The sequence below is a fragment of the Pogoniulus pusillus genome, chromosome 38 (genome assembly GCF_015220805.1).
Source record: "Pogoniulus pusillus isolate bPogPus1 chromosome 38, bPogPus1.pri, whole genome shotgun sequence".
Classification (NCBI taxonomy): Eukaryota; Metazoa; Chordata; class Aves; order Piciformes; family Lybiidae; genus Pogoniulus; species Pogoniulus pusillus.
Genome location: NC_087301.1, coordinates 5235689 through 5371841, shown reverse-complemented (window position 1 = coordinate 5371841; position 136153 = coordinate 5235689). Strand labels below are relative to the sequence as shown.

At 54.7% G+C, this 136153-nt stretch overlaps 6 protein-coding genes across 9 annotated transcripts in view; 3 read left to right on the top strand and 3 right to left on the bottom strand.

Annotated features, from left to right (window-relative positions):
- DIXDC1 (DIX domain containing 1) overlaps positions 1 to 44250 on the bottom strand; it is a 44674-nt gene extending 424 nt beyond the window's left edge. Inside the window, exons 1-20 of one of the 4 annotated variants that reach the window (XM_064173058.1) lie at positions 44171 to 44250; positions 27973 to 28102; positions 26769 to 26894; positions 25497 to 25746; positions 24929 to 25036; positions 18095 to 18207; positions 16796 to 16944; positions 14320 to 14409; positions 14179 to 14232; positions 12713 to 12763; positions 10439 to 10543; positions 9833 to 9886; positions 8574 to 8666; positions 8406 to 8477; positions 7577 to 7663; positions 6940 to 7101; positions 6739 to 6805; positions 4149 to 4257; positions 2441 to 2549; positions 1 to 1134 (exon numbers count right to left, since the gene is read on the bottom strand). The exon at positions 1 to 1134 is cut by the window's left edge and continues 424 nt beyond it. In XM_064173058.1, the coding sequence (XP_064029128.1) occupies positions 1054 to 1134; positions 2441 to 2549; positions 4149 to 4257; positions 6739 to 6805; positions 6940 to 7101; positions 7577 to 7663; positions 8406 to 8477; positions 8574 to 8666; positions 9833 to 9886; positions 10439 to 10543; positions 12713 to 12763; positions 14179 to 14232; positions 14320 to 14409; positions 16796 to 16944; positions 18095 to 18207; positions 24929 to 25036; positions 25497 to 25746; positions 26769 to 26894; positions 27973 to 28102; positions 44171 to 44227 (2067 nt within the window). In that variant the 5' untranslated portion in view covers positions 44228 to 44250 and the 3' untranslated portion in view covers positions 1 to 1053. Of the gene's footprint in view, positions 1135 to 2440; positions 2550 to 4148; positions 4258 to 6738; positions 6806 to 6939; positions 7102 to 7576; positions 7664 to 8405; positions 8478 to 8573; positions 8667 to 9832; positions 9887 to 10438; positions 10544 to 12712; positions 12764 to 14178; positions 14233 to 14319; positions 14410 to 16795; positions 16945 to 18094; positions 18208 to 21685; positions 22580 to 24928; positions 25037 to 25496; positions 25747 to 26768; positions 26895 to 27972; positions 28103 to 37427; positions 37487 to 41775; positions 41984 to 44170 lie in introns of those variants that run through there. The other 3 variants (XM_064173057.1, XM_064173059.1, XM_064173061.1) reach the window with 3 other exon arrangements.
- Positions 44251 to 45202: 952 nt separating this feature from the next.
- C38H11orf52 (chromosome 38 C11orf52 homolog) lies at positions 45203 to 56658 on the bottom strand. The gene is made up of 4 exons (XM_064173230.1): positions 56337 to 56658; positions 49804 to 49844; positions 48969 to 49015; positions 45203 to 48262 (listed from the first exon to the last, which is right to left on the bottom strand). The coding sequence occupies exons 1-4, from the start codon at positions 56366 to 56368 to the stop codon at positions 48026 to 48028; spliced, it is 357 nt and encodes a 118-aa protein (XP_064029300.1). The 5' UTR covers positions 56369 to 56658; the 3' UTR covers positions 45203 to 48025.
- A 4867-nt stretch (positions 56659 to 61525) lies between these two features.
- HSPB2 (heat shock protein family B (small) member 2) lies at positions 61526 to 64081 on the bottom strand. The gene is made up of 2 exons (XM_064173149.1): positions 63954 to 64081; positions 61526 to 62491 (listed from the first exon to the last, which is right to left on the bottom strand). Exons 1-2 carry the CDS (start codon positions 64045 to 64047, stop codon positions 62040 to 62042), a joined length of 546 nt encoding a protein of 181 aa, XP_064029219.1. The 5' UTR covers positions 64048 to 64081; the 3' UTR covers positions 61526 to 62039.
- Positions 64082 to 65419: 1338 nt separating this feature from the next.
- Positions 65420 to 71457, top strand: CRYAB (crystallin alpha B). The gene is made up of 3 exons (XM_064173033.1): positions 65420 to 65816; positions 68917 to 69039; positions 71107 to 71457. Exons 1-3 carry the CDS (start codon positions 65619 to 65621, stop codon positions 71308 to 71310), a joined length of 525 nt encoding a protein of 174 aa, XP_064029103.1. The 5' UTR covers positions 65420 to 65618; the 3' UTR covers positions 71311 to 71457.
- A 1713-nt stretch (positions 71458 to 73170) lies between these two features.
- Positions 73171 to 80646, top strand: FDXACB1 (ferredoxin-fold anticodon binding domain containing 1). The gene is made up of 6 exons (XM_064173089.1): positions 73171 to 73322; positions 73366 to 73652; positions 74515 to 74671; positions 76149 to 76352; positions 76704 to 76862; positions 78509 to 80646. Exons 1-6 carry the CDS (start codon positions 73171 to 73173, stop codon positions 79680 to 79682), a joined length of 2133 nt encoding a protein of 710 aa, XP_064029159.1. The 3' UTR covers positions 79683 to 80646.
- A 174-nt stretch (positions 80647 to 80820) lies between these two features.
- ALG9 (ALG9 alpha-1,2-mannosyltransferase) lies at positions 80821 to 115544 on the top strand. The gene is made up of 15 exons (XM_064173302.1): positions 80821 to 81024; positions 81576 to 81714; positions 82766 to 82900; positions 84266 to 84336; positions 86085 to 86173; positions 86709 to 86844; positions 87754 to 87841; positions 87966 to 88071; positions 96868 to 96990; positions 100308 to 100462; positions 101455 to 101584; positions 102402 to 102549; positions 103237 to 103366; positions 104977 to 105107; positions 115291 to 115544. The coding sequence occupies exons 1-15, from the start codon at positions 80918 to 80920 to the stop codon at positions 115412 to 115414; spliced, it is 1812 nt and encodes a 603-aa protein (XP_064029372.1). The 5' UTR covers positions 80821 to 80917; the 3' UTR covers positions 115415 to 115544.
- Positions 115545 to 136153: the final 20609 nt, after the last annotated feature.

Genomic DNA, 136153 nt, shown 5'->3' with positions numbered 1-136153 from the left:
ACCCAGCCGCAAAGCCACCCGGGGCTATTTGTTAGCCAAGCAGGCATTTATCTCCTGGTCCTTCAGGCACCCCAGGAGCACCTCTGCCAGGGCGCTGGTGGTGTCCCCGATGAGGGCTGTCCCGCTGGTGTTTGAAGTGTTTGGTGGCCCTGGCAATGAGCTGCTAACAGCACAATGATGCCTGCGTGCAGGAGGTGACAAACTGTCTAGCTGCTAGAAAGAGAGGGCAGGAGAGCAAGGGGAAGAGGCTCAACGAGGAGAAGGGATGAAGTACCTCAGGAAAACAGCCAATTCCAGCTGCCTGTAGAGGAAATCCTTCAGCAAATGAGCAAGCACCAAGAGCCCACAGCCCCCATGGCAACAAAGCAAACCCAGAGGGGCTCAGAAACTAGTACAGCTTTGGAGAGCCACTGGGAACAGCAGGCCTGGGACATGGAAGCCTGAGTTTGGAACAAAAGGAGCTCCTCTGAGCTGGTGATCTTTGCTTTAGAGCATGCATGAATCCTCTAGGAGAGTAGCATCCCTCCCCAGGTCAGTCTGGAATGTCCAAGACAGTTTCCTTTGCTCCCACAGCACGCAGCAAGTCCAAGACCAAAGCTGGGCAAACCTTCAGCTCGTGTTGCTGTGGCTTCTCCTGACTCAAGAAGCAGAGATTTATGCACCCCCACATGCCCCAAACCAGCTCAGAGTCTGCACCGCATACGGGAGGGGTGGAGCAGCAGCAGGGGTGGGGGGGGGGGGGGGAAGGGAGCAATGCATCCTTAAGGCCTCCAGAGTTCAGCTGATGGGGCACAGCAAAGGGCTTCGTTCCCACAGACCTATCCTTGGAGTCTCTGCACTTGAGCATGGCAAGTCAGATGCCAGGCACCCACGCTCCCAGCAGGGCACTGTCCATTGTTTGCAGAGAAGCCCTCTTCAGTTTTGGTTTGGGGTTAGGTTTTTGGCAGCTTCAATTGGCCTCCTCCCAGCACAGATGCTTTTTTGGGGGGGGGCATTCTTTGAACTCAGCATCCAGTTACAGGTTTCCATAGCGACGAGATGGAACAGCTTGGATTAATTGTCCCCGTGGTCTTCTTCCACCCAGGCCACGATTTTCCCTTCCCAACCAGGAATGATGTCATCATCATGGAATACCTACCAAGAAAAAGGGAAATTCAGTCATGCCTGGAATAGTTCAGTCATGCCTGGAATCTGGACACCACTTTCCCTGCAGTGTGAGAGAGGCATCGAGTCAGAGACCCTGGCTCAGACCTCCCTACTCAGCCCAGAGCTGTGCCCCTCATCCATCACTCCCAAGCCTGAGTCGACTTCCCAGGTTGTGTGCAAGAAACAGATTAGGGTTCTTCTTTAACCAGCAGTTGTCCACCTTATTACTGACATGTTTTGGGGCAGGAAAGGTGGAATAAAGACAGGAAATGTGTCTGTTCTGATCCAGAGAGCCAGCTGCAGCTGCACTCCCCTTCCTGTGTGCAACAGGAGCTAGCCCAGTAACCCTGGATGAATTCAACTCACAGCAAGGCTCAGCTGAGCACAAACAGGGCTGTACTGCAGTGCCACAAAGGAGGTCCTCTCTGAAAACCTTCGTGAGAAAGGATCAGAGGCTCACAGGATGTCAGGGGTTGGAAGGGACCTAAAGAGCTCATCCAGTCCAACCCCCTGCCAGAGCAGGACCACACAATCTAGCTCAGGGCACACAGAACACATCCAGACAGGCCTGCAAAGGCTCCACAGAAGGAGACTCCACAACCTCTCTGGGCAGCCTGTGCCAGTGCTCCTATGACCCTTCCAGGCAAGAAGTTCCCCCTTGTGTTGAGCTGGAACCTCCTGTGCTGCAGCTTCCACCCATTGCTGCTTGTCCTATCCCAGGGAGCAGTGAGCAGAGCCTGTCCCCCCCTGCTGACCCCCAGCCCTCAGATATTGATAAACATTGATTCAATCCCCTCTCAGTCTTCTCTTCTCCAGCCTAAGCAGCCCCAGGGCCCTCAGCCTCCCCTCATCAGGCAGTGCTCCAGTCCTCTCAGCATCCTCATAGCCCTCTGCTGGACTCTCTTGAGCAGATCCCTGTCCCTCTGCAACTGGGGACCCCAAACCTGACAGCAGTACCAGCAGGAGGTGAAGAGTTGGGGTTTGGCTGTCGTTTTTTTGTAGCAAACCATGCTTGCCTACAATGTCTCTCCTTGCAACAGGTTCTACAAGGCTACTTGAAGGGCTAGAAGTAGCCTGGGACCTTGCCCAGTGGCCCCCTGAGCAGTGCTGTCCCACAGACTCTCTTTGCCAGCTCTTTGGCCCAAGGGGCTCTGCAATCACAGCCTTGCAATCGCATTTTAGCACCTCACTGGAACTACAGCTGTGCCAACAGCGTGTTTGGGGGCAAGCTAAGTGAGGTGGCCATGGTCTGCAGCTGGACCCAAAGCAGCTGGCAGCTGAACTGCACAATTACCTCCTCCTTGACTGTGCCAAACTCTGGATCCAGGGCTTTGAAGTGGTACCGGTGGGTTCCTTCACGGTCAATAGCTACCTTGAAATCCTTCAGAGTCACCTCCCCTAACCTGCAAGAATCACAGGGGTTGGAAAGGATCTCTGGAGAGCAACCAGTTCAACCCACCCCCCTGCCAGAGCAGGATCACCCAGGGCAGGTCACACAGGAACACATCCAGGTGGGTTTTGAATGTCTCCAGTGAAGGAGACTCCCCCAACCTCTCTGGGCAGCCTGCTCCAGGGCTCTGTCACCTTCACAGTGAGAAACCTTTTCCCTATGTTCACATGGAACCTCCTCTGACCACTCCAAGGTCTTCTTCAGAGCAATAATTGCCTCTGATTTACCAAGAACCACCTCAGAACAGCCTCTGGTTCCCCTTTGCATGGACAACCACAGCTGTTTTGGCATAAGCATCCTGCACTCTGTGCCATAACACAACTGCTTTGCTGCTTCCTCTTGGAAGTTGATGACCAAGATTCATCTCTTAGGGCTCTAAAACAGATCCATCAGCTAAACAACTGCCTTAAGGCCAGGCTGGATGAGGACTTGAGCAATCTGGTCTTCTGGAGGGTGTCCCTGCCCTTGCCAAGGGGGTTGGAGCTAGGTGATCCAACTGTCCTGGAAGGCTAATAGGTCTGTTAGATGTCCTGGCTTAGCCCCATCCTTCTGCTGATGGGGGAAGCAAGGGCAGGAGGAAAACAAAGGCTTGGGCCATTATGTCCCCTCCCAAAGTGATAAAGAGGTACCCACAGGTGTTTAGGTACTTGTTGGAGTCTTGCCCACATAAAGGTGAGCAAGCCCTGGGGTCACCTAATATGGGCAGTTTGGCAAATGCCAGCTGGTTGGTGAATCTCTGTGGCCAAAGAGCCTTTGCACTGGGCAAGGAACAGAACTGGAGCTAAGCTGCAAGCAGCTGAGCTGCTTCTGCCTTGCTGCCTCTGCCTCACTGCTCCTGGCCAACATGTTCTGCTCTGCCTCGTGCTTCAGACCAGCTTAGCCCTGATGTTTTGGGCTTGAACTACCTGGAAGCTTAAGTGCCTCAAGTTTCCCAGGAGAAGGCATTAAAGTGCCACTTCCATGGTGCTCTCTGCACACCTGCCAGAGATGCTGCCTGCACCTCTGCAAACCTCCCTGCCAAGAGGAACCAGGGTCAGGTCAGAGATCCTCTGCCTCTTTCTCAGCACCCAGGGAAGATCTGGAAGCCTCTCAATGGCTGAGCAGTTCCAACACTGCCACACAGGAGCCAGGGACTAGCTTGAAATTCCCACTCCCCAGCACAGCCTTGCCCTAGGGCTCCAGGCTGCCTTTTGTTTGTCACTGGGGCAAAGCCATCTTGTGGCTAAACTTTTCCAGTGCTCTGATTCTCCTACATGAATGAATTGCCCAGAAGCATCCATGGGAAGCTTTCCCCCCCCCCACCAAATTAGAACCCAACTGCAACTCATTTGTATGGAGTTGTGGATGGAACCTTCCAGAAATAAAATCAACTCCCTGGTTTATAATTCCTGCCCTATTAATTACCCCAACTAAATCACCAACCTGACCCACTCCATCCATCTCTGGTATGAAATCCCAAGCCCAAGGCAACCCACAGATAGTTGTGACCCTACCAAGGAAAGATCAGAGTGGAAGTAGGTCCCAGAGCAGTGGCAGCAAGGCAAAGCCTCACCTCTTTGGTATGTTGACCATGAAAGGTGTGAGGGAGCGGTCAGTGAAGTACAACACTTTGGTGCAGGCACTGGTGCTCATCACAGGGGTGCTGTGAGAATGAGGCAGCTCTGCAAAGACAAGAGCAGCAGCATCAAGCAAAAACCTGTCCCCAGCCACAAAAGGGGACAGGAGGGGTGGGCTCAGCCAGTTTGCCAGCAGAGAACCTGGCCATGGGAAGAGATTCTTAAGAGGGCAGCTAATCAGCCTCGTTTGAAAGTGCCAGGGAGGTGCCTAGGGCCCCATCCCTGCAAATATGCAAGGTCAGGCTCGACAGGGCTCTGTGCAACCTGATCTAGTGCAGGTCACATCCTGCACTAGACATAAGAGTTTTTTTTTTCCCTGTAAGGTGTTTTTTTTTCCCTGTGGTTTTCTCCTGTAAGATTTTTCCAGTTAGTTTTTTTTTCCCCTGTAAAATTTTCTCTCCCTGTAATTTTTTTTCCCTGGTAGATTTTTTTTCCCCTGTATTTTTTTAATGTGAGAATTTTTTTTCCCCCAATAGGATTTTTTTTTTCCCAGTAAGATTTCCCTCCCCCAAAAAAACCATTATGGTCCTGCTCTGGCAGGGGGCTTGGACTCGATGATCTCTGGAGCAACCTTCCAGCCCCTAACATCCTGTGATGTCCCTGCTGACTGCAGGGGGATTGGACTAGGTGATCTTTGGAGGTCCCTTCCAATCCAACCTATTCTATGATTCCTGTGCTCACAGGGGGGGGAAAAAAAATCTTACTGGGAAAAAAAAATCTTTTTTGGGAAAAAAAAAACCTCACAGGAAAAAAAAATACAGGGAAAAAAATCTTCCAGGGAAAAAAAATTACAGGGAGAGAAAATTTTACAGGGGGGAAAAAAAACCTAACTGGAAAGATCTTACAGGAGAGAAATCTCAGAGGGAAAAAAAAACCTCACAGGGAGAAAAATATAGGGGGGGGACACACACAAATAAATGGAGGGGGACACATAATAAATGGAGGGGGACACATAATAAATGGAGGGGGACACATAATAAATGGAGGGGGACACATAATAAATGGAGGGGGACACATAATAAATGGAGGGGGACACATAATAAATGGAGGGGGACACATAATAAATGGAGGGGGGAAGAAATAAATGGAGGGGGGAAGAAATAAATGGAGGGGGGAAGAAATAAATGGAGGGGGGAAGAAATAAATGGAGGGGGGAAGAAATAAATGGAGGGGGGAAGAAATAAATGGAGGGGGGAAGAAATAAATGGAGGGGGGAAGAAATAAATGGAGGGGGGAAGAAATAAATAGAGGGGGGAAGAAATAAATAGAGGGGGGAAGAAATAAATAGAGGGGGGAAGAAATAAATAGAGGGGGGAAGAAATAAATAGAGGGGGGAAGAAATAAATAGAGAGGGGGGAAGAAATAAATAGAGAGGGGGGAAGAAATAAATAGAGAGGGGGGAAGAAATAAATAGAGAGGGGGGAAGAAATAAATAGAGAGGGGGGAAGAAATAAATAGAGAGGGGGGGAAATAAATAGAGAGGGGGGGAAATAAATAGAGAGGGGGGGAAATAAATAGAGGGGGGAGGGGGATAGAGGGGAAAAAATCTTACTGCATAAAAAAAATCACATGGCAAAAAATCTTACTTAAAAAATCTCGCGGGGAAAAAAGTCGTGCAGGTGGAGGCAGGAAAGGTGGTGCTAGAAAGGGCTGTGCTGCTGTGCGAGCATGGAAGGAGCTGGGCAGAGGGGAGGAGGCAGCTGCGGAGTTGTGCCGCTAGGGGGCGCCAAGCAGCAGCGGAGCTGCGCGCGTCCCGCTGCCCCCTCGGCTCGGGGAGGGAACTGCTCTGGTCACTACCGTGCGGCATGGCTGGGGTGAGCCAGGCAGACTCCCACTGCGAGGTACAAGCAGACGGAGATCGTCTCTGCACCTTCCCCTCTCTGCACCTTCCCCTCCCTGCACCTTTCCCCTCCCTGCGCCTTTCCCTCTCTGCACCCTTCCCCTCTGCACCCTTCCCCTCTCTGCATCCTTATCCTCTCTGCACCTTCCCCTCTCTGCACCCTTCCCCTCTCTGCACCCTTCCCCTCTCTGCACCCTTCCCCTCTCTGCACCCTTCCCCTCTCTGCACCCTTCCCCTCTCTGCACCCTTCCCCTCTCTGCACCCTTCCCCTCTCTGCACCCTTCCCCTCTCTGCACCCTTCCCCTCTCTGCACCCTTCCCCTCTCTGCACCCTTCCCCTCTCTGCACCCTTCCCCTCTCTGCACCCTTCCCCTCTCTGCACCCTTCCCCTCTCTGCACCCTTCCCCTCTCTGCACCCTTCCCCTCTCTGCACCCTTCCCTCTCTGCACCCTTCCCCTCTCTGCACCCTTCCCCTCCCTGCACCCTTCCCCTCCCTGCACCCTTCCCCTCCCTGCACCCTTCCCCTCCCTGCACCCTAAGCTGTACAGCAGCTGACTGAAGGGAGGGAAGGGAGCTCTGCTAAAGGGAGTAAGAAGGTGGAGGTGGCAGATTCCCAAGCCCCCAGCCTGTGGCCAGACTTGAGCAATGCATTTGGCAGTGGGAAAGGCAGAGCTGAAAGGCACTTACTGGATTTAGGAGGCCAGGACTCTCTACACTCATTTGTTGCTCTGCTCACTGGTGATTTCCCCCGGATCTAGGATGAAAAGGCAAGAGAGGGAGAAAAACAAAGTGGTCACTTCCCAGCTGGAACTCTCAAAGCTGCTTAGCTCTGGGCTGTGTGAGGGGCAGAGGTTAAAAACCATCTAAAGTGCCTAAGGAAGCATTTACCCTTCTCTCTTGCCTCTTCTGTGTTTCCATGTGGTACAGCCTCTCCATCAGGCTGGAGATGCCCTGCTCCAGGCTGTCAATGGTGTGGTGCTGGGGGTCATGGCCACTGAAACTGTTCCTGAGGCTGCGAAGGGCATCTCGAACCAGCTGCAAGTCATTTGTCTGCCCAAGAGACCACAAGGCACAGAATCACAGAAGGGTTTAGGTTGGAAGGGGACTTGAAGCTGAATCAGTTCCAATTCCCTGCTATGCTAGGCAGGGACAATTCCCACTAGAACAGGTTGCTGAAGGGCTCACCCAGCCTGGCCCTGAGCACCTCCAGGGAGGTTGTGGAGCACAGAAGCACAGAATGTGATCTTTGATCACATTCTGTGCTTCTGTGCTCCACAACCTCCCTGGGAAACCTGTGCCAGTGTCTCCTCACCCTCCCTCTCTGTGCTCCACAACCTCCCTGGGCAACCTGTGCCAGTCTCTCCTCACCCTCACTGTAAAGAACTTCTTCCTAACATCCAGTTTCAATCTCCCCTCTGCCACTTAAAACCCATTCCTCCTCCTCCTGTCATTACACAGAGCTTCCAGGATATCTGGAGCCTTCTCTTCCATCTGCCTGGGTGAAATATCCCTCAGGTGCACTCACCCCTCGGTGGGCTGTGGGAGCAGCTCCTTTTCCTGCTGTCTGGAGGAAGCCATTGCTGTGAGCACTGAGACTGCTGTAAGCAATCACCTGTTTGGAGGGAAGAGTCATAGAATCATAGAACCAAGCAGGTTGGAAGAGAGCTCCAAGCTCAGCCAGTCCAACCTAGCACCCAGCCCTGCCCAACCAACCAGACCATGGCACTAAGTGCCCCAGCCAGGCTTGGCTGCAACACCTCCAGCCACAGCCACTCCACCACCTCCCTGGGCAGCCCATTCCAATGCCAATCACTCTCTCTGACAACAACTTCCTAACAACATCCAGCCTAGACCTGCCCTGGCACAGCTTGAGGCTGTGTCCCCTTGTTCTGTTGCTGGGTGCCTGGCAGCAGAGCCCAACCCCACCTGGCTACAGCCTCCCTGCAGGCAGCTGCAGGCAGCAATGAGCTCTGCCCTGAGCCTCCTCTGCTGCAGGCTGCACACCCCCAGCTCCCTCAGCCTCTCCTCACAGGGCTGTGCTCCAGGCCCCTCCCCAGCCTTGCTGCCCTTCTCCAAACACCTTCCAGCACCTCAACATCTCTCTTGAATGGAGGAGCCCAGAACTGGACACAGCACTCCAGGGGTGTCCTGAGCAGTGCTGAGCACAGGGGCAGAAGAACCTCCCTTGTCCTGCTGCCCACACTGCTCCTGAGCCAGCCTCTGCCTGCCTTAGCTGGGGCACAGACAAGGAGATTGCAGAGCCCAGGCCCCTCTGGCACAAACTGGATGGTTTCTGGAGTCAGGTGTCTAGAGGCTGCTGCACAGAAACAGCCCTCAGCAGGCTGCTGCCTTACCTCCTCTGCCTCTTTCTTCATGCAGTGAGCCAACAGAGCCTCTTTGTGCTCCAGCTCCCGCTCCAAGTCCACCTGTCAGAGGAATGCAAGAGTCAGCACAAACCAAGCCCCCAAGGTACCTACCAGTAGCACTGATGCCAGCTGACAGGGCAGCAGGGCAGGCCATACCTGCTGGAAGCTGGCCTCAGAGAGCTGCCTGAGCATTTCATCCAGCTTGGTCTGATGCTGCTGTAAGTGCCGGTCCTTCTGGCAGAGTTCTTTCTGCAACACAGCGAGGGTTAGCAGGGCAGTGAGGAGCTCACAGTCACCTCCTCATGGCCAGGACAGTTGTGTCATCTGCCAGGAGCAGGCTCCTCTGCCAAGTGCCTGGCACAAGCTGAGCACTGAGCTAGATGGCAAAGCTTTGCCTTTTACAGATCGGTCAGATGGTGGTGGCCAGCAAAGATGCACTGCTGAGGGCAGACAACTGGCCCAGGGGAAAGAGATTCCTGAGGGATCAGCAGGAAATCAGGTGCCCCTGGGGGATCAGCAGGAAATCAGGTGCCCCAGCCTAGCCTGCCAGGCTCCTGCACAAGTGCTGGATACTCAGCAACCCATCAGAGGAGCAACCATTGCAGTGCAAGAGCTGTGCTGAGAGCACAAAGAACACTGATCCCCTCCATCCGCCGCAGCTGCTGCAACCCCTCACTCTCCAGTGGCACTCCTAGGGGTGACAGCAACCCCTCCACTCTCCAGTGCCACTCCTAGGGGTGACAGCAACCCCTCCACTCTCCAGTGCCACTCTTAGGGGTGACAGCAACCCCTCCACTCTCCAGTGCCACTCCCAGGGATGACAGCAACCCCTCCACTCTCCAGTGCCACTCCCAGGGGTGACAGCAACCCCTCCACTCTCCAGTGGCACTCCCAGAGGTGACAGCAACCCCTCCACTCTCCAGTGGCATTCCCAGGGGTGACAGCGACCCCTCCACTCTCCAGTGCCACTCCCAGAGGTGACAGCAACCCCTCCACTCTCCAGTGGCACTCCCAGAGGTGACAGCAACCCCTCCACACTCCAGTGGCACTCCCAGAGGTGACAGCAACCCCTCCACTCTCCAGTGGCACTCCCAGAGGTGACAGCAACCCCTCCACTCTCCAGTGGCACTCCCAGAGGTGACAGCAACCCCTCCACTCTCCAGTGCCACTCCCAGGGGTGACAGCAACCCCTCCACTCTCCAGTGCCATTCCCAGAGGTGACAGCAACCCCTCCACTCTCCAGTGCCACTCCCAGGGGTGACAGCAACCCCTCCACTCTCCAGTGCCACTCCCAGGGGTGACAGCAACCCCTCCACTCTCCAGTGCCACTCCCAGGGGTGACTGCAGGCCAGGGTGGCAGCAGTCACAGCCCCAGAACTGAAGGGCCACCAGCTGCTGCCCCAGAGCTGCATTACCTTGTACTCTGCCAGCAGCCTGTTTCTCTCCTCAACCTTCCTCTGAAGGTCAGCCTGCAGAAATAACAGAGGGGTGAGGGTGGTGTTGCTGAGAGCCAGCAGTGCCCTCTGCCCCCTGTGCTAGGGGATACCCTGAGATCCAAAATCAGCAGGTTGAGGCAGCTGGTGTCTAAGGATGGCAGCATTCTGGACAGGAGAGTTTCTTCCCTGGCCCACTCTCCCCAGCCTGTACATGGCAGCTCCACCTGTCAGGGTGCCTCTTGCTAACCCAGGGAGCCCAAGGAGAGAGGCAGAATGCAGCTATGCTGCAAGATTACATCTGAGCAGACTATGTCTGACAATATTCTGCCTTTCCCTCTCTCAGCTGAAGGTCTGGAAGGACAGGGAGTGGGAGTGAAGAACAGGAAACTCCAGTGAGCCTCACAGCTGGCCAGGAGCCTGGCTGCAGTGTTTGCTATGCAGAGACCTTTGGCTGCTTGTTCATTATCCCACGACCCCAGGAACTATGCTGCAACCACCAACTCCACCCAGTGGCTGCTGGAGGCCTCAGGGCTACCAAGCTCCTTCAGGAATCAGCCAACCCTCCACAGCAGCTCAGTGTCTCACGTTCTGGTTTTGCAGCTCCTCCTTGTCCATGTTGGCTCTCAGCAGCTCCTGCTTTAGCTGAAGAACTGAAGCATCCTGTTGAATCAGCCTCTGCTGCAAAGCATCCTAGGACAAGATGTTGTGTGTGTGAAGGTGCAAGACAGAGGCAGAGACCCTCCCTTGGGTAGGGCAAGACAGAGGCAGAGACCCTCCCTTGGGTAGGGCAAGACAGAGGCAGAGACCCTCCCTTGGGTAGGGCAAGACAGAGGCAGAGACCCTCCCTTGGGTAGGGCAAGACACAGGCAGAGACCTTCCCTTGGGAAGTGCAAGACAGAGGCAGAGACCCTTCCTTGGGTAGGGCAAGACAGAGGCAGAGACCCTGCCTTGGGAAGTGCAAGGCAGAGGCAGAGACCCTCCCTTGGGAAGTGCAAGGCAGAGGCAGAGACCCTCCCTTGGGCAGGGAGTGACCCAGAGCAGGGCTTGTTGCTCTCTTGCCTCCCCCAAGAGAGCAGAAGGTAATTGGCTCCCAGCCTTTATGCCTTCCTCTTCCCCAGCAGTGATTCCCTTGCCACATCCTGGCTGTCTGGGGCAGGGAGATTTCTGTGCTGCTGTCTGAACCTCCAGCTGCAGAAGTGGCCTGGCAGTTTGCTCTCATGGCAGAAAAGAGCAGTGACAGGAGGCTCCATGTGAGCCTGAGGAAGAACCTCTTCCCTGTGAGGGTGACAGAGCACTGGAACAGGCTGCCCAGGGAGGCTGTGAAGTCTTCCTCTCCAGATACTCAAAAACCATCTGGATGTGCTCCTGTGTGATCTGCTCTGGGTGATCCTGCTCTGGCAGAGGGGGGCTGCATCAGATGAGCTTTTGAGGTCTCTTCCAGCCCCTGGCAATTCTCTGACTTTGGAGGCTTTTTCACTGCCCACAGCCAAGCATCTGCAGCATCCAGAGGGCAGAAAGAGGCCAATGTCAGCCAAGGACAGAGGGAAACTGAAGCTGCCAGTGTGACCTACTTGTGCAGTGAAATCCTCTCTGGAGAGGCCAGAGTCAGGACTAATTCTCCACCTTTCACTCAGTGTTACCTGGAAGCTGAGGCTCTACCTTGGACAGCTACAGCTGCCTGCTGCCCGCACTGGAGCAGAGAGAGGGAGCAGGCAGCAGCCAAAGCTGCAGCTGAAGGAGACAAGGATGCTCCAGGCTCTTCTTCCTCTGCCCTCATGAATAAGTTCCCTAGGCCAATCCTACTGTGCCTCCCCCAAGGCAGGCTGTAGGGGAGGATGCGGTGAGGCTATGAGAACCATCCTGTGCCTCATGTTTTGTTCAGGGGAAACAGGTAAAAGGGGAGGGCACTTGACCACAGCTCTGCAGGCAGAAGCAGCACCCAGAAGGCCTAACTCCTTGTGCCTGCCTGAGCCAGCAACTGACTGCAGGATCCCCCTCCTCCAGGTCCCCTAATGCAACCCCCTCCACGACTGAGATTCCTCAGAGGTGTATGTTTGTAGGGCCCTGCTCAGCGGCTGCAGCAGGTCCTACAGCTTCACAGAGCTGTAGGACCTGGCCAGAGCTGCTCCAGTGCCCCATCCACAGCTGTGGCAGTGCCCCGGCCAGAGCTGCTCCAGTGCCCCATCCACAGCTGTGGCAGTGCCCCGGCCAGAGCTGCTCCAGTGCCCCATCCACAGCTACGGCAGTGCCCTGGCCAGAGCTGCTCCAGTGCCCCATCCACAGCTGTGGCAGTGCCCTGGCCAGAGCTGCTCCAGTGCCCCATCCACAGCTGCGGCAGTGCCCTGGCCAGAGCTGCTCCAGTGCCCCATCCACAGCTGCGGCAGTGCCCTGGCCAGAGCTGCTCCAGTGCCCCAGCCAGAGCTGTGGCAGTGCCCTGGCCAGAGCTGCTCCAGTGCCCCATCCACAGCTGTGGCAGTGCCCTGGCCAGAGCTGCTCCAGTGCCCCATCCACAGCTGTGGCAGTGCCCTGGCCAGAGCTGCTCCAGTGCCCCATCCACAGCTGTGGCAGTGCCCTGGCCAGAGCTGCTCCAGTGCCCCATCCACAGCTGTGGCAGTGCCCTGGCCAGAGCTGCTCCAGTGCCCCATCCACAGCTGTGGCAGTGCCCTGGCCAGAGCTGCTCCAGTGCCCCATCCACAGCTGCGGCAGTGCCCTGGCCAGAGCTGCTCCAGTGCCCCATCCACAGCTGTGGCAGTGCCCTGGCCAGAGCTGCTCCAGTGCCCCATCCACAGCTGTGGCAGTGCCCTGGCCAGAGCTGCTCCAGTGCCCCAGCCAGAGCTGCTCCAGTGCCTCTTTCCTTACCTTTATCCCCTGGAGGTTTCGAGCTTCTTGCTTGTACTTCAGCAGCTCCTTCTGCAAAGGCAGCAGGCTTTGATTAAATGCCATCCTGCCACCCCTCCAGCGCCACTGCCCCCCTGTCCCCAGGATGCTGGCTCAGAAGCCAGCACATCCCCACCTTTTCCCAGGGATCAAAGAGCCACTTTAATGAGCTAAACATGACAAAGCAGCTGAGCAGCCTCTTAAGCCTTCTGCTCTTAAAGCCCTGAAAGGAAAAAGATTGCATCTGCCCTTCAGGGCAACATCAAATACTTCTCTCCCAGCCTCAGAACCGGTCTCAGAGCCAGCAGCAGCACAGAGCTGAAGCAAAGCAGGCAGAGTGTTCTGAGCTGCACTTATTTCTCACTCGTTTACACTCAGATGTAGCTGGAAACTTAACAGCTGTCCTGGGCAGAGGTTTGAGAAGCTAATACAACCTAGAGGCCTCCAGCTGCAAAAGCATGCAGGGGAGAGGGGGGGGAGGCTATTTCAGGGCTCATTTACATTCCAGTAACACTTGGATGTTTGTTTAACCAAGGACTGACTTCATCAGCATTGGCCTGAAGCAAAGTGAGGAGGCTGCAGCTATTTTCTGGGGCTGTCCCACAGATTCTTATGAGCTGCTATGTGGATTCAGTAAACACATCCCAGCATAAGAGGGACATGGAGCTGCTGGAGCAGGTCCAGAGGAGGCCATGAAGATGATCGCAGGGCTGGAGAGCATCCTCTGGGGGGGACAGGCTGAGAGAGTTAGAGCTGTTCAGTCTGGAGAAGAAAAGGCTCCAAGGAAACCTTAGAGCAGCTTTCCAGTACCTAAAGGGGCTCCGGGAGAGCTGGGGAGGGATTCTGGACAGGGGCTGGGAGTGACAGGATGAGAAGTAATGGTTTGGGGAGGGAAGATTGAGAGTGGAGATTAGGAAGAAACTCTTGAGAGGGAGGGTGAGGAGACACTGGCAGAGGTTGGGCAGGGAGGTTGTGGAGCACAGAGAGGGAGGGTGAGGAGACACTGGCACAGGTTGAGGGTGAGGAGACACTGGCACAGGTTGCCCAGGGAGGTCGTGGAGCACAGAAGCACAGAATGTGATCAAAGATCACATTCTGTGCTTCTGTGCTTCACGACCTCCCTGGAAGTGTTCAAAGCCAGGTTGAATGAGGCTTTGAGCAACCTGGGGTTGGTGGGAGGTGTCCCTGCCCATGGCAGGAGGTTGGCATTGGATGATCTTTAAGGTCCCTTCCCACCCATCCCATTCTATCGATCTGTGACAGAGACCTCATGCAGCAGAAGGTGGCACAAGTGTTGGAGCCCTGACACAACACAACCCCCATGGCAGCTGCTGCCTTGTGTCATCCATCCATGCCCCCAGCTCCACAAAAAGAAGACCCCAAAGCCACCAGTTAGGGAAGAGTCTGCAACAGTCTCCTGACACAGAACTTCTCTTTCCCCTTCTGACCTTTAGGTCTTGGTTTTCTTCAACGCTCTGGTCCAGACGACTTCGGATGATGATCTGCAGGCAAAGCAGCAGGGTTACTGTGGGGAGGCAATGGCAGGGGGCAGCTGGAGCAGAGAAGGGTAGGCACAGCCATGTGCTCACCAGTTGTTCTTCAGGGCAGGCTCCACGTTCACAAAGTTCAAAGGATCCTTCCTGCTCATCCTCAGGTAAAGATCCATTGAGCAATAAAGCCTGGGAAGAAGAAGGGAGGTGGGGAAATAAGTGAATCTCTTCAGGGGGTTCAAAGAATCAGAGAATCAAGCAGGTTGGAAGAGAGCTCCAAGCTCAGCCAGCCCAACCTAGCACCCAGCCCTGCCCAACCAACCAGACCACGGCACTAAGTGCCAACCTAGCACCCAGCCCTGCCCAACCAACCAGACCATGGCACTAAGTGCCCCAGCCAGGCTTGGCTTCAACACCTCCAGCCACAGCCACTCCACCACCTCCCTGGGCATAGAATCAGTCATGGTTGGAAGGGACCACAAGGATCATCCAGTTCCAACCCCCATTGCCATGGGCAGAGACCTGAAGGCTGCCAAAGAGCAATCTGTAACCAGTTAGTGCAAACAGCTCTTTGGAAAACTTTGCTGAGTGCATAGGCTGGATGTTAGGAGGTAGTTGTTGGCAGAGAGAGTGATTGGCATTGGAATGGGCTGCCCAGGGAGGTGGTGGAATCTGTGTGCCTGGAGGTGTTGAAGCCAAGCCTGGCTGGGGCACTTAGTGCCATGGTCTGGTTGATTGGGCAGGGCTGGGTGCTAGGTTGGGCTGGCTGAGCTTGGAGCTCTCTGCCAACCTGCTTGATTCTATGATTCAAAGTCTTCCCAGAAGGACACTCAAGCAGGAATCAACAGAGGAACAGAACAAGCTGCCATGGTTTCAACACCTGATGAGGCTCTCAGCTCCTCGATGTTTCAATCAAGCTCTCATGAACTGGAGGCTCTTAAGTACTGAGCAGAAGGGGGTTGGGGGCAGGGAAATCAATGACTCAAATCCAATTTCTTGGCTAGCAACCTCAGCTGCCTCTTCCTGCTCCCAGGGCAATGCCAGCTGCTCGACCTCACTGCTGAAGCATGGGGGGCCACAGCTGGAGGCAGAGGCTGTGCAAGGCAGGACTGGACGTGGCACTTGGTGCCATGGTCTGGCCTTGAGCTCTGGGGTAAAGGGTTGGACTTGATGATCTGTGAGGTCTCTTCCAACCTTGGTGATACTGTGATCATGCAGCCCCATTTTACCAGGGAACCAAGCTTCAATTTGGGTGTGGGGGGGGTTGATTTTGGGAGCCTTTTGTTTCCTGCCCATTGTCCAGAGGGCAAGTGCCTGCTGCCCGCCCATGCTCCGCTCTCCTCCCCTCCTGCCCAAGCTTCCCACACAGGCTCTGCTTTGTTCGGTGCCACATAAATATTTACAATCCCAAGCCACTATGCTTCCCAGCACAAACAGAAAGGAAGAGTCCTGAGACAGTTCAGGTTCTTTCCCATACGGATCAGAGGGCTCTGCAAAGTCAAACAGGCTGAGGGTCCTTTGGGCAAGGAGGGGCTGGAACAGAGTGGGGAAAAAAAGGTGCCCCTCGAGTGAAAAGTTGGGTAGGGAATGTGGTAAATATTAAAACAGTTCAGTTTGGTTCACTGGAAAGATTGGTGAAGGCTTGTGGTGACCCCTGGCCAGCCCTGAGGATCACACAGGATCAGAGGATGTCAGGGATTGGAAGGGACCCAAAGAGCTCATCCAGCCCAACCCCCCCCTGCCAGAGCAGGACCACACAATCCAGCTCAGGGCACACAGGAACACATCCAGACAGGCCTGGGAAGGCTCCACACAAGGAGACTCCACAACCTCTCTGGGCAGCCTGTGCCAGGGCTCTGGGAGCCTTCCAGGCAAGAAGTTGCCCCTTGTGTTGAGCTGGAACCTCCTGAGCTGCAGCTTCCATCCATTGCTGCTTGTCCTACCCCAGGGAGCAGTGAGCAGAGCCTGTCCCCCTTCTCTCCTGACCCCCAGCCCTCAGATATTGATAAGCATTGGTTAAATCCTCTCTCAGTCTTCTCTTCTCCAGACTAAGCAGCCCCAGGCCCTTCAGCCTCTCCTCCTCAGGCAGTGCTCCTGACTCCCCAGGCAGGGCAGGGGCTGGATCCAGCTGTCTGCCAAATCCCATAGGGACATTGGAAAGGGCAGTTTGGACATTCTCCCTTCTGGAAAATATGACCAGCACCAAACTACAATTGCAGAAGCCAAGAGAACCCAAGCATGGCAAGAAAGGAAGGTGTCAGAGTGCAGGGTCAGCAGCATTCCCTTGCTGGAGAAGATCTCTGCTGGCTGCAGGCACCATTAGAAATCCTTTGTCATTCCTAATGGACCTATTCCTGAAGGGAGAGACAGGGAAGAGCCTGTCCTGTTCAAGTGAGGTGACCCAAGAGGCCAACTGACTTCTTGCACCTCAGGAGACCTCAGGAGACCTCACTAGAAGAGGATTCCTACTCGGCTCTCTCAAGTTCCAGGCCACCCTGTTGCAGCTACAGCTAGTGGGGGAGAAAGGTGTGTGGGGGAGGAGAAGGAAGTGCTGTCTGAGAAGGAAATCTGTTACCTGCAAACCTGAAATCATCTTCTTTGCTTCCTCCATTTCCTTTTCCAAGTGGTCCTGTTGTTCCAGAAGTTGCTCCTCCCATGAATTCTCCAAACAGGACCCAGGGTTCCTTGCTTGCCACTCAGGCTGGAAATGAGATTCTGTTTCTTCTGCAAGAGGGAGAAGCTGAATGTGGTCATGACAGACAGAGGAGCCCAGGGAAGACTTGCAGCACACAAGGACTGCCTGCTGTCTGCACCAGCTAACAGCACCAAACAAGCATCTCTTCTGGCCAGCACTAAAACAGTTGGTGCCACATCACCTCTGGGCTCAGGGCTTTATGCCTCAGGATGTGGATGCACACAAAGACAAGCAGCCTTTTCCTTCCTGACCTTGCTGCATCTGATTGCTCTGTACTGGAGACTTCCAGAGCACATCAGAGGGGACAATGCACTGCACTATGTGTGGCAGAGAAGATCTAAGGGGAGGAAAGCAGCTGTGGGACTGGAAGAGAGCTCAAAGGTGCACCAAGAACCCACACTGAAGGCAACACTGAGCAGTATTTCTACTTGGCAAGTCACAGAGGTTTCCCAAGGTGGGTAACTAAGCTGGTTCTGAAAGCATTCACCCTACAGAGAAAGAGATCCCTGATCCTTGATCCTCCTCCAGAGGTTTTTATGTCCCAAGCATTGTTCTGCAAGCCCTACAGACACTGCCAGATTGTGGCATTAGGTGAACAGATACTTAGCAGTACAGTCACAGATGCATGGAATGGGTTGGATTGGAAGGGACCTTAAAGGGCATCCAGTTCCAACTCCCCTGCCATGGGCAAGGACACCTCCCACCAGCCCTAGGTTGCTCAAGGGCTCATCCAGCCTGGCCTTGAACATCTCCAGGGAGGTGGTGGAGCACAGAAGCACAGAATGTGATCTTTGATCACATTCTGTGCTTCTGTGCTCCACCACCTCCCTGGGCAACCTGTGCCAGTGTCTCCTCACCCTCCCTCTCTGTGCTCCACAACCTCCCTGCCCAACCTGTGCCAGTGTCTCCTCACCCTCCCTCTCTGTGCTCCACAACCTCCATGCCCAACCTGTGCCAGTGTCTCCTCACCCTCACTGCAAAGAATTTCTTCCTGATCTCCAGTCTCAATCTGCCCTCCTCAAGCTTCAATCCATTCCCTCTCATCCTATCCCTCCAAGTCCTTGTCAACAGTCCCTTCCTGGCTCTCACTCTCCACAGTCCTTGGAGGACTGTTTAGCAAGTCTGATACAACCAAGTGCCTCTGGAAGTGTGAGCTGCCAAGCATCAGCTGCCAGGTACCTGTTTTAGTTTCTCTTTCTTCAGTGTGGATGATTACAAGCCTCTCCTTCTCCTCTGATGGGGCTACAGTGGATTCACTCTTTGCACTGTGGACAGGACTGGGTGATGTAAGACTGCAGAGGAAAGGAGGAAGAGTTACTTTACATCATCATCATCCTCCTCATTTAAGGTAGAAATGAATATGCAGGTGAACTTCTTGACACTGAGCACCCACTGCATACTTGAAAAGCCCTCAACAAACCAAGCTGGGCATGCAGCTCTCCCACCACTTGACAGCAGTGCCATGGCAGGCTGAGGAGCTGCCCAGTGTCTGCCTTCATTGTCCTTATCAGAGTGCAAGTCTGAGACTGCCACCAGAGAAGTCACAAACACACACAGGTGGTCAGCCCAGGACCAATTTACTGTGAGCCTTATCTTCCTACTCCAAGGTGAACAAAGCCATCCTGGCTTGCTGCTGCTCCTGTCCCAGCTTCACAGCACTGCCTTGGAAGGAAGCCTCAAAGCTCATCTTGTCCAACCCCCTGCAGGCAGCAGGGACACCTCCAGCTGGAGCAGGCTGCACAGTGACACAGCAAGGCTGAGCTTGGCTGGCTGCAGGGATGGGGCCTCAAGCACAGCCCTGGGCAGCCTGTGCCAGGGTCTCACCACCCTCACTGTGCACAGCTTCCTCCTGATGTCCAACCTGAATCTTCACTGCTCCAGTTTCAAATCATTGCCTTTCATTCTATCCCTCCAAGCCCTTTCTGCACAGTCCCTCCTCAGCCTTCCTGTAGGTCCCCTTTGGATACTGAAGTGCTGCCCTAAGGTCCCCTCAGACCCTTCTCTTCTCCAGGCTGAACACTCCTAATTCTTTCATCCCATCTTCACAGGAGAGCTCTTTGTGGCCTCCTCTGGACCCACTCCAGCAGGTCCATGTCTTTCATAAGCATCACTTCACTAAGTTGGAATTCCAAGGGCAAAACCACTTTTCAAAGTCAGACACCACTCCCTGATGTTCTCACATTAAAGCTTCTTGAATGTACTCTCATTTTTTTTCACTAGAGCCCTCTCAGCTGACTCTGAGCTTCAAGCAACCTCTTTCCCCCACCCCCCCCTGTAGAAATTCTTCCTAAATGCATCACCCAGACAACAATAAAAAGTGGCTGAAGCTCACTGACCCATTCAATGTCCCTCTAAAGTCACAGGAACTGACCCTTGCAAGCGTGAGCAGCAGTTCATTTTTCATTCTCCCCAACACAGACACAAAAGGACAGAGAACAAAACCAAAACTGTGTGCAAATGAGGTAAGAGGGTTAGAAAAATACAAGAGGCTTTGACAGCTCTTCTGCATCTTCCCAGCAGCGATGCTGCACGCTCCACAGCAGCCTTCACAGCATCAGAAAGGCCTTGCAGCAGAGGGAGGATTTCCTTGGTGAGCAGCTCCTTTCTAGCCCACTCCCACAGTCAGTGCTGGCCTACTTCTCATTTCCATTCCAGACCTTCCAGCAGTCTGATTTTAATGATCCAGACTAAATGGACTCTCCCCATGTTAAAGATTAATGCAGCTTACAAGGTGGGGGAATAAAGGAACCACCTTCTACTTGGGGCTTCTTTCCTGCTCAAACAAGGTGGGGGTGTTAAAGGGGTCCAAGCTTTGCTCAAGGATGTACCTTCAGGAAGGTTAACTCCATTAGGAAGCTTTAAAGGTCCTTCCCAACCCAATGCAATCAGTGTTTTACAGCAGTCTCTGCTGAGGGGCATTTTGTATCCATTTCTAATCAGCTCAGCCAGGGTTAAAACTAAAACAACTGTTTGGGAGCCCAGAGAGTGCTGCTGGGGTTGCAATGATATGATAAAGAGGCAGAGGAGAAGATGGAACTTGCAAACAGAGCAGGCACAAGCAGGAAGCTCACATCCAGTGAGCCAGAGGGATTTCACTTCCTTCTAGGAACTAATCTCAGTGTTCCCCCCTGCATCTTCTCAGCTGATGCTCTGAATGTGCCATCACCCCCCCCCAGAAGGCCACTGGGAAGTGCACTGCTGGTTCTCATCCATGCAAAAGATGAAAGAATGAGAGCAGTCCTAGTGAAAGATGATGGGTGGGTAAGAGCAGGGAACTGGAAAGAAGAATGAGCAGCATGAACAAACCCCAAGCAGACACAGCCTGGAATTAACACTTCCCTCTTCCAAAGCCTGCACTTGGATCCACAGCTGAAAGCAAATACAAAGGAACCAAGCTCCGGCAGGGGGTGGGGTTCAGTGGTCACTATAGAATCATAGAATAGAATCATAGAACTAAGCAGGTTGGAAGAGACCTCCAAGCTCATCCAGTCCAACCTAGCACCCAGCCCTAGCCACTCAACTAGACCATGGCACTAAGTGCCTCATCCAGGCTTTGCTTGAAGACCCCCAGGGATGGTGACTCCACCACCTCCCTGGGCAGCCCATTCCAATGGCAAATCACTCTCTCTGGGAAGAACTTCCTCCTAACATCCAGCCTATACTGTGCAAGGAGGAACAGAGAAGCCAGACATTTCCCTGTCCTCCCACACATAAAGGTGAAGCAGGGCATGCAGACTACAAAGCCATAGTGACAATCCTCCACTAGTACCAGGCAGGGTCTACAGGCAGTGCAGCCCTGCAGGAAGACATGCCAGCATCCACAGCAATTTGTTGACATGCCAGGCTCTGCAATATCTGTTTCCAGACAAAGTTGCAATGCTTTGGTTTTTGGCCCACTAAAAAGTGAGACTCTCTTCCACATACATCTATTTATGCAGCTGTTTGTATTGAGTCTTTGCTGGAAAATAGCAGGACAAAGGTTGATGCCTCTCTTATTTCCATCTCCTGGGCATGCATAATGGACAAATACAGCAAGTAACAGCCAAAAAAAAATATAGTGGAATTAAGATGAATTATACTATCTGGACTCAGGTCTATGAAAGGAGGCTGTTAACATCACCTATTTGATGGAAGCTATTGTTGGAAGGAGAGGCTCTTCCTGACCACGGATAACATTATCTTGACAAATCACAGTATTCCCCCCCCCAACCCCAACAGACAGTTTCACAGAGAATTGCTTTGGCTTTCTTATATCCACAGACCCCTTCCCAGGCAGTTTCCCTCTCCTAAAGGGCCACTGGCTTCACCTGGCAGGAGCGACCACCTCTCCAACCATGCCCAGCAGTGCAAGAGCTCCTGAAATGCACTCACAGCTCAGCTTCACCTCATGCCTGCTGCCACCGAGTTAACGCTGGATGCATTTCTATGGCTCGTTTTGTTTTCATCAGTCAAAGCCATCAGTGTATGAAACATCCAGAGGTTAATTTGTTCTTTAACAGCACACAACCATTCAGGGCTCAAGCATGCAGAAGTGAGTGCTGGGAGATGCAGGCTATTTAGCACAGATTTACGATGCAAACTCTTCCACTTCATTCCTTTTCACCAGGTGGTTTCTTAACCCACCTCCTTCCTCCACTGAGTGCCAGAGCTGCCAGTGCCTGCCCAGTCAAGGCTTTAGCACCGCAGCCCCGGAGAGGGGTCTGGATCCTCCTCCTCTCCCCGAGCACCCCAGCCCTGCCGTTTCAAACGACAATGGCAACCATCGCTCACCATTTGACCTGCTTCCCTCCCATGATCCCACTTTAACCCTTCGCCTCACAGCATCCGTGTCCCGGGGAGCCTCAGGGTTCTGGCTCCAGCCATGCCTTGACCCTTCCCATCCTCAGAATCCGGTGCAGATGATGCCAGCTCCTCTCAAAACTACCGGAGCAGCAATTTGCCAGGGCAGGCTGCTCGGCGGCCGCCGGGAAAAGGCTCACGGCAGAAGCAAACAACACCACCAATTCCTCAGGGTCTTTGCAAGAAGCCTTTGGATGGCAGCTCGGCAGCCCACAGACAGGTATCTCATTCCAGAGGCAGGGAATTCTGCAGCCCGGGGGTTTGCCGTCGCTGGTTCTCCTCTCGGGTTGTTTCTGGCTGCTGCATTTGGCTCAGCTGCACACACCCCCCACACCCCCGCCGAGTTGTTTTTCAGCACAAGCGCTGCGAGCTGCCTCGCCAGCAGCCTTCCTCAGCCCATTCTGCCCTCTGTAGACTCCCAGCAGCTGGTGCAGACGCCAAGCCGAGAGCGCAGGGAAGGTGCTCCCGCAGGCAGGAGGCTGCCTGCTCTCCGCGCCCGGGATGCGGCCCCGGCGGCGGCCCCGGCACGCAGCGCTCCCGGCCCGGTGCGCGGCTCCCTCTGCCTCGCCGCCTCCAGCTCCCCTCCTGCTGCCACACAGCCTGTGCAAGGCAGAGCCTGTGCAAGGCAGAGCCTTTTCTCTCAGATACCTGCCTCGGAGTGGGGGAGGGAAAGCTCGGCAAGGGGAGGGGAAAGAGAAACGGATGGGTGAGGGGCTCGGCGGCCTGGGAATCCGTCTGATTTCGGCAGTTTCTCCGTCCATCATTTCGATTGCCTTCGCTTATTGCAGCTTTTGTCTCGGGGAATTTCTGCCGTTGGGGCTTGGGAGATGCCTGACCGAAGAGGTGCTGCAGAAAGGAGCTGATTGATGCCCGGCACGGGGGGGATGCTGCCCGGCACGGGGGGGATGCTGCCCGGCACGGGGGGGATGCTGCCCGGCACGGGGGGGATGCTGCCCGGCACGGGGGGGATGCTGCCCGGCACGGGGGGGATGCTGCCCGGCACGGGGGGGATGCTGCCCGGCACGGGGGGGATGCTGCCCGGCACGGGGGGGATGCTGCCCGGCACGGGGGGGATGCTGCCCGGCACGGGGGGGATGCTGCCCGGCACGGGGGGGATGCTGCCCGGCACGGGGGGGATGCTGCCCGGCACGGGGGGGATGCTGCCCGGCACGGGGGGGATGCTGCCCGGCACGGGGGGGATGCTGCCCGGCACGGGGGGGATGCTGCCCGGCACGGGGGGGATGCTGCCCGGCACGGGGGGGATGCTGCCCGGCACGGGGGGGATGCTGCCCGGCACGGGGGGGATGCTGCCCGGCACGGGGGGGATGCTGCCCGGCACGGGGGGGATGCTGCCCGGCACGGGGGGGATGCTGCCCGGCACGGGGGGGATGCTGCCCGGCACGGGGGGGATGCTGCCCGGCACGGGGGGGGATGCTGCCCTGGGACAGACACCACGGCAGCAGAGTTAGGTGTGCAAAGTGGCTGCAGTTAATCAGCACATCTCCCATTAATGATGCACAAGTGGCTTGTTTCTCCCAGCCTGTTTTCATAACTGAGCTGGTACATTGCTCTCTGGGAGGGAATGGAAACCAAGCATCTTGTTCTCAGCCTGAAGCCTGCTGCCATAGATTCACAAGTTTGGTTTGGAAGGGACCTTCAAGATCATCCAACTGCTGGATGGGGATGGGCTGTCCATGAAGGGCACAGAAAGGAAGGGGGAAAGATTTGAAAAGGAACACAAGAATTCACTTCAGAGATTCACAGAATGGGTTGGATTGGAAGGGACCTTCAAGATCATCCAGTTCCAACCCCCTGCCATGGGCAAGGACACCTCTTACCACCCCAGATTGATCAAAGTTTCATCCAGCCTGGCCTTGAACACCTCCCTGGGCAACCTGTGCCAGTGTCTCCTCACCCTCCCTCTCTCTGCTCCACAACCTCCCTGGGCAACCTGTGCCAGTGTCTCCTCACCCTCCCTCTCTCTGCTCCACAACCTCCCTGGCCAACCTGTGCCAGTGTCTCCTCACTCTCCCTCTCTGTGCTTCACAACCTCCCTGGGCAACCTGTGCCAGTTTCTCACCACCCTCACTTTAAAAGGCCATTGGCTCTGCTGCCCACCTGGGCACTGCTGCCTCCTCTGCAGCTCCTCTCTCCCAGCTCCCCCAGCTCCCTCTCTGCCTGGCTGCTCTCAGCCACTCTGGCCCCAGCCTGTAGCACTGCTTGGGGTTGTTGTGGCCAAAGTGCAGAACCCTGCACTTGGCCTCTTTCAGTCTCATCCCCTTGGCCTCTGCCCACCCATGCAGCCTGGCCAGGTCTGTCTGCAGGGCTCTCCTACTCTCCAACAGCTCCACAGCTGCTCCTAGCTTGGTGTCATCTGCAAACCAACTAATGCTGGACTCAATCCCCTCATCCAGATCATCAATGAAGATACTGACCAGGACTGTGCCCCAGCACTGGTCTTTGGGGAACACCACCAGTGACTGGCTGCCTGCTGGATCATCCAGTCCAACCTCCCTGCCAGAGCAGGACCACACAATCTAGCTCAGGGCACACAGAACACAGCCAGACAGGCCTGGAAAGGCTCCACAGAAGGAGACTCCACAACCTCTCTGGGCAGCCTGTGCCAGGGCTCTGGGACCCTTCCAGTCAAGAAGTTCCCCCTTGTGTTGAGCTGGAACCTCCTGTGCTGCAGCTTCCATCCATTGCTCCTTGTCCTATCCCAGGGAGCAGTGAGCAGAGCCTGTCCCCCTTCTCTCCTGACCCCCAGCCCTCAGATATTGATAAACATTGATCAAATCCCCTCTCAGTCTTCTCTTCTCCAGCCTAAGCAGCCCCAGGGCCCTCAGCCTCTCCTCATCAGCCATGCCCTCCAGTCCCCTCATCATCCTCACAGCCCTCCACTGGACCCTCTCCAGCACATCCCAGTCCCTCCTTGTCCAGAGCAGGATTTCCACACCCCCCCTGGACCAGCTCCCGACGCTCTCTGCTGACATCATGTGGAGGCAGTGGCCCCACGCCGGCTCCCTTGCAGTCCCCACGCTGCCCTCTTTGCACGCCTGTACCTCTGTCCTTCTTGTCAGAGCTAACCAGATCACAGCGGTAAGGAAAGAAGACATCAGGGAACATCAGACAAAGGACCAGGAGGGGACACATCCTGGCAATGCAGTTCCTCACCTGGAAGAGTGGGACTCCAGTGCCATGTTCTGCTGCCCTTCGTACTGCTGCACCAGAGCCCGGACACTCCAGTAGGGGGTTTCAATCTCCTCATCCATGCTGCTGTTTCTGGAGACAATAACCAGAGAATAAGGGAAGCCTCATCTGAGAGGAACAGAAACTCTTCTTGTCTCCAAGAAGGAGGATAGGAAAGCTAAAGTGAGAAAGAGGAGCAGCTAGAACCCCCCCAGTAAAAAAAATACTCCTACCAAGGAGCTCCATCCCATGTTCTTGGTGTGAGGGAACACAGGCAAAGAGGCTCTCCTCCTTTAGACTCAGCTCTAGCCCTGTGACTAGAAAGCTGATGCAGCCAGGCTGGCTCAGTGCTCCCCTGAGGTGTCAGAGAGAGGCACAGCAGCAGCTTGTCTCTGTACCTTACACCAGCAGCTGGCAGCATAAAGAGAGATCTGTTTCCAAGGAATGGTGCCCATCGAAGGATATTAGGGGTTGGAAGGGATCCAAGGAGATCATCGAGTCCAATCCCCATCTCTCCCAGGACCTGGCCAGCCAGCCAGGGAAAGGTCCTCACCTCTGTCTGTGCCTGAGCAGGTCCCGGCCGGACTGCAGGACGTCCTGACGCACCTCTGCCAGAGCAGCCACTGCTCCCTGTGCCACTGCAGCTGCTGACCGAGGCCTGTGACTGCCACAAGATGCTGACAGGCTCTTCCCCACCACGCCAGCAGGGCTGTGATTCATTCCTCTCCCAGAGCCTGGCTTGAAATGGGCAGCTAAGGCCAGGATCAGCCTCATGATAGACTTCAAGTTCCCATCGACGATATCTGCAAGCAAAGGCAAGGACACTGCCACGAGCAGAGTGCCACCCGAGCTGCCACCCGACCAGCCAGCAGTGGAGAGAGTGCAACCCCACCAGGCAACTGCATTCCAGCACCGATGGTTAGCTCCCACTCCATTTACAGCTACTTCTCAGTGCCTGCAGGGAACCTCCAGGAAGGCTGGGGAGGGACTGTGCAGAAGGGCTTGGAGAGGTAGGATGAGAGGAAGTGGAACTCCAGGTTGGAACTGGAGCAGGGCAGAGTTAGGTTGGACATCAGGAGGAAGTTCTGTGCAGAGAGGGTGGTGAGACACTGGCACAGGCTGCCCAGGGCTGTGCTTGAAGGTCTGCCCCTGAAGATATTCAAGCTGTGTCCCTGTGCAGCCTGCTCCAGCTGGAGGTGTCCCTGCTGTCTGCAGGGAGGTGGACAAGATGCCCTTGGAGGGTCCCTTCCAACCTGATGCAGTTGTGAATCTGTGAATCACTGCTTGCTCTGTACTGTGTTCCCCTCTCAGCAGGCAGCAAACAGCAGGGATCAGGATCTGTCTTCTACCCCACAGACCCCCCCCTGCACACACACACCCCAGCAAACCCTGTGCTGTCTGACTAATCCCTGCCATGCACAGCACTTTGCCTATTGGGTCTCCTTCCTATCAGTTACAGGCCATGGGAAGCACTATCACAGCCTTCCAGGGGGGGCAGAAACATATCTCCCATGTCTCATTTCACACCAGCAGGTTTCTATGACTGTAGGGAAAGGCTCTGAGTCTCTCCTCCCCACTCCACCATCCCATGAGTGCAGACTGGCAGGAGAAGAGGCACTTTAGTTCCTGTGCACTGTGCTGCTGCAAGCAGGCAAAACCAGGAGGATCATCCACACCCCCAAACCTGCCACTAAACCAGAGGAGAAAACAACCCAAACCCAAAATTCCTTCCCCCAACCCCAAGACATTGCCTGTCTGAGATGAAACAAAGCCAGAACCAGGCCTTCCACAGATGGCATCAGCTGTGTGAGTGCAGGGCACCTACCTCTGGCTGCTGTCTGGTGCATGCGGATCTTTCTGGATGCCACGAACTGTAAGACCTTCTCCACATTCTCCCTCATCTCCTGCTGGCTGGTGGGGTTGGCCTGAATGCCATTCAACTTCTCACCAGCTAAAGGTGTGAAAACAGGGAAGAACTGAGCCACCTGGTGCTGTCAGAGGGATCTCTAGAGGTGCAGGGCTCTCTTCTCCGGGCGCTGCAAGAGGCTTCCTGTTGTGCTTATGGCCAGTGCTAGGCTGGAGACTACAGGGGGGGATTCTGTGTGAAGATGCTAGAAGCCTCCCTCAGGTTCAAGACAGAACCAGTGCTGTGTTGGGAGCACCTCTGTGAAAACACATTAAGAAGAGGTAAAAACTGCTGGGCAACAGCTGGCAGGAGAGAGGAGTCAGAGTGTGTGAGAGAAAACTCTGCAGGTGTGGAGGTCAGAGAAGGAGAATGGAGAGGAGGTGCTCCAGGCACCCTGCAGCCTGTGGTGAAGACTATGGTGGAGCAGATATCCACCCTGCAACCTGTGAAGGGCCCCATGGCAGTGCAGGTAGATGTGCACCAAAGGAAGCTGTGGCCCCGTGGAGAGGCTGTGCTGGAGCAGGCTCCTGGCAGATGGAGCCACAAGTCCATGAAGAGGAGCCCAAGCTGAAGCAGGGCTGTTCTTGAGGACTTCACAACAAGGAGCAGTTCTGCAGCCTATGGGCAGGACCCACGTTGGAGAAGCTGATGGAGCACTGTCCCCCACGGGTGGGACCCCACAGTGGTGTGGGAGAAGAGTGTGAGGAGGAAGGAGCAGCAGAGGCAGCACATATTAAACAGACCACAATTCCCATCCCCATCTCCCTGCGCTGCTCAGAGGGAGGAGGTGCAGAATTCAGAGGGAAGCAGGGAGGATCTCTGCAAGCAGGTCACGCTCTCAAAGCTGCCACATCCTAACCCCATTCCACCTATTCCTCTACATAACTCCATCCCAGCCTCATGGCAATTACTGTGGTGCCTGCTCAAACAGAAGGAGCCAAACAGAGCTGCAGCTCTGATCTGCTTCCTAGCTGTTTAAAGTCACTCCTTCCCTGCCCTGCGAGCTCTGACACCAGGGTGAACATCTGCCAGCGTGCCTGCCAGCTGCCAGAGCCAAGGGAAGACCTTCTGCAGGAGATCTCTGACTGCAAGGGGAAAAACAGTGCCATATGGCATCACTGACCTACAATCTCAACGAGCAGAGCAAGGATGACTCCATCCCGCAGGTCTTGTCTCAGGTCTTGGACTGGCTTCACTGCTGGCTTCTTCCTCAGCTGGGAGTTCACCCAGGCCACATATGCCTGTAGCTGTTGCTGAGGACAGAAAGCAGAACACTCACAGGTCATTGCCATTTTCAGGCACAGCTCTCACCTTTAATCCCCTCCATTTTCACAGCCCTCACTGCCTTTTGCCCCTGAAAACCAATCCCAGTGGGCTCATCCCGCAGCCTGCTGAGCGCTAAGGGACATCAGGGCACGCTGTGGGGCAGCTCACTCCCTGCCAGGACAGGAAGAGCAAGCAGGCAGCAGGACAGGGCTCAAAGCACAGCTGAGAAGAGAGCTTTACATCACATTTCACCTAGGCTGGTGCCAAACCAATGCTGGCATCCCCTCCTTTGCGGTGCCAGAATCGGGTCGCTCGCAGCACTTAGCATCCCACCCATACAGCTCCTCTCCACGTAGCAAGGCAGTGGAAGACCCCCAGTGCAGAAGCAGAAACCCTGCCTCATTTCCCTTTTAACCACTTCCAAAGATAGTTGGGCATAGTTAAAAGCCCATCTCGGATTTCTCGGAGGAGACAACAGCCTCCCTCCTCCACCCTCCCAGCGGGGCTCCTGCAGGCGAAGGATGCATCCTGCTGCGGCAGCCTCCTCCCTCCAGCTCCCTGCAGCTGCATCAGCGTTTCTGCTGGCCCCATTTCTATTTCAGGACACATGCAAACTGCCTTGCCACAGCACTTCACACCTGCCAGACCTGCCAGCATGGGCACTGCCTTTCCAGCAGCTCGGATGCTCCACAGAGGTGAGCATTTTGCCCCAAAGGGAAGAGCAGGTTGGCTGAACCTCAGGCTTCTGGGCAGCATTAAGTGACTGAAAGGCAAAGAGCAACTTCACAGGACTTCTCCCCTTCCATCCTGTGATGGTTTGGGTGTTACCTGACCCCCATACTTTGGAAAAATCACCCAGACTAGACTCAGTCCATCTGGAAATTGAAGAATGAAGCTTTCTATGTACAGCTTAGCACAAGCTACAAGCAGAGGTTCACTACAGCTATAGACACAAATAGACAAGTTAAAGTCTAGTACAGCAACACAGCAGCCCTCCCAGAAACCAGAGTGCCCAGGAGGGGCTCCCAAGCACCCTAACACCTTCTCCCCAACCCCTCTACCTTACCCCAGACTTTGCCTTACGCTGGAGGTCGTTTGGAGGGTTGGCCAAAGGGGGTTAGGAAGCAGATGGATTAGTCACACACACAGCAGGTTAGGGTAGAGAGAGAAATGCAGCCCAAAAAGCCCAGAGAGAGACTCTCTTATCTATATTTATGTTCTTCTCCATCTCAGCAAGCCCATGAGTGCAGCAGACATCACCACTGTTTCCTTTTCACAGCCTCTAGTCTAATTCTTCTCACCAAAATATCCCAGCTGGGCTCAAACTAGCACACATCCCCCTCTCAGCAGCACTTCCATGGCGTGGAGGAGCACTGGGAGCACAGAAATCCCTTGGGGCAGGGCTGGTGTGGTCCAGGGAGGGTAAACAAACTGATCCCTTGATAGGATTACCTCCCTTTTCACTAAGCTGCCCATTATTCTGCCGGTGCAGCAGGTTGTGAGTCTCCATTCCACATTATCTCAGCAGTGTCACTCAGAGTTGATGCTTTTACAGCCCATCAAAGTCCTGTCTGATCATGGCTTCACTCTTAATTATCCTGACATAGGAAATCCAACTCTAATCACACCATGGTTTGGTCTGCTGCTTCAGAAAGGTGACTGGACCTGTGTTCAGCCAGTGGGGCTCAGCCTTGATAGAGGCTAACCACAGAATGAGGCTGGGTTGGAAGGGACCTTAAAGATCATCTAGTCCCAGCCCCCCTGCCATGGCCAGGGACACCTTTTGTCGTGGCACAGATCACTTCACAAAGCTCCCAACTGTTAAACTGTACTCATTCCACACAGCCTCTCCCAGCCTGCAGGAAACCTGCAGGTTTTAGGAGTCTATATGGTTCTTCCACTCAGACATCTCTGTTTTCATACAATCTGGGTTGGAAACCACCCTACTGAGACCATCCACTCCAACCAGCAACCCAGCACCACCATGGCCATTAAACCATGCCCCCAGGTGCCATGGCCACAGGTTTCCTGAACCCCTCCAGGCATGGGGACTCCCCCACCAGCTCCCTGGGGAGCCTCTGCCAATCCCTCACCACTCTTGCAGCAAAGAAAATTTTCTTCCTCTCCAACCTACCCCTCCCCTGGCACAATTTCAGGCCATTTCCTCTCCTATCACCTGAGACCAGGGAGCAGAGCCCAACCCCCACCTCACTGCAACCTCCTTTCAGGGAGCTGTAGAGAGCAATGAGGTCTGCCCTCAGCCTCCTCCTCTCCAGGCTAAGCATCTCCAGCCAGACCCTTTCACCAAGCAGTTTGTTTCCCACCCCCATCCAGACCCTTCACCAAGCAGTTTGATTCCCACCCCCAGCCAGACCCTTCCACCAAGCAGTTTGATTCCCACCCCCAGCCAGACCCTTGCACCCAGCAGTTTGATTCCCACCCCCAGCCAGACCCCTTCACCAAGCAGTTTGTTTCCCACCCCCATCCAAACCCCTTCACCAAGCAGTTTGATTCCTACCCCCAGCCAGACCCTTCCACCAAGCAGTTTGATTCCCACCCCCATCCAGACCCCTTCACCAAGCAGTTTGTTTCCTACCCCTATCCAGACCCCTTCACCAAGCAGTTTGTTTCCTACCCCATCCAGACCCCTTCACCAAGCAGTTTGATTCCCACCCCCATCCAGACCCTTCCACCAAGCAGTTTCTTTTTCACCCCCAGCCAGACCCTTCCACCAAGCAGTTTGATTCCCACCCCCAGCCAGACCCCTTCACCAAGCAGTTTGTTTCCTACCCCCATCCAGACCCCTTCACCAAGCAGTTTATTTCCTACCCCCATCCAGACCCCTTCACCAAGCAGTTTGTTTCCTACCCCCATCCAGACCCCTTCACCAAGCAGTTTGTTTCCTACCCCCAGCCAGACCCCTTCACCAAGCAGTTTGTTTCCTACCCCCAGCCAGACCCTTGCACCAAGCAGTTTGTTTCCTACCCCCAGCCAGACCCCTTCACCAAGCAGTTTGATTCCTACCCCCATCCAGACCCCTTCACCAAGCAGTTTGATTCCTACCCCCATCCAGACCCCTTCACCAAGCAGTTTGATTCCTACCCCCATCCAGACCCTTTCACCAAGCAGTTTGTTTCCTACCCCCATCCAGACCCCTTCACCAAGCAGTTTGTTTCCTACCCCTATCCAGACCCCTTCACCAAGCAGTTTGTTTCCTACCCCTATCCAGACCCCTTCACCAAGCAGTTTGTTTCCTACCCCTATCCAGACCCTTCCACTAAGCAGTTTGATTCCCACCCCCAGCCAGACCCTTCCACCAAGCAGTTTGATTCCCACCCCCAGCCAGACCCTTCCACCAAGCAGTTTGATTCCCACCCCCAGCCAGACCCTTCCACCAAGCAGTTTGATTCCCACCCCCAGCCAGACCCTTCCACCAAGCAGTTTGATTCCCACCCCCAGCCAGACCCTTCCACTAAGCAGTTTGATTCTTACCCCCAGCCAGACCCCTTCACCAAGCAGTTTGATTCCTACCCCCATCCAGACCCCTTCACCAAGCAGTTTGATTCCTACCCCCAGCCAGACCCCTTCACCAAGCAGTTTGATTCCTACCCCCAGCCAGACCCCTTCACCAAGCAGTTTGATTCCCACCCCCAGCCAGACCCCTTCACCAAGCAGTTTGATTCCCACCCCCAGCCAGACCCCTTCACCAAGCAGTTTGATTCCCACCCCCAGCCAGACCCCTTCACCAAGCAGTTTGATTCCCACCCCCAGCCAGACCCTTCCACCAAGCAGTTTGATTCCTACCCCCATCCAGACCCTTCCACCAAGCAGTTTGTTTCCTACCCCCAGCCAGACCCCTTCACCAAGCAGTTTGTTTCCTACCCCCAACCAGACCCCTATCACCAAGCAGTTTGTTTCCTACCCCCATCCAGACCCCTTCACCAAGCAGTTTGTTTCCCACCCCCAGCCAGACCCCTTCACCAAGCAGTTCCCCAGTGTTTAACAGTCTTTATGCATCCACCAGGAAGCATTTTCAGCAGATTTTAAGTGGTCTCTGCTAAAGGCAAGAGGAGGTTGACATTATGAGGAGAGAAGTCAGTGCAGTGGGATTCAGGAGTGACATTTAAAGCCATGGAAAGGAGGAATTTGAGGCAATGGAACATGGAGGTCACCATTACAAAGTAATTCCCCACTTGTAGCTGCTGTAACACAGCAGATTCAGGCTTCATCAGCAGACTGATTCTGTTTGGGTTTGCTTTTTTTTTCCCCTTCCCCAGTGAAGCATAAGATTTTCCTAGCAGAGGTGTTCAGCCAGTTGAACTCATCACCATTTCCTCATCTTCCATCCAAGAACTAGAAGGATCTACTGACTGCAGCAAGAACCTGGACTGAAGCAAAGATGGAAACTCAGGGAGTAAGCTGGCACTGGACTGAACTTACCATGAAAACTAACAGAGAGAAAAGCTGAGAGACCCAAAAAATGGCAAAGTGCTCTTCACTGTGTGAAGGGACAAAGCCCTCAAGCTGCTCAGCACAAATCCCAACAGCTATTGTCAAGCCACTGAGTCAAAAATGATTCTGTACCTCCTCCATGTGCCCAGGTGGGCAGCAGAGCCAATGGCATCCTGGGCTGGCTCAGGAGCAGTGTGGGCAGCAGGACAAGGGAGGTTCTTCTGCCCCTGTGCTCAGCACTGCTCAGGACACACCTGGAGTGCTGTGTCCAGTTCTGGGCTCCTCGTTTCAAGAGAGATGCTGAGGTGCTGGAAGGTGTTTGGAGAAGGGCAGCAAGGCTGGGGAGGGGCCTGGAGCACAGCCCTGTGAGGAGAGGCTGAGGGAGCTGGGGGGGTGCAGCCTGCAGCAGAGGAGGCTCAGGGCAGAGCTCATTGCTGCCTGCAGCTGCCTGCAGGGAGGCTGTAGCCAGGTGGGGTTGATCTCTTCTCCCAGGCAAGCAGCAACAGAAGAAGGGGACACAGCCTCAAGCTGTGCCAGGGGAGGATAAGGCTGGATGTGAGGAGGAAGTTGTTGGCAGAGAGAGTGATTGGCATTGGAATGGGCTGCCCAGGGAGGTGGTGGAGTGGCTGTGACTGGAGGTGTTGCAGCCAAGCCTGGCTGGGGCACTTAGTGCCATGGTCTGGTTGCTTGGGCAGGGCTGGGTGCTAGGTTGGACTGGCTGAGCTTCCAACCTGCATGATTCTTGCTTGACCTGTCCTCTACCCCCTCAGACTCCCCCTGCACACACACCCCCCAGCAAACCCTGTGCTGTCTGACTAATCCCTGCCATGCACAGGACTTTGCCTACTGAGTCTCCTTCCTATCAGTTACAGGCCATGGGAAGCACTATCACAGCCTTCCAGGGGGGCAGAAACCTATCTCCCAGGTCTCATTTCACACCAGCAGGTTTCTATGACTGTAGGGAAAGGCTCTGAGTCTCTCCTCCCCACTCCACCATCCCATGAGTGCAGACTGGCAGGAGAAGAGGCACTTTAGTTCCTGTGCACTGTGCTGCTGCAAGCAGTCAAAACCAGGAGGATCATCCACACCCCCAAACCTGCCACTAAACCAGAGGAGAAAACAACCCAAACCCAAAATTCCTTCCCCCAGCCCCAAGACATTGCCTGTCTGAGATGAAACAAAGCCAGAACCAGGCCTTCCACAGATGGCATCAGCTGTGTGAGTGCAGGGCACCTACCTCTGGCTGCTGTCTGGTGTATGCAGTGAGGGGTGGGCAAGATGCCCTTGGAGGGTCCTTTCCCATCCAATGCAATCTGGGAGTCTGTGACCTCTGAACAAATCCCTTTAGCTGCCACTTGCTGGGTTTATAACCTGGTAGGGCTGCCAGCTACACCCAAGAGCAGAGAGGGAACAGCTACTGCTCTGTCTCGCTCCCCCCTCTTGCTTCCTCATAACTGAGTAATTAGCCCAATGCAATTAGACAAATCCTTCCTCCATCCACTCAGCAGCTTTCTGCTTCTCCCTGCACTTTGCTTTCAGCCTCTGTGCTTCTGTGCTCCACAACCTCCCTGGGTAAGGAGACACTGGCACAGGTTGCCCAGGGAGGTTGTGGAGCACAGAGAGAAAGGGTGAGGAGGAGATACTGGCACAGGTTGGCCAGGGAGGTTGTGGAGCACAGAGAGGGAGGGTGAGGAGACACTGGCACAGGTTGCCCAGGAAGGATGTGAAGCACAGAGAGGGAGGGTGAGGAGACACTGGCACAGGTTGCCCAGGGAGGTTGTGGAGCACAGAGAGAAAGGGTGAGGAGGAGACACTGGCACAGGTTGCCCAGGGAGGTTGAGGAGCACAGAGAGGGAGGGTGAGGAGACACTGGCACAGGTTGCCCAGGAAGGATGTGAAGCACAGAGAGGGAGGGTGAGGAGACACTGGCACAGGTTGCCCAGGGAGGTTGTGGAGCACAGAGAGAAAGGGTGAGGAGACACTGGCACAGGTTGCCCAGGGAGGTTGAGGAGCACAGAGAGGGAGGGTGAGGAGACACTGGCACAGGTTGCCCAGGGACGTTGTGGAGCACAGAAGTGATCAAAGATCACATTCTGTGCTTCTGTGCTCCTCAACCTCCCTGGTGGTGCTCAGGGCCAGGCTGGATGAGTCTTTGAGCAACCTGTTCTGGTGGGAGGTGTCCCTGCCTTTGGCAAGGGGTTGGAACTGGCTGAGCTTTGAGGTCCTTTCTAACCTAAACCATTCTATGATTCTATGTTCCAGACCTTGGGACTCAATGGGGCTCACACTGCTCTACTCCTGCCCCCACACTTCTCCCCAGCCCAGGGCTTTCAGAAGCAAGCCCAGCCTAGTGTAAGATAGCCTCTGCAGAGCACACCAGGATTATGGTGGGGCTAAGCTTAATCCTATTTATGTTAACACAGCTTTGTGTGCCAAAAAAAGGCTTGGTCTACCTGGACCTTGCAGTTCCCTTACCTGAAGAAAGTTGGAGCCCAGCTTGCTCCAGCTCCTAGGCAGATCAGTGTAAGGTGTTTATATCCAAGCCACTCTGGAAGCCTTAAAGGACTTTGCAGGGCAGAAGAAGGTTGTTGGGTTGGGGTTTTTTTTTGACTCCAAGCAGAGGACTAGAGGTCAGCTGCAGCTGTAAGGAATTTCCCAGCTGGCAAATGAAGAGATTAGCACCTCAGAAGGCAGAACATAGCTCAGGGCTGGGTTTTACTTGGGATCACATTGCCTAGAGAAGTGCCTGGGATCTCCTGGCTAGAGGAAAAGAGGTGCAGAGGTGAGGAGCTGGCAGCTTTGTGCTTTCAGCTGGCAGGAGGAAAACAGCCTTCTGGGCTCAGCACTTCTGTCTCAGGCTGTAATCCTTTACTGGTCATGACAATTAGGTGTCATTGCCTTGGTGCCTTCCACAGGTGGAAGAAAAGGAGCAGCTCCATTGAAAAGCTCCTCCTTCTGCTCATTGAACCACTGCCACTCACCACCTGCTGCCCAGGGCTCAGGTTTCTCCCCTCTCAGCCACAGAGGTGGATCACAGTGCATGGATGGGCTGCTCCTGTCCTTTATTAGCAGTGCCACCAGCTGAGAAGGTTCATTTCCCACCCTTCTCTGAGATCAGTTTCTTGCACACTTTGAAGTTGGTCATATTTTCATTCTTGGATAAAATCTTCCTTCTTGGACAAAAATCATTCTTCTTGGACAGAATCATTCTTCAGCAGGCAGATGCCTGACCTCCTTGCTGCCATAGCTCTACAGAATGGTTTGGGTTGGAAGGGACTTTAAAGATCACTCAGGGCAGGGACACTTCCCACCAGTCCAAGTTGCTTCAAGGCTTCATTCACCCTGGCCTTGAACATAGAATGGTTTAGGTTGGAAAGGACCTCAAAGCTCAGCCAGTTCCAACCTCCTGTCATAGGCAGAGACACCTCCCACCAGCACAGGTTGCTCAAGGGCTCATCCAGCCTGGCCCTGAACACCTCCCTGGGCAACCTGTGCCAGTGTCTCCTCACCCTCCCTCTCTGTGCTCCACAGCCTCCCTGGGCAGCCTGTGCCAGTGTCTCCTCACCCTCCCTCTCTGTGCTCCACAGCCTCCCTGGGCAGCCTGTGCCAGTGTCTCCTCACCCTCCCTCTCTGTGCTCCACAGCCTCCCTGGGCAGCCTGTGCCAGTGTCTCACCACCCTCACTGCACAGAACCCTTTCCTAACATCCAGTTTCAATCTCCCCTCTGCCACTTTAAACCCATTCCCCTTCCTCCTGTCATTACCAGACCTTCTCAATAGTCCCTCCACAGCCTTCCTGTAGCCTCCTTCAGATACTGGAAGGCCACTCCAAGGTCTCCTCCAAGACTTCTCCAGGCTGCACAGCCCCAGCTCTTTCAGCCTGTCCTCACAGCAGAGCTGCTCCAGCCCTCTGATCACCTCTGGGGTGGGGGAGCATCTACAACCTCCCTGAACCTATTCCAAAGTCTTCCCACCCTCAGTGTAAAATCATGTTCCAGAAGACCCTCATAACACTCAGCCTCTAGGTAGAGATGACTTCCCTGCATTCATGAGGTGCATTTGGATCCATCCTTGGTGCTAGATTTAGGGAAGAACAACATTTAGAGTCATAGAATCAGGCAGGGTTGGAAGGGAGCACAAGGAGCAGCCAGCTCCAACTCCCCTGCCATGCCCAGGGACACCCTACCCTAGAGCAGGCTGCACACAGCCTCAGCCAGCCTGGCCTCAAACACCTCCAGCCATGGGGCCTCAACCACCTCCCTGGGCAACCCATTCCAGCCTCTCACCACTCTCCTGCTCAACAACTTCCTCCTCACCTCCAGCCTCATTCTCCCCACCTCCACCTTTGCTCCATTCCCCCCAGTCCTGACACTCCCTCACAGCCTCAAAAGTCCCTCCCCAGCTTTTTTGCAGCCCCCTTCAGATCCTGGCAGGCCACAAGAAGGTCCCCTGGGAGCCTCCTCTGCTCCAGCCTGCACAGCCCCAACTCTTTCAGTCTGTGCTCACAGCAGAGCTGCTGCAGCCTCTCAGCATCCTCCTGGCCCTGCTCTGGACACTCTCCAGCATCTCCACATCCCTCTTGTCCCAGGGGCTCCAGAGCTGGATGCAGGACTCCAGGTGGGGTCTCAGCAGAGCAGACTTCACTTTGCACTCGATGGCCTGTGCCCAAGCAGCAGGTCTAACAAGGTCAAGGCTAACAGCCCTCACCCTCCCAGGCTGGCCCCAGTATGAAAGGCATTCAGTGTCCTGTCTGCTCAGAGCACTGAACCAAACTGCAGCAGCAGCAAAGCTCAAAGCTTTGCCTAATTGCCCCAGGGGCCAATGGTTAAGGCCTTTCGTGATTCAAGCTTCCTGACGTTACCTTAATTAGATGGGAACTGCAATTTTCCATCCCCTCTTCCTCCAGCTCGGTTTTTAATGGGTTCCTCGGAGCAGGCTTTTGTAGGAGCAGAAAACAAACACCGGGGAGCAAGGGAAATGTTTCTTTTCAGGGCTACGTTTCTGCTGCTTTTGCAAGACACTTCGGTGCCACTCTGATGTTTTGAGGACCTCTCCTCACCCAGGCAAAAAGCTGAGCCACAAAGAGACCCTTCTGCTGCCAGCACTCTGCAGCACATGATTCACCCTGAAGCATCAGCTGCTTCCCCTGCACAGACACCCAGTCTGAGGGCTGCTAAAACAAGCTGCACTGAGGCATTCCCTGATGCCTGGGCAGAGAACAGGAGCATTGTTTCTGACTGAGCAGGATGCACTCACCAGCCCTGCACAGACAGGGCAGAGCAGCTCGGTGAGGAGAGGAGCAAGCAGCAGGAGTGGCCAGCATGGTCTGTAGGCAAGGAGAGGAGAAGGGACACCCACTGAGATTGCCTGGGCAGGGATGAAAGGCACTAAAGACACATTTAGGGCATGGAGCCTTCCCCACAGGGCACTAAATGGACTCGTACCCTTCCCCACTGGGCACCAAAGGGACATGGAAACAGGTACCCTTCCCCACTGGGCACCAAAGGCACATGGAGGACAGGTACCCTTCCCCACTGGGCACCAAAGGCACATGGAGGACAGGTACCCTTCCCCACTGGGCACCAAAGGCACATGGAGGACAGGTACCCTTCCCCACTGGGCACCAAAGGCACATGGAGGACAGGTACCCTTCCCCACTGGGCACCAAAGGCACATGGAGGACAGGTACCCTTCCCCACTGGGCACCAAAGGCACATGCAGGACAGGTACCCTTCCTCACTGGGCACCAAAGGCACATGGAGGACATGTACCCCTCCTCACTGGGCACCAAAGGCACATGGATGACAGGTACCCTTCCTCACTCTGGGCACCAAAGGCACATATAGGACTTGTACCCTTCCTCACTCTGCCAAGCAGCTGTCAGCTTGGCAGCCCACTTTACCTCTGCATGCCTCAGTTTCTAGCTCGGAGGCAGCTGCCCTCGTTTCCCCTGCTGCCTGTGAAGTGCTTTGCTGGCTGTAGAGCTCTGACTGTTGCTGTGCCAGGGCACTGTAATCGCCCTGCCAAAGGACATGCACTGCTACGCAACCGAGCAATAGCCTGGCTTAGACATGCAGTGAACCTGGGGCAGGGATTGCAGCCCAACTGCTCAGCTCCTAATCCTATAGAGCAGTAAATACATCCTCCCTTTGCTGGCAGTCCCCTTGCTGGCCAGGAACAAGGGCTTTGGGGAAAAGTGGTGGCAACTCGAAGTGCAGGGTGCTGCACTTTGGCCACAGCAACCCCATGCAGAGATACAGGCTGGGGTTGGAGTGGCTGAGAGCAGCCAAACAGAGAGGGATCTGGGGGTGCTGATTGATACCTGCCTGAACATGAGCCAGCAGTGTGCCCAGGTGGCCAAGAGAGCCAGTGGCATCCTGGCCTGCATCAGGAATGGTGTGGCCAGCAGGAGCAGGGAGGTCATTCTGCCCCTGGACTCTGCACTGGTTAGACCACACCTTGAGTGCTGTGTTCAGTTCTGGGCCCCCCAGTTTAGGAGGGACATTGAGATGCTTGAGTGTGTCCAGAGAAGGGCAACGAGGCTGGGGAGAGGCCTTGAGCACAGCCCTACGAGGAGAGGCTGAGGGAGCTGGGATTGGTTAGCCTGGAGAAGAGGAGGCTCAGGGGAGACCTCATTGCTGTCTGCAACTACCTGAGGGGAGGTTGTGGCCAGGAGGAGGTTGCTCTCTTCTCTCAGGTGGCCAGCACCAGAACAAGAGGACACAGCCTCAAGCTGTGCCAGGAAAAATTTAGGCTGGAGGTGAGGAGAAAGTTCTTCCCTGAGAGAGTCATTGGACACTGGAATGGGCTGCCCGGGGAGGTGGTGGAGTCGCCGTCCCTGGGGCTGTTCAAGGCAGGACTGGACGTGGCACTTGGTGCCATGGTCTGGCCTTGAGCTCTGTGCTAAAGGGTTGGACTTGATGATCTGTGAGGTCTCTTCCAACCCTGATAATACTGTGATACTGTGAGACTGTGAACTCCTGCTAGAACAAGCTAAAGTTCACTTCTGTGGACACCCAGGAAACCCCAGCTGGCTTGGGCTGAGGTCTGTAGTGCAGGATGTCTGCAGCAGGATGACAATGCAGCAGCTGCTCACCCTCTGGCAGGTCAGACACACAACCTGTGCCAGGTTCAGGTGGTTCTTCAGGTGCCAGCCTTTCTCACCCTGACCAAGGAAAGGGAAGTACAATTGGTGGATCAAAACAGCAGGACAGAACTGCAGGGTCTCTTGCTCGCTTCCAGCTGTCCCTGTGATGTGATGCCCTCGACAAGCCACTTAACCTCTCTGTGCCATAGCTTCTGCACTTGCACAATGGATTTTCATGTCCCTTCTGTTCTAACCTGCAGCGTGTGATGTGGCAGAGAGCTGCCAAGTGGCAGCCATGGGGGTGAATCTCTGTTTATGGGCATTTTTCCCCTCCACAGCTGAGCAGTCTGTGGGCAAAACCAGTCAGGGTCAGGCCAGCACTGCCTGCAAAACTTCTTTTTGCTGCCATTATGATATTGTTAGTACACAGCTCACTGTCAGCTCACACCAGAGAATGATCTGCTGCCCTCAACTACAGGAAGTGTAAGCCTGAGCTGAAGCAACGCCTTTAGTAGAGCTAAAACTGAGCCACTCTGCGGAGGAGGGGATGGTTCACAGAGTTCCACAGAGCAACCAAAGGAGACCTGTGGCCTGCCTGCAGCTGCAAAGCTCAAGTTTCACCCCCAGTTTGTTTTCACCACCGTGACTCGGTGCTCAGAAACCCAGGAGGGTTCCTCATGCGCTGCGAGGAATGGAGCGTGGGGCACAAGAGGCAAAGCTTTGCAAGGATGAGGAAGCACTGAGCAAACCCTAAGGGGTTTTGCACTCTGAGAAAGCAAAAAGCACACCAAGAGACCATCCCTGCCAGCAGGCGAGGGAGGACACAGCAGCCACTGCGTGCTTTCAGCACAAGCCCTCTCAGTTTTCTTCCCTTGTCAGCTCGCAGCCAGGAAAACGAAGCTCCAGCACGGTCCGCACAGAGCACAGCCAGGCACAGAAACTCCCCAGCACAACTCATTTTTAAGCGCCCCCTAAAAAGGAGGAAGCTGACAGCAACCTGCACTCCCCATTGCATTTACAGCATTCCCGTCTCGGGAATGTCTTAGCACTTCACCCTCCTGATATTATGGTTTGTCAGACTTCCTACAGCAGCAGAACCAGCAACTAAAGCACACTTTCAACACTCTTTTTTCCTGACCAAGATGAATTTGTTTGTCAGACTTCCTACAGCAGCAGAACCAGCAAATAAAGCACTTTCAACACTCTTTTTTCCTGACCAAGATGAATTTGTTTGTCAGACTTCCCACAGCAGCAGAACCAGCAACTAAAGCACACTTTCAACACTTTTTTCCTGACCAGGATGAATTTGTTTGTCAGACTTCCTACAGCAGCAGAACCAGCAACTAAAGCACACTTTCAACACTGTTTTCCTCACCTGGATGAATTTGTTTGTCAGACTTCCCACAGCAGCAGAACCAGCAACTAAAGCACACTTTCAACACTCTGTTTTCCTCACCTGGATGAATTTGTTTGTCAGACTTCCTACAGCAGCAGAACGACCAAATAAAGCACACTTTCAACACTGTGTTCCTGACCAGGATGAATTTGTTTGTCAGACTTCCTACAGCAGCAGAACGAGCAACTAAAGCACACTTTCAACACTGTTTTCCTCACCAAGATGAATTTCAGGGCTCTAATGGTTTCGGTGCCCTACAGAACAAGATGAGGACTGAAAAAAAACAACCCCCAGCCCTGCTCTTTGTCAGTCTCTGCCACGAAATAGGTATCCACAAAGCTTTGCAACACAGATTTCACGCCCTCGGGTTGTGCACCACAACCTGGCTGCGGTTTGCATGGTTTATTGGGACAACTGCAAAGCACCGCAAAGAGAATGAAAACTCCGAGCTAAAAACTGCTGTAAAAGAGCCACAAACTCCTTCCCACCCCCACCTCCAAAAAAACAACCAACCCCCACGACCCAAACTATTGCTGACCTGCAGCCCTTCACCCAGGCTGAGTTTTCCCTTAGGAAGAAGCTGTCCCAGCCCAAAATCTTTGCTCGTTTTACTCCTTCTCCGTGGCTGAAAGCGCTCGGAGCAGCAGGATGCGCAACGAGCCTTGAGAGAGGCTGCACTAAAGCAAAGCTTCCTTGCCCCTGGCGAGACACAGGCCACGCATTTACCTCCGTGAAGCCTTCCTGAAGCACATCCAGCAAACTGCCCCTGGCCAAACAGGAGAGCATTCTCCACCAGCCCACTGAGGGCAGAGGCTCTCAGACGGTACAGGGCAAATCCTCCAGCTCTCTGCACGACCTCTTCCTCCTCCTCTTCCTCCCAAAGACAAAGAGTTGGAGCTCATGGGGAACCACGTTCATAGTCCCATATGTGCAGCCCGTTAGCGCAGGCAGCGCAGCCCAAGGCACGGCTCGCACTGGGCATGCTCGGGAGGAAGCGGCCGGGGCGGGGGGGGGGAGCAGCCAGGGATGTCACCCGGTTGCTATGGGAACGCGTCGGCTTGCGAGATGCAGGCGCGGGAGCTGAGGCAGAGAAACATCTGAAATCCATTTCCAGCAGCCCTGCTCTCACAAAAACCTGCTGTGGAAAAGAGGTTTGGGTTTTTTTTTCCCAAACGCAGCCAGCCCTGCACGGTGTGGGGGCAGGGACACAGCCAAGGAGCAGCAAGGAGCAGATGCCTTGCTCGGCTAGGAAGGCAAAAGCAAAGGCTGCTAAGAGCTGCCAGCTTCAACTTTAGCAGCAGTCACTCTGCATCCCCGAGGAAGAGTTGAGATTGTTCAGCCTGGAGACGAGAAAGCACTGGACAGACCCCAGAGCAGCCTTTCAGTACCTGAAGGGGGCTACAAGAAAGCTGGGGAGGGACTTTTGACAAGGGATGTGATAAGCCAAGAGGGAATGGATTGAAGTTGGTATCAGAGTTGAGGATATCCTTGCTCACTGCAGAGAGATTGGATTAGATGACCTTCAAAGGTGCCTTCCAACCTAAACTGTTCTATGATGCTATGTCTCTATGACTCTGTGCTTCTATGACTTTATGTTGCCAAGACTCTATGATGCTATGATGCTATGATTCTATGACTCTAGGATTCTGTTTCTATTACTCTATGATTCTGTTTCTAAGACTCTATGTCTCTGTGTTTCTATGACTCTATGATCCTATGACTCTGTGATGCTATGATTCTATGTTTCTATGACTCTGTGATCCTCTTTCTATTACTCTGTGATTCTCTGTCTCTATGACTCTATGATGCTCTGATTCCATGACTCTGTTTCTGTGACTATATGATTCTGTTTCTATTACCCTATCATAGAATAAACCAAGTTGGAAGAGACCTCCAAGACCATCCAGTCCAGCCTATCACCCAGCCCTGTCAACTAGATCATCTCATCCCACTGACCTCTGCCCACCCATCCAGCCTGGCCTGGTCCCTCTGTAGGGCTCTCCTACCCTCCAACAGCTCCACAGCTGCTCCTAGCTTGGTGTCATCTGCAAACTGACTGCTGCTGGACTCAATCCCCTGGTCCAGATCATCAATAAAGATATTAAACAGGACTGTGCCCAGCACTGATCCCTGGGGCACACCTCTAGTGCCAGCTGCCAACTGGATGTGGCACCATTCACCACCACTCTCTGGCCCTGGCCCTCCAGCTAGTTCTTGACCCATATCAGAGTGAATCTGTCCAAGCCAGGAGCTGCCAGCTGTGCCAGGAGCTTGTTGTGGCAGACAGTGTCAAAGGCTTTGCTGCAGTCCAGGTAGACTCCATCCACAGTCTGCCCCACATTCACCAGGCAGAGAACCTGATCATAAAAGGAGCTCAGGTTGATCAGGCAGGACCTGCCCTGCCTAAACCCATGCTGGTTTGGCCATCCTGAACGTGCTTTGTGATGGCACTCAAGATGTTCCGTTCCATGCACGGAGGCCAGGCTGACAGCTCTGGATTTTTTATGATGGTTTATGATGATGATGATGATGATTTATGATTCTGTGTTTCTATGACTCTATGATGCTATGATTCTATATCTTAGAGCTTTATAACATCATCATTAAAAAGCTTTTGAATGTTTGCAAAAAGAAGGAAAAAAAAAAACCCAAAGCCCAATCTCAGCCTTTCACTCAAAGTAATGCTTCATCATTTCCCCTGAAGATGGCTGCAAAACGAAGGGCATGAGCTGGTGATATCAAAGGGATGTTCACAATCAACTCTTCCTGCTGTGAGTGACCTTCAAACCAAGCACGCAGGGTGGATGCCAGTCTGGTTGGTGGCATTGCCCTCTCCTGGCCAGCTTCAGCAGATTCAGAAACAAAGCTTTGTGAGGCCACGACTGCAGCGAATAGCAAACAGTGCTGCCAACACCTTTGTGTCGTCGCCTCCCACCAAGCATCCAGAACAGAGATCGGACACAGAAAGGACTCCTGGAAGCTCAAGGAGGACGCAGCAGGTTTTGCTGTGTGCGTCGAGCCCACCGCAGTGCCCGTGCTGGATGCCCAACTCCTCCCCAGCTCCCCATCAAGCACCGAAAATAGAGTTCGGACACACACAAAAGGACTCCTGGCAACTCACGGAGGATGCCGCAGGCTGTGCTGTGTGTCGAGGCACAGCGTCCATCGCAGCGCCCATGCCGGATGCCACAGCTCGACTCAGTGCCAGGGGCAATGTCCCAGCGCTGCTTCCCCCTTGAAGCCTGAGGGGGCTAAGGGAAGCCCGGGCAGGGGGTGGCACGGGCTAGCCCGGGGTGCCATGGGCCCTGCCGCGGCCGGCGAGTGCAGAGCCGGGGCGGGCGCGGCCGCGTCGCTGCTCTCCATGGGGACGGGGGCGGGACGGGGCGGGACGGGGCGGGACGGGACGGAACGGAGCGGGACGGGGCGGAACGGGATGGAAGGGGATAGGACGGGCCAGAGCAGGACAGGGCAAGACGGGAGGGAACGGAGCGGGACGGGGCGGAGCGGGATGGGACGGGCGAGAGCAGGACAGGGCAAGACGGGATGGAACGGGGCAAGACGGGATGGAAGGGGATAGGACGGGCCGGGGCAGGGCAGGGCAAGACGGGATGGAACGGGGCGGGACGGGGCGGAACGGGATGGAACGGGGTAGGACAGGACAGGGCAAGACGGGATGGAACGGGGCAAGACGGGATGGAACGGGGCGGGACGGGATGGAACGGGGCGGGACGGGATGGAACGGGGCAAGACGGGATGGAACGGGGCGGGACGGGATGGAACGGGGCGGAACGGGATAGGACAGGACAGGACAGGGCAAGACGGGATGGAACGGGGCGGGACGGGACGGTCCCGCCTGCAGCCGGGGCAGGGGAGGGGGAGCCGCAGGGCTCAGGCGCCGCTGTGCTGGGAGATGCTCACCGCAGTCAGCGGCGCTTTGGGTAACGGAGCCGTGCTGAGGAAGCCTCCGGCTGGGTACGCCCCGGCGCTGCCTCTTCGCTCCGGAGCAGGAAAAGCCCTCCCCGAAAGGAGCCTCTCCCCCCCAAAAAAGACCAAATTGCTTAGTTCAGAGTGAAATGGACGTTTTCAATGCAGAGCCAACGTTTGCTGCATTAACGCCTAAGCATAACCCCCTGAGGAAAGACAGGAGCCAGGCTGGTGGAGGCTTTTACTAGTCAGTGCAGTACCGAGTCCTGCAGGACAGTCTTTATTGCAGCACACACAGGTGGCTGTCACACTTCGGCTGTGAAAACCACCTCCTTGCAGAAACAGCACCAAGTGCTAGCCAGCATTCCGCAGGGAACAGGAGGTAAATTCCCCTTCCAGGCTTGGAGGCACTCATGAGAAGATAGTTTCTGCCCTATCTGGGATGAGCTGATCGATAGATAACAGGACTAAGGGAAAGCAAATTCCTCACAGCCAAAGCCAGCCCTGCCCATGTCAGCAGCAGAACTGGTTTGACCTGATGGATGTACAAACTGACACCTGTCTGATCCCAGCAGCTTGACCTTAGTGTCTGTGCTCGCTGAGCTGCTTGTCCCCCAACCCAGACTTCATGCTGGGTGAGGAAACACTTCAGTACCATCTGCCTGGCCCTGCAAGCAATGTGCTGGGTTGCCCTATAGGAGTCTGCACCCTCTAGACAACCTCCTGAACTGGAGTTCATACTTAACAATGTCCTTAAGGAATCCCATTTCTTCCTATGATGCAAAGGGCTTGACCAGAACTGGTGTCCCTCTCCAGTTCCTGTAGCAGTGAAAGAGGTTCATAACTGCTGCCCAGGATGACCAAGATCTGGCATCCCATCTGCCAGCTGGGCTGGCAGAACAGAGTTCTTGAGTGTCCCTTCACTCCCCAGTTAAATCCTGTAATTAAATCCTGTGCCCACTCAATCCTCCTCAGTCTGAAGTTTCATTCTGGGCATGGAGTGTAGAAGGGCATTGGGAGGAGCAGATAGAGGAATCCTTGGCACTCCAAAGAACCATCCCTTCCAATAACATCATTCTGTACCCACTGTAAATGAAAGCCTTCTGCTGCACCCCTTCCAATAATCCCACTGAGGTCAGCTGGGTGGCACAGGCAAACTGCCCCCCACATTTTCAGGTAGAAAAATGCATTGTATCCTTCATTAAAAAGGGCCTTCTGCAAATGTTGCTGTGGCCCTGCTGAGCTCTGCTGGATAACACAGCCAAAAAAAAAGGTAGAAAATGGGCAGGATTGGTCCTCAAAACACTTCCACCTCAGCATGATGGTTTGTAATGAGCAGGGACTCCTCTGTGCCCTTTGGCTGAGCCATAATATGCAAAATTGTAAATACCAAGTACCAGGATGCCCATTTCTAAGCACTGGCACTCAACAGGTTGTCCCACGACCTGCACTTAGCTGTGCAGACCATGATTCAGGATCAGACTCTGCCAAGCCTTCATTTAATGCCTGAACATACTGCTTGGCAGCCCTGTTCAAGTGCCAAATTGAGTCCAGTGGCAGAAGCCTTTTGGGCAACTGCTCCACTGCATTCCTAACACTCCTTAAAGTCCACAACCAAGTTCTCAAAGGTGTACCTGGGAGGGTTGACAGAAAATACTACATGAGCTGTGCTCTGTATTATTGGTGTTTGGAACTAAGGCTGGCAGTATAAAATAGGGGGGGAGAAGGAGGAAAAGTCCAAATCCCTCTCTGAGGTTAACCAGGATTCATTCCCAGCATCTTAGGCAGGCAGACAGCTGCTGTACTCTAAGGACTGGGTGTCAGGAGTGGGGGGACAGGCTCTGCTCACTTGCTCCCTGGGATAGGACATGGAAGCTGCAGCACAGGAGGATCCACCTTGACACAAGGGAGAACTTCTTGACTGGAAGGGTCCCAGAGCCCTGGCACAGGCTGCCCAGAGAGGTTGTGGAGTCTCCTTCTGTGGAGCTTTTCCAGGCCTGTCTGGATGTGTTCCTGTGTGCCCTGAGCTAGACTGAATGGTCCTGCTCTGGCAAGGGGGTTGGACTGGATGAGCTCTTTGGGTCCCTTCCAACCCCTAACATCCTGTGAGCCTGTGAACGTTGGGCCAGCATCACTGCACTGCAGTGCACATCATTCCCACTAAAGCCTCTGCAGGATGAGGCCATTCAAGATGACCTCCTTGGGTCCCTTACAACTCCTAACATCCTGTGAGCCTGTGACTGGTTAAGTGCCCCAAATACAGGCAGTGGTTTCCAAACGGCTGCCTTGCAGTCTGCAAATGTTCCTTGTTCCCAGGCAGAGCTGAGAGCTCACTGCTCACCGTGTGCACACGGGGGTAGGGATCCACATCTGCACAGCCTTTCAGTGGAAGAAACTGTTCTGTACCTCAGTTAAGTCTGCACTTCTGGCCTTGGTCTTCAGAGCCTTCTGTGCATGGTTCCAGAGCACTGCTTTGGAGCCTGCACTTGGTGCATGACTACAGTTACAGGGGCAAGTGTGGGAGGAAGGCACTGCAGCAGCCACTGTTGGAGGCTGCACACCACTTCCTCACAGCAGCAGCATCCAATTGCTCTGCACGCTGCAGAATTGTCTTAGCACTGACATAAAATCCTGTGGCAACATCTCCCTTACCCCAAGACTGAATCCTGTATGCCATGGTCCCAAATCCCATCCACAGGCTGGTCCTGTGCCACGCCAGGGACAGCCTCACTGCAGCTCTGAGCTGTGGTTTTAAGCTTTCACCAGCCGAGGAGCAGCTCTGTCTTCCCACAGTGCTGAGAGAAGATGAGCTGCCAGCTTCAGAGGTAACTCTTCCAAGGAGCAGGGGTGGACTTTGCCAGCAGAATCAAAGAGAAAACTACTCATTATGTGAGCAGAAATAAGTCTGTGTCCTCTAAAGGCAGGCACAGCCTCCCTGCACCTTCTCAGGGAGACCTGATGTGCCCGCAGGTTAGCTGACATCTACAACATCTCTTAAGTCTGAACTCCTTTTGCTGCAGGAGGAGGAGGATGAGGAGGCCATCAAGCTTTTTTACACCAAGGTTCCATTCTTGCTGTCATATTTGAGCCTGGGCCTGGGGAAGTTGAGGGTGGCATACTCTGTGGCATTCTGCATCTGTAGGTTCTTCACCTCTGCTGCAGAGCGCTCCCGGACCTTGCTGAACACCTGAATGTCTGCGTAGTGAATGCTCTCATCCTGCTTCACAGCCTGCCCTTTGCTCACCGTGGCGTAGACAGGGAGCTCTGGGATGTCTTCGTAGGTTGGAGCCTTTGGGGAGAAAGAGCTCTGGAAAGTCAGACCTACACTTGCCTCCCCCAGACCAGGCACAGCCACCTGGCACGCTGCCATTGGCAGCATCCAGCCCTCTGGCACCTCAGGCTCAGAGAAGGATTTCATCCTATTGCTTCCACTGCCCTGCCTGGGGAAAATCACTGAGGGACCTAGGGCTGGAGAAGAGAGGACTGAGAGGGCATCTAATAAATGTTTATCAATAGCTGAGGGCTGGGGGTCAGGAGCGGGGGACAGGCTCTGCTCACTGCTCCCTGGGATAGGACAAGCAGCAATGGATGGAAGCTGCAGCACAGGAGGTGCCAGCTCAACACAAGGGGGAACTGCTTGGCTGGGAGGGTCCCAGAGCCCTGGCACAGGCTGCCCAGAGAGGTTATGGAGTCTCCTTGTGTGGAGCCTTTCAAGGCCTGTCTGGCTGTGTTCCTGTGTGCCCTGAGCTAGATTGGATGGTCCTGCTGTGGCAAGGGGGTTGGACTGGATGACCTCTTTGGGTCCCTCCCAACCCCTAACATCCTGTGAGCCTGTGAACGTGGGCCAGCATCACTGCCCTGCAGTGCACATCATTCCCACTAGAGCCTGTGCAGGATGAGGCCATTCACTGCTCCCAACCCATCTAGCCTAGGAAGTGATGCTCAGCTGTCCCCTCGATATCCAGCTAGGAAAACAACTCTGGAAAGCTGTTTACCTGCCTGCCAGGCTGCTGCTGTTGGCTCTCATGGCTCACATTAGCTCCTGCAAAAGAAACCCCAAGGGCTCAGGTTAACACAAGCGTTACCTTTTCCACCTCCCAACGCAGCAGTGCAGTGCCTGGCCCCTGGGCTCTTTGGACTGGACACAAACCAAACTTCCTCCTCATCTAACACCCTCACCCCCCATGCTGTGTCTGAGGCCTGTCTCCAAGAAGAAAGGCTGGGCTTGTTTCTTGGGTGAAAACAACCTTTCCCCAGATGACAACATGCTGGGGACCTCAATGTCCTTGGCAGAACCTCGGAGGACAGACCCAGCACAGAGAGCTCCCTTGTCAGATGCAGTGACCTTGGAGAAGGCAGAAGCAGTTTTGTTGTTCTCTCTGCTGCCTGGCAAAACATATTTTGCCCAGCATGGTCCAAAGGCCACAGGACATGACTGGGTTGCTTGAGGAATGCACTTTATTCTGGGGGGCTGATGTCAGATGGATGTTTGCAGCTCTTACTGGAGTTTGATGAGGCTTCTGCTATGCTGCCACTTAGTACTCAGAAGTATTTTGGTGTGAGACTCTGGTATTTTAAGGATGCTGCTGAAGTCCCTCTCCCCCCTTCCACTTGCCAAGCCCCATGGGATATCACACCTCTTGTCTTAAGCCCTAAGGGAATGTTGCCTCTTGGTCCTACCAATCTTGAGGAAGTTTAGGTACAGATGAGCATGGGACAGAGTTTCAGCCTCAGGGGTCCAATTCAGTCAGCACTGGCTCGTGTCAGCTAGCCAGGGGCTCAGTCACTCCACCTCTTCTTGCCCTCTAAAGCACTCTCACAAGTCCTTACCTTGCTTTTCCTTCTTTCTTTTAAAAGGAGAAGGACAGTTCCTGCAATCAGAGAGAGAGGTCAGCCCCCAGAAGCCTCAGTCCCTGCTCTCACAACCTGCAGCCCCCAAAGCACCATCCCAGGGCATCCCATCTCTGACCAATGAGAAAGGCCCAAGAAATACTCTGGAGAAGAGCTACTGAACCAAGCCAGAACCAGAGCAATGCTTGCAGGGAGAAGGTCCAAAGGGAGAACGTGTGGATGGATTTCCTCCTCCTGTGTCCCGCCTGGTACCTCACAGACACCCCCAAATCCCTTTGCCTTTCAGCCCTGCCTGGCTGTGCAATGTGCCCCTGGGTGAAGGAGAACAGATTGCACTGCAGCCCTGCAGCTGCATGCTCACTGATGTGGGGTGCAGCTGGTGCAACCCCCTTCTCTTAGGGCCAGATGCTTTGACAGCCTCACACCCTGGGCTTTGGCCTCCTCGCCCAAGCAGCAGCAGCTGTGCCCAGACCTTGTGCTCATTTACCATTTCAGTTTGCCTGTTCTCACTTCTCCACCTAAACCACCACCAAACCAAACAAGCTCTGCTTTTCTTACAAGCCAAGCCAAACTCTGACCTCAGCTGTACCTGGGTGACCAGAAAGAGCCCAGCCAAATACAGCTGTGTTCCAGCCATGGAACAAACAGGAGCCCAACTCATCCCAGCTGTAACAACACAAGCAGGCTGGGGCTGGCAGGGCAGCACAGGCTGCCTGGCAGAGCAGAAACCTGCCACATTCTAGGCCAGGCAGATGCATGAAAGAAATGTCATCATTGCATCACACCCTGGGGACTGGAGGAGAGCAGGTGCCAGCCCTTGTATGGCTCCTCCTGCCTATGGATGTCCATCTGGTGCTGGCCATCAACCAACAGAGCAGGCAGAAGAAGGTGTCACACGAGTCTGTGTGTCTGCTGAAGCACAGGCAGCAGCTGAAAGCAGGCAGTCAGGGCTTTTAATGGGGCTGCAGAGCACCCAGCTGGCTCCCAAGGAACATTCTGTGTCCCAGAGTGTCTGCATTTGCCAGACAGTGCTGTCACAGGAGGGAACAATGCAGTGCCTGAGGCAGAGCTCTGCCTTTGCCAGCGTTCAGAGGCAGTTTCGGTGGGTGAGGGAGCAGGGCAGCGTCTGCAGGAATGTCTCTGGCACTCTAATGGCAAAACAGGGGGGAAAAAAATGCCATCCACGTGGGCAGAGAACTTGGAGACCTTCAGAATGGTCACTAATGATTAACCAGAGCTGCTAGGGCTGGGATGCCAAAGGCAGCTCTGGGGAAGGCAGAGGCTGTGCGAAAGGATCCAGAGCTTCTTGGAGTGTTCTCGAAGGTTCTGAAGGGATCCCACAGGAAAGCTGCAGAGGGATTTGTCAGAAGGGTGTCCAGAGACAAGCCAAGGGGGAATGGATTGAAGCTGAGAGAGAGCAGGATTAGACTGGAGCTGAGGAATGAGTTCTTCACCATGAGGGTGGTGAGACTCTGGAATGGGCTGCCCAGAGTGGCTGCAGATTGTCCCCTCACTGGATGTGTTCAAGGCCAGGCTGGGTGAGGCATTGGGCAACCAGGTCGAGCTGAGAGGTGTCCCTGCCCACAGTGGGGAGGTTGGAGCAGGTGATCTCACCATTTCATTTCATAGAATCAGCCAGGTTGGAAGAGACCTCCAAAATCATCCAGTCCAACCTAGCTCCCAGCCCTATCCAATCAACCAGACCATGGCACTGAGTGCCTCAGCCAGGCTTTGCTTGAACACCTTAAGGGACAGTGCCTCCACCACCTCTCTGAGCTCCCTTCCAACCTGAGCCATTCTGGAGCTCTTCTTGTGTCTGCTGCTGGGGCACTCACCCAGTCCTTGACAGACAAAATCTGAGGCTCTGTCCCCAGAAGCTGGGGCCCTAGCTCAAGGCAGCCTGGATTTGTCTTGTGATGCCTCTCACTGGCTCTTGCAGCTTCCTCCTCCACTGGCTCTGTGAGCTTGAGGGGTCTCCAGAGCCCACCCTGACACGCTAAGAGCACTTTGGTCCTTTCCAGCATGGGGGCTGACAGTGCAGTGCAATTAAAAGCAAAGTCAGCAGGGTCCTGCCCCTTTCCTGGCAGGCAGGCTGCAGTATCAGCTTCACAAGCTGCTCTTGCAGGCAGTGTGTGGGCTGCAGCTATTCTGAAGCTGTCTGCAGGCTAATCACAGCCAGGCAGGAGAACGATGGCACCTCCCAGCCTCACATCTGCAGTAATTAGAATGGATGTGGCAAAGGAAAACAGAGCAGGGCAAACCTCTCCCCTCCTCTCAAAACCAGGTCAAACATGTTGTAACCTACTCACAGCCTGCTAGCTGTGGCACTGCATGGCAGCACACGTGTCCCTGCTGCCACACTGCTCCTTCCCCTTCCCCCATGCCAATGCCAACCTGGTTTCTGCCCTACACGAGTCTGCTTCAGAGTGGCTTCTGCATTCCAACCTCTTTTCCATGCACATCTACTCAACCAAGGGGTGAGAATAACCAGGAAAGTGTGGCCTCAGGTCTGGGCACCTTCACAGGGCCATACCTGCAGAGCTACCCAGACCTGAGGCCACACTTCCCTGCATCAGTAACTGCCTTCTGTGACTAAATTTGCTGTCAGGGCTTTTCCTGAGACTCCAGGAACCTCCTCACTTTCTTGCTCTTTGCTCTCTCTCTCCTTAGGCCCCACACTTGGGTAGTGATCAGACAGGAGGAGGTGAGTGCTTGCCTCCCTCCAGCCACTCAGTAAGGTTCAGCTTTACTCAGGAAGCCCAGCTCTTGGCTGGCACAGCTATGGGGGCTGAGAAAATGCACAGAAACAAAAGCAGCAGCGGTGCTTGCAAGCACCTGAACTAAAATTAAGCACCAGGGTTGGGTTTTCCCTTCCCCCCACCCTCTCTCACCAAGACAAAACCACAAATCATGCCAACTTCTGCAGTGGGGCTCCTGTGCAGCAGGCTGCTCCTCAGCGAGGTCCTCTGGAGGTGTCTCCTTAGCCACCATGTAGGAGATCCTGCTCTGGCAGGGGGGTTGGACTAGATGATCTTTTGAGGTCTTTTTCAGCCCCTGACATTCTGTGATTCTCTGATTTCCTTTTCCCATTTACCTCCTTTCCCATTTACCTCCTTTCCCCATTTACCTTCTTTTCCATTTAGCTCCTTTCCCATTTACCTTTCCCCATTTACCTTCTTTTCCATTTAGCTCCTTTCCCATTTACCTTTTCCCATTTACCTTTTTTCTCATTTACTTTTCCCATTTACCTCCTTTTCCCATTTACCTTCTTTTCTATTTATCTCCCTTCCCATTTACCTTCTTTTCCCATTTACCTCTTTCCCCATTCACCTCTTTCCCCATTTACCTCCTTTTCCCACTTACCTTCTTTTCCCACTTACCTCCTATCCCATTTACCTTCTTTCCCCATTTACCTCCTTTCCCATTCACCTCTTTTCCCTATTTACCTCCTTTTCCCATTTACCTCTTTTCCCATTTACCTTCTTTTCTACTTATCTCCCTTCCCATTTACCTTCTTTTCCCATTTACCTCCTCTCCCATTTACCTTCTTTCCCCATTTACCTCCTTTCCCATTTAACTTCTTTTTCCATTTGCCTCTTTTCCCATTTATCTTCTTTTCTATTTACCTCCTTTCCCATTTACCTCCTTTCCCATTTACCTCCTTTCCCCATTTACCTCCTTTCCCTATTTACCTCCTTTTCTCATTTCCCCTTCTCCTTTCCTGGAGCTCATCTGAACAGCCTGTGCAGCACAGGGACAGTCCAGAAGCCTGAGCTCCTTCTTCACCCATGCATTGCCCATGTGTAGGACAGGGGATGATGCTGCTGGGGCACAGAGCTGTGCTTCCTCCTTGCTACACAGTCTGCAAGGCTGATGTCAGCACTTGAGCCCCACAGGAATGCTGGGCTCAGAGTGGTCTTTGGCCAGAACTTTGTCCTCTGCTGCAGAAAGCTACCAGAAGAAACCTGCTGCTGACACCACCAGCACCCCAGCTTCTTACTTGCCATGCAGCTGCTGGGAAGAAATCAAATTGGGTTCAGGAGCCCTGGTTCAGTAGCCATGGAGGAGGAGAGTTTGGTGTGGCCTCAGAGGAGCGAGTTTGTCACCATCTGCTCCCCAAAGGAAGCAGAAAGTTGCTCTGCTCTTAGCCCTGCTCAGATGTGTGACTCTCAGGTTCTGGTTTATGCCTCCTCTTGGTGGCAGAACTGTTGCAGCATGGCCTGGCACTGCCTGCACACGAAAGTGCCACCACAGCATATGCTGCAGTGATGCTCTCTGTATTCCAGAGTCTCTGGCTTTGCCAGTCTGTGCTCTGGCATGGCTCTCTCTGCCACACAGCATCAGTAATCATAGAATCAACTAGGCTGGAAGAGAGCTCCAAGCTCAGCCAGTCCAACCTAGCATCCAGCCCTGCCCAACCAACCAGACCATGGCACTAAGTGCCCCAGCCAGGCTTGGCTGCAACACCTCCAGGGATGGGGACTCCACCACCTCCCTGGGCAGCCCATTCCAATGCCAATCACTCTCTCTGCCAGGAACTTCCTAACAACATCCAGCCTGAACCTGCCCTGGCACAACTTGAGGCTATGTCCCCTTGTTCTGTCCCTGGGTGCCTGGCAGCAGAGCCCAACCCCACCTGGATACAGCCTTCCTGCAGGCAGCTGCAGGCAGCAATGAGCTCTGCCCTGAGCCTCCTCTGCTGCAGGCTGCACACCCCCAGCTCCCTCAGCCTCTCCTCACAGGGCTGTGCTCCAGGCCCCTCCCCAGCCTTGCTGCCCTTCTCCAAACACCTTCCACCACCTCAACATCTCTCTTGAATGTGTTTGGCAACTGCAGCTCTGCCAGGGGAACCAGCCTGTGCCCCCCAGCTCTCCCTGATCAAGCCCTTGTCTGCTGCATCAATCAGGCTGGTGCCCTGGGTGCCTCATTTACCCTTTACCACAGTGTGGAGGAAGCAGAAATGGGGACTTCTGCTGGGGGGCAGGTCAAGACCCTCCCACCTGCCACCTACAGCTATATTCCTAAATCCCAAATCCCTCTGCCCTCCAGCTCAGGGCTCAGACTGAGAGGATCTGGGTGCCCTGAACCTCCTGCTCTGCTTCAGCCACTAGATGATGCTCTGAGTCTTGCCATCATTACAATACTTTCAAACAAATGCAGCCTTTGAGAGAACGTCCTGGGAGCTTCGTCTGATATTCCACACTCAGAGCTGAAAATATTTCCACTTGGCACCCAGTGATGCTCCACTGTGCCCTACTGCTGTAAGCAGAAGCACAACGTGAGCCAGGAGGGATTAAATTGTCATCCACCCGCCCAGGGAGAAAGAGCAACATCGTCTGAAGGCCACGGCCAGGGTTTCCCAAGCACAAATAAAACCCAGGCAGGGAGAGGTGCTGGAGGAGCTGAGAGCAGGGTGGGGAGGTGAGAGCAGGATGGGAGAGCTGAGAGCAGGATGGGAGAGCTCAGAGTAGAATGGGAGAGCTGAGAGCAGGATGGGGAGGTGAGAGCAGAATAGGGGAGCTGAGAGCAGAGTTGGAGAGCTGAGAACAGGATGGGAAAGATGAGAGCAGAATGAGGGAGCTGAGAGTACAATGGGGGAGCTGAGAGCAGGATGGGAGAGGTGAGAGCAGGATAGGAGAGGTGAGAGCAGGATGGGAGAGCTGAGAGCAGGATGGGGAGGTGAGAGGAGGATGGGGAGGCGAGAGGAGGATGAGGGAACTGAGAGCAGGATGGGGAGGCGAGAGCAGGATAGGAGAGGTGAGAGAGGGTTGGGAGGTGAGAGCAGAGTGGGGGAGCTGAGATCAGGATAGGAGAGTTGAGAGCAGGCTGGGAGAGCAGAGAGCAGGATAGGAGAGCTGAGAGCAGGCTGGGAGAGCAGAGAGCAGGATAGGAGAGCTGAGAGCAGGCTGGGAGAGCTGAGAGCAGGCTCGGGGAGCTGATGCACGTCCCCAGCACTGCCCCAGGGAGCCCTCTCGGCAGCATGCCAAGGGAACGCCTCAGGCTGCTCTCCAGCCCACCTGGGCCGAGACTGCAAGGCCAAGGGCAGGGACTTCGCCCAGGGCTCTCCTAGAACCGAGCTGTTCTCAGCCGCTGGCCTGGCAGCGGGAACCCAAGCTGCCAGCCCCAGGAGCTGCCTCGGCCCCTCTGGGCTGAGCCATCAGAGCCACGAAGCCCTCCGCCTGCCGCAGCCTCCCACCCGCCCGCAGCCTGGCACCGCACGGCCGCCGCCCCCGGGCGCCGCTCGCTCGCCGTGCCCGTGTGCAGGCTGGCAGGGCTGAGAGCCTGGCGGGGGCAGCCCCTGCCCGAGGATCGCGATCCGCACCCGGAGCGGTGCCCGGGGCAGCCCTGCCCGAGGATCGCGACCCGCACCCGGAGCGGTGCCCGGGGCAGCCCCTGCCCGAGGATCGCGACCCGCACCCGGAGCGGTGCCCGGGGCAGCCCTGCCCGAGGATCGCGACCCGCACCCGGAGCGGTGCCCGGGGCAGCGCCGCGCCCGGCAGCGCCGCACTCACCAGGGCCGCCCGCAGCTGGGGAGGTTGCCCATGGCGCTGGCTCCTCCATGAAGCGGCACCGCTCTATTTCCTGGTTCCTGCCCGGCCCTGGCGATCCCAAGGGAGTGTCTGGCAGTGTCGGGTTGCGCTCCCCCGCCGCCGCGCCGGGCCCGTGCGTGCCATCTACCGGAGAGCTTGCCCGGGGCTCGCCGTGCCCCCGCGCCCTGCGCTCGCCTCTTGCTGCCCGGGGAGGAGAGCGCAAGGCAGCAAAAAATGCCCCCAGGCCTCAGCTGTGGGGCTCAAGCTCTGCTCTGTGGTTTGTGCGGTGGATGCCCCTCCGCTATCCCCCTCTCCCGCCGCTGCCATCCCGCTGATGCCAGCAGTGATGCAAAAGAGGACGGAGGAGGGACCTCAGATGCTCCTGAACAAAAGGAGCAGCAGCAGAGCGGGAGCTCTTGGTGCGGTTCCTGCTGTTGGTCGTTGCACCTCGAGCAGGATGCCAGAACAACGTGTGGCACGGGCTGGCACCACAGCTCATCCTCATGCTGCCTGGGCATGAGAGAGCCCTTGAGGATGTGCTGCTTTGAGGATCTTTGCTCCCACTTCCCCCTCTTCAGCTAACCTTTGGGGTTGTTTCCCCTTCTGCTGAGTGTTTTTAGTCCTCTCTGACTGTGGTTGCCAGGCAGGAGTGTCTGTAGACCCTGGCATGGCCAGGACCAGTGTGGAGCTGCTGGTTGCTGGGAAGGGGCTTGGGATGGGAGCCTGTAGAGAAGGTTGGGGTTGGACATCAGGAGGAAGTTCTGCACAATGAGAGTGGTGAAACACTGGGACAGGTTGTGGATGAGCAATGCCCCATCCCTGGGGACACCAGGGGTCAGGCTCATTGTGTCCCTGGGCAGCCTGCTGTAGTTAGAGGTATCCCTGCTGACTGCAGGGGGGGCTGGACAAGATGCCCTTTGTGGTTGCCTTCTAACCCAAAGCATTCTGTGGTGCCCCAGTAGAGGCAAGAGCAGGTTTGCAGGTCTACTCTCAGCTGAGCTGAGCTGCTTCTGCTGCAAGTAGCAAGGTAGCTGCCACCTCAGGGACATTTCCTGGCAATCCATTTTTGAGTTATTTAAATGTTTAAAAGCTGCCTAGAAGAAATGAACCTTCTGAGAATGACAGAATCCCACCAGGGACCTGACATCACTGAGGCCCTGCAGTACAGCTCTTGGGCTCACTTCTCAGCCTGTCAGACAGGAACATTAATGTGCACTTTGCTCCTGTGGAGAACCCTCCAGACTGCCTGGTGGTCAACAGGCAGCTGAGCTCTGGCAGCTCTAAGGAAGCTGATACTCAGTACTGAAAGACACCATGGTTGATGTAGAATCATAGAATCATAGAGTCAGGAAGGTTGGAAGAGAGCTCCAAGCTCAGCCAGCCCAACCTAGCACCCAGCCCTGCCCAACCAACCAGACCATGGCACTAAGTGCCCCAGCCAGGCTTGGCTGCAACACCTCCAGCCACAGTAACTCCACCACCTCCCTGGGCAGCCCATTCCAATGCCAATCACTCTCTCTGCCAGGAACTTCCTAACAACATCCAGCCTGAACCTGCCCTGGCACAGCTTGAGGCTGTGTCCCCTCATTCTGTTGCTGCTTGCCTGGCAGCAGAGCCCAACCCCACCTGGCTACAGCCTCCCTGCAGGCAGCTGCAGACAGCAATGAGCTCTGCCCTGAGCCTCCTCTGCTGCAGGCTGCACCCCCCCAGCTCCCTCAGCCTCTCCTCACAGGGCTGTGCTCCAGGCCCCTCCCCAGCCTTGCTGCCCTTCTCTCAACACCTTCCAGCACCTCAACATCTCTCTTCAATTCAGGAGCCCAGAACTGGACACAGCACTCCAGGGGTGTCCTGAGCAGTGCTGAGCACAGGGGCAGAAGAACCTCCCTTGTCCTGCTGCCCACACTGCTCCTGAGCCAGCCCAGGATGCCATTGGCTCTGCTGCCCACCTGGGCACTGCTGCCTCACCTTCAGCTACTCTCTACAAGCACCTTGAGCAGAAACTGTACTCCACAGCTTTGAGCTGGCAGTCCCTCTCAGTTCAGTGCAGGCCTGAATGCCTGATGGGATGTGCTGACATGTGGGTGAGTTTTGATTCACCCCTCTGGCAGGCTCCCCTGCCCCAGCTGTCCCCATGCTCTAGACCAGGCTCACAGCATCATTTATCACTTGCCCAAGTGCAGAGCAAAGCTTGCACCTGTGCAGAAGTGGCAGCAGAAGGGTTCTGCTTTGGAAGAGTCATGGGGCTCAGCTATTTTCTTGGCTGAATGTTGGATGAGCTGGAACTCAAGCTGGATCTCCTCCTCAGGATGTGGTTGGAGAAATCAATCACAGAGCCATGGAATCACAGAAGGGCCCTCTGGAGATCATCTAGTCCAACCCACCGGCTCAAGCAGGGTTGCCTAGAGCAAGTTGAACAGGAATGTGTCCAGGTTGGTTTTGAAAGTCCCTAGAGGAGACCACAGCCTCTCTGGGCAGCCTGCTCCAGGGCTCAAACACCCTCACAGGGAAGAGTTTTTTCCCCATGTTCAGGTAGATCCTCCTGCATTCCCTTTTGTGCCTGTTGCCCCTTGCCCTGCCACTGGAAGTTGCACAGTTCAGCCTGCACCACAGCACCCCAGGGAGAATTTAGCACCAGATGCATGCAGGCAGATGGTCCTCAGCCCCAGCCCCAGTGGGGCCATGTTCTCAGGGTCCTGCAACCACTGGGTGGTCCCAGGAGCCTGTTCCTGCTTGGGAAGTTGCAGACTGCACATCTCTGGGTTAGCTACAGACACTGTAGGTTTAGTGAGCCAGGGCTTGTTTTGATTCCTGGGCTAACTTGGGCTTTGTTGCTCTGTGGAGAAGACAAAAATAAAGGCTGGGGAGCCTGTTCCCATCAGCCCCTTTCATAAATACTGGAGCTGCTGCTTTGAGCTCCAGCAGAGAAACAGAAAGGCATCAAAAACATTGGCAGAGCTGGAGAGCATTTGGCTGCCACTCTGCATTCCCTCCCCAGTCTGTGTCTGCAAGGATGAAAGCGAGCATGGCCTCAGCCCTCCTGCTCAGCAAGCCCTGCAAAGCCTGCCAGGGTGCAGAGGAACAGCCCAGGGGCTGACACCAGGCACTGCCAGCCCCTCTCACTGCACCCTGCTTGAGGCAGCTGTCTTCATGTACTCAAGGGCATTGTCTGGGTAACAAGCTGTGCAACTGGCACAGGGCAAGCCTGCAAGTGCCCAGCAACAGAGAAGGAACTCTTTGGAGAGCAAAGGCAGGGCTAATAAAAGCCAGAGAGGGAAGAGAAGTGTGCCATGACCACTGATAACTGTGTGTTTCTAACACAGTAGTGTCAGTACCTCAGAGCAGGGCCAGATGGCATTTCCTGCCCTGGCATGTGCCACGTCTGCCTTGTGTGCATTGTGCACTGGCTCCTTCAGCCAGGCACCCTTTGCCCAGCTCCTAGGTCAGCTGTTGCCCCTCCTGCCTATCCTAAGTCCACGGGAGATGTTTATCCTAGTGACAGGAGGCCTGCAGTAAGCGAGGGGACCATGAGCTCTTCTTGCCAGCACAGAATATGCCAGGTCAGAGACTGAGAAAGGTCTTTTAGAGCTGCTGCAGCAAAGGGATGGGAGCCAGAGGAATCCTTTTATGACAGAGGACTAAGGACATGACAGCCATGCCTGAGCCCACAGCCAGCCACCAGCCTCTGCCCTCACCAGAGGCTTATGGGCTTGGGAATTCAGCCCCCCTAGGGCTCAGGAGTGGGGTGCTGCTGTGAAGGGGATGTGGTTTGTGTCTGGTGCAGGGCATGAGGCTGATCCAGCGTGCACTGGGGAGCAGAGAGAAGCTTTTACACAGAGGAGCAGATAAGGATTGGGCTGTTCCTGCACTTAAAAGCAGCTCCTTCAGGTGACTGAAAGTCTCTTGCCCAGGATTATCTCTGGACTTCTCACTAATACCTTAGACAAAGCCTGTTGTAAGGGTGACTTCTATTTGGTGAGTGTCTGAAACGCTGGCAGCATTCTCTCTGGTCCTGCTTCATGAGTAAGGGCATCACTCAGCACTACTGACTGCAGGCATCTGATCTGCCACTTGCTCTCATGAGACTGGCAGGCAGGGCTGCTCTTAATTTGGCTCTGACCCTCACTGCTGGTGGGGAAGCAGAAAATAACTGCACAGTGGTTCACTCTGGTCTGCATCCCACTTTGCCTGGCAACAGTGAGAGAGCAGCTTTCTAACAGCGCTCAGCAGCTGCACGGAGGGGAGCTCCTGAGCAGGGCACTTCTGGCCCCATGCGTTCATGAGGTCAGAGTGCCGAAGCCTGCAGGTTACATTCCAGCATGGAGAGGCTCCGTCCACAGGGAACCTTGTCTCTGCTTTGTGGGAGGGCTGAGGTACACCAGGGACCCCCATATTTGGCCAGTGACACAGCATTTTGGCTGCCAGAATTGGCTTTGACGAGAGGAGGATTGCAGCCGGCACCTGCTGAGCCCTCGGGGCCATCCGAGGCAGCAGCAGCTGCCGCCGAGAGCAGCACACACGATCCCCAGCCCAGCATCACAAGACTACAGAGGCACTTCTCATGTAGCATCATGGTGCCTGGAAAAGGGCCCCAGCTGCCCCCCTGGGTGCCTCTGCAGAGAGCTGGGCTGTCAGCAAGGCACCTGGGGGCTGAGCAGAGCCCTTCCCCTCAGCACTTTGGGGCTTGGTCCCCTCACCAGGGCTGTGTGAAGAAGCCTTTTGCCCCATGAACTAGAGGGCTGAAGCAAGCAGGGGCCATGGCTTGGTGTTGGTTTACCTGGGCTAACTCCAGCTGCTTGAGCCTCCAAGAACTCATCACTCTACATTTCTCTTGGAGGCTGCTGCCTGCTGGGGGGGTCCTTACAAGAAGCAGCAACTCCAGCTGCACCTGAACCAGGTTGGGCAACTGCAGAGGTGCCCCTGGCTGCAGAGTCCCTCCAAGTCCCCACTGATGCCATTCCCACAGGTGAGCTCACAGGATCACAGGATATTAGGGCTTGGAAGGGACCCAAAGAGATCATCGAGTCCAACCCCCCTGCCAGAGCAGGACCACACAATCTAGCTCAGTGTGAACTCTGCTGCTCTGCTCCCTGCAGCTGGAGCAGTCAGGCACTGTCCATCCTTGCTGCTGCAGAGCAGCTTGGCCAGAGGCAACGGCAAGCCAGGCAAAGGAGTGAAGATCAGAGGCTGGTTTATTCCTCCTTCCTCCTGAGAGCTGCAGGCACTTTTACAGACCAACAAGCACCTTCCACCTCCACCAAAGTCAGCCACCAGCTCAGAAGTGAGGAACTGGAACCAACTCTTCCCTCTTCCCAGCACCCTTCTGGGCTAGAGCACAGCAGCTATTAAAAGTCCACTGTGGCACAGCACAGCCTCACAGTTTGGGGCAAGAGTGACCCTTGCTTTTTGGGGTGGGAGAAGAGCACTCTGCACGGTGCTCAGCGATCACTTGACCTGGGAGAAGCCTTGAGCTACACTGCTTTGCACTCACACTTCAGTCTCCCTCTCGTTTCTCCACTCCCAAATCCCTTTCTCCAGCCATCAGCCTTAAAAAGCAGAGCTCTGCCAACTATTTGGCTGCCTCACAGCCCTGCTAAACACTGACGGTGAGAAACAGGCGCCTGGCACCACGGATTCCCCATCCCCCCTCCCACCTCCCATCCCCGTGCAAGCCCAAATCTGGAGCCTTTAGGACTCTTCTTTCCCTTTTCTTTCCTCAGGCTGCTCTCCTTTCCCCGCCGGCGGCTCCTCTTGGCTTATCTTCACCTCATTGACTCTGGCTTTCACCTCCTTCCCTGTCCGGGGGGCCACGATGCTTAAGATGCCATCGTGGGACAAGGTGGCTCTGACCAGCAAAGGGTCAACATCCAGCGGCAGGATGTAGGTCCTGGTGAACTCCCTGGAGATGAAGCCGTGGCGGTCAGCCTTCTGCGGGTGCTGCCCCACCACCTCCAGCAGGTTGTCGACGGTGCGCACCGAGAGCTCGTCCGGCAGGAAGTGGCAGACGTCCAGGAACACCTGGAACTTGTGCTCGTTCAGGCTGACCTCCGAGGTGCCTCTCTCCAGCTGCTTGTTGATCCGAGGTCTGATGTAGTAGCCGTGGTACAGGGCAGGGGCTAAGAGCTCGCAGGGGGAGACGCCTGGAAAAGGAGACTCAAGTGAGGGAGGCAGAATCTTGGCTCGGACAGAGGTGGGAGAGTGGATCACAGAGTGGTTTAGGTTGGAGGGGACCTCAAAGGTCAGCCAGTTCTGACCTCCCACTATAGGCAGGGACACCTCCCACTAGAACAGGTCACTCAAAGACTCATCCAGCCTGGTCTTGAACACCTCCAGGGAGGTTGTGGAGCACAGAAGCACAGAATGTGATCAAAGATCACATTCTGTACTTGTGTGCTCCACAACCTCCCTGGGCAACCTGTGCCAGTGTCTCCTCACCCTCCCTCTCTGTGCTCCACAACCTCCCTGGCCAACCTGTGCCAGTGTCTCCTCATCCTCATTCTAAGGTATTTCTTCCTAACAATCTCCCCTCTGCCACTTCAAACCCATTCCTCCTCCTCCTGTCATTACAAGACCTTGTCAATAGTCCCTCTCCAGTCCTCCTGGAGCCCCCTTCAGATACTGCAAGGCCACTCCAAGGTCTCCTCCAAGCCTTCTCTTCTCCAGGCTGCAGAGCCCCAACTCTCTCAGCCTGTGCTCAGAGCAGAGCTGCTGCAGCCCTCTCAGCATCTTTGTGGCCCACTCTGGACTGGCTCCAACACTTCCATGTCCCTCTTGTGTTGGGGGCTCCAGAACTGTACACACTACGGATGGTTGGCAGCAGCCATTGGAGTGGGACAGGAGCAGGTTGGGATCCTGGCAAACACTCTGGTTCACCACCACACCCGCACAACGTGGATGGAGTCTCCTGCAGCTCCTACCTGTATGTCTCCAAAACACAGGCAGAGCCAGATGCCTGCCAGCCACTGCTTCCCACCACACAGCCAAGGGCTGGCACCCAGCTTTTGCATGAGTGCTGGGTGGGCAGAGAGGGGCTGGTAGGTGCCCTGGGTGCTCTGCAGCGCAAAACCCGCAGCCAGGGATGGGCACGGGGAAAATGCTGATGGTGAAGAAACTGCCCTGAAGAACTAAAGGCCTTTTGTGTGCCATTGTCCAGGGGGCTTTCCTTGGAGCTTTTTGCATTTTCACGCTGTTGTGCTGGTGCTGAATGGTTCTGCTGCTGCCCACATTCCTTCCCCTCTGCCAGCCACTGCCTGGCTTTGTGCTGAACGCCCCAGCTCAGCTTTTCTCCACAGCCCCTGGCTACAGGCTCCCCCCACCCAGAGCGTTTTGCTCCATGTCTGCACAGCCTATGCACGAATGCCAGACCACTGGGGGCTCGAGGGACAGGAGAGACTGCAGTAGGCATGGATGGAAGAGGTGGACCTCAAGGGAGAGACTCTGACTGCTCCCTGCATATTCCCCTCTGATTTCAGCTGGGCACAACATTCCTTAGCTGCTGCTTCCCCAGCCCGCTCTGGAGCTCCATCTCCTCAGGGGAACTCTACCAGCCCTCCTTCCCCAGAGGAGAGCAAGGTCCTAGGAGGATCTCATCTCCTTTCTTACCTTCTCCAAAGTTCTGGTCGTAGATCTTGCTGGGGTTGGCAAACTCGTACTCGGAACTCATGGGGTAGGCGTGGGGCACAGTCCGTGCAGCCATGGCGTGGAAGGGAAACCTCCCCAGCACCTTCCAAGCACTCACTGCCTCTGGGAGTGAAGGCTGCAGACTGCAAGGGTTTAATCGGGCAGATTCCACAGGGGGGAGTGTGTGATAAAAAGATGGACCAAAAATAGCCACGGGCCCAGGCCCCAGCCTGCCTGGCCAGGGTGACAGAGGGAAGCTTCTCGCTGCATTCCAGCTGAGAGTGCAGGCACCGCGGGCAGGGGCACCTCGGGAACATCCTGAGCCTCTTCCCAGCCTCTGAGAGCCTCTCCTCGAGCAGGGGGTGCAGGAGGCAAATGGGAAGCTGAAGTAGGAGAAAGTGGGACAGAGCTCAGGCTCTGCTGCCTGTGGTGCTCCCAAGGGCAGGCTTAGTGGAGCTCCTTGTCTCCTGAAAGCAGAGATTTGCTTCAGCCCGTGTCTCTGCAGAATGGAGGAGCAGCTGCACTGCTGCTGATGTGCAGGGCAAGTGGAGAAGGTATCCATGGCCTGAGCTGTTGCACAGAGCAAATTCTGCTCCCTGTTCTTGCAGGTAAGCTGATAGGAAGAAGGTCAGACCCTAATGCAAGGCACTGGTGAGCTGAGAGTAAGAATGCTCTGCCTCTGAGCCAGGACTTGCACTGGAGTTGGGAGCTCAAAGAGGCAGAAACTCTCTCTGGCTCTCTGAGGACAGCTGCCAGGCTGAGCCCATTCTCCTGATGGAGGCTCAGAGGCGAGGCAGGAATGAAAACAACTGTGTGAATTGAGGCCAATTAGGAGCATAAAGATAGGAAACCAGCTTACTGCAGGGGCAGAGCAGGCAGCTTGCATCCATCCCTGCACCTCAGTGCAGCACCAGGCAGGCTGTTGGCATTCCTGCTTTCTCCCTGCTCCTGGACTCCCCTGAGCTCACAGAACATCAGGCTCCTGTGCTCTCGCCAGCAAAGTGGTTTCTACAGCGAGTAGCAGAGCAGAGGTGCTGGGCTGAAGCCCTGTGGAGAAAGCCACCCTTGGCGTGCACACAGCCCAGTGGGCGTGCACTGAGGCACTGGGGCTCGCTGGGCTGCAGGGAGCTGCGCTGCCAGGGGCACCTCAGCAAAGACCTCCTGCTCTCTGTCTAAAACTGGCCTGTGACCTCCTCTGCCAGGAAGAGGCAGAGCTCTGCCCAGGCTGGTGGGTGATGCAGGGATAACAACAGCCCCTTGTCATTCTCCCTGTGAGCCAAAGATAGGAGCTGCATTGATCCCGCTGGCATCCATGGCAGCTGGGAACATCTGCCAAGCCTGCCTGGGACTCTGCAGATAAACAGCACGTGGGCAGCTGGGCACTTTGGCTCCTTGCTGCCCCATCAGGCTCCTTTTCTTCCTCTCCCCTGCCCCCCTCCTCCTCAGCAGCGCGTTCAAATCCCCCAGACAGCTACTGGGCATTGCCGAAGGGACCAGCCCAGGAGTGGGACAATAAAATCCCTGACACCACTGTTCAAGAGGCCTCGGAGGGGGGAAGGCCAGGCCAGCTGCACGGGTATAAAGCTGCCTGGCGCCCCTGGCACAGCACTGCAGCAGTGGCCTGCCAGGCTCCTCCAGCGCACTCCAATGGATATCACCATTCACAACCCCCTCATCCGCAGACCCTTCCTGTCCTGGTTGGCACCGAGCCGTATCTTTGACCAGATTTTTGGAGAGCATCTGCAAGAGTCAGAGCTGCTCCCTGCTTCCCCCAGCATCAGCCCCTTCTTGATGAGATCCCCCCTTCTCCGGATGCCCAGTTGGCTAGAGGCAGGACTCTCGGAGGTAACCTTCCCTTCTTCGTGCTCTTCCTTACTGCTGGGGGGCTGGAGCTGGACAGCCTTGAGAGCTGAGAGCTCTGGGAAGCTGCTTGGAGGTGGTTATTAGGGAAAGGTTGGGGACTGAGCTGTTGGAAGGCAGCAAAGGGGAAAAGGATCTGGTGGTGCTGGTGGATGGGAGGGTGAGCATGAGCCAGCAATGTGCTCTGGGGGCCAGGAGGGGCAATGCCATTCTGGGGTGGATTAGAAGGGCTGTGGTTAGTAGGTCAAGAGAGGTTCTCCTGCCCCTCTGCTCTGCCCTGCTGAGGCCACATCTGGAGTACTGTGGCCAGTTCTGGACTGCCCAGTTCAAGAGGGACATAGAACTGCTGGAGAGAGTCCAGCACAGAGCCACAGAGATGATGAACATCTCTGTTACGAGGAGAGCCTGAAGGAGCTGGGGCTGGGAGCTTGGAGAAAAGGAGACTGAGAGGTGACCTCACCAATGGTTCTAAAGCTGTGCAGGGTGAGTGCCAGGAGGCTGGAGCCAGGCTCTGCTGGGTGATGCCAGTGCCAGCACAAGGAGCAATCACTGGAAGCTGAAGCATAGGGGCATTTTTTTCCCTGTGAAGGTGACAGAAGCCTGGCACAGGCTGCCATGGGGGGCTGTGGAGTCTCCCTCTCTGGAGATAGTCAAACCCTGCCTGGATGTGTTCCTGTGTGCTCTGCTCTAGGAGATCCTTCTTTGGCAGAGGGGTTGGACTGGCTGAGCTTTGGAGGTCCCTTCCAGCCCCTGACATTCTGAGATGCTATGAAAAGGCTGGGGGAAAGGTGCTGTGGCTGTGCCTCTGCCTCTGCTCCATGGCATTAGGCAAGAACCTCTGCATCCTCTGCTGATCTTTTGTGGGTGAGGGCAAATATTGCCATGGCGTTGGGAAAAGAGGCTGTGAGAGCTGATGAGGAAGCCTGATCTCCCTGTCTGCTTGCAAAACTCTCAACGTCAGAAATGAACAGCCCAGGAGAAGTGGGCAGGGGTAGCCAGATCCTCGTGCCAGGGTAGAGTGGGAACTCGTGGTTGCTGAGGGAAAAAGGAGTCAGCTGCCTTGCTTGCAAGTAACTTTTAGAGCTATTCTAAGCCAGGAGAGAGAGAGGAAAGTAATTTGTTCCTAATCTTTGCAGAACATTACCCTAGGTTTAGTGCCCAGAGTCTGGCTGCCCACTAAAGCAGCACAGCTAACACCTGGCTGTCCCAGTGAAGAAATCTTCATCAGTAGTCTAGGAGGAGGAGGAGGAGGAGGAGGAGGAGGAGGAAGCACTTAGACTCCCAGGTCAAACTGTGAAAACCAGAGCTGGCACAGAGGCTGCCTCCACCCCCCAGAGCAGAGCTCCAGGAGGTTCTGACCATGGATACAGCAGGAAGACAGAGGCAGAGACTACATGAGGAAGACTCAGTGCCACCAACGTGACTGAGACAGGCAAAAAAGCAAATTCAACCTCAGGAAGCAGCAAAAAGCAGTATTTGTTAGAGGGGACAAGGGAAGGGGAGGAGGTGAGATTAGCAGCAGGTGCCTCAGAGGCAATGCTGCTCACACTGACACCTTCAGTAGTTTGGGTACTAATGAGAGGAGGTACTGGGGGAAGCCTGGAGGCCTGCAGCTGAGCTGCAGTCAGCTGAACAGTTTGGACTTCTATTGAATCATAGAATCAGGCAGGTTGGAAGAGAGCTCCAAGCTCAGCCAGCCCAACCTAGCACCCAGCCCTGCCCAACCAACCAGACCATGGCACTAAGTGCCCCAGCCAGGCTTGGCTTCAACACCTCCAGCCACAGCAACTCCACCACCTCCCTGGGCAGCCCATTCCAATGCCAATCATTCTCTCTGCCAACAACTTCCTCCTAACATCCAGCCTGAACCTGCCCTGGCACAGCTTGAGGCTGTGTCCCCTTCTTCTGTTGCTGGTTTGTAATGTACAGGCATAGGAACTGGAAACCTCCAGGCACTGTAAAGAGAACTGGCTGCAAAGCCTGCTGCAGGCTGACTGAAAAGTCAGGTTAAATGAATTCAGATTAAGAGAATCTGCTCCTCACTCCCAAGGAGAACATTTCTCCCATGGGATCAGGAGTAAACATTCACACTTGAGATACTGCAGTGATGGGTGTTAAGAGAATAGGCCAGCAAGAGACCAAGCCAGCCAGGTCAGAGTCCCAGGAGGGGATGAAGAGCAGGCAGTGTCTCTGTGGATACCTGCTTGAGTCCTGATGGGCAGAGTCCAATGGGATGGATTCAATAGCTCCAAGTGCAGGGTGCTGCACTTTGGCCACAGCAACCCCATGCAGAGATACAGGCTGGGGTCGGAGTGGCTGAGAGCAGCCAGACAGAGAGGGATCTGGGGGTGCTGATTGATACCCACCTGAACATGAGCCAGCAGTGTGCCCAGGTGGCCAAGAGAGCCAGTGGCATCCTGGCCTGCATCAGCAATGGTGTGGCCAGCAGGAGCAGGGAGGTCATTCTGCCCCTGTACTCTGCACTGGTTAGACCTCACCTTGAGTACTGTGTTCAGTTCTGGGCCCCCCAGTTTAGGAGGGACATTGAGATGCTTGAGTGTGTCCAGAGAAGGGCAACGAGGCTGGGGAGAGGCCTTGAGCACAGCCCTACGAGGAGAGGCTGAGGGAGCTGGGATTGTTTAGCCTGGAGAAGAGGAGGCTCAGGGGAGACCTTATTGCTGTCTGCAACTACCTGAGGGGAGGTTGTGGCCAGGAGGAGGTTGCTCTCTTCTCTCAGGTGGCCAGCACCAGAACGAGAGGACACAGCCTCAGGCTGTGCCAGGGGAGATTTAGGCTGGAGGTGAGGAGAAAGTTCTTCCCTGAGAGAGTCATTGGACACTGGAATGGGCTGCCCGGGGAGGTGGTGGAGTCGCTGTCCCTGGAGCTGTTCAAGGCAGGACTGGACGTGGCACTTGGTGCCATGGTCTGGCCTTGAGCTCTGTGCTAAAGGGTTGGACTTGATGATCTGTGAGGTCTTTTCCAGCCCTGATGATACTGTGATACTGTGTGATACTGTGACTCAGGCAGCCTATTGCAGCTCAAACTCTCACCTGCTCTTCCCTGTGGCCACTTCCTTGTCTTGCAGATGCGACTGGAGAAGGACAAATTTTCAGTCAACCTGGATGTGAAGCATTTCTCCCCCGAGGAGCTCAAAGTGAAGGTGCTTGGGGACATGATAGAGATCCACGGGAAACACGAGGAGCGTCAGGTACTGCTGCTTTGACTGCTGGAGTCACTCTTTCCCCACCCCTGGGGAAAGGAGGAGACTGCAAAACTCCTGTGCTCATCTCTAATGCCTCTAATGCTTTGTTATTGTCATGGATTGAGGGGGAAAACGATGACACTTATCAAGCAATTGCTCTGTGCAGCCCCCAGCCCATCCTGCCTCTGCCCCCAGCTGAACCCAGAATGGGCAGCAACAGGGTGGAGATTTGTTGGTGATGTTGCACAGACTGAGAACTGAAGTGGAAAATCATCTTTGAAATGGGCATTTCTGGGCCTCCCTCTTTCTGAGATGAGGCCAGAAGTGCAGGGAGGCATTCCGAGGGCTACCAATGAACTGCAGTGCTTACAGCAGAGAATGAATCACTGCATTGCTCTGTTCTCTTACCTCCTTCTGAAACAGGCTCATCTGCCAGGCACCCAGCAACAGAACAAGGGGACACAGGGAAGCCAGTTGTGCCAGGGCAGGTCTAGGCTGGATGTGAGGAGGAAGTTGTTGTCAGAGAGAGTGATTGGCATTGGAATGGGCTGCCCAGGGAGGTGGTGGAGTCACCGTCCCTGGAGGTGTTCAAGCCAAGACTGGATGAGGCACTTAGTGCCATGGTCTGGTTGATTGTCTAGGGTTGGGTGCTAGTTTCTCCTGGCTGAGCTTGGAGCTCTCTTCCAACCTGCTCAATTCTATGATTCTCCTTAAAGGTTGTGTTTCTGCTGTCAGTCATCCCACTGCCTGCTTGCCCTGGAGACCTGTGGGGCAACTGAGCAGACAGAAGTCAGAAGCCCTGTCCAAAGCTGTATGGAGCCTGTCCCCATCTCCCAGCCCCACCTCCACCCTCACCTACTTGCCAGATGGAAACAAACATGCATGTTAAAGTAGCTCTGTCACTGGGGTTGTCAGCTCTGAGAGCTCCCAGGAGCACAGATCTGTCAGTCAGGAAAGGCAGCATTGCTTGGAGCTGTTGGAAGCCTGAACCCTGACACAGCCCCTGCAAACAGATAGATATACTTGCTTAGGAGAATAACCAAGCACTATAGCAGAGGTCAGCCCACTAGAAAGCTGCCCACTAGTAGAGCTCTGAACATCCTCAGGGACAGGCATGGTTGGCATCAGATGTAGGTCCAAGAGCAGGCATGGTTGGCATCAGATGTAGGTCCAAGTGTTGCATCTTAAAAGTGGCTTTATAAGGGCTTATAGTGATAGGATGAGAGGGAATGGACTGAAGCTTAGAGAGGGCAGAGGGACACTGGAGATGAGGAAGAAGTTCTTTAGAATGAGGGTGAGGAGACACTGGCACAGGTTGGCCAGGGAGGTTGTGGAGCACAGAGAGGGAGGGTGAGGAGACACTGGCACAGGTTGCCCAGGGAGGTTGTGGAGCACGGAGAGGGAGGGTGAGGAGACACTGGCACAGGTTTGCCCAGGGAGGTTGTGGAGCACAGAGAGGGAGGGTGAGGAGACACTGGCACAGGTTGCCCAGGGAGGTTGTGGAGCACAGAGAGGGAGGGTGAGGAGACACTGGCACAGGTTGCCCAGGGAGGTTGTGGAGCACAGAGAGGGAGGGTGAGGAGACACTGGCACAGGTTGCCCAGGGAGGTTGTGGAGCACAGAAGCACAGAATGTGATCAAAGATCACATTCTGTGCTTCTGTGCTCCACAACCTCCCTGAATGTGTTCAAGGCCAGGTTGGATAAGGCTTTGAGCAACCTGGGCTGGTATGGAGGTGTCCCTGCCCATGACCTAGATGATCTTTAGGGTCCCTTCCACCCAAACCACTCAATCTCTCACTGCCAGCACACCACTGTGCAGTGAAGCCAGGCTCTGACTGGCACAAGAGCTGGAACCTAGACTCATCCTCTAAAGAGGATGCCTGCAGGCACCTGGAGGCAGGAAAGGGCAATGTCTCACTTTGCCCAGCCCTGGCTCTTTACTAAGGCCATCTCACAGTCCAAACTCTTGACTTGGTGAAGAGCTTTCCTTGCAGAGCTGGAGCCTCCCGTGGCTTCAAACGGAACTGAGAGTCTTCTAACCAGGGCTGTCGCCTCTCTTCTCCCTCTGAAGGACGAGCACGGCTTTATTGCCAGGGAGTTCAACAGGAAATACAGGATTCCAGACGATGTGGACCCTCTGACCATAACCTCCTCACTCTCCCTGGATGGTGTCCTGACCGTGAGTGCCCCGAGGAAGCAGAGCGACCTCCCTGAGCGCACCATCCCCATCACCCGGGAGGAGAAGCCTGCCATTGCAGGAGCCCAAAGGAAGTAGCTGCTACTTCAAGTCACCCTAGGAGGGGGGTGGGGGGTGGCCATTCGAGGGCACTTTTCATCAGATGCCAGCTGTACTGGATGGCTGCTCTTATTATTTATGCTGAGTAAGTTTCCTGACAAATAAAACATGACCAAGCAAGCTGCATATAGAGATATTATTCTTTCTGTGTAGCTGTTTTGAGCACTGAGGACGAGGGAAGTGCTGGGTCAAGAGTGCTTGCTGTGCAGGGAGACACTGTTGGCATCATACTTGCTGACAGTTGGCATGGCAACTGTGTCCAGGGCAGCCTCAGGTGTGTCCAGGGTGGCCTCAGATGTGTCCAGGGCAGCCTCTGCTGTGTCCAGAGCGGCTTCAGGTGTGCTCAGAGCAGCCTCAGGTGTGTCTGGGGTGGCCTCAGGTGTGTCCAGGGCAGCTTCAAGTGTGCCCAGGAGGTAGTTGCAGACAGCAATAAGGTCTCCCCTGAGCCTCCTCTTCTCCACGCTAACCAATCCCAGCTCCCTCAGCCTCTCCTCCTAGGGCTGTGCTCAAGGCCTCTCCCCAGCCTCATTGCCCTTCTCTGGACACGCTCAAGCATCTCAATGTCCCTCCTAAACTGGGGGGCCCAGAACTGAACACAGCACTCAAGGTGTGGTCTAACCAGTGCAGAGTACAGGGGCAGAATGACCTCCCTGCTCCTGCTGACCACACCATTCCTGATGCAGGCCAGGATGCCACTGGCTCTCTTGGCCACCTGGGCACACTGCTGGCTCAAACTATGATGAAACAGACATTTTGAGTGAATGATGATGAAACATTTTGAGTGAATTATGATGAAACAGACATTTTGAGTGAAATATGATGAAACAGACATTTTGAGTGAAATGTGATGAAACAGACATTTTGAGTGAAATATGATGAAACAGGCATTTTGAGTGAATTGTGATGAAACAGGCATTTTGAGTGAAATATGATGAAACAGGCATTTTGAGTGAAATATGATGAAACATTTTGAGTGAATTATGATGAAACAGACATTTTGAGTGAAATATGATGAAACAGACATTTTGAGTGAAATGTGATGAAACAGACATTTTGAGTGAAATATGATGAGGTGAGCTAGGGCAGGAAAACTTGACATGCAAAATACCACTCCCTGAATGACCTGAAATACCTGTTCTGGGGTGGCAGAGGAGCACAACTTAACAAGGAGAAAACGACAGAGCCAATTCTGCCGTCTCCAAGCACAAATGCTCCTCTTTAGCCACGCTCCAGATCCAACAGACTGGACTGCAGCCCTTTTTAATCCCCCGATGCTTGCTGCAATCTGAAGAGCATTCTGTTTCCAGGCTGTGAATGCACTGAACAAGAAAACCTCGCACTTAGCACGGCGAAACACGAGTCAAAAAGCCGCTTAACACTTTATGCCAAGGGCTGGAGCATCTCCGCTATGAGACAGGCTGAGGGAGCTGCGGTTGTTCAGCCTGGAGATAGAAAGACCCCAGAGGGACCTCGGAGCAGCTTTCCGAGCAGCTGCGCTCGCCCCGTCCCGATGTAAACCTTCCGTAGTCGCTACCCGCGGGACTCTGAGACGCTGCCCCTTGCCCTGTGGCTCCTCAGACACTGCCCCTTGCCCTGTGGCTCCTCAGACACTGCCCCTTCCCCTGTGGCTCCTGAGGCACTGCCCCTTGCCTTGTGGCTCCTCAGACACTGCCCCTTGCCCAGTGGCTCCTGAGGCGTTGCCCTCGCCCTGTGGCTCCTGAGACACTGCCCTTGCCCTGTGGCTCCTGAGACACTGCCCTTGCCCTGTGGCTCCTCAGACACTGCCCTTGCCCTGTGGCTCCTGAGGCGTTGCCCTCGCCCTGTGCACCGGCGCAGGGCATGCGAACAGAGCAGCCGACAGCAAAGCTCCGCTGCTCTCCCTCCGCCCTCAGCCTGCTGCGGCTCCTCCGCTCCCGCTTCTGCCCTCGCCGGGGCCGCAGCTCCTCGGGCGCTGCGCAAGGGGTCCGTGGCTGGAGTGGCTGCCAGCAAAGGTGCGGGCAAAGCCGAAAGGTGAAGCCGCTCGGAAAGCCGCAGGCAGGAACCTCGCCGGCAGCCGGTCCGGGGCCGCCTCCCGCTCGCCACCAGGCGGCGCTCAGCTCAGCCCGGCCGCGGGGCCCGCCCGGGACGTCAGGAGGCGGCGCCGGGCGCGGAGATGGCTGCGGTGCGCCGAGTGCTGCTGCTCGGGGAGGGCAACTTCTCCTTCGCCGCCTCTCTGTGCGGGGCCGCAGGGACCTGCCTGGTGGCCACTTGCTACGAGAGCGAGGAGGAGGCGTGCGGGAGGGGGGGAGCGGCGGAGAACATCTGCCGGCTGCGGGAAGGAGGTGGGTCCCGGAGCACAGCCCTGCGAGGGGAGGCTGAGGGAGCTGGGGGGGTGCAGCCTGCAGCAGAGGAGGCTCAGGGCAGAGCTCATTGCTGCCTGCAGCTGCCTGCAGGGAGGCTGTAGCCAGGTGGGGTTGGGCTCTGCTGCCAGGCAGCCAGGGACAGAACAAGGGGACACAGCCTCAAGCTGTGCCAGGGCAGGTCTAGGCTGGATGTTGTTAGGAAGTTGTTGTCAGAGAGAGTGATTGGCACTGGAATGGGCTGCCCAGGGAGGTGGTGGAGTGGCTGTGGCTGGAGGTGTTGCAGCCAAGCCTGGCTGGGGCACTTAGTGCCATGGTCTGGTTGGTTGGGCAGGGCTGGGTGCTAGGTTGGGCTGGCTGAGCTTGGAGCTCTCTTCCCACCTGCCTGGTTCTGTGATTTTATGGGTCCCGCCGGTGGGGAGTCTCAGAAGACTTTTGCCACGAGGAATGGGAACGTTCAAGTGGTTAAATCAGCTACTATCGGCCCAGGGAGGTCGTGGATGTCCCCTCCCTGGAGGTGTTCAAGGCCAGGTTGGATGGGACCTTGAGCAACCTGGGCAGGGGGTTAAAACTGGGTGATCTTTAAGGTCCCTTCCAACCCAAACCATGCTGTGATTCTAAATACCCCCAAATCTAATCAAACTAAAAAGGCACTGGAACAAGTGGCCAGATAGCAGAAGTCTGCAGAGAGCAGAGAAGGCTTTCTGGTGTTGCAGGGTGGGAAGATGCCTGGCAGCTGCTGCTCTGATGTGCTTTAAAAGGGGACTGGAGACCTTGGACTGCTACCTTCCCTTAAGCTTTCCTCTAACAATAAACGTGAAAGTCTTGATTTTTCCTTTGGAAGGAGCAGAAGTTCTGTTTTCTGTGGACTGTACCAAGCTGAAGGACTACTTTTTGCCAGAGAAAAGAGGATTTGATTGTATTTATTTCAACTTCCCTCACTGTGGGAGGAAGGCTGGGGTGGTGAAGAACAGAGAGCTTCTGGCACGCTTCTTCCACAGGTGAGTAAGCCAGAAGTAGCTCTCTGCTAATTGACTGCATGACACAGATCTCATGCTGTGCTGCAGGTGTTTTTCTGGCATTATCATAGCATCACAGCATCACAGAATGTCAGGGGCTGGAAGGGACCTCCAAAGCTCATCCAGTCCAAGCCCTCTGCCAGAGCAGCATCTCCTAGGCCAGATCACACAGGAACACATCCAGGCAGGGTTTTGAATATCTGCACAGAGGGAGACTCCACAGCCCCCCTGGGCAGCCTGTGCCAGGCTCTGGCACCCTCACAGGGAAAAAATTCCTCCTCAGGTTAACATGGAACTTCCTCTGCCTCAGCTCCCACCACTGCCCCTTGCCCTGGCACTGGCATCCCCCAGCAGAGCCTGGCTCCAGCCTCCTGCCACTCACCTGCACAGCTTTAGAGCCACTGCTGAGCTCACCTCTCAGCCTCCTCTCCTCCCAGCAGCACAGCCCCAGCTCCCTCAGGCTCTGCTCCTAACAGAGCTCTACCATTCCCTTCAGCATCTCTGTGGCTCTGTGCTGGACTCTCTGCAGCAGTTCTGTGTCCCTCTTGAACTGAGGGGCCCAGAACTGGCCACAGTACTGCAGATGTGGCCTCAGCAGGGCAGAGCAGAGAGGCAGCAGGACCTCTCTTGACCTGCTACCCAAACCCCTCTAATCCACCCCAGAATGGCATTGCCCCTCCTGGCCCCCAGAGCACATTGCTGGCTCATGCTCACCCTCCCATCCACCAGCACCCCCAGATCCTTTTCCCCTTTGCTGCCTTCCAACAGCTCAGTCCCCAACCTCTCCTGCTCCCTGGGCTTGCTCTTTACCAGGTGCCAGACTCTCCCCTTGCCCTCGTTGAATTTCATTCCGTTTCTCCCTGCCTACCCCTCCAGCCTGTGCCAGTCTGGCTGAATGGCAGCACAGCCTCCTGGGGTGGCAGTCACTGCTCCCAGCATTGTGCCATCAGCAAACCTGCTTATGTGTATATTATATACATGTATGTATCTACTATTTTTCTCTATATGTGTATTTATATAACACTTTATATATATATATATAATTATACCTATTCTAGAAGTTCTGGGTGTGCTAGCAGGATCCACTGTACAAATGAAGGCTGTGTGCAGGCAGTAGCCTTCTTCCATCACATGTTTGGGACACAGACTTCACAGTACTCCCAACATGGCCCACTCCTATGGGAGGCTGCACAGGACAGGACAGTATAGAAGGCTCCATGTGAATGTAAGGAAAAGCTCTTTCACTGTAAGGGTGTCACACACTGGAATGGGCTGCTCAGAGAGGTTGTGGAGTCTCTGGAGGCATTCAAAACCCAGCTGGATGTGTTCCTGTGTGACCTCTAGGTGATCCTGCCTTGGCAGGGGGGTTGGACTAGATGATCTTTCAAGGTCCCTCCAACTCCTAATGTTCTGTGATTTTGATACAGTGATTTTTCTTGTTGCTTGACTTCCCTTACAGCTCTGCAGAAGTGCTGACAGAGGAAGGAGAGATCCACGTTGCTCTTTGCAATGGACAAGGTGGGACACCTGCTGATCAGCCAAGGAGAGAGTGGCACAACAGCTGGCAAGTAGTGGCTGTGGCAGCAGGAGCTGGATTCATCCTGAGTAATGTTCATCCTTTTGAAGCAGAAACTATCCACGGATACAAGTGTACAGGGTACAGGTAACTGTCCTGGGGCAAAGCTGCAGAGCTGATATTCATTCTCCTATCTTTGATCCCATTCTGTGCTTCTGTGCTCCACAATCTCCCTGGAGGTGTTCAAGGCCAGCTTGGATGAGGCCTTGAGCAACCTGTTCTAGTGGGAGGTGTCCCTGCCTATGTCAGTGGGGGTTGGAACTGGATGAGCTTTGAGGTCCCTTCCAACCTAAACCATTCTCTGATCCCTGGGCAGCCTGTTCCAGTGTTTCACCACCCTGACTGTGCAGAACTTCCTCCTGAAATCCAACCTAAATCTCCCCTGTGAAACATCAAATGTAGGCAATAATCAATGGCTTTGCCTTTGTGTATTGCCAGGAGCCAAGATAAATCTTTCTGCATAAGGGGTGCTTTGAACCACGTTTTCACACGAAGCAAACCACTGCCATGTTTGAAGCCTGTGAGCTGTCAGATAGAGCTGGAGAAAAGAAAAGTTTCTTTCCAAGTACCACAAGTACTGGTGGATAAATTTAACAGGTAAGTTTTGTGATGAGTTCCTGTATGGCAGCAGCACACAGCTGATGTCAGATGAAAGGGAGTTGCTTCACCTTCCCTCCTTTTCCCCTTTGCAGGATTTCTTGTTCCATTTCTCCTTCAAGTCTGCTTCATGTTGGCTTTGTGGCTGTGGCCTGCTTAAAAATCAGTCTGCAAAACAAAAGAGAAACTTTCTTGTGTACTTGGACCACACAACTCAAAAATGCAAACTTGAACTCTCCAGGTAGTTACTAGAAACTGGCTTTGTGTCTGTCTGGGTTCTAATTTCCAGAGACCCAAATATATTTGATAGGACCAAATAACAATTTATAGGGTGCCCTTCCCTCTCCCCCCTTCTTTCCCAAAAGGAATTAGATGTAGAGAGAGGAAAAGCTAAGCAGACCCAAATAATCTCACTCTGATTTGGAAGTTAAGAAAACTTGAACAATAAATTAAAAAGGTATCTGAGGTAGGGAAGTTACAAAGGTATAGGGAAGGGAAAGCAAATGCAAAGTGTGTAAATACAAGCAGATTTTTGATGGTTGAGGGTTTGTCTGCCTCCTGGCTGATGGCCCCGTGGTAAGAACCAGGAACTGGATGGTGATGCAGGGAGGCAGGGAGGCAGGGAGCCAGAGAGAACAGGAAGTCCCCCTGCTTTTGTACACCTTTAGGCTGGAAGAGAGAGTGAGCTCTAACCATGAATCATCTGGTGGTGTTCAAAACCCCCCTGGGGAGGGGTCAAGACCACCTAGGGTCAGGTTCAAGGTCACTCCCCCTGGAGGGTTAACCCTGTACAGTATCTGAGACTGTTTTGGCTAAGCTGCACTCAGATGATGGTCACAGGAAGGCATTTCACTGAAATCTGCTCAGTGGTGTCTGTAATTTCATAGAATCAAGGAGGTTGGAAGAGACCTCCAAGCTCAGCCAGCCCAACCTAGCACCCAGCCCTGGCCAACCAACCAGACCACAAAGCAACGCTCATGGCTGTGACTCCAAACTGCACTGCTCAATGCTTTTGGAATCAGAATTCCAACCAGGGGGCCAAGAAGGTAAATGGGATCCAGCAGGGGCATTAAGCAGAGTGTGTCCAGCAGATGTGATCCATCAGCCCTGCGCACCCCATGCTGGCACAAGCCACAGCTGATGGTACAAGAGCAGGCATATTCATAACAAGAGGCAGGGTTATTACAATTACTCCTTGCAGCTCATCAGCAGAGGTATTTTTCCATTCTCCACCCCAGTCCCAGCCCACCCTGGTGGTCTTGGAATGGTTATCTGTGATGAACACCTCGCACAGTCTTCCTCACAGAGTCTTTTCCATCTCTGGTCAGTAGACTCCTCTTTGTTGCTGATGTCAGGATATCTCTGCTTCTCCTTTACCTCCTTCCTGCTTTCCTTAGTCACTGCAGGCCTGGGCCTTTACAAGATTACATATCACAGATCTCCAACAAGTAACTGCAGAATCATAGAATCAAGCAGGTTGGAAGAGAGCTCCAAGCTCAGCCAGCCCAACCTAGCCCCCAGCCCTGCCCAACCAACCAGACCATGGCACTAAGTGCCCCAGCCAGGCTTGGCTGCAACACCTCCAGCCACAGCCACTCCACCACCTCCCTGGGCAGCCCATTGCAATGCCCTTTCATTGTTCACAGGGGTTTCCTGGAGCCGAGTTCCACTCATCCAGTGCAGACAATAAAGGAGAAGCTCACAGCAAAGCTCAGCCAAGCCTTTCCATTACAGGACACCGACTGCTGCCTTCCTCTGCTCCACCAAGGTCACCTCAACTCTGCTTGCCACTCAAATGTCTTTTGGGTCACTCTGAGCCCAGAGGAGACTCCAAGCACTGAAGAAGTGCCTAATGGATTGGCTAATGCAGTTTTGTCTCCCCATGCTGATTTTTGCAGGGACAGAGATAAGAATGGCTGGGGGAATGCACAAGAGGGACACCACACCTCACACCAGTACTGCCTTAGACCTTCCCTTCTCCCTTATGCTCAGGCAGCAATTCAAAGAGAAGCCTTTCTACCAGGGACACTTCATGTTCTTTCTGGCCCTGTTTTCAGGAGGTGTCTTATCACTCCTTCCTCCATGCCTGTTTTTCATGAGGTGGTTTTTGCATGTGCAGTCGACAGGGGTACAGAGAACAGCTGCATCCAGATGCTGGTGAAGAACATGAAATCAAGCATACAGGCTCTCCACCAGACTGTTTCCAGCTTTGAACTGAGTGTCAGTCTGGAGGAAGCAACAAGCTTTGCCACGGCTGAGCTGAGTGACTTTGCTGCCTTTGAATCTCAGCTTAGTGATATCGATTACCTCCTTTCTGTGGAGAGAGAAACTTCAAGCTCCTGTGTGGGAATTGTAAGAACAGATCATTACACCCTGGCAAGCAGTGAGCTGGTTGCTGTCTTTGCTTCACTGAACCTTGACCTCCTGGCCATGCTGACCTGTGGAATAGCTGACTGGAGAATGCTCTGGACATCAGACACAAGGTTCCTCTGCCAGTTTCCCAGAGGGGAGTTAAGGCTTTTCAAGGCTTTTTCTTTATATCCACCCTCCTACGTGCACGATGTCAGCTTTTGGGTTCCTGAGGGGGAGCAGTTCGATGAAGTTGCTTTTCACACCATTGCTAGGCAGGTGTCAGGTGAAATGGTCACATCCATCCGGTTACTGGACAGCTTCCAGCAGCCAGAGACGGGTCGGAAGAGCCTCTGCTACAGGCTGACGTTTCAGTCCTGCGACAAAGCCCTGAGCTGCCAGGAGGTGGCAGAGATGCAGCTGCTGCTGCGGGAGGAGATAGAGCAGCGCCTGGCTGTGACCCTGCGCTAGAGCCTTGCGGGTTGTCTCCAGTGGCTTGGTGCTGAGCTGGGAAATGTGGCCCTGACCTCGTGGGAGCTAAGGCTGTGTTCTAGCAGTGCCTCTTACAAAGGCAGGAGGACTCCAAGGGCCTGCACACGTTCTCAAGAGGGAACTGCTGTTAATGCAGGGCAAGCCCCTTCTGCTCTGTGCCATGAAACCTCACAGTGCAGAGCAGAGCTGGGCCAGGGCCGGTGAGACTGGACCTGACCTCCTTGCTGCTGCCAGTTCACCTTGCTTCTGCCCACTGCCTTCAGTGCTGGCACCTGTGCCCAGTACACTGGCAGAGGGAGGCTCTTTTCTATTTGCAAAGGACCCTGCACAGCCTGAGCCCAGAGGGGCTGGGGTCCAGGGAGCTCTGTTTCTCCCTCGGGTGTGGAGATGCCAGTTCAAACTCTGCTTACAGTGCTGCCAGGCTCCGGGCAGCCAAAGGAGCAGAGTGGCAAAAGGCCAACGACAGCAGAAGCAGAGACCAAGCCCTGCTTACAGGGAGGTCACCCAGCACACAGCCAGCCAGGGCACCCTAAAGGTGCTGGCAAAGATCATGCGTGGTCAGGGAGCTCTCTTTGCCCGGAGTGCCCTTCCTTTTCCTCCACTCTCTTGGACATCCTCCGCTCCTCTTCCCTCTCGCATTTGCCTCCTGGTGCCACATGCTGGAAGCTTCCTCCGTGTGCTCCAGCAGCCTCCACAAAGGTCAGGTCCGAGGAACCACAGCCCCCCGGCAGCAGCTGTCCCCAGCACCACCCGACCCCCGGAGGTGCCTCTGCCCGGCACCACCCGAGCCCCGACGGCTTCCACATCTACCCTTAAGCATCCATGGCGTGTGGAAGGAAGATGCTCCTCCTCTGCCTCCAGCCAGCTTCTCTCCCTGCCCCATTCCCAGCTCTTCAGTGCCGGCGGTACCCAATAAAGTGCTCTGGCAGCGGCGTGTGCCACACTGAGCTGCTCTCCTGCCCAGCGCTGCCCGGGGAGCGAAGGGGAAAGGGGCGAGGGAAGGAAAAGGAGGAGGCTAGGGGAAAGGGAAAGAGATCAGGGACGGGAAGAGGGGGGAGGGCCGCGGACGGGTGCGCGGGCGGAGGAGGCTGCGGCGCTGCCCGCAGCGGAGCGCGCCCCCGTGCCCACACCCGGCATGGCGGCCGGCGGCTTCGGCGCCGCTCTCGTCTCGTTCGCTGGCGGCGGGAGCGGGCGCTCGGCTTCCCGTACTCGGCATGGCCGCCAAAGGGGCCCGGCAACGGACGCGGGCGGGCGGCGGCGGCGGCGGCGAGTCGGCTCGGGCGCGGTCGGAAGGCTCGGGCGCGGAGGAGAGCCGCTCGGAGTAAGTGGCGCAGCGCAGGGGCAGCCGCAGCGGGCCCCCGGGGCGGCGGTGTGGCGGGGGCGGGTTTTACCGCCGTCACTCGGGCGGGATCCCGAACGCCCCTGGGGGGCCCGGCGCCGGCGGGGCGGTGCAGTTGCGAGCCTCCGCCCGGGGATCGGCTCGCTGCGGGGCGCTCGGGCTCGCCGGTGCCCATCGCCCCGAGGGCGGCCGTGCGGCTCGCCGGCCGTGTGGCGCTGCCTTCGGCGCAGCTCTCCCCGGGCCCGCCGCGGTGGGGGAGAGGGCGAGGTGCCGGCGGGGATGGCTTGCAGCAGTGGGGGAAGCGCTCCGAGCCTCCGCTGCGGCGCGGTGAGGGGGAGGGTGGCGCTTCCTCGGGAGGGGACTGGCAAGCCCCGGGGCAAGCGGCGAGTGGAAGCGGCCCCCGTGCTTGCGGCGTGCCGCGGGCAGCCTGGCGGGGGCGGGTGTGGGCTTCGCTGCCCGGTGTGGCGTTGCGAGCCGCGGTCGTGCTGCTGAGGTTGCTGGCTGCATGTTTGCGTTTTAATTCTTCGGGTTAGGTCGTCTGGGAGCAAAGCAGGACAAGTTTGGGCCCCTGAAGGATCGACAGCGTTCAAGTGTCTCATCTCAGCCAGGTTCTGTGCAGCTCTCTTGAGCAACATCTCAGATTGCGATGAGACATTTAACTACTGGGAGCCGGTAAATGGTTTTCTTGCCTTCGTACAGCCATAGAATGGGCTGGGTTGGAAGGGGGTTTAAAGCTCATCCAGTTCCAGCCCCCTGCCGTGGGCAGGGACACCTTCCACTAGAGCAGGGTGCCCCAGGCCTCATCCGGGCTGGCCTTGAACACCTGCAGGGAGAAGGCATCCACAGCTTCCCTGCACAGCCTGTGCCACTGTCTCACCACTCCCCTGTAAAGTGGAGGTGTGTAGGGAGGTTTTTCTGCTCCTGAACTCGGCACTGGTCAGGCCACACCTTGAGTAGGATCATAGAATCAGTTAGGGTTGGAAGAGACCACAAGGATCATCTGATTCCAACCCCCCTGCCATGGGCAGAGGCACCCTACCCTAGAGCAGGCTGGCCAGAGCCAGAGTGCTGTGTCCAGTTCTGGGCTCCTCCATTGCAGAGAGATGTTGAGGTGCTGGAAGGTCTTGAGAGAAGGGCAGCAAGGCTGGGGAGGGGCCTGGAGCACAGCCCTGTGAGGAGAGGCTGAGGGAGCTGGGGGGGTGCAGCCTGCAGCAGAGGAGGCTCAGGGCAGAGCTCATTGCTGCCTGCAGCTGCCTGCAGGGAGGCTGTAGCCAGGTGGGGTTGGGCTCTGCTGCCAGGCAGCCAGGGACAGAAGAAGGGGACACAGCCTCAAGCTGTGGCAGGGCAGGTTGAGGCTGGATGTTAGGAGGAAGTTGTTGTCAGAGAGAGTGATTGGCATTGGAATGGGCTGCCCAGGGAGGTGGTGGAGTGGCTGTGGCTGGAGGTGTTGAAGCCAAGCCTGGCTGGGGCACTTAGTGCCATGGTCTGGTTGGTTGGGCAGGGCTGGGTGCTAGGTTGGGCTGGCTGAGCTTGGAGCTCTCTTCCAGCCTGCTTGATTCTCTGATTCGTAGCTGCCCCCTGCAAGTGCAGGTTTATGTAAAACCTTGTGCTGATCTCTGTCTTTCAAAGAGAAGTTTCCTTACTCAGGGCTTCAGAGATGGGAAATGCAAAGCTGTTTACTTTGTGTGATGCATCTTTCTTTTCTGTTTGCTCTCCACTGCAGACACACTACCTCGTTTATGGGAAGGGGTTCCAGACATGGGAATACTCCCCAGCCTATGCCATCCGCTCCTATGCTTACCTGTGGCTTCATGCCTTACCAGCCTTGTTCCATGCCAGAGTTCTGCAGACCAACAAGGTAAATCAGAGGCTGCAAAGCTTCTTTCCTGACGACTGAGCATGCCTTTGGGCTGTTTCAAACAGCTGCTTTGGTTGTTTTCAGAGGTGAGAGAATTAGTGTTTACGAAGCACCGAGGGGTTGCTGGCCTGCTGGCAGCTGACTGGGTGCCAAGGCCAGGAAGAAGTGAAGTGAAGTGAAGTGAAGTGAAGTGAAATGGAAGTGAAGTGTCCTGCAGAGGTCTTTCCTGGAGTGACTGTGGCTTTGGTCCCTGAGCCAAGTGCCTGTGCAGGGGCTGTGAGTGATGTGTTTCTGAGGATGATGAGGGGACTGGAGCACTGCCTGATGAGGAGAGGCTGAGGGCCCTGGGGCTGCTTAGTCTGGAGAAGAGAAGACTGAGAGGGGATTTAATCAATGTTTATCAATAGCTGAGGGCTGGGGGTCAGGAGGGGGGGACAGGCTCTGCTCACTGCTCCCTGGGATAGGACAAGCAGCAATGGATGGAAGCTGCAGCACAGGAGGTGCCAGCTCAACACAAGGGGGAACTTCTTGCCTGGAAGGGTCCCAGAGCCCTGGCACAGGCTGCCCAGAGAGGTTGTGGAGTGTCCTTCTGTGGAGCCTTTCCAGGCCTGTCTGGATGTGTTCCTGTGTGCCCTGAGCTAGATTGTGTGGTCCTCCTCTGGCAGGGGTTTGGACTGGATGATCTCTTTGATCCTTTCCAACCCCTGCCATCCTGAGAGCCTGGGAAACACTAACTTCCCTGTAAGGATTTTCAAGGTTTTGTGAGCTGACCCCAGGGGATCCAAAGAGAAGTGGCTGGGAAGCTACTGGGAAGTGCTGTCAGGCTCCAGTTTGACTGAGAAGCTGTCACAGAAGGGCAGGTAGCTCCTTGGCCCCATGAATGTGTACAGGCGTGGGCATTGTTACCTGGCAGCCATAGGCTCTCATTCACCCCTCTGAATTTCACCCCAATGCTTTAGAAGCTCATGCTGGGGTTTGTGGCAGCTATCAATGACTGTTTGGATGATTTTTTCCCCCAATGAACTGTGTTCTGCAAGGGATGTTGGAACTGAAGTCACAGAAATCACTGAATGTCTGTTCTGTGTGGGTATCCATGGCTACACCTGATAACAGAAAAGAGGAGTAGCTCTGCTAAATTCAGTGGGCTGAGTTAAATTCCTGTGGTGTAAAGGACTTCAGTGGTACAGGACTGCCAGAATCTCCAGCATCCCTTGGAGCTTGGCACTTGGAGCTACAAGAACAGGCTCATTCACCACTGCCAAACTTGTTTCATCCTGTTCAGTGCTCTTGTTCTCAGGATCAGCTTAGTAAGAGTTGCATAATCTTTGTTGCAAACCTTGTTCAGACTCTGACTGTGTCTTCTAGGTTCTTATCTTCTACTTCCTCCGATGTTTCCTGGCCTTCCTGAGCTGCATTTGTGAACTCTACTTCTACAAGTGAGTGTTAGGAGCTGTCTACAGTGAATGTTTTGAAGCAGTGTGAGTGATGATGAGCCCTGGGGCTGCTTAGGCTGGAGGAGAGAAGACTGAGAGGGGATTTAATCAATGCTTATCAATATCTGAGGGCTGGGGGTCAGGAGGGGGGGACAGGCTCTGCTCACTGCTCCCTGGGATAGGACAAGCAGCAGTGGATGGAAGCTGCAGCACAGGAGGTTCCAGCTCAACACAAGGGGGAACTTCTTGCCTGGAAGGGTCCCAGAGCCCTGGCACAGGCTGCCCAGAGAGGTTGTGGAGTCTCCTTGTGTGGAGCCTTTCCAGGCCTGCCCGGCTGTGTTCCTGTGTGCCCTGAGCTAGATTGTGTGGTCCTGCTGTGGCAGGGGGTTGGACTGGATGATCTCTTTGGGTCCCTTCCATCCCCTGATATCCTCTGGCCCTGTGACACACTCAGTTATTGCCCCAGGAAATACACCCTGAAGCTCTTGTGTAGATGTGACTGGTAAACTGGGCTGCTTTTCACAGTGAACCTTGAAAATACCTGTTCTAACTTGGTGAAAAATGAGTCAGAATTCCACTTTTTAGGGCAAAATTGTTTTCTGACATATGCTACTTCATCACTGTGGTGACTACATTCATTCTGTAGCCAGGGGTTGGGCTCTGCTGCCAGGCCCCCAGCAACAGAACAAGGGGACACAGTCTCAAGCTGTGCCAGGGCAGGTTGAGGCTGGATGTTGTTAGGAAGTTGCTGGCAGAGAGAGTGATTGGCATTGGAATGGGCTGCCCAGGGAGGTGGTGGAGTGGCTGTGGCTGGAGGTGTTGCAGCCAAGCCTGGCTGGGGCACTTAGTGCCATGGTGTGGTTGGTTGGGCAGGGCTGGGTGCTAGGTTGGGCTGGCTGAGCTTGGAGCTCTCTTCCAACCTGCTTGATTCTGTGATTCCTCACTACTAGCAGTGAGCAGGGTGGGAGTGTTGTGAAGTGAGCTGTGCTGCAGGTGAGCCTGCTGCTGTGTTTGTTTACCACAGTGAATGTTAGTTGAATGCAGTAATTATTGCTGTGGTGTATCTGCCAGGGGTGTCTACATCCCCTGAAAGCTGTAGCCTGAACATACAATTATCTTGTCTAAGCTGTGTTCTCATTTCTTACCTGCTGCCTCTTCATTTGTGGCTTTTAAACTCTTTCCTTGCCTGACTCTTCCATCAGCAACAGCCTGGTTTGAGGAATGTGAGCGGTGCTCTGTTTGGGGTGCAAGATCTCAGGTAGATGGATGATTGATATTGGCACAGCACTGCAGGCTCCTTGAGGTCCTGAGATTGGTGTGAGTGCAGCTGCCAATGATAGAAGGGAAGTCTCTGTTCTAGAGTTTTGCACTGGTGGAGTTTACAAGGGTCTGAAATGCCAGGCCAGACTGCTCTTCAGGTTGCTGCCAGTGGCTGAGTAATGAGAATCACCCAACCCAAAGCTCTCAGGGTGGCCCATGGATATGGGAGATGATTAGCCTTGTCTTGACCTCATGCAGTTCTCCCTCTGTGGGACAGCTGTGCTAACCCTTTTCCTTCCCTGTGTGGCAGCTTTCCTGCCAAGCAGGTTCTGCATGCACACCACAGTGACTGCCATAACTGGCTGGTCTAGGGACAAGACCTCTGCAGCAGTGCTGGGGGTGGGGGCTGGAGCCCTTCTGGGCTGGCTTTGTGGCTCTGCATGCACTGGGTGCAGTTCTTTCATGCACTGAGGGTGTTTTTGCTTCCTTAGGGCTGTGTGCAAGAAGTTTGGGCTGCATGTGAGCCGCCTGATGTTGGCCTTCTTAGTACTCAGCACTGGGATGTTTTGCTCATCTGCAGGTGAGTTTGCTTAGCAGTGACACCAGCAGTTGCTTTGTCCAAAGACAGGTCCAGGGAGAAGATCTACAGCACTAAAGGGAAACAGCCCAGCTCAGGAGTGCTGAGATAATCCTGATTTGCCCTTGGGTTTTGTCTGTTTGTTTGTGGTCAGGGGAGAAAGGACTTTCCCTTCGTTGTTTTTGCAGTGTCCTAGGTCTCCTCCTTCTGCCCAGGTGTTTCAGGGACAGTGCAAAGTCAGATCCCATTTTCTGCTGCCCCCTGAGCAGGTTCATTTCATTTTTCTCCATCTAGTGAAGTACAGAGGGTGCAGTAAGCATTTCAAGTGGTGGCTGTGGCTGCTCTCACCTGCTGAGTGTCAGCAAAGAAAGAAGCCTTCTGGTCTTGGCACAATACCTCTTTTTGGTTTATTTTGCTTCCACTGAAGTGAGAGTGTCCTGTATCAAATCCCAGCTCCAGTGGGAATGACTGGGAGATGATTAGCCTTGTCTTGGCCTCATGCAGGTCTCCCTAACCCTTTTCCTTCCCTGTGTTGCAGCTTTCCTGCCAAGCAGTTTCTGCATGTACACCACAGTGGTTGCCATTACTGGCTGGTATATGGACAAGACCTCTGTAGCAGTGCTGGGGGTGGCTGCTGGAGCCCTTCTGGGCTGGCCCTTCAGTGCAGCTCTTGGGTAAGGAGAGGAGGGCTCAGGAATTCTGCACTTTGCCAAATGTTTCTTGCCTGGTAGGGGAGGATGTAGGGGTTGGAGAGCTGGAAGAAGAAACTAGCAGAGACTGAGCTGTTAGCCTGGGCCAGGAGCACTGCTGCAGGCTTCCATAGCCTGATTTTTTTGCTTTTGAGGAGCCTAGGTTGGGGAGATTTCCTCATCTTAGTGTACAGAGAGTAAGACCTAAGCTGGGTGGCTGGAATATGGAGTAGAAGCAGAGCCCAGAGAAGTGATGGTTTCCTTCCAGCTACTGCCCTGCTTGGATGCCTGCATGAGAGGAGAGAAGAGGCATCAATTCATTTTCATATACCCACAGACCTGTTTTGTCCAACCACTACTGGAATTAGTGGAATATTTGAACTATTAGAGCTACTGGAATATTGTGTCCAGTTCTGGGTGCCTCAGTTCGAGAAGGACCTCAGGGGACTGCTTGAAAGAGTCCAGGACAGAGCCACAAAGATGCCAAAGGCAGTGGAACATCTCCCTGTGAGGACTGGATGAGGGAGCTGGGGCTTGGAGCAGAGGAGCCTGAGGGTGACCTCATTCATGCTGATGAAGATGTGCAGGGCAGTGTCAGGAGGACAGAGCCAGGCTCTGCTCAGGCATGTCCAGTGACAGGACAAGGGGCAGTGGAGGCAAAGTGGAGCAGAGGAGGTGGTGCCACTGGAACAGAAGGGAAAACTTTGTCACTGTGAGGGTGCTGGAGCCCTGCAGCAGGCTGCCCAGAGAGGTTGTGGAGTCTCCTTCTCTGGAGGCATTCCAAACCTGCCTGGATGTGTTCCTGTGTGTGATTCTGTGCTTGTTTTGAAGGGGCAGGAAGACCTACAGTGGAGAAAGACAGAGTCTCCAGCTGACATCTGATCTCTCTTTCAGGCTTCCTATTGCCTTTGACTTGTTGGTACTGAAGCAGAGGTGGAAGAGTTTCCTGAACTGGTGTGTGGTGTCACTGCTGCTGTTTTTGGTGAGTAGCTGTGACAGCTGAGAGAGGGAATGGGCTGGGGCTGCAATGGAAGGGGTGGACTCCATTAAGTAAGAGGCAAATGGAGCTTCTGGCACCTGAAATAACAGACCATGCTTTCTTCCAGGTGCCACTGGTAGCTGTGGACAGCTATTACTATGGGAAGTTGGTAGTTGCACCTCTCAACATCGTTCTGTACAATGTCTTCACCTCTCACGGACCTGATCTCTATGGTGAGTGTAAGATAAGACAGGAAAGGACTCAGCAGTTCTGTTGGCTCCTGTGTTGCTGCTGGCACCCACCAGGTCTTGCTTACCAATCCTTTTCTGACCTACTCCAGCCTCTGAGCTCCAAGGGGCTGCACTTGCAGCTTTGTGGCACAGGATGTCTCTGTCGGGCTGGGAATCAGCAGGCCCCTGCCCTGTGAGCTGAGCTGCCGTTGTTCATTTCGAAGGTGTGTAAAGCCCTGTGAGGTGTCACAGCAGAGAGCTCTCAGTAGCAGAGGTGTCTGTGTGCTCTGCCAGTGCCCCGGGCACACGTGTGGGTGTGTTTGGCTGCTGCGATTGCCTTCCTGGGTGCTCTTCCTCACAGTCAGGGTGCAGAACCTTGGGAAGATGCTTTAGCTTGGAGAAGAGGAGCCTGAGAGGTGACCTCATCAAGGGCTAGAAAGATGTGCAGGTGAGTGGCAGGAGGCTGGAGCCAGGCTCTGCTGGGTGGTGCCAGTGACAGCACAAGGGGCAGTGGTGGAAGGTGAGGCAGAGGAAGTTTCATTTCATAGAATCAGGCAGGTTGGAAGAGAGCTCCAAGCTCAGCCAGCCCAACCTAGCACCCAGCCCTGCCCAACCAACCAGACCATGGCACTAAGTGCCCCAGCCAGGCTTGGCTTCAACACCTCCAGCCACAGCCACTCCACCACCTCCCTGGGCAGCCCATTCCAGTGCCAATCACTCTCTGCCAACAACTTCCTCCTAACATCCAGCCTAGACCTGCCCTGGCACACCTTGAGGCTGTGTCCCCTTGTTCTGTTGCTGCTTGCCTGGCAGCAGAGCCCAACCCCACCTGGCTACAGCCTCCCTGCAGGCAGCTGCAGACAGCAATGAGCTCTGCCCTGAGCCTCATGTAAACATGAGGAGGATTTTTTCCCTGTGAGACTGCCAGAACACTGGAACAGGCTGCCCAGGGGGGTTGTGGAGTCTCCTTCTCCAGAGATATTTAAGACCTGCCTGGATGTGAGGTGTCCCTGCCCATGGCAGAGGGTTGGAACTAGAGGATGCTGCTAGTGGTCCCTTCCAGCCCTGACTGATTCTGTGTGAACTGATTCCGTGCTCTGGCAAGGGGATTGGACTGGATGAGCTTTGGAGGTCCCTTCTAGCCCCTGCCATTCTGTGATTCTGTCTAATCTGCAAAGCTTTCAGTTCATATCAGGTCTCTGCAGACTGCCTGAGTCACTGCTGTGGTTGGGAATCTCCTTGCTTGCTGCAGGGCATGACCTGAGCTTTGCTTAAGCAGAGTCTGAGGTTACCACAAAAGTATCTAATCTGCAGGCAAATCGTCTGCCTAAGAGGAGTTTCCATGTAGGCTACTTTGTGACCCAGAGCCCAGATCTGGACCTTGGTGGCAGTGCTGTAGTGTTTGGGCACTGCCACTGCACTCCCTTGTTCTACCAGCTACTTATAGAGCTGAAGAGTAGAAAAGTATTCCAGCAGGAGGGTTGGCAGAGTCTTCAGGGATCTTAGGGTGTGGGGTCTCTGTGTCATCTCTTTGCTCTGTTTAAGCTCTCTTGAGATGTTTGTACTGATAGGAAGGTTCCAGAGAAACCTTAGAGCAGCCTTCCAGGTGCTCTAAGATAGCTGGGGAGGGACTTTTGACAAGGCCTGGGAGTGCCAGGATGAGAAGGAATGGACTGAAGCTCGAGGAGGGCAGATTGAGAGTGGAGATCAGGAAGAAATTCTTGGCAGTGAGGGTGAGGAGACACTGGCAGAGGTTGGCCAGGGAGGTTGTGGAGCACAGAGAGGGAGGGTGAGGAGACACTGGCACAGGTTGGGCAGGGAGGTTGTGGAGCACAGAGAGGGAGGGTGAGGAGACACTGGCAGAGGTTGCCCAGGGAGGTGTTCAAGGCCAGGCTGGATGTGTAACCTGTGCTGGTAAGAGGTGCTCCACAACCTCCCTGGAGGTGTTGAAGGTCAGGTTGGATGAGGTCTTGAGCAGGCTGGGCTGGTGGGAGGTGTCCCTGCCCATGGCAGGGGGTTGGAACTGGCTGAGCTTTAAGGTCCCTTCCAACCCAAACCACTCTGTGAGATGCTACTCAGGCAGGGGTTCAGCAGTGCTTGGCAGCAAGGCTGTCCCTGGCAGTGCCCTGCAGGCCATATTTGATGCTTCATTTGAAGGGCTGTTTTGGGTGGTGCTGCTTGTTGCTTGGTTCTGTGGCACAGCAGGGCAGCAGCTGCTTTGCCATGGTTTCAGCTTTGCAGGAAGGCTCTGAAATCTGTTGCTGTGCTGGAAGTGAACCCCAAGCTCTGTGTCTGATAGGTTTTGGCATGGGCTTGTGCCTGACTTTTTCCACACTGGTGCATGAGGGTTTTTTTTTTCCCCAGAAGCCTCAAGGGCCCAATCTGTTGTGAAGTGTTTTATTCATGGAGACATTCAGGAGAACATCCTCAGGCTGGTAGAAAAGCCTGCTTGGAATTGCTCTTTAATGCAGTGTGGCCAGGACAAACCCTGTGTGTTTTTAGAGAGCTTCCAAACACTTGGGAAAAATAACCCTAGCAGGGGAGATGAAAGGCTTGGACAATCCCTTCTGGCTCTGCAGCTGGGATTTCCCAACTTTCACATGATGGCAGCAAGAACTGTTGGGAGGTTGCAGAGTCATCAACCCACAGCAGCTTCAGTGTAAACACCACAGCAGTTTTCCTTTTGGAATTCTGGAGGCAAGGTTGGGATTGATTTGTTTTCCTTTGGTCTTTAGCAAATGAACCCTTTCTGGCTAGATTCAGGTTGTGCAATGAGTGTTCCCCTGGGGTGAAGAGGTTCTTCCAGCCAAGGGAAAGTAGAATCATAGAAGCAGTCAGGGTTGGAAGGGACCACAAGGAGCAGCCAGTTCCAACCCCTCTGCCATGGGCAGGGACACCTCACACCTGCCCACAGCCTCATCCAGCCTGGCCTTAAACACCTGCATAAAATGCAGGGTTGAGAAGCTGTGGGAGGAAGCCAGAAGCTGCTGCTCAGGAGACTGAAAGCTTCAGCAGGGATTCAGCTGCGTCTGCAGCCATTTCATTCACAGTATCACAGCATCACAGTATCATCAAGGTTGGAAGAGACCTCACAGATCATCAAGTCCAACCCTTTACCACAGAGCTCAAGGCCAGACCATGGCACCAAGTGCCACGTCCAGTCCTGCCTTGAAGTGCCCCAGGGACGGCGACTCCACCACCTCCCCGGGCAGCCCATTCCAGTGTCCAATGACTCTGCACTTACACAGCCTCAGCCTTGATTTGCAAGGCAATGTGGGCCCTTAGCCTCAGCCTTGCCCTTCATCCTGCTGCTACGTGGTCATCTCCTACTTGCAGTCCTCTGCCTGTTCCTGAGCTTCATAGAGAGGTTACAGAGTGGGCTGTGTGATCTGGTGTAAGTGATCCTGCACTGGCAGAGGTTTTGGACTAGATGATCTTTTGAGGTCCCTTCCAGCCCCTGACGTTCTGTGACCTCCAGGGATGAGGCTTCCACCACTTCACAGAATTTCTTAGATTGGAAAAAACCTTCAAGCTCCTCCAGTCCAATCATTAGTCTCACACTGACAAGTGCTTGACTAACCCAAACCCCTCAGCACAACACCCAATCACTATGAGTCACTGTGGTTGGAAAGGACCACCAGGATCATCCAATCCAACCTTCATCCCAGCAGCCTTCATCACCAGACCATAGCCTCACGTGAGTACTGTGTCCAGTTTTGCTCACCTCCCTGGCCAACCCCTTCCAGGCTCTCACCACCCTCATGCTGAAGAACTTCTTCCTAACATCCAGGCTGAACCTCTCCATTTCTAGCTTTGTTATGTAGCTTCTGAGTGGATATCTTGATCTGTGCAGAGTTTGTGCCAAGAAGTTGTGTCCCACTCCCAGTGAGCAGAGCTTTGGCTGTGATTTGCAGTGGGGTGGTGCTTTGGGAAGCTTTGTTCAGCTTGGGCACAGTCAGCTGCAGCTGGTTTTGTAACACCTTGCTCTGTTGGGTCCTGCCTGAAAACAGATGATGTGCAGAGAGCAGACTGTTTATTGTACCAGCACTGAATCAGCCTTGCTTAGAGTGAGGGCTCTGACTCATGATCAAATTATTGTGCCTTAGTTGCTGCTCAACAGCTGAACTACAGTTCCAGTCTGCATGCAGCCTTCCAGCCTGTGACAAACAGGGAAGGACATCTTAGGTTAAGCCTAATTTACAGCTCCTCTGCTTTGTCCTGAGCCACCCTCAGCATTGCAGTGGTCAAGCTGCAGCATGGTAGCTTGTTAAGTTCCATTAACCTCTCTCCAGATCTCCAGAGCTGCTTCCAGAGCAGTCACACAGCACAAAGTTCAAGCCAGTTTCTGGCTCAGTGCCTGGCAGTGCCATCAGCCCCATGGAACCACAGTGCCAGGAGCTGGCTGGGGCACAGTGTTCTTCCCAGGGACTTTGTTTTTACAGCTTTACATATTGCATCAGGTTGGAAGGGACCCTCCAAGCACATCTGGTCCAACCCCCCACAGGCAGCAGGGACACCTCCAGCTGGAGCAGGCTGCACAGGGACACAGCAAGGCTGAGCTTGAATGTCTGCAGGAATGGGGCCTCAAGCACAGCCCTGGGCAGCCTGTGCCAGTGTCTCAGCACCCTCACTGTGCACAACTTCCTCCTGATGTCCAACCTAAATCTCCCCTGCTCTGGTTCCAAACCAATGCACAACTTCCCTGTGCACAACTTCCTCCTGATGTCCAACCTAAATCTCCCCTGCTCTGGTTCCAAACCATTGCCCTCATCCTATCACCTCAAGCTCTTCTGCACCATCCCTCCCCAGCCTGCCTGTAGGTCCCCTTCAGCTATTGAAATGCAGCTCTAAGGTCTCCCTGGAGCCTTCTCCAGGCTGAACAGCCCCAACTCTCCCAGCCTGTCTGCATAGGAGAGGAGCTCCAGCCCCCTTTCACCTCCTCTAGCCCACATCTGCTCAGCTCTGGCCTATGGGACTCACAGGCTCACAGGATGTTAGGGGTTGGAAGGGACCCAAAGAGATCATCCAGTCCAACCCCCTGCCACAGCAGGACACAGATCACACAGAACACATCCAGACAGGCCTTGGAAGTCTCCAGAGAAGGAGACTCCACAACCTCTCTGGGCAGCCTGTGCCAGGGCTCTGGGACCCTTCCAGCCAAGAAGTTCCCCCTTGTGTTGAGCTGGAACCTCCTGTGCTGCAGCTTCCATCCATTGCTGCTTGTCCTATCCCAGGGAGCAGTGAGCAGAGCCTGTCCCCCCACTTCTGGCAGCCTTCAGCTACTTTTAAACTTGCAGGAGTTAAATCAGTTAGGGGCTGAGTGCAACTCTGTGGAAGCATTTTCTTCACTGTACCTCCCTGCCTGAAAGATGTTCTGGGCTGGGACTTCTGGCATGCAGTGGAGTTGTTCTTTATTTCGATCCCAGCTCTTTCCCAGATCACCTGGAGTGGATAACAAGAGTAAAAGCATTTTGCCCTGGGAGGCATTGAGACTGAATGCCTCTGAATGGGTGAATCATCACAGAGCCTTTTTCCTTTGGTGTCTGTGAGTTCTTTTCCTTGCCTCTATAATGCACTGCTCTCCTCTCCTCCTTTTTTTCCCCCCCTCTCTTCCTTTCTTTAGTGCTTTTCTTTGTCTCCTCACCCAGAGAAGAAATTCCCTCGCTGGAGGAGGGGAGGTTACAGCTTTTAGTTCTTAAGGGCAACTCAGTCACACTGCAAAAAAGACTGAAAGTGAGAAGGTAGCTTTTGGGTTAGAGCTGCGCATCAGCCCTGCTGACCTCTTCATTTAGCACATCTCTGGGCCTTCAAGGCTGTGTCTGGAGTGTGGAGGAGGTGTGGATCACCAACTCTCCTTCATTCCTGAGTCCCAGACCAAGCTAGACAGAGCCACAGTTACTTCCCTTGACATCCCACAGCAGCCAGGGCAGGTAGGAGGGTGCCAGTGTGGTCCTCTGAAGCTCTGGGGCTTGCCTGTGCTTTGCAGCTTGGTTGCAGTCAGAAAACACAGGAGGGGAACAGTTTGCATCAGCGTTAAAAGCTTTCTGTCTCATCCTGGTGTCTCCTGTGGTCAAGTGGCTGTTGCCTGCAGCAGTGGGGGTGGGAAAGCAGGCTGTGGAGCCCAGTTCCAGTGCTTCTCTGGCTTTGGTGCTGCCCAGCAGGAGTTGCTGGAGTGGGCTAACCCATGGTGACAGTCCTTAGGAGAGACCATGGAGGCAGCAGGGCTGGGCAGTGACCAAGTGTCCCATCACAGAATCAACCAGGTTGGAAGAGACCTCCAAGCTCATCCCCTCCAACCTAGCACACAGCCCTGCCCAACCAACCAGACCATGGCACTAAGTGCCTCATCCAGGCTTTGCTTGAAGACCTCCAGGGATGGTGCCTCCACCACCTCCCTGGGCAGCCCATTCCAATGCCAATCACTCTCTGTGCCAGCAACTTCCTCCTAACATCCAGCCTAGACCTCCCCTGGCACAGCTTGAGGCTGTGTCCCCTTGTTCTGCTGCTGGTTGCCTGCCAGAAGAGCCCAACCCCACCTGGCTACAGCCTCCCTGCAGGCAGCTGCAGACAGCAATGAGCTCTGCCCTGAGCCTCCTCTGCTGCAGGCTGCACCCCCCCAGCTCCCTCAGCCTCTCCTCATAGAGTTTGTGTTCCAGGCCCCTCCCCAGCCTTGCTGCCCTTCTCTGGACACCTTCCAGCACCTCAACAGCTCTTTTCAATTCAGGAGCCCAGAACTGGACACAGCACTCAAGGTGTGGCCTGAGCAGTGCTGAGCACAGGGGCAGAAGAACCTCCCTTGTCCTGCTGCCCACACTGCTCCTGATGCAGCCCAGGATGCCATTGGCTCTCTTGGCCACCTGGGCACACTGCTGCCTCATCTTCAGCTACTATCTAACAGTACCCCCAGGTCCCTTTCCTCCTGGCTGCTTTCCAGCCACTCAGTCCCCAGCCTGTAGTGCTGCTTGGGGTTGTTGTGGGCAAAGTGCAGAACCCTGCCCTTGGCCTTGTTAAATCTCATCCCGACACATTTCTAGGGGTCCTGAGGAGGATTTACAGTGTGGCAGCCCAGAGTGCCTCATGGCCCCCCACAGGTGGAGCTCAGTCAGCAGTCCTGGTTTCTAGATGGGCAATGCCCCTCAGTTCTAAATTTACCTGCCCTGGGCAGCTGGAGATCTGCCCCAGTGCCTGTTTAGAAGTGCAGGTCCAGAAGGACAGGCACCAACAGGGGCTAGAGAGAGAGAAGAAAGGACATTGGCACTCCTGCAGTGTTGCCACACAGGTGACTCTGTGATGTCCAGCACTCAATGTGATCTTTCAATCCATCCTATCCCATGTTCAGCCTTTCACAGGCTGGGGAATTGTGCTCCTGTGGGACCTGCAGGAATTCTGAGGCAGGAGGGGGGGGGAGAGAGAAGCTGAATTTCCAACAGTCCACTCCCTGCTCCTCTAACTCCAGACTTGTATATGCCATTTGCCTTCAGTTCCCTAAATGAACCTCAGCTGCTTGGTCTTCACCCCAGCAAGTCCAGTGACAGGTTTCTGACCCTCCCAGTGCAGCTTCTGATGGTGTTTAGCTGTGGGAGCTGCAGAGGTTTTGGGTTTTTCCTGGCTGCTTTTCCACTTGTCTGATTGATTTCAACGTGGACCCTATTTAAGTGGCTCTGATTGCAGGAAATTGCTGTGGCATGTGACATCTGTCACAACAGTGCAGTGATTAAAGCCCCCACATGTCAGTGAGTGACTGATTGAGCTAATCACACAGGGAGAGTGGCAAACGTGTGGAGAGGAGCTGGCAGTCCTTATTGTGCAGGCTTTGACAGCATCCTGAGTGAAGTGGCCAAATAAATGGCAGCTGAACTGGAATTTCTTTCTCTTTGCACCCTTGGAAGCTTGCAACCAACACCCAAGTGTGTCATGGTGGGGGGGGGGCAGAGTTGGCTTGTCCCTGTTTGAAGCTCCAGATTGAAGCAGGGGCACTTTAAATGGTGTTGGCTCTAAGGTGGTACCACAGCCACCATCTGGATGGTTGTTTACTCTTTTTCTTCTTTCTTTTCCTCTGGAAGGACTTCCAGGAGTTGAAGATGGTTGCTGGAATGCTGGGGAGGGACTTTTCACAAGGGCTTGTAATGATAGGACAAGAGGGAATGGATTGAAGCTTGAGGAGGGCAGATTAAGAATGGAGATTGGGAAGAAATTCTTGGCAGTGAAGGTGAGGAGACACTGGCACAGGTTGGCCAGAGAGGTTGTGGAGCACAGAGAAGGAGGGTGAGGAGACACCGGCACAGGTTGCCCAATGAGGTTGTGGAGCACAGAGAGGGAGGGTGAGGAGACACTGGCACAGGTTGCCCAGGGAGGTTGTGGAGCACAGAGAGGGAGGGTGAGGAGACACTGGCACAGGTTGCCCAGGGAGGTTGTGGAGCACAGAGAGGGAGGGTGAGGAGACACTGGCACAGGTTGCCCAGGGAGGTTGTGGAGCAGAGAGAGGGAGGGTGAGGAGACACTGGCACAGGTTGGCCAGGGAGGTTGTGGAGCACAGAGAGGGAGGGTGAGGAGACACTGGCACAGGTTGGGCAGGGAGGAACTTTGATCACATTCTGTGCTTCTGTGCTCCACAACCTCCCTGAAGGTGTTCAAGGCCAGGCTGGATGAGGCCCTGAGCAACCTGTAGCTGGTGGGAGGTGTGATGTCTGCTGCTGATCTCAGTCTGTGCCAGGCAGAGCAGGAACAGCTCTGCTTCTACAGGTAGATCTCACACATGTCTGTATTTGAAACCTCTTCTTTCCTGTTCTCATCCTTCAGGTACAGAACCTTGGACCTTCTATTTCATCAATGGCTTTCTGAATTTCAATGTGGCATTTATTCTGGCTCTGCTTGTGCTGCCACTGACGTGTCTGATGGAGTGCCTGCTTCAGAAATTTCATGGTGAGTGCAAAGCAGCTGTGAGAGCCAAGCACAGACAGCCTGGATCTCGACCTTGTTGCTGCCAAAGAGCAGCTTCCCTTTGCTGGAAGTGAAACTAGGCTCAGGCAAAGCCTTTGGAGTAAGAGGGAACTTCCTGGAGCTCCTCACTTCAGTTTTGATCCCACAAAGGAGCTGCCATGGAAGGAAGATGTAGTGAGATGCATTCACCAACCTGCTGTCTGCAAAAGAGGCAGGGACATGTCTTTGAGGGTGATTCCTGTGTGCCCTGTCTCCACTTGAAGAATGTATTACCAAGGCTGAACTGTTCATGGAGCAGAGCCCTGTGAGGAGAGGCTGAGGGAGCTGGGGGGGTGCAGCCTGCAGCAGAGGAGGCTCAGGGCAGAGCTCATTGCTGCCTGCAGCTGCCTGCAGGGAGGCTGTAGCCAGGTGGGGTTGGGCTCTGCTGCCAGGCAGCCAGGGACAGAAGAAGGGGACACAGCCTCAAGCTGTGCCAGGGCAGGTCTAGGCTGGATGTTGTTAGGAAGTTGTTGTCAGAGAGAGTGATTGGCATTGGAATGGGCTGCCCAGGGAGGTGGTGGAGTGGCTGTGGCTGGAGGTGTTGCAGCCAAGCCTGGCTGGGGCATTTAGTGCCATGGTCTGGTTGGTTGGGCAGGGCTGGGTGCAGAAGCTGTGTCCCTTGCAGAAGCTGTGTCCCTTGCAGAAGCTGTGTCCCTTGCAGAAGCTGTGTCCCTTGCAGAGCCTGTGTCCCTTGCAGAGCCTGTGTCCCTTGCAGAAGCTGTGTCCCTTGCAGAAGCTGTGTCCCTTGCAGAGCCTGTGTCCCTTGCAGAAGCTGTGTCCCTTGCAGAAGCTGTGTCCCTTGCAGAGCCTGTGTCCCTTGCAGAAGCTGTGTCCCTTGCAGAAGCTGTGTCCCTTGCAGAAGCTGTGTCCCTTGCAGAGCCTGTGTCCCTTGCAGAAGCTGTGTCCCTTGCAGAGCCTGTGTCCCTTGCAGAGCCTGTGTCCCTTGCAGAGCCTGTGTCCCTTGCAGAAGCTGTGTCCCTTGCAGAGCCTGTGTCCCTTGCAGAGCCTGTGTCCCTTGCTGTACCTGCAGCTGCAGTAGCCTTTATGGTTATTTGGGGACTGCTCTGCTGGATCTGCCATTGTTACTCTTTTATATCACTGCCAGGAAGCTTCATCAAGTGTCAGCAGCAACCTCCAGATCCCTCACTGCATTTAGTGCTTCCCTCTCTGAAGTTTTCCTGGCTGCAAGAAACAAAAACATCCCAGTCCTCGCTGAAAATGCATCTTAGTGGCTCCTTGCTTAGAGCTGTGACTGTCATCCTGTCAGAAACCAGCAAAGGCTCAGCAGGAGGTGCTGTAACTGCAAGAGCTCCTGCTGCTGCCTCGCTGTTCTGCTGCTCACCAGCAGAAGCAGTTCTGCCAACTGCTTTGTTCTTTGCTGCCTGCGAAGCGCCCTTGGCGCAGTCCCTGCCCTCTGCTGCTGGGAGTAGTAAGGGCTACAGGCTGGGGACTGAGTGGCTGAGAGCAGCCAGGAGGAAAGGGACCTGGGGGTACAGATAGATAGTAGCTGAAGATGAGGCAGCAGTGTGCCCAGGTGGCCAAGAGAGCCAATGGCATCCTGGGCTGGCTCAGGAGCAGTGTGGGCAGCAGGACAAGGGAGGTTCTTCTGCCCCTGTGCTCAGCACTGCTCAGGCCACCCCTGCAGTGCTGTGTCCTGTTCTGGGCCCCTCAATTCAGGAGAGATGTTGAGGTGCTGGAAGGTGTCCAGAGAAGGGCAGCAAGGCTGGGGAGGGGCCTGGAACACAAACTCTATGAGGAGAGGCTGAGGGAGCTGGGGGTGTGCAGCCTGCAGCAGAGGAGGCTCAGGGCAGAGCTCATTGCTGTCTGCAGCTCCCTGAAGGGAGGCTGTAGCCAGGTGGGGGTGGCCTCTTCTGGCAGGCAAGCAACAGAAGAAGGAGAGACAGTCTCAAGCTGTGTCAGGGGAAGTTGAGGCTGGATGTTAGGAGGAAGTTGTTGGCAGAGAGAGTGATTGGCATTGGAATGGGCTTCCCAGGGAGGTGGTGGAGTGGCTGTGGCTGGAGGTGTTGAAGCCAAGCCTGGCTGGGGCACTGAGTGCCATGGTGTGGTTGGTTGGGCAGGGCTGGGTGCTAGTTTGGGCTGGCTGAGCTTGGAGCTCTCTTCCTACCTGCCTGATTCTATGATTCTGTGATTCTAAGGGGGCAGAAAAGGGACTGCAAATTGGCAGGCACCACACAGCCCTCCTCGGTGTGATTGAAATTCAGGGGAATTGTTGGTTTTGAATCAGTTGTTTCTTTCCTTGGGCAAGAAGGTGCCTGAGAGACTTCTCAGGCTCTTGTGCTTTGCAATGAAGTGATGGAGGGGGGGGAAGAAATCGTTTGTGAGTGGAGGAGTAGGTCCAGAGGAGGTCCCTTCTGATCACAGCACACAGGCCACTACTGACTGCACAGTGAGACCTGTGAGGTCTGGGTGGGTTTTATCTCTTCACAGAGCCATAGAATGGCTCAGGTTGGAAGGGATCTCAGAGCTCATCTCCTCCAAACTCCCCACCATGGGCAGGGAGCCCTCTCAGCTGCTCAAGGTCTCATCCAATCTGGTATTGAACCCCTCCAGAGGGGATGCAGTCACAGCCTCCCTGGCCTTGACCACCTCATCCAAGCTGCAATCCTTTGTTTGCTGCTTTAGGTCTCTAAAGGCTGATGAAATAATTGTTGGGGGCAGGAGGGAAATCCCTCTGGGATCCCAGACTCTGCCTTTCTACTGAGTGTGAGCTGAGTGAGAGCTTGGGGTGTGAGCTGGGAGTGTGAGCTGGGTGTGAGCTGGGAGTGAGCTGGGTGTGAGAGCTGAGAGTGTGAGCTGGGAGTGTGAGCTGAGTGTGAGGTGGGAGTGAGCTGAGTGTGTGAGCTGAGTGGGGAGATGAAGACTGGATATTAGGAAGAAGTTCTTCAGCAGGAGAGTGGTGAGAGGCTGGAATGGGTTGCCCAGGGAGGGGGTTGAGGCCCCATGGCTGGAGGTGTTTGAGGCCAGGCTGGCTGAGGCTGTGTGCAGCCTGCTCTAGGGTAGGGTGTCCCTGGGCATGGCAGGGGGTTGGCACTGGCTGCTCCTTGTGCTCCCTTCCAACCCTGCCTGCTTCTGTGACTCTCTGATTGTAGCAGCATGGCTGCTCACACCGTGGTGTGTTTGTGCCTGGAGGCTGGATCTGAAGGATGGGCTTTGAATGTGTGAGAGGTGATTGTGCAAAAGGGGGGAATAAGATAAAGGCCTGATTCTTGCCTTCCTGCTTTGCTGAATGTCTCTTTCAGTTCAGAATCTGGGCCGTCCCTACTGGCTGACACTGGCTCCTATGTACATCTGGATCATGATTTTCTTTGCTCAGCCCCACAAAGAGGAGAGGTTTCTCTTTCCCATCTACCCTCTCATCTGTCTCTGCGGTGCTGTGGCTCTGTCTGCTCTTCAGGTGAGTCTCTGGAAGATGATTTGGATGAGCTCAGACATGGGGGGTGGGACATTTCACAAGGGTTTGCTGTGATAGGATGAGAGGGAACAGATCAAAGCTTGAGGAGGGCAGAGTGAGACTGGGGGTGAGGAAGAAATTTGTTAGAATGAGGGTGGTGAGACACTGGCACAGGCTGCCCAGGGAGGTTGTGGAGCACAGAGAGGGAGGGTGAGGAGACACTGGCACAGGTTGGCCAGGGAGGTTGTGGAGCACAGAGAGGGAGGGTGAGGAGACACTGGCACAGGCTGCCCAGGGAGGTTGTGGAGCACAGAGAGGGAGGGTGAGGAGACACTGGCACAGGTTGGCCAGGGAGGTTGTGGAGCACAGAGAGGGAGGGTGGTGAGACACTGGCACAGGCTGCCCAGGGAGGTTGTGGAGCACAGAAGCAGAGGGAGGAGGCAGCCACAGCCTCCCTGGGCAATCTCTTCCAGAGTCTCAGCACCCTCCTACTGAAGAGCTTCTTCCTCAGCTCCACTCTAACCCTGCTCTGCCTCACCTTCAAACCATTCCCCCTTGGCCTGTCTCTAGACACCCTTAGGCAAACTCTCTCTGCATCTTCCCTGGAGGATCCTTTCAGGGATTGGAAGGCAATTCTGAGGTTCCCCTGGAGCCTTCTCCTCTCCAGACTGACCAACCCCAGCTCCTGTCTTCACAGCAGAGCTGCTCCAGCTCCTAATGAGAGCTTCTAAAGATGTAGTTGTGGAGCTGTGAAGTTTCTGGCAGATGCCTTCAGTGAGCGTTGGGAGGTGTTGGGAATTCCCGGCCACACTTTCCCTGCTGCACCCCAGCTCCCTCAGCCTGTCCTCGCAGCAGAGGATGCTATCTGCAGCTCCACAGATCTGCTGGGAGGTGCAGGCACTGCTGCCAGGCCCGTAGGACAAATGGAGTGTTGCTAAACATAAACAGAGTTGGAGTACTTGTGGTAATCTTTTCCCCTTCCCCTCTCTCCTCAGAAATGTTACCACTTCATATTCCAGCGCTACCGCCTGGAGCACTACACAGTGTCCTCCAACTGGCTGGCCCTGGGGACTGTCTTTCTCTTTGGCCTTTTGTCACTGTCACGCTCTATTGCCTTATTCAGAGGTTGGTATTTCAGACTTCTGCTCTGCTTTGCATGGGTTTGCTCTTGGCAGGTCTTAAAGCCTGCTCAAAGTTGCGCTGCTTTGACCTCAGCTGCGCGGTAGAAGGAAGGGAGCCTTGAAAGTTCTGCTGCCCCCGAGCAGAAGGAGGTCATGGAGATGCTGGAGCAGGGTCAGAGGAGGTCATGAAGATGATCAAAGGGCTGCAGAACCTTCCCTGTGGGGACAGGATGAGGGAGTTGGGGCTGTTCAACCTGGAGAAGAGGAGGCTCCATGGAGACCTTAGAACAACCTTCCTGGGGAGGGACTTTGGATAAGGGCTGGGAGTGATAGGATGAGAGGGAATGGATTGAAGCTTGAGGAGGGCAGATTGGGAGTGGAGATGAGGAAGAAATTCTTGGCAGTGAGAGTGGGGAGACACTGGCACAGGTTGGCCAGGGAGGTTGTGGAGCACAGAGAGGGAGGGTGAGGAGACACTGGCACAGGTTGCCCAGGGAGGTTGTGGAGCACAGAAGCACAGAATGTGATGTTTGATCACATTCTGTGCTTCTGTGCTCCACAACCTCCCTGGAGATGCTCAAGGCCAGGCTGGATGAGACCTTGAGCACCCTGGGGCTGGTGGGAGGTGTCCCTGCCTATGGCAGGAGAGTTGGAGCTGGCTGAGCTTTAAGCTCCCTCCCAACCCAATCCATTCTCTGGTTTGTTCCAGAAGCTCTCAGTTCAAAGCTCTGTCTGAACAACTTTTTGCTGTCCTTCACAAGCAGCTATGTCCTTTTCAGCTATTTCTGTCTCCTGCTTTCCAACTTTTCTGCCTTCCACAGGCTACCATGGGCCCCTGGACCTGTACCCTGAGTTCCACAGAATTGCTACTGACCCAAGCATTCACACGGTGCCAGAGGGCAGGCCAGTTAATGTCTGTGTGGGAAAGGAGTGGCACAGATTCCCCAGCAGCTTTCTCCTGCCAGATAAGTAAGTTGCTTCACAGACAAAAAGAAAACCTCAATCTGGTGACATTCACTGCTCAGAAGAAGTATTTATGGGAGTGACCTTAAAGACTTTTGTATCTCTGTTGCCACCAGCAGCTCCAAAACAAAGAGATTAGCTGGCAGCAGATTCTGTTGGCCAGGAGCTACTGAAGATTTGTCCTGTGCCTGCTCCTTTAGCAGCCACTGCAGTGCCCTTGGTTATGCTTTGGGGTTTTCTCACACAGTGTTTCCAGCTCTTGCATTCTGAGGGAGCTGGGGGTGTGCAGCCTGCAGCAGAGGAGACTCAGGGCAGAGCTCATTGCTGTCTGCAGCTACCTGAAGGGAGGCTGTAGCCAGGTGGGGTTGGGCTCTGCTGCCAGGCAAGCAGCAACAGAAGAAGGGGACACAGCCTCAAGCTGTGCCAGGGGAGGTTGAGGCTGGATGTTGTTAGGAAGTTGTTGTCAGAGAGAGTGATTGACACTGGAATGGGCTGCCCAGGGAGGTGGTGGAGTGGCTGTGGCTGGAGGTGTTGCAGCCAAGCCTGGCTGGGGCACTTAGTGCCATGGTGTGGTTGGTTGGGCAGGGCTGGGTGCTAGGTTGGGCTGGCTGAGCTTGGAGCTCTCTTCCACCCTGCTTGATTCTGTGGTTCTCTGACTTTTCCTGCTGAGCTCTCTGATACTCTCCTCTGCAGCTGGCAGCTCCAGTTCATCCTGTCAGAATTCAGGGGCCAACTACCAAAACCATTTGCCAAGGGACCCATGGCCACGAGGATCATCCCCACTGACATGAACGACCAAAACAAGGAGGAGCCATCCAGATATGTAAGGATTCTCTCCCTGCTTTCCTTTCCTTGCCTCACTGCAGCTTTTATGACTGCAATGGCTATGTTTGGCTCTCCCCAGCCTGTTTCCTGGGGCCCATGCAAGTTACAGAACAAACCCCCACCACCACCTCCCTGGGCAGCCTCTCTCAATGCCTGACCACTCTTGCAAGGAAGAAACTGTTCCTAATCTCCAACCTAAACCTCCCCTGGCACAGTTTCAGGCCATATCCTCATGTCCATTTTGCATCACCTTTGAGCTGCTCTCAGAAGTGGCTGGAAGGCAGTGCTGTGGTAGAGCAAACTGTGTGGGTAAAAGCAGGGATAAGCCTTCTGGGATAAAGCTTTCTTCTTTTGAGCTTCATTATGTAGTTACTGGAAATGAGCAAGAGAGGTGTTCCCACCTGGGAGAAGCTGTCTGCTGCAGTGCATTTCATTTACCAGATCTTTCCCTGTGGCCTATTTTTAGCCCAGACAGCTGCCTGCTGCACAGCCTGTGACTAACAGAGCTAACCACACTTTTGTTTCGGGCTTCTTTCTTAATGGCACCCTACAATTTCCTCTTTGTCATGCAAGCTGAAGGGCCTGGGGTGGTAGGAATTCACTGGGTGTCCATCTGAAATGGGATCCAAAACACTTTTGCTTCTGACCTGCTGATAACACCAAGAAAACAAGGTCTGTTGTCAGGTTTAGTGAGCTGACAGCTGCAAGAATGCATGGATGGAACAAAGAGAAAAGGGTAATGATGGCAAGCACTGGGAAGGACCAGCAGGGTGAATACAGCTAAATAGAATCATAGCACCACAGAATGGCAGGCTGGAAGGGACCCCAGAGGTCATCTGGTTCAGCCTTTCTATGTAATAGTGGAGTTTGGGACCCTAAGGATCATCTGCTCCAACCTTTCTAGGTGGTAGTGGAGTTTGGGACCCCAAAGATCATCTGGTTCAACCTTTCTAGGTGGTAGTGGAGTTTGGGACCCCAAAGATCATCTGCTCCAACCTTTCTAGGTGGTAGTGGAGTTTGGGACCCCAAAGATCATCTGGTTCAACCTTTCTAGGTGGTAGTGGAGTTTGGGACCCCAAAGATCCTCTGCTCCAACCTTTCTTGGTGGTAGTAGAGTTTGGGACCCAAAAATCATCTGGTTCAACCTTTCCATGTGATAGTGGAGTTTGGGACCCTAAGGATCATCTGCTCCAGCTTTTCTAGAGGTGGTAGTGGAGTTTGGGTCCCAAAGGATCATCTGCTCCAACTTTTCTAGGTGGTAGTGAAATTTGGGACCCTAAGGATCATCTGCTCCAACGTTTCTATGCAATGGTGGAGTTGGGGACCCTAAGGATCAGCTGCTCCAACCTTTCTAGGTGGTAGTGGAGTTTGGGACCCCAAAGATCATCTGCTCCAACCCTTCTAGAAGCTAGTGTAGTCAGTAGCTTGTATTGCCCCATAAAGTTTTTACTTGGAAGCATCCAAGACAGTTGTATCCTGCAGAAATATTTCACTTGGTGCTAAGAAATGTGAGCCCTTCCTCACTGGTGAGTAGCAGCCTGTATGGAAGAACTCATCCAAGCAGAAGCCTGCAGGAAATCAACCCCACAAATGTCTTTCTTTCTGCAGATTGACATTTCCAAATGCCACTACCTGGTGGACTTGGATGCAGGAGCTGAGACCCCAAGGGAGCCAAGGTATTCCTCCAACAAAGAAGAGTGGGTGACCATTGCCTACAAGCCATTTCTAGATGCTTCCAGGTATGCTTTCCACGTGTGAGAGAGGGAGGGAGGGAGACTGGCAGGTCTGTGAGCTAACCCTGATCAATTATCTGCCTCAAAAGCAGCTGTGGATAGGGAGGAAAGAGCTGAACTCCAGTACAGGCAGCTCAGGCTGCACTGCAACCTTTGCCAGACTTAGGCAAAGGATCACAGAATGGCTCAGGGACCTCAGAGATCATCTTCTCCAACCTCTCTGCCACGGGCAGGGACACCTCTCAGCTAGACTTGGTTGCCCAAGGCCTCATCCAGCCTGGCCTTAAGCACCTCCACAGCCTCCCTGGGCAGCCTAATGCAGACTCTCACCACCCTCCTACTGAAGAGCTTCTTCCTCAGCTCCACTCTAACCCTGCTCTGCCTCAGCTTCAAACCATTCCCCTTTGGCCTGTCTCTAGACACCTTCAGGACAAATCCCTCTGCAGCCTTCTGTAGGATCTCTTCAGCTATTGAAAGCAGCTCTAAGGCCCCCCTGGAGCCTTCTCCTCTGCAGACTGCACACCCTCAGCCTGTCCTCCCAGCAGAGCTGCTCCAGCCCTTGGATCAACTTTGTGGCCTCCTCTGGCCTCACTCTGTGTCCTTTTCATGTTGGGGACACCAGAACTGGAGGCAGGATTGGAGGTGAGGTCTCAGCAGAGCAGAGGGGCAGGATCCCCTCTCTTGCCCTGCTGGCCCAGGACACAATTTGCATTGCAGGCTGCTGCTTTAGAGGGTGAAGGTGGCTGAGGGGAGTGGTGAGGATTGCTTGTGAAAAGCATCCTCCTTGTGCACTTGTTGCTGAAGCAGAGCAGTTTGTTTTGCTCTCTAAAGAAATGAGGGCTGTGGCTTCAGCTTCCAGCAGGCTTTTGACTCTTGCAGTCTCATTTCAGCCAGTTTCAAGACAAGCACAAAGCAGTTTGAAACAGCATGAGCTCTGAAACTGCTCTGAAAGCTGGCAGAGAGGGAGGGGAGGCTGCCTGAGTGAAGGGGCAGCAAGGGCACTCCTTTATTAGACATCTAAGAAGCTATGCAAGAGACCTCTGTTGGAATCCAGCCCTCACAGCATCATAGAATGGTTTAGGTTGGAAGAGACCTGAAAGCTTATCCAATTCCAACCCCCCCACCTTAGGCAGGGACACTTCCCACTAGAACAGGTCACAGAGGGACTCACCCAATACCTCCAGGGAGGTTGTGCTCCACAACCTCCCTGGGCAAACCTGTGCCAGTGTCTCCTCACCCTCCCTCTCTCTGCTCCACAACCTCCCTGGGCAACCTGTGCCAGTGTCTCACCACCCTCACTGCAAAGAACTTCTTCCTAACATCCAGTTTCAGTCTCCCCTCTGCCACTTCAAACCCATTCTTCCTCCTCCTGTCATTACCAGACCTTGTCAATAGTCCCTCCCCAACCCTCCTGGAGCCCCCTTCAGATTCTGCAAGGCCACTCCAAGGTCTCCTCCAAGCCTTCTCATCCCCAAGCTGCAGAGCCCCAACTCTTGTAGCCTGTCCTCATAATTCTGCTGCTCACTGAACAGTTTCCTGCTGTGTCTGAACAGGAATTTTTTTGTGGGAAGCTGAGGCTGAAGCTGCTTTTCCTCCCAGGCTGACAGGAGGTACAGTCAGAGTTGGCAAAGTGGGGCCATGGTTTAGTCTGCCAATACAGAAAGGCTCAGCTGTAAGGGGAGGGTTATTTAGTCAGTTACAGCTCTGGGCCTGGAGCTGTCATAACAGCACTGGCAAAAAAAAATCTCTGTGCAAATCTAACCCAGAGTTCAGAGCCCTCCTGTTTTCTCTGAGACCTTTTTATTTCCTAGCAATAGGACCCTCTGGGGAGGGGGTGGCTGCTAAAAGCAGTTAAAGAGTGAGAAAGAAGGATAATGTTAGAGCAGCTCCCAGGGGTGCTCTCGTGTTCCCAGCTTGCTGACACAAACAACTTTCCTTGGCATGGTCTTTCATGAGCTATTCTTTTCCAAGAGACCTGCTGGTACATCCAGGCAGGACTTTGGGAAGGCAGAATGAGGTGGCCAATCAGGCTTGTTAATGAGGCAACAGGAGCAGCATCTGCACAGGAGTGGTGCAAAGGACTCTTTCTGTGTGCAGCATAAAGCCCTGAATGCACATTTCTGCCTGGAAGACAAAAGGTGCTGGAAGCATTAGTGGGAGACTGCAGTGAAAGAGGGCTTGCAAAGCATGACCTGGGAGCAGATCAGGCTGGCAGATCCTTAGCCCTGCAGTGGAAGAGTTTGCAAAGCATGACCTGGGAGCAGATCAGGCAGGCAGATCCTTAGCCCTGCAGTGGAAGAGGGTTTGCAAAGCATGACCTGGGAGCAGATCAGGCTGGCAGATCCTTAGCCCTGCAGTGGAAGAGGGTTTGCAAAAAGCATGACCTGGGAGCAGATCAGGCTGGCAGATCCTTAGCCCTGCAGTGGAAGAGGGTTTGCAAAGCATGACCTGGGAGCAGGCAGGGAGATACTTAGCCCTGCTGGCATTACCTCTTAGCCTCCTCTGCTCCTGTTCTGGTGCTGTGTGGAAATCCTCCATGCTGTTCCTTATCAATGCTTCACAGCTGGAGCAGAGGGGAGGTGTGGTGCCTTCAGCAGTGGAGGAGGGCAGGTTGCCATAGCAGCAGGTCTGGTTTCCATCCCTGCTGTTAGTATCTCCAGAGCTCCTGCGGTCTGGAGCGTTGGGCTCTGACCCTTCAGCACAGCCTCAGCAGCCAGCAGGCGAGGCAAGGAAGGCCTAGGAGGGCATCTGCCTACCTGGAGGCTATCACTGATGCCAAGGGATGAGAGAGCCAGCAGTGTCTCCCCATCTTGTCACCCTGCTTGTCTGCCAGATTCTCTGTTCCCCTTCAAGAAGAAGAGCAGGACAAATGCAGAGCAGTGGGCACAGCTTCCCAGGACAGCTGCTGGCACAGTGAAGAGCACAGAGAGCAGAGCATGCAAGCTTTGCCCTGCCCTGCTCTTAGCCAGGGTGACAGCTGAGGGTGTCACATTTAAAACTGGGTGCTACAGACAGGGACAAGGCCCCCTCTGCCAGCACATCTGATTCTATGTTGGCTGGCCAGGGCTGGGTGCTAGATTGGACTGGATGACCTTGGAGGTCTCTTCCAACCTGTTTGATTCTATGATGATTCATCATGAGCAAGAGGGGTCCCAGAAGGGCTCCAGGCTCAGACACAGGTCTGTGGGCAGTCAGTGAAGAGGCATCAAGAACTCCTCAAAGGTTCCAGGCTGCTCCCATCTCTGAGTTTCTGCCTTCCCTCCCTCCCCAGAATGATGCCACTCTCAAATCCAGCACCTGCTTCCACACAGTGATGTGCAAATGTCCCCTGCTGCCTCTGAAGGGAGTGTAAAAACCACCAGGAAGGTGCAGCTTTTGTGATCCAAGGCAAGGAGGAACAGCAGCAGTGTCACTTGGAACTGAGCTGGGAAGGAAGCTGCCAGGGTACACTTGGGGTCTGCTGCTCAGTGGCTGCAGGGCAAGGAGTGTTTGGGGGGAAGGGAGAGAGGGAGGAGGGGAAGAGGGAGAAAGAGATGGGGGGATGAGGGGGAGAAAGGGGAGGGGGAAGAGAGAGAGAAGGAGGGGGGGAAGAGGGAGAGAGAGGGGGAGGGAGAGAGAGGAAGAGAGAGAGAAGGGAAGAGAGGGAGGGAGAGCGAGAGAGAGGGGAAGAGGGGGAGGGAGAGAGGGGAAGAGGGGGAGAAAGAGAGAGGGGAAGAGGGGGAGAAAGAGATGGAGGAAGAGGGGGAGAAAGAGAGAGGGGGAGAAAGAGAGAGGGGGAGAAAGAGAGAGGGGGAGAAAGAGAGAGGGGGAGAAAGAGAGAGGGGGAGAAAGAGAGAGGGGGAGAAAGAGAGAGGGGGAGAGAGAGAGAGGGGGAGAAAGAGAGAGGGGGGAGAAAGAGAGAGGGGGAGAAAGAGAGAGGGGGGAGAAAGAGAGAGGGGGAGAAAGAGAGAGGGGGAGAAAGAGAGAGGGGGAGAAAGAGAGAGGGGGAGAAAGAGAGAGGGGGAGAAAGAGAGAGGGGGAGAAAGAGAGAGGGGGAGAAAGAGAGAGAGGGAGAAAGAGAGAGGGGGAGAGGGGGAGAAAGAGATGGAGAAGAGGGGGAGAGAGAGGGGAAGAGGGGGAGAAAGAGATGGGGGAAGAGGGGGAGAAAGAGAGGGGGAAAGAGGGGGAGATAGAGAGGGGGAAAGAGGGGGAGATAGAGAGGGGGAAAGAGGGGAAGAGAGAGAAATAGAGAAGGGAAGAGGAGGGGAGAGAGAGATAGAGAGAGAGGAAGGAAAGAGAGGCAAAGCAGCCCCAGGAGCTGCCAGCCGCTCCCCAGGCGCAGCTCTGGTTCTTTGCGGGTACATGACCCCAGCAGCTGAATTCACTCCTGCCGACCTGGAGGCTTGTGGGACCGGCTGCCAGCCTCCCATTGACGTCAGGCAGCGGCAGTGCAGCTCTCAGCTGGCTCTGATAAATGGTGCTGCTAATTGAATTAGAGAGCACTCCCAGCCACCAGCTAATTATGCTCCTCAGGAAGCTGCTTTGCCAAGGTCCATTTAATTCTATATTGGCTGAGCACTCCGGAGCTGGCAGAGGCAAAAGGGGAAATGCACAGCTCCCTGCTAGGGAGCACACATTTTCCAGCTCTTTAGGCTGAGCCTCTGCTTGCTACAAATGTTTGGGGTTTCCATCAAAAAAAAAACACCCAAAGAGAAGAGTTCTTAGTGCAGAATGAATGATTTGGTGCTTGGCTTCCAGCACGTCACTGCCCTGCCTCGGGAAGGTGCAGAGTCTCCTTCCCTTCCATGCTGCTTTCCTCCACACCACATGAAATGTTTTCCCTGCCTTTCTTCTGCAAGCAGCTAAATGACTTCCCGGGTGCAGGAGTGGTGCACAACACCTGGAGAGAGTGCAGAGGTCTGTGGGTCTTCAGGGAGCTGTGATCCTCAGCTTCCCCTGTGTGCTCACAGCTGGAAGATGCTGCCCACGTGGCAGGGATTCCGTTTCCTCCCTTTCCCCTCTTTCCTCCCTTTTCCCCTTCCCCCACTTCCCCCTCCCCCTCCTTCCCCTTTCCCCATTTCCCCCTTTCTCCCTTTCCCCTTTCCCCTTTCCCCTTTCCCCTTTTTCCCTTTCCCCCTTTCCCCCTTTCCCCTTTCTCCTTTCCCCCTTTCCCATTTTCCCCTTCCCCCTTTCCCTTTCCCCCATTCTCCCCTTCCCTTTCCCTCTTTTTCTCCCTTCATTTTCCCTTTTTTCCCCTTCCCTTTCCCTCTTTATCCTCCTTCCCTTTCCCTCTTTTTCCCTCTTCCCTTTCCCTCTTTTTCCCCCTTCCCTTTCCCTCTTTTTCCCCCTTCCCTTTCCCTTTTTCCCCCTTCCCTTTCCCTCTTTATCCCCCTTCCCTTTCCCTCTTTTCCCCCTTCCCTTTCCCTCTTTTTCCCTCTTCCCTTTCCCTCTTTCTCCCCCTTCCCTTTCCCTCTTTCTCCCCCTTCCCGTTCCCTCCCTTTCCCCTTCTTGTCAGGGGTAAGAGGTCCATGTGTACAAGATGCAGCTGGGTAGGCTCTCACCACTTCATGTACCTGACTGCTTCCTTTCCATGCCAGTGTGTGAGCCTGGGAGGGGCAGCTGGCACCTCTTCACTGAGCAGTGCCTTGCTTTCCTTCCTGAAGAGCCTGCCCTGGCATGAGCAGAAGTGGGCATCGAGTAGCAGCTGACTGCAGTGTGGCTCCAGCTCTGCTGGGGGTACTGCTACCTGTGCACCCCTGTCCTCACTTGGGAACTGCTCTGGGTGCTGCAGCAGACCCAAACAGATGGAAAGGAATTCAGATCCTCTCTCTTGGGAATGTGGGATACCCTCCCTGGAATGTGGGATACCCTCCCTGGAATGTGGGATACCCTCCCTGGAATGTGGGATACCTCCCACAGCAATTTGCCAGTTGCTTGACTGCAGCCTGGAGCCCCCCACTGCAAGAGCCTGGTTGCATCAGTGTTGCTGTGGTGTTGCACTGGAGCCTTGGCTACCCAGCTTGGAGCTTTCCTGGCCTCGACCCTGCTGCCAGCATCCTGCCTGGGAGCTGTGTGCTGATGAAGGCTGCAGACACTGCCAGTCTCGGGGGGGCACATGCAAATAGAAGAGTGTCTCTATCCCCTGGCAGCTGCCATCCCAGCCCCTTCCACATGCCATCTGCTGTCTGAGGCTGCTGAGCCTGGCAGAGGCAGGTGAGAGGAGGCAGAGGCTGTCTCCTGACTTGCTGAGCTGTAGGTGCACCAGCAGCCCTGGGGCTCTCTCAGGGCTTTGTTCCCATGCAGCCAGCAGCAGCAGCAGAGGAAGCAGCCTCGTGCTTGTGGCCAGCCTGAGTTTCTATTCCACCAGCAAGTTGCTGCTCCAACAACCCCCTGAACATTTTGGTGGCCCTCCTCTGGACCTGCTCCATCAGTTCCATGTCCTCCTTGTGTTGAGGGCCCCAGAGCTGGACCTCCAGGTGAGGTCTCAGCAGAGCAAAGTGGCAGAACCCCCTCTCCATCTGCTGCTCAGGCTGCCTTTGATGGTGGTCATGTGGCACTGCAAGGGGAGCTGTGCCCAGCCCCTTCCTGGGTGCTCTTTTACTCCAGGCTGCAGGAGATGATTTGCTGCTTGTCCTCTGATGAGTTTGCAGTGAGGCTGCAAGAAGCCTCCAGGGAGGTGGAGGTCACAGGGCCACTTCCTGCCATTGTTTTTGAGACTGCATTTTTGACAGGCAGCCTCTGCTGCCTTGCAGTCAGCAAACAAGACACAATCCAACCTTCTCCTGGGAAAGTGGCTTGAGTTGGGTGTGCACAACCTGGGCTGTGCCACCAGCAAGGCTGTGTGAATGGCACTGCTCAGCATCCTGGACCTGTGTGCCCCCCTCCCTGCCCACTCAGCCTGCTCCAGAGGGCTGAGAGGAGACCTGAAAGGTTGGAGTGAGGTGGGGATTGGGCTCTTTTCCTTATTGTGAGGTGACAGAAAGAGAGGAAATAGCCTGAAGTTGTGCCAGGGGAGGGTTAGGTTGGAGATTATGGAATATTTCTTTGCTGCAGGAGTGGTCAGGGATTGGCACAGGCTGCTCAGGGAGGTGGTGGAGTCCCCATCCATGGAGGAGTTCAAGAAACCTGTGGCCATGGCACTTGAGGCCATGGTTTGGTGGCCATGGTGGTGGTGGGTTGATGCCTGGACTGGGTGATCTCAGAGGCCTTTTCCAACCCAAACGTTTCTGTGATTCCAAATCACATTTGAGTGCTGCTGCTTTTCCAAGCTTTCTGTGGTCAAAATTAGACTCAGGTCTGTCAGGGGTTGGTAGCTTACCAGCAGGTAACTCAGCAGGAGCCAGCAGTGTGCACTTGCAGCCCAGAAAGCCAAGCAGAGCCTGGGCTGCAGCAGCAGAAGTGTGGCCAGCAGGGCCAGGGAGGGGATTCTCCCCCTCTGCTCTGCTCTGCTGAGACCCCACCTGGAGTACTGCATCCAGCTCTGGAGCCCCTGGGACAAGAGGGATGTGGAGATGCTGCAGAGTGTCCAGAGCAGGGCGAGGAGGATGCTCAGAGGCTGCAGCAGCTCTGCTGTGAGCGCAGCCTGGAAGAGTTGGGGCTGTGCAGGCTGCAGCAGAGGAGGCTCCCAGGTCACCTTCTTGTGGCCTGCCAGGATCTGAAGGGGGCTACAAAATAGCTGGGGAGGGACTTTTGAGGCTGTGAGGGAGTGGCAGGAGTGGGGGGGAATGGAGCAAAGGTGGAGGTGGGGAGAGTGAGGCTGGAGGTGAGGAGGAAGTTGTTGAGCAGGAGAGTGGTGAGAGGCTGGAATGGGTTGCCCAGGGAGGTGGTTGAGGCCCCATGGCTGGAGGTGTTTGAGGCCAGGCTGGCTGAGGCTGTGTGCAGCCTGCTCTAGGGTAGGGTGTCCCTGGGCATGGCAGGGGAGTTGGAGCTGGCTGCTCCTTGTGCTCCCTTCCAGCCCTGCCTGATTCTATGATTCTATAAGTTGATGTTAAAGAGAGGAATGAGAATAACCTTCAGTGCTGAGGAAGCAAGACTCAGCCCAGCTCTGATTTCACATTTTGGAAGCCCCTAGCAAGGTTTAGTGCTGCTGCTGAAGGGCATCCACTGAAACTTGGCTTCTCTCTGTTAGTTTGCTCAGCAAGGGAATGCCTGCGTTTGAAATGTGCTCACAGCTAGCACAGCTCCAGGAACTAGCCACCAAACAAAAGGTGCTCCTTTGATGCAGCCATTAAACCCTCCATGCTTGAGCACTCCGCTGGCCCAATTGTTGTGAAGTGCTGTGAAGTGCCAGCTTAGAGCACCAGCAGGGCACGGACTGAAGGCTGGCAGCCTGCAGCAAGCTGCCTTGGAGGCTTTGGAGCAGTTCAGCCCTCTTGAATTCAATGCCCTCAACAGGAGAGCAGCACCAGAGCACCACTTCAGAGTGCCAGCGCCTAGCAAAGCTTTTATCTGCCCTTCAGACGTGTGTGGAGGATTAAGGCAGCCAGAAAGATTGGCTAGAAAGGAGATGCCAGGAGCTAAATGCACCATTGCTGTCTTTCATCTTCACAGCATGCCCTCAGAAACAGGGCCTGCCTGTCTGTGTGATGCCAAAGGCCCACGGGGCTCTGCTGGCTGCTTTTTTGGGCAGATATCCAGGATCTAAGTTTCTTTCAGGAGTTACAAAACCTTCCTGCCCTCTCTCCCCCTTAATCCTGCTGGAACAGTTAGTGGGCTGAAGAGCTTGGGGCAGGCTGCTGCTCTTCAGCTGGTGGTGCTGGCACAAACCAGCTCTGGTCCCACCAACGAGGAGAAAATGGGACTGAGCTTCATGTTCTTGAACTTCTAGAGGTGTTAAGTGGAAATGGGTCAGGGATTGGCACAGCCTGCCCAGGGAGGTGGTGGAGTCTCCATCCCTGGAGGGGTTCAAGAAATGTGTGGCCATGGCACTTGGGGACAGGGTTTAGTGGCCATGGTGGGGGTGGGTTGCTGGTTGGGCTGGGTGTTCCTAGAGGGATTTCCAGCTGAAATGATTTCATGATTCTCTGTGGTCCTTTGATTCTCTGATGCTCTGATTCTGGGATTCTAAGACTGTGATTCTCTGCCTCTGTGATTCTGTGATGCTGATGCTCTGATTCTGTGACTCTGATTCTCTGATACTTTGATTCTATGACTGTGGTTCTGATTCTGTGATCCTCTGATGCTCTATGATTGGTTCTCTGATTCTCTGCCTCTGTGACTCTGATTCTATGACTGTGATCTTCTGATGCTCTGATTCTATGACTGTGATGCTCTGATTCTGTGATGCTCTGATTCTCTTATTCTATGACTGTGATTCTGTGATTCTCTGCTTCTGTGATGCTCTGATTCTATGATTCTGTGACTGATTCTCTGCCTGATTCTGTGATGCTCTGATTCTATGACTGATTCTGTGCCTCTGTGATGCTCTGATTCTATCAGTCTGTGCCTCTGTGATTCTGTGGTGCTCTGATTCTGTGATTCTATGACTGATTCTCTGCCTCTGTGATGCTCTGATTCTCTGAGTCTCTGCCTCTGTGATTCTGTGATGCTGATTCTGTGATCCTATGACTGTGATTCTCTGCCTCTGTGATGCTCTGCCTCTGTGATTCTGTGATGCTCTGATTCTATGATTCTATGACTGAATCTCTGCCCCTGTGATGCTCTGATTCTATCAGTCTCTGCCTCTGTGATTCTGTGGTGCTCTGATTCTGTGATTCTATGACTGATTCTCTGCCTCTGTGATGCTCTGATTCTATCAGTCTCTGCCTCTGTGATTCTGTGGTGCTCTGATTCTATGATTCTATGACTGATTCTCTGCCCCTGTGATGCTCTGATTCTATCAGTCTCTGCCTCTGTGATTCTGTGGTGCTCTGATTCTATGATTCTATGACTGATTCTCTGCCTCTGTGATGCTCTGATTCTATGATTCTATGACTGATTCTCTGCCCCTGTGATGCTCTGATTCTATCAGTCTCTGCCTCTGTGATTCTGTGGTGCTCTGATTCTCTGACTGTGATTCTCTGATTCTGTGATGCTCTGATTCTCTGCCTCTGTGATTCTCTGCCTCTACATCCCTGACCCAGCAGCGTCCCTCATGTCATAGGCTGACTCATCAGCCCAACCCTTTTGCTAAGCCTCCCTTGTGTCCCTTTGAGCACTCTGCCGAAGGAGCACTTTAACGATGCTTTGCTGTTTCTCTCTCTGCTTTCAGGTCCTCGAGGCTGCTGCGAGCGTTCTACATCCCCCTGCTGTCGGAGCAGTACACCTGGTATGCAAACTACACCATTCTGAAATCCCGGAGGTCAAAGCACACCAGGAGGAAAATGGGAGGGTAGCAACACCCCCTGGGGCAGCCAACTCCAAATCCTCTGCTGACCCTCTTGGACAGCTGCCCTCGAAGCCATCTCCAGCTCTCTTTTTGACAGGCTGTGCTTGTAGGAGTCCCTAATAAAGGTTTCCCATGAAGTGGTTTGGTTCTGTGAGCTGCCAGCTGTCAAAAGGGTGCATCAGCTGCTGGCAGTGCCAGGCCTCTGCTCTGCCTACACACAACCTGTTGGGAAGAAACCATTTGGAAACCCAGCAGCCACCTACAAGCACATTATCCCTGCTGCTCCCTCTGTAATTAGCTGTCGTGGCAGGGAAGAGGAAAGTGGAAAATCAAAAGGAAGGGCAGGATTGAAGTTCTGCTCCAGCTTGCAGCCTGGCACTGGGAAAGTCCAGCTCAGCCTCTCTCTTTTCTCCTGCCCCTCCACTAGCCTCATCTATGTTTTTTTTTCCCTAGGGCATTTTTTTTCAGGTAACAATGTTTGGGAATCCTTATTTTAACAAAACAAAACCAAAACAAGAAGAGGAAAAGAGGAGGACACCTGAGAGAAAATGATCTGAAATGCACTGACTCCCCAGGAAGGAAGGAGGGTGCCCCACGGAGGGGTAGCTCTGCAATCACAGACTGGCTTGGGTTGGAAAGGACCTTTTGAGGTCCTAGTTCAACCCCCCTGCAATCAGCAGGGGCAGCTGCAGCTAGAGCAGGCTGCCCAGAGCCCAAATTACCCTGCAGTGACCCCAGGGGAGGGGCATCTACCACTCCCCTGGGCAACCAGGGACAGAGTTGCAGCACCCTCGTGGTGAAGAACTCTCTTCTCCCTGATCTGAATCTCCCTCTTTGAGTTCACTCCTTGTCCTGTCACAACAGGCTCTGCTCAGAGCTCTGTCCCCAGCCTTCCTCTCAGCCCCTTAAAAGTGTCCAGGAGACACTTTGTAGGCTGAAGCTATGCTTTTGGGGGAAAACCCCAGCTCCCAATTGCCTGTTTTAATGGGAGCAGAGTGCTTTTGTTGTCTGGGAAGCCAGGGATTGGGTTTCTCTCACTGATGACAGGAGCAGATCACCTTTTAATGCTGATTTCAGTAGGAAGCCTCAGTGCTGCAAAAACCTCCACCTAACAACTCGATCTGAGCTCACACATGGAGCCTGCCTACAAGTTGCTCCTCGTTTAGTGTCTTTATCACCTGAGCAGCCTCCCTGGCAGCAGATAAAGGAGCCAGACCCTGCAAGCACTTAATTGTTGCCCTGGGCAGAGAATTTAGCAAAGAGACCAAATATTGGTCCCAGCTGAGACCACTGGAAGGGAGGTGAAGCTGCTCATGGTGTGGCTGAGCCACAGGTGAGATTGATGCTAGCAAATGCTGGGGCTGCCCTCATCTTTTCAGGTCAGGGCTGCTGTGCTCTCTGCAGTGCTGAGGTAAAGCCAAAAGCCATCAATGCCAGGAAGATCAGCAGGAAAAACACAGACCTGGTGGAGTGAGCAGCACAAGCCCAAGGAGTGTGCACCAGAGCCTGGCTGCAGGAGCTGCCTGCCTGGCTCAGCTTCAGCTGGGTGAAGAATGTGACTTCTTGAATGCAAAGAAGTTTGTACCAAAGAGTGGAGCTGCATCCAGACCAAAACCACTTCCAAAGGTACTTTGTAATTTGCTTTTGTGCTTTTGCCAGCAAGCTTGAGGGGAGGGGGTTCTGGTGGTGGAGTTTGCTCTTTGCTCTGGCTCTGATGAGGAAGCTTGAGGAGGAGAGATTTGGGCTGGAGATGAAGTTCTTGACAGGGTGAGGAGACACTGGCACAGGTTGGCCAGGGAGGTTGTGGAGCACAGAGAGGGAGGGTGAGGAGACACTGGCACAGGTTGCCCAGGGAGGCTGTGGAGCACAGAGAGGGAGGGTGAGGAGACACTGGCACAGGTTGCCCAGGGAGGTTGTGGAGCACAGAAGCACAGAATGTGATCTTTGATCACATTCTGTGCTTCTGTGCTCCACAACCTCCCTGGAGGTGTTCAAGGCCAGGCTGGATGAGGCCTCAGGCTAGTGGGAGGTGTCTCTGCCCATGGCAGGAGGTTGGAACTGGATGATGCTTGTGGTCCCTTCCAACCCAACCCATTCTGTGACTCTCCAAATCTAATGAAAGCAAACAAATGACCTCACTGTGAGGAGGCAGGTTTGGGGCAGCTCATTTGTCATCTCTGTTAAAAGCCAAATAAGGGCTTGTGGTTGGTGAGTAAAGAGTCAAACCAGAAGCTGCTGAGCTGCTTCAACTGGATTCTCTTCCTAGGGCTGTCTCAGGCAGGGAGAGCTGATGTGACCAAACCTGGGTCTCCTCTCTGTCTTTGGAGAAAGGATTTTTCCTTTCCTTGCTGGCTAGCTCTGGGAAAGGAGGTATCCTCATGGCTTTCCTCACAGCTCACATGCTGAGAGCCTGCCAATTCCACCCTGTCTGGAGTCATCCAGCCTGTGGGTCCCTGAGGAAGCAGCAGCAGTGATGTTGGCACTCTCAGGCTGCTTTTGTCAGAGCTGTTTGCTGCTGCCTGTCTGTGGTCCATGGCAATTTTGCTCCTGCTTTTTCTGCCTCATCCTGTGGTTCACCTGCAAATGCCTGAGCCATCAGCCCTGCCTGGGCTTGGGGCATGTCAGAAGAGGGCACCCCTGGACTAGAACATGATGCTAAGGAGGTTTGTCCTTCACCATGGGAGAGCCTGGAACAGGTTTCCCTGGGAGGTGGTGGAAGCCTCATGCCTGGAGGTGTTTAAGGCCAGGCTGGATGAGGCTGTGGCCAGCCTGATGTAGTGTGAGGTGTCCCTGCCCATGGCAGGGGGTTGGAACGGGATGAGCCTTGGGGTCCTTTCCAACCCTGACTGATTCTATGTTTAATGGGCACTGCATCCCTGAGGTGCCAGAGGTGTCCCTGCTGACTTCAGAGGCTCCCTTCCAACCTGATGCAATCTGAATTTCCACAGAGGTGATACTTAAGCTGTCCTTGACTCAGTTTTTTCCCCCCCTATTTGAAGCTTTTTTGTCTTGTTTCTGTAGGAAAATCACAGAATCAGAGAATGGTTTAGGTTGGAAGGGACCTCAAAGCTCAGCCAGTTCCAACTCCCTGCTGTAGGCAGGGACACCTCCCACTGGAACAGGTCACTCAAGGCCTCATCCAGCCTGGTGCTGAACATCTCCAGGGAGGTTGTGGAGCACAGAAGCACAGAATGGGATCTTTGATCCCATTCTGTGCTTCTGTGCTCCACAACCTCCCTGGGCAACCTGTGCCAGTGTCTCACCACCCTCACTGCACAGAACCCTTTCCTAACATCCAGTTTCAATCTCCCCTCTGCCACTTCAAACCCATTTCTCCTCCTCTCATTCCCAGACCTTGTCAATAGTCCCTCCCCAGCCCTCCTGTAGCTCCCTTCAGACACTGCAAGGCCACTCCAAGGTCTCCTCCAAGCCTCCTCCTCTCCAGGCTGCACAGTCCCAACTCTCTCAGCCTGTGCTCAGAGCAGAGCTGCTGCAGCCCTCTCAGCATCTTGGTGGCCTCCTCTGGCCTGGCTCCAACACTTCCATGTCCTGCTTGTGTTGGGGACTCCAGAACTGCCCCCAGGACTGCAGGTGGGGTGTGAGGAGAGCAGAGCCAAGGGGCAGAATCCCCTCCCTTGCCCTGTGCCCACACTGCTCTTGCTGCAGCCAGCACAGGGTTGTGTCTGGGCTGCACTCACACTGCAGGCTCCTGTGGAGCTTTGCATCACCCCAGACCCCCAGGTCCTGTTCCTCAGGGCTGCTCTCAGCCATTCCCCACCCAGCCTGGAGCTGTGCTTGGGATTGCACCCACCCAGGTGCAGGACCTTACACTTGGCCTTGTTGAATGTCATGAGGTTGGCCTGGGCACAGCTCTGCAGCCTGTCCAGGTCCCTCTGGATGGATCCCTGCCCTCTAGCAAGTGACTGTGCCACACAGCTTGGTGCCATCTGCAGACCAGCTGAGGCTGCACTGATTCCTATGTCCCTATCACTGATTGGAAGTGAACTCTTAGAAGCCAGAAGTGGAGAGAGGCTGTGAAGAGGCAGGGGCAGAGGTGCTGAGGTGTGTGGGGCAGATCCCTTGGATGTGAATGAAGTGTTGAAGGCAGCATCAAGGCTTGGGAAGGCTTCAGGCTGGCTTAGGTGGGAATGCCATAGGCCAGCTGTCAGGTGTGACTGGCAGCTCTGCACACAGCTGGGCAGCTCTGTGAGGTGTTGGCAGCTGCTCTGTCACACCAGAGACAACCTCTGTGTGCACAGGGACAGGGAAGTGCTTTCACTTGCTGTGTTCCAGTGAGAGTTCTGCAAAGCAGGGTGGGGAGATGGTCTCTAAAGCAGCCCATGCAGCCTCTGGCTGGTACTGAAGGGATCTGCTGTTTCCTCTCCCCTGCCTCTAGTGAACTCAAAGCTTAGACACTTCTTGCTTGTGGCCCTGCTGGTAGCAGCTCTTTCCTTGCTACCTGTGCTAAGCTCAGAAGCAGAGCATTGGGGTGCACCTCGCATCCAACAGAAGGTCTGGAGCCAGGGGGTTGTGTATTTACTTTGTGGCTGTGAGGAGGGCTCAAAGTAGCAGTAGAGAGAGGTCCTGGTAATGACATTGTGTGGGTTTGAGCTCCCAGCTCTCCAGGCACTGCTGGAGGGAAGAGCTGTGAATTTCTTTTCCCTCCAGCATCTGTCAGAACCTGAGCATCAGCCCAGCCCTGCTGAGATTCAGTGCATGTCCCCAGGAGTAGCTGCACATGTCTCTGTCTGCTTGCCTGGAGAGGTACTAATGAGGCCCCATCTGTCTGCTCTGCAAACTCCAGCTGGGGCTGCTAAGCAGCAGAAAAAAAGGTCAGGATGGATGGGCAGGATGAGAGAGCATCACAGCCTAGCAGGGCTCTTAGAATCATAGAAACACAGAATTAACCAGGTTGGAAGAGAGCTCCAAGCTCAGCCAGCCCAACCTAGCACCCAGCCCTGCCCAACCAACCAGACCATGGCACTAAGTGCCCCAGCCAGGCTTGGCTGCAACACCTCCAGCCACAGCCACTCCACCACCTCCCTGGGCAGCCCATTCCAGTGCCAATCACTCTCTCTGCCAGCAACTTCCTCCTAACATCCAGCCTAGACCTGCCCTGGCACAGCTTGAGGCTGTGTCCCCTTGTTCTGTTGCTGGGTGCCTGGCAGCAGAGCCCAACCCCACCTGGCTACAACCTCTTTATCAGTGCAGTCCTCTGCTGTCTTCCTGCTCAGACTCTCCATCCAGAGGGAACCATAAATAAAACACTGGCACAGGTTGCCCAGGGAGGTTGTGGAGCACAGAGAGGGAGGGTGAGGAGATACTGGCACAGCTTGGCCAGGGAGGTTGTGGAGCACAGAGAGGGAGGGTGAGGAGACACTGGCACAGGTTGCCCAGGGAGGTGTTCAAGGCCAGGCTGGATGAGACTTTGAGCTACCTGTTCTAGAGGGAGGTGTCCCTGCCTATAGCAGGGGGTTGGAACTGGCTGAGCTTTGAGGTCCCTTCCAACCTAAACCATTCTATGAGTCTGTGAAGTTGCCTCTGCCCTGTGTTGCTGTGGGCTGGTGGCAAAGACTCTCTGCACAGCAAGCAGCAGGATGCAGAGTGGATCACTGCAATTCCCCTGCCCCAGAACATGCTGTCCAGGTGCTGCTTTGTGCTGCACACCACAGCCCTGTTTGCTCCCTGCTACAAAGAGGAGGCTGTTTTTGACCTTTCCTGTTTTCTACTCCTCCCCTCCTCCGTGGCTGGGGAAGTAGCACTTGCAACACCTTGAACCTGACTCAGGCACACACAACAACAGGGCCCCTGGATGTGGGCTTCGTGGGCAGTTAATAAGCAGTTGCCCATTCTACCCAGGTCTGGTTTGTCAGCAGCCCAGTGGTGGTCAAGGCAGAGCAGTGATCTGCAGAGCTGGGTTTTCACCTTGGCATTGGGGCAGGAAGCTTGCCACAGCCCTGGCATTGCTGCCACTGCTGCAGGTGCAGTCCTGCCTCAGCACACCACATCCACATAGAATCAAGCAGGTTGGAAGAGAGCTCCAAGCTCAGCCAGCCCAGCCTAGCACCCAGCCCTGCCCAACCAACCAGACCATGGCACTAAGTGCCCCAGCCAGGCTTGGCTGCAACACCTCCAGCCACAGCCACTCCACCACCTCCCTGGGCAGCCCATTCCAATGCCAATCACTCTCTCTGACAACAACTTCCTCCTCACATCCAGCCTGAACCTGCCCTGGCACAGCTTGAGGCTGTGTCCCCTTGTTCTGTTGCTGACTGCGTGGCAGCAGAGCCCAACCCCACCTGGCTACAGCCTCCCTTCAGGTAGTTGTAGACAGCAATGAGCTCTGCCCTGAGCCTCCTCTGCTGCAGGCTGCACCCCCCCAGCTCCCTCAGCCTCTCCTCCCCATGGCTCTGCTTAGTGCTGCTCCAGCTGTGAGAAACCAAAGGGGCAAAGCAAGAGGTGCAGTTATTTGGCTCCCTGGCTGCTTCCCTTGCTGCTCCAAGGCAGGGGGCAGATGGGTGACTGGTTCAGGGAGGAGGCTTTTGTGCTTCTGCACAACACAGTTTGCTCCAGCATCCCTGCTGGCTCTGACTGCACCTCTGAAGGGACACAATGTGCCAGTACCCTGCTGGCTTGGATCCACTGCAGCTGGGCTCAGGCCCTCCTCTAACTCACAACTTCTCAGGAATACGCTCTGGGGACAGGCAGGAGCTCTCCAGCATCTTTATGCAATGCCATCTGAATCATGCCATAAACAAGTCCAAAGCCTATTATTAGACTCTGGAAACTGCTGCCTTAGAGACAGGTTTGCTTATAAATATCCATTCTCTTCTCTTTGGCTCCTCACTAGGGAAGCTGGCAAGAAAAAGGGATCTCTGCTTCTCCAGAATCTGCCTGCCCCTGATGATGTTGTTGTTGCTGTTGTTGCTAATTCCCACCTGAGCTCATCCTCCTTGCTCTTCCAGCATCCCAAGTCCTGGCTGTGCTAATGAGATGTCAGCAGGCTGGTAAATGCCAGGCTGGGAGAACAGCAGTAATGAGCAGCTGGGCAGAGCCAGTGTGGAGGTAGGAGCTGAAGCAGAGATGCTGGGTCCAGGTCCCCGCTTGGCTCCATCAACACCCTGCAGTGCCTGAAGAAACAGGGATGGCAGCACAGCCTTGCTCTGCCTTCCTGGAGGAGCAAGAGGTTTAAGGCTTGCCAAATGCCAGCTTCAGGAAGCCCTGCAGCAGGCCTCTGGGCTGTGCAGGTAGTCCATGTGGGCCCAGATGGCCCAGCAGCTCTGCTGCCTCAGTCGAGGCTGGCAGCTTCCCCCTCCAAGTGAAGCAGCAACCTTCCCCCCATGCTAAATCTACCCAACACAAACTCCTGCCACCCTCCTGCCTGTGCTGCTGCTCTCTGCCTTTTGCAGCTGTGTGCCATGAGCAGCTTTAGCTGGGGGGGTGCTTTATCTTCTCTTGCAGAGCTGAGGTTGTGTTCTGTGCACTCAGTGTCAGATCCACAGGATTTGGCTCAGCTTTCTGCCAGAGCTCAGGGCTGCTGCTCTTACCTGCACTTGTCAGGTAATGCTCTGCTGTAGGCAGAAGCCCCAGAGCTGCACAGCTGCATCCTGTGTTGTTGTCTGTACAAAGTGAGACAGGCAGAGAACAGCCAGGACATGCTGCAGGCTCGTAGAGGGGTAAAGGAGCCTGTAGCTGGCATGCATGAGGCCAGAGAGCTGCAGGCTTCTTGCCTTCAAATCCTGGCTGCTGGACTGAGTGAGGGCAGAGTGCCCTGCCTGAAATCCTGCAGTGAGCAGAAAGGTTTGCAGTGAGCAGAAGGGTTTGCAGTGAGCAGAAGGGTTTGCAGTGAGCAGAAGGGTTTGCAGTGAGCAGAAGGGTTTGCAGTGAGCAGAAGGGTTTGCAGTGAGCAGAAAGGTTTGCAGTGAGCAGAAAGGTTTGCAGTGGGAGAGCTTGGTGCCACTCCCCCATGCCGAGGGTTTCCCTTCTCCCTTCCTTGGGGGATGCTCTCTTTGCTAGAGTGCAGCAGAAATGAGAAGCTGAACTGGAGCCTTCTAGCAAAGCAAAGCAAAGTGAGTCCTCTCCTTTGCTTAAACCAGCCCAGAAACCTTTCCTGCCTGATTGAGATGATGTCTGGATGTTGTTTCTCTCCAGAGGGTTGACACTGACTGACAGTGCATCTCTGCAAGGAGAACTAACAGTCAGCCCCCAGCACAAGCAGGACATGAAACTGCTTGAGCCAGGCCAGAGGAGGCCACCAAGATGCTGAGAGGGCTGCAGCAGCTCTGCTGTGAGCACAGGCTGAGAGAGTTGGGGCTGTGCAGCCTGGAGAAGAGAAGGCTTGGAGGAGACCTTGGTGTGGCCTTGCAGGATCTGAAGGGGGCCACAGGAGGGATGGAGAGGGACTATTGAGAAGGTCTGGTAATGAAAGGAGGAGGAGGAGGAGGAGGAATGGGTTTGAAGTGGCAGAGGGGAGATTCAGACTAGATGTTAGGGAAGGGTTCTGTGTAGTGAGGGTGGTGAGACACTGGCACAGGCTGCCCAGGGAGGTTGTGGAGCACAGAATCACCCAGTGTGTGGTGTCCTCTGCAGTGTCCCCTGTGCCCTGGCATGGCTGCTGGGTGGCTGAGTGACAGCACAGCAGTCTGTGTGTGCCTGGGCTTTCACTGTGAGAGTGGCTGTGATGTCTGCTGGAGTCAGGTGGCTCCAGGGCTGCCTTACAACCCCCTCACACCCTTCTCTTTGCTTTGGCTGCCTGGCAGCCACCCTGCAGAGCACTGCTAAAAGGAGTGTGAACTTGAGTGGGTTTTAGTGTGAGTTCACAGATGCAGCCCTGTGGACTTTGTTCCTGGCAGTGTGGGGATGGGAGCTGTTGCTGTGCTGCTCTGCTTGGTTTGAGCCCTGAATAGCTTTGTCCAGGTCTCCAGCAGCTGTACCCAAGTGCTGCTGGGGCTTGGGCAGCAAAAGAACTGCTCAGGAAAGCTGCTGCAGGCAAAAGCTGAGTCCTTCAACCTCTTGAAGGGACTCCTTGACAAAAGAGGGCAGAGCAGGGTCCAGGGAGGAGCTGGGTGTAGCTTCCTGCTCTGCTGGAGCGCTGTTGCTTGGAACCTGCTCCCACTGCTAGGACAGGGAGGTGTGCAGAGAGCCCAGTCCTGCTGGTCCCTGGTGTCATGTGAATTCCTTGCCTGTCTCCAGCTAACTCTCTAGAGGCATGAGGCAGACTCTGGGACTCCTCCTTGTGTGAATGGAGGCGTTGTGCAGCTCAGCTGCCCAGTGCTACCTGCCAGCACTGCCTGCTAAGAGACCTGCAGTGTTTTGTAAGCAGTGAGCTTGCTAACTCGGGAGGGCTCCACCGTGCCAGGGCTGCCCTCCCCCAAAAAGGAGGCTGGGCTGGCTTTTTCCAGCTTCCCCAGTCAATATTGACTCTCCCAGGCAAGCTGTCAGGATGCTGCTGCTCTCTTGGTTTGCTGTTTGTTTCTCCTGCCTCGCTGGAATCTTGCCCCAGAGTCTCCCACACTGGCAGCTCTTGTTTGTGTGGCAGTGCCATGTGGGTGTTCGGCAGAGATGAGGCTGTGGCAGCCTTCTGTTGACTGCCAGGTCATGTTTTGGTTCTCTCTTCTGAGTGTGGAGTGTTTCAGCCCCATCTGCTTCAAGAAAGGATGGAGTTTGGGAAGAGAAACCACCCTCAGCCCACCGACCCTCATGCTGAAGAAGCTCTGCCTCAGCTCCAGTCTAACCCTGCTCTGCCTCAGCTTCAAAGCACTGCCCCTTGGCCTGGCTCTGGGCACCCTCATGAAGTCCTCCTGCAGCCTTCCTGCAGGATCAGAGACTCACAGAACAGAGCAGGTTGGAAAAGAGCTGAGATCATTGAGTTCAACCTAGCACCTAACCCTTCTCATCAACTAAGCCATGGCACTAAGTGCCTCCTGCAGCCTCCTCTAAACACCTCCAGTGATGCTGACTCCACCACCTCCCTGGGCAGCCCATTCCAATGCAAATCACTCTCTCTGCCAACAACTTCCTCCTAACATGCAGCCTGAACCTGCCCTGGCACAACTTGAGGCTGTCCCCCCTTGTTCTGTTGCTGGGTGCCTGGCAGCAGAGCCCAACCCCACCTGGCTACAGCCTCCCTGCAGGTAGTTGTAGACAGCAATGAGCCCTGTGAGGAGAGGCTGAGGGCCTGGGGCTGCTTAGGCTGGAGAAGAGAAGCCTGAGAGGGGGTTTAATCAATGCTTATCAATATCTGAGGGCTGGGGGTCAGGAGGGGGGGACAGGCTCTGCTCACTGCTCCCTGGGATAGGACAAGCAGCAATGGATGGAAGCTGCAGCACAGGAGGCTCCAGCTCAACACAAGGGGGAACTGCTTGACTGGAAGGCTCCCAGAGCCCTGGCACAGGCTGCCCAGAGAGGTTGTGGAGTCTCCTTCTCTGGAGCCTTTCCAGGCCTGTCTGGCTGTGTTCCTGTGTGCCCTGAGCTGGATTGTGTGCTGCTGCTCTGGCAGGGGGTTGGACTGGATGAGCTCTTTAGATCCCTTCCAATGCCTGACACCCTGTGAGCCTGTGATGACAGGAGGCAGATTGGTTTGGGGGGAGGAGAAGTGATTCTGCAGTTTGTGCAGGGGTAGAGTGCCAGGTAGTAGCTTCAGGGATGCTGTGGCAGCTTGTTCTGGGGGGCAGGCTTTGGGCTAGTTGCATCCCTCTCTGGCCAGTGATCCTTTGCAGTGTTTAAAGGGAGCTCTGCAGGTGATTCTGGGTTGACTTGGTGAGTGATTAATGAGCAGTTCTGAGGGGATGTGAGGAACAGTGGATTTAAGTATGTGTAGATGCTATAATTAACAACTCCATTACAGTGCAGGTTAATATTTAATTATCAATGACAAAGGCTGCTCTGTGATTCTGTGAGGCTTCATTTGTGTTCCTGGGGAGGGAGCAGCTCCTCTGTCTCATGGCAGCAATGCCAAGGGAATAAAACCCTGCCCAGACCTCTGAGTGTGTGAGCTCAGTGCCTGGAGCCTGCTCAGCTTGCTGGGAAGGGCATGGCTGGCATGAGGGCTTCTTGCTGTAGGTATCCCAGAATCATTGAGGCTGCAAAAGACCTCTGAGCTCATCAAGTCCAGCCTATAACCTAACACCAAGACCTCAAAGTACAGGAGGTGTTTCCCAAAGCTGGGGTGGGTGAACCACAACAGGGCAGTGTGGGCACCAGAGTTGTCTTAGAGCCTCTTTGCTCACAGCATCAAGGACCTGCTCATGCAGTGTGGGCACCAGAGTTGTCTTAGAGCCTCTTTGCTCACAGCATCAAGGACCTGCTCACACAGTGTGGGCACCAGAGTTGTCTTAGAGCCTCTCTGCTCACAGCATCAAGGACCTGCTCACACAGTGTGGGCACCAGAGTTGTCTTAGAGCCTCTCTGCTCACAGCATCAAGGACCTGCTCATGCAGTGTGGGCACCAGAGTTGTCTTAGAGCCTCTTTGCTCACAGCATCAAGGACCTGCTCATGCAGTGTGGGCACCAGAGTTGTCTTAGAGCCTCTTTGCTCACAGCATCAAGGACCTGCTCACACAGTGTGGGCACCAGAGTTGTCTTAGAGCCTCTCTGCTCACAGCATCAAGGACCTGCTCATGCAGTGTGGGCACCAGAGTTGTCTTAGAGCCTCTCTGCTCATAAGAGAGTGCCAGGAGGCTGGAGCCAGGCTCTGCTGGGTGATGCCCAGTGCCAGGCCAGGGGACACTGGGTGGAAGCTGAGGCAGAGGAGGTTCCATGTGAACCTAAGGAAGATTTTTTTCCCTGTGAGGGTGACAGAGCCCTGGCACAGGCTGCCCAGGGGGCTTGTGGAGTCTCCCTCTCTGGAGATGTTCAAGAACCATCTGGATGCATTCCTGTGTGACTTGCTCTGAGTGATCCTGCTCTGGCAGAGGGGCTGGGCCAGATGAGCTTTTGAGGTCACTTCCAGCCCCTGACATTGTCTTAGAGTCTCTTTGCTCACAGCATCAAGGACCTGCTCACACAATGTGGGCACCAAAGGTTGTCTTAAAGCCTCTTTGCTCACAGCATCAAGGACCTTCATTCTTTGACCTACTCATGCAAGCAGGTGCTGAGTATTCTGAGTATTAACTAGGGCTGGGTGCTGGGTTGGACTGGATGATCTTGGAGGTCTCTTCCAACCTGGTTGGTTCTGTGATTCTATACCCAGCCAGACCTGGTGCTAAGTGGTGTTGTCTTCAAAAGAGAAACAAGGCAGTGAAAGTGGAGTGCTGGGTAGAGATCAGTAAGAACATGGACAGTGAGAGCATCAGATCTGCCCAGCCAGACCTGGTGCTAAGTGGTGTTGTCTTCAAAAGAGAATCAAGGCAGTGAAAGAGATCAGTAAGAACATGAGCAGTGAGGGCATCAGATCTGCCCAGCCAGACCTGGTGCTAAGTGGTGTTGTCTTCAAAAGAGAAACAAGGCAGTGAAAGAGATCAGTAAGAACATGAGCAGTGAGGGCATCAGATCTGCCCAGCCAGACCTGGTGCTAAGTGGTGTTGTCTTCAAAAGAGAAACAAGGCAGTGAAAGAGATCAGTAAGAACATGAGCAGTGAGGGCATCAGATCTGCCATGGGATGGGAGCTTTATTCAGGCTGGGTGAGTGTGGATGCCTTGTTCTCTTACCTCTAGGTGGAGAGAAGAGCTCAGGAGCTTCCAGCCCTGCAGTGTTGTTCACCTCACAGGGCAGGCAGGGCTAGGGGTTGCAGTGAAACCTGTGTCTGTGAGCCTGGAGGTCATGTCGCTCACCCTGCTGCTGAGCAGCTCTGCCAAATGGAGCAGAAGCTTTCTCTGCCAGGAATGTTGAGTTGGTTCATGTTTGCAGAGCCCTTTGCACCCTTGGCTAGAGAGCAGAGTTTCAGTTTCCAGAGCTAGATCCCTTCCTGTCTGTGCTCTGTAAGGTGCAGTCTTCCAGGCATGGCTGTACCGACTCCAGCAGCTCCTCCTCAGGCAGGTCAATGCTTTGACACCACTGCAGAGAGGGAAGAGTTGTGCAGCAAGCTGGAGGCATCACCTGTACACCTGTGAGGAGCTGGATAATTCCCCAGGGAGACACTCAGGGCTGGGTACTGCACCTATCCAGAACTCCCCCCCCCCCCAAGAAAGCAATTTTGTCTTTCAGCTAGCAACAGCTTCTCTCTGTTGAGAACTGACAACTTCATCACTCAGGTCCTCAGCTGCAGGCCCACAGAGCTGGTAGTGTTCAGAGAAGGGTCTGGGTTGGAAGGGATCTCATGGGCAGGGACATCTCCTACCAGTGCAGGTTGCTCAAGGGCTCATCCAACCTGGCCTTGAACATCTCCAGGGAGGTTGTGGAGCACAGAAGCACAGAATGTGATCAAAGATCACATTCTGTGCTTCTGTGCTCCTCAACCTCCCTGGGCAACCTGTGCCAGTGTCTCCTCACCCTCCCTCTCTGTGATCCACAACCTCCCTGGGCAACCTGTGCCAGTGTCTCCTCAGCCTCCCTCTCTGTGCTCCACAACCTTCCTGGCCACCTGTGCCAGTGTCTCCTCACCCTCCCTCTCTGTGCTCCACAACCTCCCTGGGCAACCTGTGCCAGTGTCTCCTCACTCTGTGCTCCACAACCTTCCTGGCCACCTGTGCCAGTGTCTCCTCACCCTCATCTCCTCCTCTCCAGTCCCAACCTGCCCTCCTCCAGCTTCCCAAGCCTTGCAGACTGCAAGCTCTGAATGTCTCAGGGGTAAAAAGGGGAACAACAACAGGAACCACAGGAGAACAATAGCTGGAACCAGCACCAGCAGCAAACTTGGCTTTAACCTTGCCCCTCCTCCCTTGGCCATTCTTGCTGAGAGCCAAAGCAGGAGGCCAGCAGTATTAATGCAGCAGAAGAGCAGCTGAGCCTTTGCTGGCTCTGCTCATGTCACTGCAGCTGTGTTAGAGGCTGTCAGAGAGAGATGTGAATTATTCACACTGGGCAGGGCACTGGCAGCCAGGGCTGGGGGCACAACCAGGGCTGGGGAGGGGGGCACAGGCAGGGCAGTGGCTGCTGCAGCTTCTTGCTTGCAGCACCTTGCCATGACTTGAGGCCAGCTGCTCCTTATCCCTGCCAGGCTGTTTCCTTGGAGCTGTTGCCATGTCAACACATCTGTCTGGGCAATCCTGCTTGTCAAAACTTTCAGGTGATTTAAGCAGAGGGAAAACCAAGGAGAGTTCTGAAGTGCTTTAACCCTTTGGGTGCACTGAACAAGCTCTTCCCCCCCCTTCCCTCCCAGGAAGGTGGCTGGAGAAGCAGTAAGGCAGAAGGGATTTGCAGGGCAGAGGAAGAGAGGGGATTTAAACTGGATGTAAGGAAGAAGTTCTTTACAGTGAGGGTGAGGAGACACTGGCACAGGTTGGCCAGGGAGGGTGAGGAGCACAGAGAGGGAGGGTGAGGAGACACTGGCACAGGTTGCCCAGGGAGGTTGTGGAGCACAGAAGCACAGAATGTGATCTTTGATCACATTCTGTGCTTCTGTGCTCCACAACCTCCCTGGAGATGCTCAAGGCCAGGTTGGATGAGACCTTGAGCAACCTGTTCTAGTGGGAGGTGTCTCTGCCCATGGCAGGAGATTGGAACTGGCTGAGCTTTGATGTCTCTTCCAACCTAATCCTATCTGTGCTTCCTTTCCCAGTGGCACAGCAGTTGACTGAAGGGCTCTGTGGGTACTCTGCAGCTGCAAGGTGCTGCTGTGGTCTCCAGGTCCTGTTCTGATGGTTTGGGTTTGATGTTCTCAGAGGTCTTTTCCAGTCAAGACAACTCTGTGAAGCTGTGGCAGAGCCAAGCCCAGCAACCTCCCATGGCCTGTGTGTCTGCAGGCAGGGCTCAGGGACTGGGTTAGGCTGGGTCAGATCAAATGCTGAGGCCAAGCACCTATGCACATGGAGCCTGCTGTGCTCTGGACCTGTGCACTGCCCCCAGTTCAAGAGGGACACAGAACTGCTGGAGAGAGTCCAGCACAGAGCCACAGAGATGCTGAAGGGAATGGAAGAGCTCTGTTAGGAGCAGAGCCTGAGGGAGCTGGGGCTGTGCTGCTGGGAGGAGAGGAGGCTGAGAGGTGAGCTCAGCAGTGGCTCTAAAGCTGTGCAGGTGAGTGGCAGGAGGCTGGAGCCAGGCTCTGCTGGGGGATGCCAGTGCCAGGGCAAGGGGCAGTGGTGGGAGCTGAGGCAGAGGAAGTTCCATGTTAACAGGAGGAGGAATTTTTTCCCTGTGAGGGTGCCAGAGCCTGGCACAGGCTGCCCAGGGGGGCTGTGGAGTCTCCCTCTGTGCAGATATCCAAACCCTGCCTGGATGTGTTCCTGTGTGCTCTGCTCTAGGAGATGCTGCTCTGGCAGAGGGGGTTGGGCTGGCTGAGCTCTGGAGGTCCCTTCCAGCCCCTGGCATTCTGTGATGCTGTGAGTCTGTGGTGCTGTGAAGGAGCAGCTCCAGCTGGCACTGAGGTGTTGAGGCTCCCCCCAAGCTGAAGAGGGGAAGTTAACCCTGAACACTTGCAGCATGGTCTATGAGAAGAGAATTCCCTGAGTCCCTGTTTCCTCAGGGAAGAAAGAGAGAGAAACAAGCAAACCCCAGCCAAGGCAAGCCAGAAGGCTGCCTCTGCCCTTACCAACTCAGCTTGCCACATACCCCTCTGGTGCCAAGCTCCAGTTAAGCAAGTCCCTGACCTCTTCCCAGAGCCACATGACTTCACTTTCTAGTTTAATCTAGGCCCTTAACCTCTAGCTCCAGAGACACTCTCCTGGCCCCAGGCCCTTTGCCTGGCTCCATTAATGTTTATTTAAAGCAGTCACACGTTGGAAGAGAGGTCAGAGCCAGCTCAGTGCTGCCAGGGCACACAGCTCAGCAGGGAGGTGAGGGAAGGGAGTTCTGCCTCTCTTCTCTGCTCTCATGAGACCCCACCTGGGGCACTGTGCCCACTTGTGCCCCCAGCATGAGAGGGACATGGAAGCTGTTGGAGTGGGTCCACAGGAGGGTTGAAGAACCTCTACTATGAGGAGAGGATGGGAGAGTTGGAGCTGTTCAGCCTGGAGAAGGCACCAGGGAGACCTTAGAGACCTCCCAGTACCTGAAGAGGCTCCAGGAGAGCTGGGGAGGGACTTGTGACAAGGGCTGGGAGTGACAGGAGGGGAGAGGATGGATTGAAGCTGGAAAAGGGGAGGCTTAGGCTGGGGATGAGGAAGGTATTCTTGAGAGTGAGGATGGGGAGACACTGGCACAGGTTGGCCAGGAAGGTTGTGGAGCACAGAGAGGGAGGGTGAGGAGACACTGGCACAGGTTGGCCAGGGAGGTTGTGGAGCAGAGAGAGGGAGAGTGAGGAGACACTGGCACAGGTTGGCCAGGGAGGTTGTGGAGCACAGAGAGGGAGGATGAGGAGACACTGGCACAGGTTGGGCAGGGAGGTTGTGGAGCACAGAAAGGGAGGGTGAGGAGACACTGGCACAGGTTGGCCAGGGAGGTGGTGGAGCACAGAAGCACAGAATGGGATCAAAGATCACATTCTGTGCTTCTGTGCTCCACCACCTCCCTGGAGATGTTCAAGGCCAGGCTGGATGAGCCCTTGAGCAACCTGTGGCTGGTGGGAGATGTCCCTGCCCATGGCAGTGGGTTTGGAACTGGCTGATCTTGAAGGTCTCTTCCAACCCATTCCATGACTCCATGAACTGCAGTGGTGTTGCAGGCTCTGCTTGCAGAGGCAATCCTGAGCAACTCAATCTCTTCATTGTGGTGTGTTATTTTCTCTGGGGAGGGGGTTGATGGTCCTGCAGAATGTGGACTTGATCTGGTGCCAGCAGCCACCTGAGCTTCCCAAAGCTTGGCAGGCTGGCTGGAAAGGGCAATGCAGACCCAGGTGAGTTCAGGGCTTGGTATCCTTTATCCCATTGACGTCAGCAGCTGCAGGCTCTCAGCTTCCCTCCACTGTAGCAGCCTGCAGGAGGCAAGCTGCAGAGAGCTTCCAAACTGCCTTCAATGTGCCTAACCTTTGCAGGGCTCAGCAGCTAATTCTCAGCTAAGTCAATGTCCATTTGTGAGTATTTTTGGGATCAAACCCCCCCCCCCCCCCCATGCCCCATATAGCTTTTCTTCTGCAGCTCATTTTGCTCCTGTTCTGCAAAGCAGCACCAGATGGATTCTTTGCAAACCTCTGCAGCCTTTATTGGCTGCTAGGTCACAGCAGGGACTTGTGGCCCTAAAGCTGCACTGTGGCATTTTCCTTGCTGAAATGTGTATTTTTGATAGACATCCTCTCAAACCACCAAAGTTCACAGGCTCACAGGATGTCAGGGGTTGGAAGGGATCTGAGGAGATCATCGAGTCCAAGCCCCCTGCCAGAGCAGGACCACACAATCTAGCTCAGATCACAGAGGAACACATCCAGACAGGCCTGGAAAGGCTCCAGAGAAGGAGACTCTTTGCTAGTTAAACTCTTTCCTAGCACTGAGGGACAGCAGTGTGGGGAAATGAAGCCTTCCCCATTAGGGATCAATGCTGAATCCCTGCTGGAAAGCCCTGGGATGACCTGTGCAGGCTTTGTGTGCAGGTGGCAGAGGGCTCAAGACAAGGTGGGAGGAAGCCTGCAGGGTTCCTCTGGGCAGCACAGGGCAGTGCTGTTTATTGAGGGACCAGGCTTAAGCTGTGTGGCTTCTCTGTGATGCTTCAGATAATCCTAAAGTAGCATCTCAGCAAACTGGAGAGCCCAAATCTGGTTTATGAGATGCCTGCTGGAAGGGTCTCAAAAATAAGAAGGGCTGCCAGGTAGTGTCCCTGGGCTGGTTTTGTCCACTTGAGTGGAAAATGTACTGCTGTTAAGAGAATACTAAGTAGAAAGTGTGCCCATGGCCTGCCAGCCTGCTGGGGCAGCACAGGGAGGAAACTTAGCTTAGTTTTGCCTCTTCTACACCTACCTAGGGTCCATGGTTGGGTTTAATGATCTTGGAGGTCTTGAATACATTCTGTGCTCCACAACCTCCCTGGGCAGCCTGTGCCAGTGTCTCCTCACCCTCCCTCTCTGTGCTCCACAACCTCCCTGGGCAACCTGTGCCAGTGTCTCACCACCCTCACTGCAAACAACTTCTTCCTAACATCCAGTTTCTATCTCCCCTCTGCCACTTCAAACCCATTCCTCCTCCTCCTCTCATTACCAGGTCTTGTCAATAGTCCCTCCCCAGCCCTCCTGTAGCTCCCTTCAGATCCTTCAAGGCCACTCCAAGGTCTCCTCCAAGCCTTCTCTTCTCCAGCCTACAGAGCCCCAACTCTCAGCCTGTGCTCACAGCAGAGCTGCTGCAGCCCTCTCAGCATCTTGGTGTCCCACTCTGCACTGGCTCCAACGGTTCCCTGTCCTGCTTGTGCTTGGGGCTCCAGAACTGCACCCAGGACTGCAGGTGGGGTCTGGGGAGAGCAGAGCCAAGGGGCAGAATCCCCTCCCTTGCCCCGCTGCCCACACTGCTCTTGAAGCAAGCTGCTGCTTTTGGGTGTACCTTTTGACCCCTTGGAGAGACTGATCCCTGTTAGCTCCTAATCTGCTTGACTCCTCTGTCCCCGACTGGCTGGGTGAGCTGTCAGGATTAACTCCCCACATGCTGGGACCCTCATGTCCTGGTGAGCTGGGTGGCACCTCCACCTCCTGTCCTTGCAGCCTGCGCTCTGCTGCTTGCAGTGCTTTCACACCTGGCTGCTCCCATTCCATCCCAGCTTCCTCTTTCAGTCTCTGCTCTGTTAATTGCATTTCTCACCTCCCCAGGTGCTGTGGAGGCAGGGAATTAATGCAGCCAAATGCAAGGCAGAGAGGCTGAGGGTTGCACTCCTAGAGGTGTTTGGTGCAAGGCAGAGAGAGAGGCTGAGGGTTGCACTCCTAGAGGTGTTTGGTGCAAGGCAGAGAGAGGCTGAGGGTTGCACTCCTAGAGGTGTTTGGTGCAAGGCAGAGAGAGAGGCTGAGGGTTGCACTCCTAGAGGTGTTTGGTGCAAGGCAAAGAGAGGCTGAGGGTTGCACTCCTAGAGGTGTTTGGTGCAAGGCAAAGAGAGGCTGAGGGTTGCACTCCTAGAGGTGTTTGGTGCAAGGCAAAGAGAGGCTGAGGGTTGCACTCCTAGAGGTGTTTGGTGCAAGGCAAAGAGAGGCTGAGGGTTGCACTCCTAGAGGTGTTTGGTGCAAGGCAAAGAGCAGCTGAGGGTTGCACTCCTAGAGGTGTTTGGTGCAAGGCAAAGAGAAGCTGAGGGTTGCACTCTAGAGGTGTTTGGTGCAAGGCAGAGAGAGAGGCTGAGGGTTGCACTCTAGAGGTGTTTGGTGCAAGGCAAAGAGAGGCTGAGGGTTGCACTCTAGAGGTGTTTGGTGCAAGGCAAAGAGAGGCTGAGGGTTGCACTCCTAGAGGTGTTTGGTGCAAGGCCAAGAGAAGCTGAGGGTTGCACTCCTAGAGGTGTTTGGTGCAAGGCAGAGAGAGGCTGAGGGTTGCACTCTAGAGGTGTTTGGTGCAAGGCCAAGAGAAGCTGAGGGTTGCACTCCTAGAGGTGTTTGGTGCAAGGCAAAGAGAGGCTGAGGGTTGCACTCCTAGAGGTGTTTGGTGCAAGGCAAAGAGAGGCTGAGGGTTGCACTCCTAGAAGTGTTTGGTGCAAGGCAAAGAGAGGCTGAGGGTTGCACTCCTAGAAGTGTTTGGTGCAAGGCCAAGAGAGGCTGAGGGTTGCACTCCTAGAGGTGTTTGGTGCAAGGCCAAGAGAAGCTGAGGGTTGCACTCCTAGAGGTGTTTGGTGCAAGGCAGAGAGAGGCTGAGGGTTGCACTCTAGAGGTGTTTGGTGCAAGGCAAAGAGAAGCTGAGGGTTGCACTCCTAGAGGTGTTTGGTGCAAGGCAAAGAGAGGCTGAGGGTTGCACTCCTAGAGGTGTTTGGTGCAAGGCCAAGAGAAGCTGAGGGTTGCACTCCTAGAGGTGTTTGGTGCAAGGCAAAGAGAGGCTGAGGGTTGCACTCCTAGAGGTGTTTGGTGCAAGGCAAAGAGAGGCTGAGGGTTGCACTCCTAGAAGTGTTTGGTGCAAGGCAAAGAGAAGCTGAGGGTTGCACTCTAGAGGTGTTTGGTGCAAGGCCAAGAGAGGCTGAGGGTTGCACTCTAGAGGTGTTTGGTGCAAGGCCAAGAGAGGCTGAGGGTTGCACTCTAGAGGTGTTTGGTGCAAGGCAAAGAGAAGCTGAGGGTTGCACTCTAGGGGTGTTTGGTGCAAGGCCAAGAGAGGCTGAGGGTTGCACTCCTAGAGGTGTTATGTGCTGAATTCTGCGGTGTGAGAGCTGCAGCAGCCTGCTGGGCAGGGGCTGTATGCTCTGCTGTCAGCCCGGGTATGAGCCCTGCTGATAGCCGCCTGCAGCTGCCTGGGCATTGTGCTCCCGTGGCAGCCTCTGCTGCTGATCCAGCTGCCAGGGGCTTAAGTGAGCACTGTCAGCCAGCGAACACTGAAAAGGAAAGCTCTGCTGGCCTGGGGCCCAGCGAGGAAATGCTGTGCTCTGCAGATCTGCAGGGGATTTAAAGGCTCTGACCCAGTCTGTAAGTCAGACTTTATCCCAGGGAGGGGGAGGGCTTTCTCCTGTCTCCACTGGGATAAGGAGGGCTTAGCCTTTGCAGCTGGAGAGGGGGGGAGCTGTCTTGCAGTCAGCTTGTGAGGTTAGGTGAGGTAACCCCTCACGGTGTGCCCCCTCTCTGGCTTCCCTTCTCCTGCTAGCAGTGACAGGCTCTGTCTGCACGGGAAAGTGTTTGCC

What these genes read in the sequence shown, in the direction of transcription:
- ALG9 (XM_064173302.1), top strand. Translation starts at nt 80,918, where the DNA reads ATGGCCGCCAAAGGGGCCCGGCAACGGACGCGGGCGGGCGGCGGCGGC. An exon ending in GAGTTCTGCAGACCAACAAG is followed by an intron (nt 82,901 to 84,265) that starts GTAAATCAGAGG and finishes TGTGTCTTCTAG; the next exon opens with GTTCTTATCTTCTACTTCCT. An exon ending in GATGTTTTGCTCATCTGCAG is followed by an intron (nt 86,174 to 86,708) that starts GTGAGTTTGCTT and finishes CCTGTGTTGCAG; the next exon opens with CTTTCCTGCCAAGCAGTTTC.
- FDXACB1 (XM_064173089.1), top strand. Translation starts at nt 73,171, where the DNA reads ATGCGAACAGAGCAGCCGACAGCAAAGCTCCGCTGCTCTCCCTCCGCC. An exon ending in TACAAGTGTACAGGGTACAG is followed by an intron (nt 76,353 to 76,703) that starts GTAACTGTCCTG and finishes GTGTATTGCCAG; the next exon opens with GAGCCAAGATAAATCTTTCT. An exon ending in CTGGTGGATAAATTTAACAG is followed by an intron (nt 76,863 to 78,508) that starts GTAAGTTTTGTG and finishes CATTGTTCACAG; the next exon opens with GGGTTTCCTGGAGCCGAGTT.
- C38H11orf52 (XM_064173230.1), bottom strand. Translation starts at nt 56,368, where the DNA reads ATGGGCAACCTCCCCAGCTGCGGGCGGCCCTG. An exon ending in CCCAGCTGCGGGCGGCCCTG is followed by an intron (nt 49,845 to 56,336) that starts GTGAGTGCGGCG and finishes CTCTGATTGCAG; the next exon opens with GAACTGTCCTTCTCCTTTTA. An exon ending in AAGAAAGAAGGAAAAGCAAG is followed by an intron (nt 49,016 to 49,803) that starts GTAAGGACTTGT and finishes TTTCTTTTGCAG; the next exon opens with GAGCTAATGTGAGCCATGAG.
- HSPB2 (XM_064173149.1), bottom strand. Translation starts at nt 64,047, where the DNA reads ATGGCTGCACGGACTGTGCCCCACGCCTACCCCATGAGTTCCGAGTAC. An exon ending in CGACCAGAACTTTGGAGAAG is followed by an intron (nt 62,492 to 63,953) that starts GTAAGAAAGGAG and finishes CTCCTTTTCCAG; the next exon opens with GCGTCTCCCCCTGCGAGCTC.
- CRYAB (XM_064173033.1), top strand. Translation starts at nt 65,619, where the DNA reads ATGGATATCACCATTCACAACCCCCTCATCCGCAGACCCTTCCTGTCC. An exon ending in TAGAGGCAGGACTCTCGGAG is followed by an intron (nt 65,817 to 68,916) that starts GTAACCTTCCCT and finishes CTTGTCTTGCAG; the next exon opens with ATGCGACTGGAGAAGGACAA. An exon ending in GGAAACACGAGGAGCGTCAG is followed by an intron (nt 69,040 to 71,106) that starts GTACTGCTGCTT and finishes CTCCCTCTGAAG; the next exon opens with GACGAGCACGGCTTTATTGC.